We start from the raw sequence: 141,841 nt of genomic DNA, 5'->3' as shown, positions 1-141,841 counted from the left end.
TATAGAAATGAAAACTTTAACCTTCGATATCTCCTAAACGGTTAGAGATACAGGCTTCGGACTGGTACCAAATTAAAGCCTTTCAAAACCCTACATTTTGGACTACATGGACGACTCTCTACTCCCAGTAGAAGCGGAGATATCGACGGAGAGAAAGGTTGGAAATCTTCAACCTTCGATATCTCCTAAACGGTTAGAGATACAGGCTTCGGACAGGTACCAAATTAAAGCCCTTTCAAAACCCTACATTTTGGACTACATGGACGACTCTCTACTCCCAGTAGAAGCGGAGATATCGACGGATGAAGGCTGGATATCGACGGAGAAAGGTTAGAAATCTTTAAACTTCGATATCTCCTAAACGGTTAGAGATACAGGCTTCGGACAGGTACCAAATTAAAGCCCGTTCAAAACCCTACATTTTGGACTACATGAACGACCCTCTACTCCCAGTAGAAGCGGAGATATCGACGGATGAAGGCTGGATATCGACGGTGAAAGGTTGGAAATCTTTAAACTTCGATATCTCCTAAACGGTTAGAGATAGAGACTTCGGACAGGTACCAAATTAAAGCCCTTTCAAAACCCTACATTTTGGACTACATGGACGACTCTCTACTCCCAGTAGAAGCGGAGATATCGACGGATGAAGGCTGGATATCGACGGAGAAAGGTTAGAAATCTTTAAACTTCGATATCTCCTAAACGGTTAGAGATACCGGCTTCGGACAGGTACCAAATTAAAGCCCTTTCAAAACCCTACATTTTGGACTACATGACGACCCTCTACTCCCAGTAGAAGCGGAGATATCGACGGATGAAGGCTGGATATCAACGGAGAAAGGTTTGGAAAACTTTAACCTTCGATATCTCCTAAACGGTTAGAGATACAGGCTTTCGGACTGGTACCAAATTAAAGCCCTTTCAAAACCCTACATTTTGGACTACATGGACGACTCTCTACTCCCAGTAGAAGCGGAGATATCGACGGAGAAAGGTTGGAAATCTTCAACCTTCGATATCTCCTAAACGGTTAGAGATACAGGCTTCGGACAGGTACCAAATTAAAGCCCTTTCAAAACCCTACATTTTGGACTACATGGACGACTCTCTACTCCCAGTAGAAGCGGAGATATCGACGGATGAAGGCTGGATATCGACGGTGAAAGGTTGGAAATCTTTAAACTTCGATATCTCCTAAACGGTTAGAGATAGAGACTTCGGACAGGTACCAAATTAAAGCCCTTTCAAAACCCTACATTTTGGACTACATGGACGACCCTCTACTCCCAGTAGAAGCGGAGATATCGACGGATGAAGGCTGGATATCAACGGAGAAAGGTTTGGAAAACTTTAACCTTCGATATCTCCTAAACGGTTAGAGATACAGGCTTCGGACTGGTACCAAATTAAAGCCCTTTCAAAACCCTACATTTTGGACTACATGGACGACTCTCTACTCCAGTAGAAGCGGAGATATCGACGGAGAAAGGCTGGAAAACTTTAAACTTCGATATCTCCTAAACGGTTAGAGATACAGGCCTGGTTCTGGCACCAAATTAAAGTCCTCTCAAAACCCTACATTTTGCCGTAAGTGGCTACTCTCTACTCCCAGTAGAAGCGGAGATATCAACGCAGAAAGGTTGGAAAACTTTAACCTTCGATATCTCCTAAACGGTTAGAGATACAGGCCTGGTTCTGGCACCAAATTAAAGTCCTTTCAAAACCCTACATTTCAAAACCCTACATTTTCGACTACATGGACGACTCTCTACTACCAGCAGAAGCGGAGATATCGACGGAGGAAGGCTGGATATCGACGGAGAAAGGCTGGAAAACTTTAAACTTCGATATCTCCTAAACGGTTAGAGATACAGGCCTAGTTCTGGCACCAAATTAAAGTCCTCTCAAAACCCTACATTTTGCCGTAAGTGGCGCCTCTCTACTCCAGGAGAAGCGGAGATATCAACGCAGAAAGTTTGGAAAACTTTAAACTTCGATATCTCCTAAACGGTTAGAGATACAGGCCTGGTTCTGGCACCAAATTAAAGTCCTTTCAAAACCCTACATTTTCGACTACATGGACGACTCTCTACTCCCAGTAGAAGCGGAGATATCGACGGAGGAAGGCTCTCTTAAAATATTCTTTACTAGGTACTGCAGTTCCTTCTATATATGTGGACGCGGACACTGTAAAACATATTGCAACAACTACAGACCTTCCACAAAATATACTGAAATGATGGAAACAGAAAATAGCGAAGAAAGAAGAAATAACGAAGAATTGCAAAACTGTGAAAAATTACAAAATTGCAACGAATTAGGAAACAGTAGCGAATGGTAAGTCTGATAGTATCAATATTTCTGAAACAAAGTTGTTATTTATTGACGGAGTCTATTAATGGCTCAAAATGGATATATTTAAAGTCTATTAATGGCTCAAGATATAACATTGTTAAGTATGAATAATGTAATATAATAATGTAGAGTTAGAAAAAAGTAAATTTCTTATTCTTCTATTAACAGCTCCGTGCAACTCACTGATCTCAATATGACTATCTCAAAGCATAAGTAAAAATACAAATTGTTCTGCTCATATTTCTTCCTGCAAAGAGCAATGTCATGTGTTGGAAGTTCGAATGGATGAACAAATGAAATTAATGCAAGAACAAAATGAGAAAATAGAAAAAATAGAACAGCGACTATAACAACAACAAAAAAAGATTAATATGATACAGCATCAACGTAGGAGATCTGAACTCGGAGAAATCACAAGAAAAAATGCATTATCTCCAAAGGCCAGAAGATTATATAAAAAAATGGTACAATTAAAGAAAAGTAAAAGACATATGTAGTTTGACATATGTAGTCAACCAAATGAAAGAGAAAAAAAATCACTAACATTAAGTACGACTGACAAAAAAGGAAGAATCGATAAAACTGCATCTGTGCGACAACAATTTATAGATATGGTATTGAGAAATAATAATGTACCACCACAGGTATAAAATTCGAAAGTTCTAGTAATGTTCCAATAATTTTATTACAATTAATGTTACGCTTAATATAACATGACTTACTATATTATTTATTAGCATTTTGTACTTTTTCTTTACTTATGACATTTTGTATAAATAGCTCTATATTTTGCAATTTCTTTTGTTAGAATTTGATACATGTATGAAAAGTACAATATTTACTTTTTTTACATTGAGGAAAAAAGAAAGAGATAATATTAAATGTCAAATAACAAATTGATAATTAATTTAATTGTAAGAAAAACATTAATTCTTTGCATTCATGATCATTATTTTCAATCAATTATATATATTTATCATTTATAAATATTTTCAATTAATTATATTTTAAGTACTTGCAGAATAATATTAATATGTTATATTAATATTATTTTACATTGATCGATATCATGCATTTCTTATACTCAAGTTATTTTAATTAATACAACAGGCAAGACGTTACACAGAACAGGATAAAATGTTTGCATCAACATTTATCGCAAATCACGTTCTGCATACAATTTTTTAGCAAAATATCTATTATGTCCATCTAGTACCACTTTAGATAAACAATTTAAAAACATTAATATTATTACTGGATGTAACAATATTATTTCGAAATATCTAAAACAAGTCGCCAAAGAGATCAGTGATATAAAAGATTTATATTATATTGTAATTTGGGACGAAATGTCCTTACAACCTGCCGTACAATATAACGAAAAAGAAGACAAAATTATTGGTTTTGGGATTGGGGAACGAGATGAACACGTAAATTCGCTGATCATGCGATTGTGTTTTATATGAGATGTCTCGCGCGTGGCACTCATATGCCTATTAGTTACGGCTTTTGCAACAATATAACCAATACAGTTCAACTTGTAAGATGTATCAAAGAATGATTGACGATAATCATAAAATCCGGTTTCAAACCAATCGGAACTGTATGCGATCAAGGAAGCGCAAATATTGCAGCTATAAATTATTGAATTCAGGAAACCAATCATAAACGATATATGGAGAATAAGAAACTCAGTAAGTACAATTGTTATAAATTTACATTTTTACTACTTATAAATTATGTATGTGTTCATAATATCAAAATATTTTAAGTTTTTTTTTAATATTTTCTTTTCATTTGTTATTTTTTTCTTTTCTTTAATAATATTGTAAATATTGTAAATATTAAAAATATATTTATTATGTATTATTAATAATTTACAGAAAATACTTTTATAGTCGAAGAACAAGAGATTGTTCCGCTTTATGATTATGTTCACCTCCAAAAAGGAGTACGTAATAATTTATTAACAAAAGATCTTCTTGACAAATACAAGAAAAAAGACGATAAAATGTTTGCGTCTTGGACTCATATTATAATATCATATGAAATAGATAAACATTCACTTTTAAGACAAAGACAGATGCCAAAATTAAGTGATAAACATATTTTTATGGATATAATTCCAAAAATGAAAAATATGCGACTCAAGTCCTTAGCCACACGGTAGCAAATTTCATGGACATTATATTGAGTTTGAATCAAGGTACAAAACATTTATTCATAAGTAAGATAAAAGAAAAGATAAAAGAAAGAAGAAAAAGATAAAAGGAAAGATAAATAAAAAATAATATAATATGAATAAATAAAAATTATATAATAATATAATATAAATAAGTAAAAGAAAATATATATTATAAATAAAATAAATAACTAAAATACATAAAACTAATATTATACAAATAAAAAAAATAATATAATACAATATAATTTGAATATATAAAATAATACATAAAAAAATAACATTTACTGGACTTACGAAGCAATTTATATATATGTAACATGCATTATATTCAAATAGTATATTTTATTGCAGGTGTTGTCAATACTAAAAAAGGCCAAATACAATTACCTGTAGATGCCGTCGCAACATCAGAAATTATATTATTTTTCGACGATCTTTTCGATTCCTTTAATGGGAAAAAAGATAAAGTTCTTTCCAGCATTATAAGTATTACAAGTGAACATCTTATTTTTTGGCAAGAAGCATGTAACAAACTTCGACGTATGGAATTTGTCGAAAAAATAAATCATATTTCTCTGCGAAGAAATGCCCCAAAATGCTTGCACAATTGGATCTGGACTATTAATGGCGCAAAACTATTATGGAATATGCTCTATAATGTCGGATTTTCACATTTAAATTTAAAATATATCAATCAAGATCCTATTGAAAACTGTTTTGGGCAAATAAGAGATAATGGTCATAGGAACATAAATCCGTCTCCGTATCAATTTGGTGCTTGTTTTAAGACTTTAATTACGACAAATTTGACATTCCGACATTCGCTTTCATCTAATTGTGAAGGAAATGAAGAAAATTCATCGCTAGCTTTATTAAATATGTTCTCTGTTGATGAAATTACAACTTCAGAGGAAGAGAAACATATTGAATGTACTGAAGCTGCAATATCAGAAACAACTGATACACATTTATTTATAGACGCGCAGAAAATATTACAAAATATTATGCGTTATGAATTACTAAGAAAATGCACAGAATGTGAACAAATGATAAATAGCTAGCTCATTTTAGAAACCATCAAAAAATCAATTAATATTTTAGAAATAAGATTTTCTTATATTCCCAGTAAGCAAAATGCTAGCAGAATGCGTGCAGATTGACGCCAATTTCGATCAGATCTCCACATCAAAACCATAGCCATCTGTGTCCTCATTAGACTCGTGTTTTGTCGACAGGACCTGTGCGACAGGCCGTGCGAGCAGATTGTCAACAGAAACCGCGCAGGTCCTGCTGCCAAACTACGCGTAGAGTCTGCGCGCAGAGTTTGCTCGGTTTCTGCCGCCAATCTGCCATCAAATTACTGCAGTCTTGCGCGGTTTTTGGTACAAATCTGCCGTCAAATATCCGACAGCAGGATCTGGCGCATATTTGACCGCAGATTGGCAGCATAATTTGATATAACAGATTCTGCGTTAAATTTGTTGCCTATTTGCCATCAAACTATGATAGCAGGCTTTGTTCAAAATCTGTTCGCGCAGGTTTGACTATCTGGGTTTGCCATGAAACGAAAATTTTAAACAAATTAATACATATATTAAACACCGAAATATTGTTGATGCCGACGCATTGTATCAATCTTAAGAATATTATGAGCAAAGAAATAGCAAAATATTTTATATTACAATGGTGTAAATTTATTAATAACATTTTAAATGGAAAAATGCAAGATGAATCGTTTAGTAATTTTATTTATAATGAAGCTAATAGGATGGCAAAACGGTATTTAAAAAAGAATTGTAAACAAAATCAACCTAACAACGGCAAAAAGTTCTCATAGGCTAATATTTATCAGTTATTGTATTTTTCGAGAACTGTGGTAACATATTATGTTTAATACTTGTAAACAAAATGTTTAATGAATTTTAATTATAACAACAACAATCTATTTTTTCTTTTGTAATTTTCAAATTTTATTTCTATTTAAGTTTTAATTATACTGGTCAACAACGATTATATTTAATAAATACTTTTTACTATTTCTTAAATTTTTTGATATACTGATTGTGAGTGTGAAATTAAAGACAGTAACAGATCTACCTCATTCTGCATTAAGTTCCACTTGTAGCCCAATATTATCTTATCAATGCATTAAGAAATATCATTTCATATTATTATTTTGATTTCTACAAATAATATGGAATGATATTGTAAAATATGTAAAATACATAGCACAGGGAATTCAAATAAGATAATTCTTTTCTGAGAGTTGTCAAAAATAAATTCTTTTTGCATCTGAAAATGAACTCATAATTAATGATATACGCCTGAATTCTTGTTAAATTCTCTATGTAAAACTTTTATTTTAATTTTAATTCAGACTTCATATTCAGAATCAACATATCAACAAACATAATAAACACTAAAAAGTATTCACTTAATAAAATCATTGTTATTTCGTTATACCAAAAATGTGTTACAAAAAGTTATATTCGATATAAAAAATGGTAACAAAATTTGAAATCAGCGCAAATAAATACACAAAAGTCATCTTCTTATTTCCATTTAACAGAAACAAAAGTTAAAATTTGTTCTGTATTATTAACATATTTATCGACTGAGTATAGTACAGAATCGATATTTAGTTCTGATTACGAGGGTACCCAATTTACGAGGGCGCGCAAACACTGTCCCCTCATAATACATGGGAGTTTGGTGGCCCTGTGTAGGGATTTGTCCCTGCATCTGGGAACACTGTGTCACAACGTGGAACTGTCTCTCAAAAAAATATAACAGTAATGTGAATTTTGACAATTGTTACAAAATTGTAATGGTGTTATAGAAGTCGTGATAGGAAATACTTGTGTGAATCCATTCTCTATATTTTGGAAAATCAATTATACATATTTCGATATATTCTTTGTATTCCTTTGTATTTCTCAATAGTTCAAAATGTCTACACGATATATGAAAAAGGTTTACGGTGGCGATGTAATCACGGAGAAAGAGAATAATGATGCGAGTGATACAGAGATTTCAGTAACCAACGACACAAAGTCTAAGTCTTTCAACGTTTTCGATGTGGTATGGGATAATAGCTATGCATATATTTATGGGCGTGATCTACTCTGACTAGACTTCAAAGTCTTTTAGTAATATATATATGACGTCATTAAACATATATCATTAATCCGGATCCTGTTCTAATAGCTTTGAAGCCTGTGAAACGTCAAGTAAATCACACCCTAAATTTATATACAATTTTTTTCTCGAATAATAATAGTACTGACAAGAAAATTTGCATTCACAGTTGAATCAGAGTTCTGACGATAGCGAAGATACGAATGATAAACAAGATGAGGAAAATATGATCCCAAACAGTGAAAATTATAATGAGGTCAAACGCAAGAAGAAGAAGAAGAAGCGTAAGAAGACAGAGAATGTTAAAAATCAGCAACAGCAAGGTGTTGAGAATAATAAAAATATAGATGAAATTGAACAAAGTATTTGGGAAGTGAACCAATTACTTGGAGAGCCAGAACCAAGTTGCAGTAAGGAGATTCACGAACCACAATGGATTAATAAAATATCTAAGGAAGATGTATTAACTATAGAGCATAAACACTTGAACCCAAATAATGAATTGAAGAAAATTTTTGGTAGTAAGACTGTACAAGCTGAACAAAGGTATAATTCTATAAATATGTATTGTATCTTTTGCAATAATTTCTTAAGATTTTATTTTTAGTTTTCATCAATTATATATATGCATATATTTCATAATATGTATATAATATATTTAATAATATATGGGGGTAGCTAATATTCACTAGTTAGCTTTTATGTACTATAAAATTTTTATTCTTGTAGCAAAAAAAAACATAGAAGTCGTCCTGGCCATTTGAAAAAAACATGGTTAACTTGTCCTCGAGATAATTGGCTACCAATTTGTAAATCTGGATTATCAATGTCTTTAGATTATTCTATGCAAAGTACAGAAAATGTACAGTATTTTGTATATGAACATAGCTCTTCATACAAACAAGCACAACTGCAATTCTTGCAGGCTGTTGAAAGCTTGGATCCAGATAACATCATTGTAAGTGAATATACAATAAACATCAAACTGCAAAATCAAGTTTAAAACTCAAATTATCTAAATATTCTGTATTTAAATATCAAAATATATTGATGTTAACACAATTACATTTCAGAACATAGTAAATGCACATTTTTACCATTTAGATGCTCTTCTACAAGTAGCTGAAATTTTTAAATTAAGTGAAGAGTTAGTATTGGCAGCAGGATTTACTGAACGAGCTTTGTACTCTTTAGAATGTGCATTTCACCCATCCTTCAATATGACATCTGCACAATGTAGATTAGATTACAGGAAACAGCAGAATCGTGCATTATTTATAACACTTTTTAAACATCTTGGGTTTGTTGGTAGACGAGCCTGTTATAGGTAAGCATTGTAGTATATAAATTCCCTAAAAAAATAATACATTTAAATGATAAAAGAAAATTATATTAAAATTTCAGAACAAGTTTAGAAATTTCTAAATTACTTTTGTCATTGGATCCGGAAGGGGATCCACTGGCAGTGGCCTTGTGCATTGATTTTTATGCCTTAAGAGCTAAGGAATATGAATGGTTTATAAAGTTTTGTAATCTGTGGGAAAACTCCAGAAGATTAACTCAATTACCAAACATATTGTATAGCCTAGCCTTGGCTCACTTTCGTTTGGGTGAAAAGGCTGATGCTAATGAACTTTTGCAGAAAGCTCTTATTATGTTTCCAGGTGTACTAATGCTTTTACTTGACAAGTGTAGTATACAAACAGATAGCAAGGTATGCAAAATTTAAGGTTTCCAACCCCTCTTTGTAACTATTGAAATAAATTGTTTCTTTCACTAGTTTCAGACTCGTGAAAGAGTTTTACATATTCTCTTTAGAAATTACTTTTTGATATGTTCTCATTCAAAATTATGCATCAAAAATATTATTCAATGATACATTTTGATACAATTTGTTTATTAGGTGATGTATCACGATTTCTTTAACTCTCAAGCACGAGTAAGTACGACACCAGCTTTAGAGAAGCTACAAAATTTATACGTAATGCGTAGCTTTCGTCTGTGGAAGGAGGCAGATATTTTGCCATGGTTAGAGACAAACGTGCATATTGTACTAAGTCGTGTTGAATTTAAAGATGATTATGTTAAGTACTGTCGAGTGAAACGTAGTAAAAGATATCAAGGGAAATTGCCAGTAAATATTTTGAGACACATTATATTATCAGATATGCAAGAAGTCATAGTTAATGCACAGGAAGTATGTTTATGTCCATATTGTTAATGTGTTGTGAAACGTATACAATAGAATCTGTTGAATCATATATTTTTATTCTAGATCGAGGATGTAAAAGCAGTGTTATCATATGACCCATTACCACCTGAAGATAGTATTGATATATACAGGATGCCAAATGAAAGAATAACTCAAAATAATTCAAACTTCTTTTCCCGTTTCTTCTCTTCATTATTCATGGGTATTGATGAAGTTGCAGCTGATATTTTAAACGGTTTCCAGATATTGTAAGTATTTAAATATAAAAGTGAAAAAATATATATATAATAGCTTAACTAAAAGTTGGAAATATATTTGCTTTCTTAATTGTGTGATCATTTAATTTTTCCCAAATAAGGTTTCCGATTTCTCGTCGCGCAGTTCCTAATTGATAATGTCAGAAGTGAGAAAATATACTAAAAATTTTTGTAAAATATGTTGAAATGAAAAAAATATGTTTATAAAATGATATTTGTGATTCATCTAGCAGATTTGTAAAGTACTCTAAATATTTTTCTTTTGCCTTAACAATCAATAAATTACATTGAAATTAATGTGACATAAAACCAACTTTTTTAAACCATCTTTCCCTTTTTTTTATTTATCATGATTTTGTCACGTTAATGCTACAGTTATTGTTTCAACAAAAAAAGTGTTCGGACTATTTCCCAAATCCGCTTGATCGATTATGAATATGATTTTGTGCACAATTTTATTTCAATGTATTTTGCAAGAACTTTTAAAATGAATTTCCTTTCTTCTGACATTATAAATCAAGATGATTGCAGTAAAGAAACTGGAGCATTTAAACTGAGTTATTAATTACATATCATAAATTAAAATTAAAAATTAATATTACATATCTAATATAATGTGTGTAATTGAATAATTAGATAATAACTATTATCTTTTTATTTAGTGAGGAGAGTGATGATCATTCACAATAATGCCATTTTTCTAATTATATGGAACCTAATGATGACAAAACGATTAAAAACAATTTAAAAAATTAAAAATGATTAAAACGATGATAATACAAATTGTGCAGTTTTAATATGTAATAACTTTAAGAATATAATACATAGCAGTAGAGAATAGAACCTAATTTCGAAATTGTTTCCTTTTTGCTACAAAAGAATTAAATAGCAAAGTTATTTCCTTCAAATATATCTGATTTTTGGAAAACTAAATTATTTCTAAATATATTATATCATCATGCTTTACGACGTTAAATATTGGTTAATTATTGTAATAAATCAATGATTACATGTTTTTATACAACTTGTACATATATATTATAAATGTATCTATATTACCGTAAATAAAATATACAGAATAAATTCTATATATGCTTTATATGTGTACGTAAATGCTTTATACATAATGTAATATAAAACAAAATAGATAATTGAATTTTAGGAATATGTTCTACTCAAATTAAGGATGAAAGAAAAAATATAAACGTTAGCATGCATGTCTTTCTTCTAAGATATAAATATTTTTTGTTTATGATGTTTGATAAAAAATAACGTGAAGTCTCTGAATCGTATTCGTCGTTTCACCCTAAAGATCAGTACAATATGTTCCTACAGTTCACTCATCGATTTCAATTACACATTGTATATAAACCACATATTATTGTTGTATTACATATAAAAAAGGTCAGCAAATATTACATTAATACTCATAGTGTGATTGTAGATTCATAAATTTGCTTTTTCACATGGTTTTGTAAGTATGAGAAACTGTCTCTTTATAAACAAACTAAAATTTTTAATCTTGTATTTAGTATCACTTAAGACAAATAATAAATTATCAAAATTTTGCAACATTTCACGGTTGAAAATATTCATTAAGAATGATTTCTCAATCGACATATTTATTTCATTTATTATATCCCTTACACCATACTGTGAAAAACGGGATTAAAACGACAAATTCCAGGACCATACTCTTGATAAGCTTTCTTTGTATGACAGACTGTATAGAATTCTGGATCACTGGCTAGTAGTGCACCACCATACCACACTGCGCAACGCTGCTTGTGATGTGATATCACACGGACGTCTATCGGTTTTGGCTGAAATATAAATATATAGTTTAATATTTTGTTGACAAGCAGGAAAAAGTAAACGTTATAATATTGTTTACCGTAATATGACTGCCACTTAGTGTTTCGCTAAGCTTAAGACGTGTATCAACGATCTTTTTGATGTCGCGTTGCAGCCTTCTACCGAAATCTTTGAACATAGTAGAACCTCCTGATAACACGATATTATTATACAACGGTCTTCTGACGTCGATGGGACAGTTTTGAATTACATCGTCAACAATTTCATTAAGCGGCGTCGTAAAATCCGGATTGGAAAACTGAAATATATATTTCCGCGTATAAAATATTAATAAATTGATTATGTGAATGATAAACTAACAGTCATATGTACAGTAACATACTTCAGGGTGAAAGAATATTTCCGGCCCAAGAAACCTTTCATATCCAACATCTACAGCAAAAGGTTGCTTGGTGATACTATTAACACCTTCGTATTTTTTAATTTTTGTGGGATCACTATCATATTTGGCAAATTCTTTCGATATATCTGGACATATGTAACAATATTTCTCTTTGATTGCTTTGGCAGTTTCTAATGATTGCTCAGGTGGTATTCCAATCTCTCGTTCCCTCAATAGACTTTGTATGAAATAAGTAATATCACGTCCCGCGATAGGAATGTGTTTTATGCAACTCCCTATAACAAAACCTTCTGCCTGTAAGATATAATATTCATTGTCACTGTAAACTTTATAAGCATAAATTATACATAAAATTTGATAAGTTTAATAAAGTTGTGTACATACTACTGGAATTACATGAGTTACACCATCTCCACTATCAACAACAACACCTGTCAAAGTACGATCTTCTACATTTTTGGCAGTCCATGAAGCAGCTAATGCAAGAACAGCTTGTACAGCTATATAAAGTCCTGGTACATTAAAGGACTCAAACATAATTTCTGCTGTGTATTCTCGATTTTCTGGAGTATTTAGGGGTGGTTCTGTTAACAGAAAGTAATGATCTTCAGGTTCCGATCTGAGGTACTTGAAAATACATTGTTGCAGAAACTTCTCCATTAAATCCCAATCTTCTACCAGCCCATGCCTCACAGGATACTATATGTGCAAGTTAAAATTGGAAAATATCATTATTAAATATGCATCTCACTATTGAATATGATTTTGTTTCTCAGGAGAATATTGTGTAGATAGGTACTTTAACTGAATATCCGGTAGCTTCAAAAGCTTCATCTCCGATATAAGCATCCAGATCTTCAACACCTTTAGTAATTCTTCTTGCATTATTGTCACCTACTTTAGCTGTTTCTTTAATAGCGATTGCTGAGGGTATAGTCAGCTGAGGTTCTTTGTTGCCAGCAAATCCCAATTTTGTATATCTACAAAATAATATTTAAAGAAGTTAATAAATGTAGCATATGATATATATTTTATTATATGGCAAAATAAGGTTTCTATCATAAGAATTGATACAGGATATACACATATGAATCATCGAAGAGGTGCGGTCGCGCTCTATCAAGTTTTATCTACTATATAATACATGTCAGTGACATATCAGTCATTATAACCTTAATTCTAAGCTCCACCCTAAATTGATTATCTTCTGCATATATTCTACAGCTTTGGGAATTGCACTTACCCAGTACCTACGTCAATGACGCACGCAGGTAAACGTCCGAGCATGATTTCAATTATATTATCCTATTATTCCGGTAAAACACACTTAACTGACAACTATAACAGCTAACCATCGAAAAACTGAAAATCAGAGAAGCATTCACACTGACATTTTTTGAGTGCGATTAACGACATCTAAGGTCCATTTTTTATAATTGGTTTCTTGCACCAGTGCGAGAAGTGTAAAATGAAGTGTATAAGGCCAAGTTCCACAACTTGCTTTAAACGGAGTTTAAAGCTAAACCGATGGTTAAAAGCAATAGTATATGCGCATATATTGCTTTTAATCATCGGTTTAGCTTTAAACTTCGTTTAAAGCAAGTTGTGGAACTGGGCCTAAATGTGCAGAGAGAAACCTGAAAGCGACCAACACGGCATTTTCTGCGACACTTGCTAGATTCACACTGCATCCGACGTGCGTCGTCCGTTATCCGACGGTACGAAGCCGTGCGAAATGCTATTCATATTGCATACGTTAACTAATACGATTTAAAGTCTGTAGGTGGCGTAAATGGTTAATGGTGACTACAGTTCCTCTAAAGCTCTAAACACAATGCCAGGCAACAGGCAACAGGCCAGGCCAGGCAACCAATCATAATAGATTATTCTTGTAATAGTCAATTGTGATTGGTCTATTTTTATTCTTATTGCCTGTTGCCTGGCATTGTGTTTAGGGCTTAATAGTAATATGCGCATAACCTAAAAAGTTAGAATTGATATTTATTTATTCCATAGACATATATAATAGACTGAGCATAGCGGGTTTGGCAGAACGGTGAGAGAGGCAAGATATCGGGGAAGTTTTCTTTCCTTGTCTGCGCAGTCGAATAGGCAATCGTCTAGTGACAGCCAATGGCACAGACTCATGACAGCAAGAAATACGCATAAGCGTAGTTATGTACGGGCAACAAGATAATATATATATGTGTAAGATATATGTAATATTTTTCTTCACTATTGTTAACTCTACTTTATCGCCTACTTTCCGACCATAAGAAATGTCTTGTATGAAAAAAGTCTGACATGAAAAAATGTCTTGTATGCTAAAATGTCTTGTGTGCTAAAATGTCTCGAACTAAGTAACAAAACTTTATTCTGTCTATCGACAACTCTAATGACATAAACTTTATAATATATTAAGATGAGTAAGGTATACCATATTTTCCCAATTTTGTCCAGATTGCCCTTCATACCATGCGTTATCGTACGACAAATGTTGAATCATGACCAACATTTCGTCCGACATCGGACGATGACGGACGGCCAAGCGATTCGATGATACGAAGTAAAATCCTGCTTTTTGATTGGTTGCGGAGCGTCGTACGACGTACGTCGGATGCAGTGTGAATCCAACATATGCCTGGAGGTCTAAAAAAGGGGAGGAGGGAGGAGGAGCAGGAAAAATAAAAATATATATTAAATATTAAATCTTCGAATACATGTTATCGTATCAAAGTCTTCTGTATAATAAACGATTTGACATGTCTGGAGACACATGATGTATCGTTGCCCGCGTCCCGTTCCCTTCGTCCTGCTTCTCAATTCAGCATTCCGTCCGCTTCGAACATTCGTTCGTGGCACTGACAGTGGCCGTCGGTGGGCATTCGATTCGCTCGAAGGAGCATGTGTTAATTAACGACCGATTATAAATATTCCGCGAATCGACGAAATATCTGAACTTTTAAAAGAAGCATCAAAGAAAATCACGTTGATGTTGTCATGGGTGAAATCTCACCCTGGTATATTTTTTTATTTTCGAAATAAAAAAACTAAACGAATGCAATTAAATGTTATTTATCATCATTGAATATTAGATGAAAAGTAGAAGAGTTATTGTCCGCAGCGCATAATCTTCCTGTATAAAATGTCGAATTGAAACATATTAAAAAGTATTGACGTTTTGAATACGTCTGAATTCTGCTTTCTGATCCGAAAAAAGGGACTGAAAAGTATTAGTTCCCATTAAATTTCACCGCGCTAAATGCGAGATGGCAGTGGTGAATGCTTCGCATTAAAAAGGATTCAATTCATTTTAAATATGCCTTGTATTCAATCCAAATTGATAATTTTCAAATGCGAACTTTCGCATTGAAAAGTATTCACTTCTTCTCCTGATTGTTTTCGGATTCAGAGGCATACAAGATTTTCACGTTCTATTCCCCGTCGCATTGAAAAGTATTGGCCCGCGATCCAATCTGAGATTCTCGCAAAGCAGAATTCACGACGAAATCTCGTGAATGCGAAACAATAATTTTAAATATGACATTTTATACAGGACTAACATTTAATAAGAACGAAACAAAATTCACATGGGATGAAATTCCACTCTTTAACGCTACCATGACCTTTAATTATTCTCCGAAAACGGTGTCACAACAACTTTGACACTCTGTACAATTAGTTGCTAACACATCTTCTAATCATACACATTCCTCTTTAATTAACATAAAGCTAACAAATATCCGATGCTTCGACAGAATAATTTTCTTTATTTTCAATAATCAATAAATAGTAAATCAATGTTGTGTACAATTGAAACGAGTTCCCCTCGTCGTTCCGGAATCTTCCAGAAAAGAAAAGACGCCCAAGGGCAAGTCTCTCTTGCTTCAACCGCCGCCGAGGCCCGCAATGTTTACATCGTGCCGATTGTGTTGATCGGCTCGCGAACGACGACACGTTTTGCCCTTCATATTATAATACTCGCGCACCTCGTGTATTCGACTTCATTCCATCAGCAGCAGCTGTGCGCGACGCGCTCGTCACTTCCGTCTCGTGTAATTAAAAGAAATATATCTCGTTGGTCCTCGAGATACTCAATCGGCATCACGTTGATTAATCGCACGGTCGAATCGCGAGTATCGGTATTAGAAGCGTGAGCGAGTGAAATCCGGAGGACTCCAGCAAGGCGGGAAGCAGGACGTCGGCAGCGATACGTCACGTTTTTAGATATGTGGAATCATTTATTATACGGGAAATCTCCGATAACGAGAGCGGACGTTTGACGAATTTTCCGGGAATAAGAAGTTGGAATTTCGCGCTCGGCATTCACGATACGCCATCATCCGACTAGTAATCATGACTTTATGAATCTGCAATTACTCTCGTTAATCTCTGTCTATCTATTTATTGCGTTGTTGTATACAAGAGATATTGATTCAGACGGAGACGGATAACGGTCCATGAACGCGGATCTCTAATTCATCACGTTCTCAATCAAACATTCTAAATAATTCTCAACTGTGTGAGTATACCGGTCTTGTGTAGAATATTCAACGTCATACCGCTTCTTAGACTGCGACCTTTTTTGTTTTAGGTCAGCGCTTCTTTCAAGTCTGTTTACTCTCGTTACGGGATCTAAATTTAAATGTCCATTCGTAAAAGAGTATTTTCGAGAGCACACAACTGTTGTCTCCGTTTCTTGTCTCCGTTTCATTTTTTTTCGTCAACTCTTTCAAGAGCACCAAGTCGTATCTAGACTTTCAATGTCAATGAAAATAAAACAACCGTAGCGAATATTCTCCACTCATCTCGACCAAACATCCTTTCTCTACCGCAGCTTACCAACCAGAAACGTTAAACTTTTGTTCCAGACGTTGCGGGAAGCAAATCTGGCGGCCGCGGATGCTGCACCGGAGGATCCGGTTCGGGCAGAGCAGAGTCGACCGAAAGGTAAAATTTACAAGTTTCCTACACATCTGTGTTCAACTTTTTACAATCTTTGCCTTTGTAACTTGTTTCTCATCAGCTCTCTTGAAAGTTTCAAGTCTCATTTAAATTTTCAATGTTGGAACAAAAATATAAAGATAAAAATTCTGTATTAAAATATTTCCGTATTTTCGATTCGTCCCGATCAAAGATATTCTCTCTCTACCGCAGGTTATCAAACGGGAAAATTATTTTTCTGTTTCAGTTGTTGCGGAAAGCAACAGCAATCCGGCGTACGCGGATGCCGCACCGGAGGATCCGGCTCGGGCCAAACAGAGTCGGCTTGAAAGTAAGTTTACAAGTTTACTATAGTCCTCTGTTGACCCTTGGCGATCTAGAGCTGGAATATAATTTCCGGCTCGACTTGAATTACGATTGCAGAGGGTAAACTACTCTTTTACTCACCCGCACTCGTTGGTCAAATCTGATGAGCAACTGTGAATTTTTTGTTACAGAATTGAAGCGGAACGTGGCCGGCTCTGACTGCAAGACGTTTCGGTGAGTCAAAATGAAAAGAGAAACCAAATTCTGCATGACGGATGTGGGACTATAAAATATCGTTCGAGTCAATGCGAATTGCAAATAGATTCTTACATGTATATATTTGTGATGTTGAATAAAACACATTGCACGACAATAACCAGGGGATTACTTGATCGATAGCCTGTATAATATACGAGATTTAAAATACTGAATGATTCTCTTTTGATGTTCAGTCATCTGAATAAGAGATATTCATATGTACAAACGCGATATCGTCATCAGCTGCTTTATTTTCATTTTTCAAGCGGGCCGCAGAATTATTTAACAATTTAATTATTTGACAATATTCAATTGTCCGTGTAAAATATATTCATACGCATAAATGCCGATATTGTTGACTACCTTTCTTTTATTTGCAAAACAGGCTGTAGAATTATTTGGCAATATTGTCCATTCATCACGATCCCTATTGTCTCGAGTAGCGTATAATGCGCGCAGAAATTGCGCCAACGCACGCTGAGCTTGAGATATCCTCGCTCACGTGCTTTTGAATATCGCGACTGCGGTTATCAAAATACGCGTTTTTACCCGCGCTGCTAACAAAGAAGGCTTAAATTCTCATTTCGCCAAAGTATCGCGAACGTAAGCTTCGTTATGACGGAGCTATCATGCATGAAAACTTTGCCCCGCTCCTCTCTCTTTGCGCTCCCACGGGGCGACCGGCTTCTAATTGTCTAATCTTTCCTCGCGTGCATTCGCGTCGCGAATATTTCACCTGTAGATATCGATACTCCCACGTTTTCGTGACTTTTCAGACGCAATCGCGAAAAGCGCCGTAATAATCCATTGGACGAGTCAATAAATTTTCACACGGTTCTTGCTCCTCGCCGATCAAGTTTATAGAGTCCGTTTCGCAGCGAGCAAAAAGTTTCCACCGATGGCGAGTAAAACGTTCGTTAATTTACGCAAATGTTACCGCTCTAATACAAGTATCGACCGCGTCGCGGAAGTGTAGCGAAAGTGTAGCAATCAACGTGGGACGCGTTGCAAGATGGATACTGCGCAACACGGAGAGCGGCAGCGGACATGGACGAACATTGGTGGATCCAGTTGGATGCAATGGAACATCACCAATATCATCATCGGTGAGCGTTTGACTCAATGCTCGCAGAGAGCTCTTTTATTATTATATTGTGCATGCCGCAAATTTGCATTGACTTTTGTAACGACAAATATATTCCATGAATTATTGCCATATATTATGGCCATATATTATTGCCATATATTGTTACCATATATTGTTGCCATATATTGTTGCCATATATTATTGCCACATATTGCCATGTATTATCGCCATATATTATGGCCACTTGAAATCGCGCAAACAATCGAGAAAACTGAATTTGCCGATAATCGCAAAGGCGCGCGGCAGACGTCACGGACAGATGACAGCAGTCCGTTTCAGGACTGCCCGAAAACAATGCTGTTGCTGCAATTTAACTTTAAACCGGCGTCCAGTTGCAGGAAACTTTTTATCGCGGACTAACCCCTCGAGCGGAATATTCCTGAGAAGCATTCTTGACATAAACGCTAGTTATAAGAGAACTTGCTTCGTTAGGGCCTCGTCGCAGTATCGTTATCGCGGAAGATAAGAAAGAAAGGAGTTGTTAAACATCCGCACCGTTGTGAAAAGAGGGATGATGGTGTCCCTTCGCGAGTAAAATGTTAGGCCCTTGCGAACGCGTGCGTTAAATTCCACCGCGGCTGCGAACGGGACGTTGTAACGGGACGATGTAATTAATAGCTCGATTATTGCGTACATCGCAAAATGGTATGGGAATTTTATATTTATTTTAATCCGTTCTATGTGAATTCTTAGGAGCGGGGAATTTGTGAAACACACTCTATACATATGTTTCCGATTGCAATTTTAGTATTATTTCAACTTCGAATTATTAACTTAAGGAATGCCAACGTGTGTATATATTTATAAAATAAAAATTATTCTAAATTTTCTCACATCTCGCAATCCTAAGAGACATACTCGTACACACATACATATTCGGCCTGTTTTCTGTATTAATAGTCTTTGATATTTTCCGATACGTAATACATATTTTGAAACATTTTCTTTGGATATTATATCAAACGGATTTTGCGTGCCACGCAATATCATTCGGACTACACGGATATTATTATTTTGATTATTTTGATTTCTTTGATATTCATTAAGAATTGTCAAAAACGCAACTGCCATGCTGAACGACTCAATTGTCGTGTGAAATGTTTCAAATTTCACAAATTTATATAAAATTTTTTATTTTTCACTAATTCACAGAAGTCTTTCACTTTTCACTAGTTCACGCTAGGGAAAAGATTCATGATCGCTGCCCTGAGCAGCTGCAACGCTTTTCCAATTATCTATGTCGGCGCGCTTCTACTCCTCAGATTTCTGTCATTAATAACTCGATAATTATTGCGAATCTCGCAAAACGGTATGGGACTTTTATGTTTGTCTCAACCCAATCTACCCTCACATTTCGGGTTGGCAGCTAATTACCGGACACTTCGTATGATCTTCATGATATTAATCATACACAATGTCAATTATTTTTTTTTTGTACATGTTAACATGTTAATTCATGTTATAATCGCGTAACAATGTGCGAGACCGTACTTGTCAAGTACGCTATTATGGTTGTAGCACAGATATAAACCACCTGAAAATGGATGTAGCACGGACTGCCACCATATGCAGGTTTCACTGCCGAAACCTAAAAGTGGATGTAGCCTTGTAGTTCCTCTCAAAATGAATGCAGATGGCGCCCTTTCCCAATGCGGAAAGTCGGTGTCGCCGAAAACGCCGTGTTGGCCGCTCTCATGTTCCTTTCTGTTTGTTTAACGAGGTTCGAGTTTTGGTTAAATTTTGTGGAAACTAGTAAATTATGATTCAAATCTCAACTAAAGAGCTGATTTTTAGTCGAGATTCAAACCACAGTTTATCCAATAGCGAATCCGGTCGCTTGCACTAGTGCATACTGAGTGCGACAAAGGCCTGTTCATAGTCCGTTTTTATACTTCGCTTTATACTGAAGATGTATTTAAGATCGCTTAAATACATCTTCAGTAATTTCTTAATCAATAAAACGATTCGTACAGATGCTGTACAGATAATTTTACTGGTTAAAAAGTATTCGAAGATGTATTTAAGACGATTTTTAAATATAAGTACGAACTATGAATAGGCCTTTATCGCACTTAGTGTGCACTAGTGCAAAAGATCGAATTTGCTATAATTTTACTACTTGCATTCGATTTTGAGCAAGTACAACGAGTATTAGAATGTCACTTTTAATTAATATTTAAATTTAGAATTTGTAGGTAATAATGTGACACTAAAGTAGTAGTAAATTTAAATATTAATAAGAACATAAATATATATTAAAGCAATAAGATAATTTTCTTCTACGTGACTCACATATGTGCTATCCTAACGTGTTACGTTTTCATTAGTATGTTCCAGTGCAACTAAAAAAAGATAATTTGTGTCTCTCTCCGTATATAGCAACATCAAAAACAACATTATTCAAATGCAAACTATATTGTCTTTTTTGAGTTATACAGAAAGAAATGCATTCCAGTATTATTATAGTTTAGTAGCAGTTAAACCTTAATTGTGGACGTGACTATACACAGTGACCTTCTCTGTGCATGATTATATCCATTTACCGCGTTTTCAAAAAAGACTAATATTACATTCACGCATATGCGTCACTACGTAGGTACGTATACATTTGTTTCAAAGATGTGTAGAGGTAATTTTGCATGCATAAAATATTCAGTTTCAATTGGTTTCAACGAGATCTGTCAAACAGTGGTTAATGGTATGCTTAATATCTTTGTAATTTACTTAGTATAACGCGCCATCACAACTTAGACCTTTAATAATCTTCAAATACACAGAATTCATGATAACTTTTCTTAATTTAACAGATATGGCAATGGACATCTCTGTTCAGTATTGACTGTTGTCTCAGAGCTGCTTGTTCAAATATAGGCTCTTAGCTATGCTGTTGAAATGTTGATTGGTATGCTCAGAAAGAATGAAATAAATCATAAATTACAAGGAATTTGATACTAAAGAAGATTATTATGTATCAAAGTACATATATATTGTGGTAGCAGAATATTAATCTTACAAGAAGCATATTTGCAAATTGATATCTGTACAAGAAGAACTGTTCATCATGCAGAAACTACCTTCTGAAATTTTTCTGGGAAGTGGTGGCACTCTCCATCGTTCTTTAATGTTTATGCTGAAATTAGGTTGGCAGTCAAGATTTCGTTTACCGGTGCTCCTGGTTATTGTTTTTGTTGCTATGGACTATAGGTTACAATTAGAGATCGAGTTTGGAAATAACATGGAACAACATAATCATTTGTGATCAAAGCAGGAAGAATTATATAGATATAAGACTGTATTTATTTATGTATTTGAAGCATATATATATATACAAAGAGCATGTAATACGCAAATGTTTTAATAATAATGATATATAGATTGGTTCATGTTAAAAGTTTATTTGGAATATTTTGAAAAAAATGAATATTTTGAAAAAAATGAATATTTTTTCTAATATTGTATTTCTTCCAAGATATTTTAAGTGAACATTTAAAATGGGACATTCTATACATTTATATTAACACTTTGACCGCTGTTATCATACATATATATGATGCTGTTCCAAAACCCTTGTAAAAGAATATTTATGGATAGTGATAGTTTATAATTATAATGTTATAGGAGCTATGTAAGTCTAGTTGTACAGATTTTATTCATTATTTATGTAAGTTATCTAAATGTACCGGCAGTTGAAAATTTTATTAAGATAAATACAGCTGTCAAAGTGTTATAATATATTGTATCCATTAATATTTATATTATATGCTGATATTACAAAAGTGAAATATTAATCTATATTACATTGTAATGTCTAGAATATAGCTTTTCAAAGATAATATATGTTAGAGAAAAACATGCAGTGACATTGTGCAGTGATCATTTTTTGTAAATATTTTATTAATATTAGAGGTAAAAATCTTTTGTTCTTATAAATGGAATATTATGTGTTGTATATGTATATATAATGTATGTGTGTATTTATGTACATGTGTGTGTATGTGTGTGTGTATGCGTGTGATATGTATGATCAAAGCCAAAAATTAATTATTTCGTAAATTAGTTCAATTTTTTATGTTTTGACTGATTTTGTTGGCTATATTGTAAAATTTTAATAAGAAAATGGATAATTTCATAATCTAGCCATGTTGTAAATTAATTATAAATATATGGCCAGGTTTGAATGAGTTTTGTGAATTAATTTTTGCTATAAATTAAATATTAAATATTAGAGATTATTTGGCTTGAAACATATAATATCTCGATTTATTGTTTAATTTATTTATTAAAAAGATTAAAAATCTTATAACACTAGATGTTATATGGTCTTTAATTGATTGATCTTATATTTATAGTAATAATAGAAAATTAACATAAACTGAATAAAGTAAACTGGATTTGTTTTGGATAATTCGGACGCAACTTCTTAAATGAAAATATAAAAACTAATATTTTTTAAGTAATAAAATATGAAAGTCTGCCTTTCTTTTAATAAAATATATATTTTGTGAAGTAAAAATACAAAACTATTAAAATAAATTATATCATTAAAAAGGATATTCACTTCTCAGTGACTTTGTTATAATATTTTGTTAAGAAATAACATTAAAAAATTAAAATTTTATTGAAAAAATTAAGGTAATTGTGTCTTATAGAGGTATTTCTACTTATAAAGAAATTATCACTACACAAGTATACACAGTGCACTTTCTATTAAGTCATTGTTCTTCTAGTATATATTGTTTTAGAAATATGTATTAAAATTATATTGTTTTATTTTGTCCGTTTACTTTGTATGTAGAATATGTAGATATAGATAACATAAGTTTTTATTCATAGAGATAAGTGATGATATATTGTACATTCTATAAATTTATATATATTATATAGTACTCTTTTGACTATTTGCGAATTAATAATCTGTGTTTGTTAGACTAATAATTTATCATAAAAGTATTTAAGAATTTTTGTCTAATCATAATAAATTTATGTTATAAATAGATAATATATTTCTTAAGAATTTTAGAACATTAACGATAGAAAAATACAATAAGAAATAAAACGGAGACACAGAATATAGATGTAGAAACTAGATTTAAGAAATAAACTAGATTTAAGAAAAAATTATTTATATTTATAATTTCCATCTGTATATTTTATGATTATGAAGAAAACAAGAAATAGGAGACAATAGAAAGTTTGAAAATTAATTTACTTCGTTACAAGATTATACAATAAATTTTATCGAATGATGTATAGTTTGGTGCATGCAAAAATAAAAAAAGCAAGAATATTGCCGTTGTACGGCAAGGAGAAGTATAACGTACCGCTGCACATGTGCTTATTTTGCCACTCTTACGTTTCGTTGCATCACTCCTGGGCTGATATCGATATGTGACCGCTAAATACTTGCAATTACAATTCATTTTATGAGACAACAGAAGCAATTCATATCGAAGCCGTAAAGAATTCTGTAGTAAAGAAAAGTTGAAAGAGAGGAAGCCGTAGAAACCGATAGAATCTACATTCGTCAGACCAAATATTTTTTTTCATGTATCGTGAAAATAGTACCGAAAATCTGTAATTAGCACGATAGCAACGATAGCAGTATTTAGATATAATAGATGTAACAATATTTTGTACATTATATATATTATACACACACACACACACACAAAATATTGATCACATATTAAACGTGAAATTACGAAATAATAATTCTTAATTAACATATTACATTGTATTATGCGCGATTGTTGAAATAAATAATAACACAAATTATGCTTTTTTCTGTTTATTGGATAAATATTCAACTTGTGAGACGATAATCAATATTCAAAGGAGGACGTTAAAAGTCAGTAAATTTTTCATTTCTCAATTCTATTGGAATAAAATCGTAGCTGAGAGTAAATCGAGTCTTTCGTAGGTGGTTGTACAAGCCACGATAATCCCGTGGAGACCGCTTTTGCTGTCAAGATACGTTAGCTTTATGAAGAAAAAGTGGTAGGTACCGTGCGTTTTCGTATTCTCTTCGACCTACTTCGAAAGCATTGTGAGTGTGAGCTTCAACGAAGAAAAATCGTTGGTTGGTAGTAAATTTCGTCGATGTTTACTTAGCGTGCCGTTCGTAGTGGGGCTTTGGTTTATATAAGCTGTACAAGTGGAAATTACGGAGTTTTCTTCGCACAGCCGCCCTGATGGAAACTATACCTAGCTTCCGCAATGTCTTTGGGATGCTGCTTTTGTTCGGTTACTTCTTGTCGCGAACCGAAACATTAAATCCTGAAAGTTTCCGTGAGTGAATAAATAATAATAGGCTGTAAATGCGAGAAATGATGTAAGTGTCGGAGAAAGAAGTACAAAGTTCTAGTAGTACGAAGTCCCAGAAACTTTTATGCATAATATAAAAACATATTATTACTGAAGATAAGATAATATAGACATTTAATAAAGATTGAAAAAGGAAGTTACAAAATTTATGTGCATACGTATGTGCATACGTAGAAAGCACTTATGAATGGCCTGAAGAATTTTTAGTGTTTACATCTTATTGCATTTTCAATCTATTTTCAACCCAGAAATTTCTCTCGGCAAAAGTATATAGAAAAGCATAGATTTTGTTACATTTATGTACAACTTCATATGTTTTATATCGCAGAAGATAAAAAGTATGTATATTGAGGTTGTTCCAGAAAGGAAACTAATTGTTTTAAACAAAGTTCTCCATTATACCTACAATAAAACTCCGCAGATGAATGTTGATGCGACTTTCGGTGTTACTTTAACTGAAGGTAAGAAATCTTTATAACTGATGGATATTGTGGACTTTCAATGATTGAGAATGTTGATAAGTAATTACAGTTAATAAGTAATTCTTTTTCTAAAAAATTTTAACTGAATTTTACGAAGCTGTATATTCGATGATATATTTTAATATCAAAATAGCTAATAAAGTGCAGTATATTATGCACATTTACCAAATGTGATTTTAACCGCATTTAGTAATTAAGTTTCATCGAAATAGCTAATTTGGCGGCGGCGCTTTTGCATAAGAATGCACGGTATTTGGAAAGCAGATTTTTCAACGCTCTCAAAGATATAGTTGCACTTTGTGATTTGACTCGAAGAAGTTTGATGAGCACGGTTGTCCCGAAAAACATAAACGAATTTTTGTGTAAGTAGATGCATAAAGTAATACGTGTGTGAAATGTATATTATACGAAATTGGCAAGTAATAATATTTTACAGTACAATCGGCTTTAAATAATCCGAATTTGTGGATAAAGCCTATAATGTGGACAAACGTTTTTTCGAGAGCAAGATTCAATTCTAGTCTTCCATTAAGTTATTTGGAGACCATTACATCGATTTGGCGTGGAACACCTCAAGAAACGGAAAGTGATCAGTGTCTGGCAAAAATCGTGCGTAATAGTTTAAACGGAAGATGTAGAATCCCTAAAATCTGCATCCAAATATTAACCAGAAATGATGATCCAATGGGATATCCCCTTACTCATAGATTGCTCATCGTTCAGGTTGCCAAAGCGGTGGGTAAAATATTAAAAAAAATATATATCTTCATTGATTATATAAAAAAAATCATTTTTCAAATTCATAAAAAACAATGAATCTTAGTTTGGTTGTCAAGAAAATAAGTTGGTGCCATTTTCTCACTTGGTACGTGTATATTGCGTCAAGATTCTTCAGCATCTCTCTAATCTTGAAATGTGGGACTTTCCAAATGTAGCATCAGATCTTGCGCTTGAGCAAAGTAAGCATATGTGCCATAATAATGCTTTACGTATGAACAATGAGATAAGAAGTTTTCTAATGAACTATTTCTCCTATCCTTTTAGTTGTTCTATGCGGTATGGAAGGTTATCACGAATTTGTCGATAAACATTACCAAGATTTGATATTAAATTGGCCGCATCAGAGTGGCTGTTTTTTCAATGAATTAAGGTAATTCTTTATATACTGCATCTATATTTTACATTATTTACGCATGTATTACGAACGCATATACGCACATTTCAGATTTTCTGAGAAACGTCAAATCAGCCGGAGGTCATCATCGATAACCGATTTTGGATGCGATAGTCACACAACTGGCCTTGGTGCTGCGAGTCTTGCCATTTTTATTCGAGAAAATATCGAAAATCCATATGGGTCCCCATCTTAAATTCTCTTTGCTCTAATACATTGCAAACGATACGAAATTTGTAAATTTATTTCAATATTACTGTCTATTGCGATTTGGCAGTGGTGAATTCATCAATGTAATTTTGCGCCAAAAGTCGTTTTGCGATAAAAGCGCTTTAATTTTAATAGTTGTCTCTATATCTAAATCTAAAAGTGTTGCAATACCTAGGTATACCTACTACCGATTTGATTGATTGAAACAAGAGGGCGCGGTGGCCAAATATAAACCGCGAACTCAATGTAGCGCATTTTATTAAAAAAAGTTTGTGCTTTTATTTAGTATTATTTATATATAAATAAGGGAAAAGGGAGAGTAAATAATGAAAAATTAAGATTTTTATTTTTATGGTACATGTGAGCGAGACTAGATATCGATTCTTATAATATGTTTATGCATGACGAGAAATTCGCTTTCGTATTATAAAGTATTTCTCATTCTTTTGGAATACGAAAACGAGTTAATTATCTGACGGCATAGTGATCATTTGACTTCATCTTAATGTTACTGGCAGTATTTTTTCTGGACAAATATTCATATTGTAAAACATATGTTATAAATTATTTTACAATATTATAAATAAGTTTATCAGTAGATTGTCAGTTCGTCCTGCACTTTTATTTATTTATAGGCAATAAATATAATAATCCCTAGCAGTATATATATATCACTTAATATTTAATTAATAATGTAGAAAGAATGTAAGAAAATTATTTCGGTTAATTAAATAATTGGTTGATTAATTTTTGATTAGTTGAACGGCTGCAGATATTGATGTACATGGAATATTTGGAACTCTGCCCGGGAGCAAAGTTATTTAAAATCGTGAGCACATTCGTGTGTGTTTGTGCGAGCGATTATATATGACAACAATAACAATATTAATAATAATAAATACCATTTATGATCTCTCTAAACGTTTCACCATCGCTAGCAATCGCTACTACAGGCAGTTTATGAAATATATCTGCGAAATAATCAATCGTGTAAGTAAAAATGTATGCTTTGATGCAGTTATAAATTGTGATATGAATATCTTCGTGAGGCTATTATAGATACTTAAAATGTGCAAGAAATAATTAAATAAATCTCTGCCTTTCTCTTTAATTGTTATCTTATTGTATACCGTATTGTATAGTAAATTGACACCATCGTGGGAAAAGTCAGTTTCAGTAAATTTAACGAAATGTATCGAGAGAAATACACGTCTGAGGCACTCTTGCGATGTATAATGTTCGGGCCAATTCAATATGTGCATAATTGTATCTATGTGTTCAATTGTGCTTTTTCATGGTCGTCGATAATTATACGGCTTTCCATAGGGGCCTATTCCTCTATTCATCTTATCGAACTTCAATTGCTGGAAATAACTGTACACCACCAGCCACATATATGTGTATATCACTGCAAAAAGTTAAAAAAAAACATTATGCATTAGTTGTACATATTCCACAAGTGACACAAGACGTTTTATAATTATCCTAAACATGTAGAAAATATTTCAGAGGTCTTAAATATATTTGGAATGAACTTTGGATGCACATCGTGTAATCTAAGATTTTTACAGACAGCGATTTTACAGATTCAGGAATTGTCTTTCGAATAGAATAAATCTGAACAAACTCTGGAGTAGATCTCTTTTGAGAAAACAGAACTAGATAATAATATTATTTAAATTCTACGATTGCATTAAAAAAAAACTGGCGATAGTATGGAGTACTTACCGACAGCTATTAGACCGAATATTAACCAAAGGACGCCGTTGAGGACTTCGTGATTTATGAAGAACATGATCGAGGTGTAAAGAACGCTCACAAAAAGAGCGACAGCTAACATAATGCCTAGGACTACCCATGGAAGCATCATAAATGTATTTTTCTGCAAAGTTAAGCCGATTATCGTCATGCTATTCACTCAACTACGACGATGTTTCACATCAAACAGTTGCAGATATATGTATATCAGTACATACTGACATACAGGGTGTTAATAAGTTCTTGTTTACTACTATTCTCATTTACTGCTATTTCTTATTAACACTGAGTATTTCGTTTAGTATTTCGCTTAATGATTCGTTTTTCCCAGTTTGACATTTCTTCCGCAGTATTTGATCGCTGCACTTATAGATGAAATTATTTTCTTACCCTCACGGCGCCAATTATGAGCAACAAAGAGATTAGGATAGTCATGCAGAGGTTGATGGCGAAGATAATTTTGACGGCCGTTTTGTCTAGGATGTCGATAATTATCGTTTTCCATTCTACATTCACTGTGAAGATCAAGATCAGGGAAATCACGGCGAGTACCTGCACGAAACACAAACAAATTATTATATATGAAATATTACTTGCATTTTATTGTATTGTATGTCAATCGATACAATGTATGTACACTGTATCATATATAATGTATTGCAATTAATCGATACAAATAAATAAATGTAGGAATGAGATGTAGAACTTACGATTCCGCATACTCCGCTGAATATAGTGCCTGTCTTCAAGGAACAGCATCTGCAACACGTTGTCAATTGCATTCTAAAACAGAAAGGAAGAGAAATATTACTTTCTCTCCTGAAATATAGTTGGATGTTTAATTAGCGAACTGGAAGTACATCTTGTAAGAAGCGTGGACGTAATAAAAATTCGGTTTAATATCGTATATTATCGTACGCAATTGCAAACAATTCTAATATCTAATTATACTTATCCTCGGAGAAAATCAGAAATTAAAGAATAGTATTAAAAATAAGAATCGATTCGTATGAAATCGTATAAACGCGTCGGTGACTGTCAGACTCCGAGGAAATTCGTTTGATTCGTCTTCCTGTCCCTATATGGAAACGCAACGCATGGTTCTCCGTCTTTCTCGCGAACTCTCTCGTTCACTTCGTAGAGCACCATCACGTCAGCATCGTGATAGGAGACTGGCCGATTAAGATCACCTTGTCGATCCACTAAGTCGGAGAATGTATTTGAACGACACTGCGAAAGTGGTGTATGTGTGTTTGAAAGATGGTCCTTGACTATCCTTACTCGCGGCAACAGAAAGGTGGAAGGTCAAGAAATGTTTCTTACAATTTTCATTCATGCTAATCATCTTTCAAAGTTCAAGGTGATGAGGCAGATGGGAGATGGGGGGAGGAGAGGAATTTGCAAATGCGTCAGTAATTCGATTGACGTGACGCACCGAATAAAAATGCAAGACGATTGAATCGTAAATATCGATAACAAGCGTATACAGGGTCAGAACGAGAAAAATGCTGGGTAAAGTTACGGCGTGTTTTATAATTTTAACAGTCGAACTGTAAGCCGGTTTAATATTAAGAAGAAGATTATTTTAGGGAAATATTTTTTTGCATGAATATCCTCATGTATATGTGTATGTATGTGTACTCGACGTGATATCGTAATCGATGCTGACTAAGGTAACTATTAGTGATCTTTGACATTCTCTTACGAGAGAGAGAGAGAGCGCGCGAGAGAGAGAGAGAGAGAGAGAGAGAGAGAGAGAGAGAGAGAGAGATATTCAGAAGCGTTCCGAAAAAGAATTTCATGCGACTTGTTTTATATAAGATATATGTGCAAGATCTCCAAAATTATTATTATAACATGTATAGAGGAACATGATATTCTCTTCTTTAGCATAGGATAGTTGCTGCAATGCTTGTAGATGCATTGCACAGAAGAGCACACTATTCTGATACGCACGATTCTATCCAGCTTGCGCGGGAAGGGATTACATCATCGCCACAAGAGATCATTGTGAAGCTCGTTTAATCTTTTTTAACAGAATGAACGCTTCAAAGGTGAGTATTATAGTCCATTTTCACACACACATACACACACACAGCGCTCTCTGGAAATAAATACTACAAGTTGTGTGAACTTTTTAAAACTGGTGTTTGCTTTTTTCTGATAAAAAGAAATCGTGTATGGAGTACACGATGTCTACGCGTTACAGATAAATCATTAAATAATATTATCACAAATGAAGTATAATTTTATGTACATATAGATAAATGATTAACTAATAATCGGGTAAATATCGGTATTTGTATTAACAGAGATAAAATACTAATCGGTATTTATGTCTTTGCTATTCTCATGCATATATCTAAATTTGTAAAAACTTCATACATTTCATTTTATTCAAAGATGGTAATGTTAAAAAAAACCGCTAATAACATTAACCTTACTCGTATTTGCAAAGAAAATGCGATAAGATATGTGAATAATAAATAATACCAAATATTACTCGCAGCATGTAACTTACGCACTCGTAGATATTTAATGCAATTAACATAATAAGAAACGATTTTTGCGAAAAGTAGCGTCGTGCGATCGATGTGTACAATACGCGGGTTGCACACGGAATTAACGTTAAATTTAGCCGATGAGTAAGCGACTCGCGAAAAACGCTGGTTAAAAATATACAATACTACTCGATAGGAATGGGGGAAGGCCGTCAAATGGGGCAAGATCGGTTCTCTTGACCCAGATATGTCGATTGATCGTGAACGTAAAGAAAGGGACGACGCCCTGCAGAGATATTTCATGTGCGGCTCGATATTCAGTTAGTGTAAGAAATAGGGTGTGACCTAAGAAAAGTAGAAACGAAGGAAATCAAGATATTCTTCGGATCATCAGAGTTAACTCATCCTAAAGATTTTCGTACCAAACAATAGTCTCATCTGTTCTGCACGACCAATTTAATTCTTCGAGCTTTTCAGCCAATGCTTACAATCCACGTGCCAAGTTGTACGTACTTTAGTGTCCACTTTGTTGTCCAACTTGTTAAATCTCGGACCGTAATTTAATTTTATCGACATAAGTTAAAATTATAATGCAGAAGTTTTATACATTTGAGAATAAGATGCCATTTAGTTTCTTAAATTTAAATGTGACATGAGCTCGAAGTTATACAGGTGAAGATAGCAATCAATAATTTATCTCGCAGACATTAAAGTAGACAAGAGCTAAAAGAAACATGCAGAAACAATAAATAGAGTGGCAAGTGCGAAAATATATACGATAGAGTCGGAAAAAATAAGGATCGTTCGAAATTCGAAATAAAGATCGTCGTCGAAAAGTTTAAATAATTAATCAATCTTCTTTTAGATGACTTTCTACAATTAGCTTAGATAGATAAGCTGTTTAGATATATTGTAACGGTTTCTTCAACAATTACAACAGTTTTATCTCGATCATCTACTTAAGTAGCCAGAAAATCTTTCAGCTGTCAAATCTTTCGTCAGAATCTATTATTACATGAACTGCATGTATTTTCATTAAAATTTCATTTTTGATGTGATAATTGAAAGTTGCTAATAATAATTAGCTACCGCGGTACTTACACAAAACCAGAAAATAAAATCAACTGACTGGTAAAAATTGACATAAAAAATTTGCCAACACAAACGAGAACGGTCACACATGTGATATGAATGTTACGAGCCTGAGCGCGCGAAATTTATATGACGTCAATGGTCAGCTTTAATCCATGGAACTGTAACGTGACCATGACATTTTTGTATACAAATTTTATTTGACACTTAATGGCAAAGGTATACAAATTTAGAAACCAAATTTTATGGACATTTTGGGAATTAAATAAATGTGAAAAATAATCACTTCCCACGACATTCTTGTTAAGAAAAAAATCATCTCCTGACTATCCCGGGAATCCTCCATGACATGAAAATAACGCGACAGAGTCTTGTATACGCACACACGCACGTGCGCGCACGCGTGTATAATGTTTATTATTAAAAATGATATAAATAACGCACAGTCATACATGCCTGCATTATCTATGAACCGGGCTATTGCGATGATTGCAATTTATTACACCGCACTGTAAAACGCGATGAAGTAACGACCGATTACATCATTGTTTGGATCACCTTGTGTACCGAGTTACCGTTTCCACTCTGCTGCCTTCGTCACCGGCAACGACTTAGCCTTCACTTTTAATGAATTATCCAACAGGAGAGTTCGAATTTTCTGTATCGCGCCGAGCTGACCGTATCGAGAGCACTTTTCCGTCTCTCGCGACTTCTCGCGCCGCGGAACAAGCCGCCGCGTTAAAGTGTCACCGCGCGCGCGCGCGCGCGCGAATCGCGGCTTCTATACTCACTTCTTTCGGCAGTGCGACTCTTTTTCTCTTCTGCCGAGATCTCGCTAGCGCAGGTGCCAGACGTGCAACTGGGCTGGGACGTTATTAGAAAACTAGACGCGGATGCAGGCCGAGCGGAATAAGAGGAGACGCGAGAGAGAGAACCGCACGCACGGATCCAGCGCGCGAGTATCGCTCGCGTTCCGCTCGCAATAGGAGATGACCAGAAACTGTGCCAAGAACAGTACGCGACCGCGCCAAACCTCGATGGTATACACCTACATCTACTCCTACACCTACACCGGTGTCTGACCAACACCAGGAAGGCCAGCCGTGCGTAGTATTGCCGTGTGTGCGCTACCGCGACTTGTGCGAATGGCATATATCGCGCGCAAAATGCGACGCGGGAGATGCGAGGAGACGCGCGGAACGCGGAACGCGCGAGAGAAGAGAGCGAGCCTTTCAAAGTGAGCGCGCGTGCGCGCGTCCGCGCCGGGCATCTCGTATGAAAATCCTCCGGGATCTTCTCGTGTAGATTCTTGATAAGCGCAGCAAGGAGAAAGATAACCCACGTCCGACGACTTCGCGTTTGACCTGCATCCATTGCGCGTCGCATCTCTCTCTGGGAAAGACGTATTTTGCGTTGCGATCGCGCGACCTTCCTCGTGCTCCTCGCGTTCTAACATTCTCTCTCGCCGTCGGTGATACGGTCTTTGACTCTAAACGGCGGAACCGCGAGCAGCAAGAGCCTTTATTCCGCTAATTACACCGTGTAATTAGTTTCTTGGTAATTTCTGACAGAATTCCTTTATCTGTTTTTAACAAGCTATATACAGCCAATGAAATTTTGCCCTCTTTTAAGACGGACTTTGGACGATCTTGAATAATATAACATTGGACTGGCCATGTGTCTTTTTCAGTTTGGGGACTGGACTCTTGATGGTTGTCTCAACAGTGTACGAATAAGTTTTAAACGGAAAAGAAAAAGTCGTCATAAAAGTGGTCCCTGTTTTCATCTGTCATATTTACTAGACTGTATTTATCTTGTTATTTTATTAAAATGTTATACGTATATGGTGTTACGTGTTTGTATGTTACGCCGTAGTAGAGTAATTTCTGGAATGGATTCATGAAAAAGAAACACTGAAATAACTGCAATAATGAGAGAGAAAAAGAGAGAGAGAGAGAGAGAGAGAGAGAGAGAAAGGCTGACATATGTTTGTTCGTTTTAACACGGTATGCGTCCTTGAGATAATATCGCGATGAACCGACTGACATTGCCGCTGTATTTGCGCATATACGTAGATAATGAAAGTTTCACTTTGCTGATGACAATTCTACATTTCTCCAAAGTGAAAGCGATTACCGCGTTGATGCACCGATGTTGACAAACTTCTATATACATAGAAATAAACAAAATGAGATATCTCGAGACTTTATCCATCTATCGATAGCGGACAATCGTCCGTGGTTGTTCTGTTTACTTAACCTCAGGTTAAGTGAACTGTATTCATAATGAGATCTTTTGAAAGTTTAACTGAAAAAATTCAAAGTTGAAGGATTCATGCGTTGAGAATGATAAATTAAAGATGAAAAAGTAAGGATGAAAAATAAGCTCAAGGATGAATCGGTTTCGAAACTTTGGTTACATGACGTTCGGATTTGTCAGAAAAACGTCCCTTCAGTTGCAGATATTATTAATAAATGCCATAGGTCTGTTAAATTTAGTAAGTATCTTGATATATTGTTGATTATTTACAATATCCCGTGGAGAATTTAAATGCAAAAATCATTATTAAATATATGGAATTTTATAACAATTTTTAAATTATAATGTTGTAATAAAGGTTATTTCAATAAACGTACTTCGATCGTACGACGGAGATAAAAAATATAGATACCTTTTTATATTTGTATCCGATTATTCCACTTATATATATTATAAAAAAGTATTATAAAAAATTGTGTGTATATATCAGTAAGTAGTATATAGATGCATGCTTATGAAGACTACATTACTTTCAAAATTATTTTATTTTCATGCAAAAATTTATGTTTTCATTGAAATATTTATATTAATTTGGACAGTGTAAACATTTGTCTTATTTAAATTAAGTATGTCATTTTATCTTAACAAGGCTAGTAACATCTTCAATTGGGGTTGGCTCAAAGGAGATCTACAGTTACAGAAAATCTGGGAATTATCAATTTTAGAATCTGACGATTCAGCTGACGATTCAGATGTGAAAGATATTGAGCGGATTAAGATCGGTTTGTATTCTCTGCCTTTATTCCTGTTGAAAATGTAAAATGTAATTTTTATTTTATTGTGCCGAGAATATATTCTCGAGAAACTTATACAATGTTGAATATTTTCAGTTTTATCGTACATCGTCGTAGCTCGATTTGTCATCAATAGTGTATCCTTCGTTGCGCACATTGCTAATATCTACACGATATTAACTCGAGGCCGACAGAACCTGCTTATATTTTGGCTGGCGCTCAGTTTTGTCAAAGATGTCCTTCTGGAAATTACCGTTGTTATCATTACTTTCATATTATGGCGTAATGGGAGCATTGCGACATCGCTTCTTGTTGAGTTTGTAATAAAAAAAGCAATACGGCTAGGTAAGTAAGAGTAAGCAAAATTAATTTAAAAAAGAAAGCAGGGAGATATTTTATGTGCTATTATATGTATTTATATATTATAACAACTTTTGTATTACAAAAAATTGCAAAGGCGATACGATTATTACGAAGAAATGTTTGAATCTTTTTTTCGGTTTGAAATAACTTTTATCGGAATTTTGCATATCTTGGAGAGAGCATTTATGTGTCAATGTAATAAGCAAAATTAGAATGAAATTTATTATTTATTATTTTATTATCAAGTTATTTTAACTTGGTTATCTGTGGAAAAAGTTAAGATATTATAAGATGATATATGTCAATCACAAAAAATTCTCTCTGCTTACGCAAATAAATAATAAATTTTGTAAAAGTGTTAGTTATTCTAGCTGTCTCAATTTGGAAGTGGTGCATGACCCTTAATTGGTATCTGCAACTACGAAAAGTGGCAAAAATTCGTAGATTTTTCGAGTCGATCGCACGGAGGAGCAATGCAAGCATTATCGATACCGTCCGAAGGGTTGGACATTCTCTAGATGATGCGAATCTTGTCGTTGCGATCGTTCGACGAGGTAAATACACGAGTCTGCTGAGTTTGGACGAGCTTTTCGAAGAATCGTCCAATAGAGTGAGGTTCAACAGAGTGTACTCTGACTTGCGGGCTTCCAAATCTTTGACGACCTCGATCACCAGCAATAGTTATGATACACGCAGTACGAACGATTACGATTCGATCTCTAATGACTTGAGCGTGGCTGAAAAATCAATGAAGATACTCGATATAACTGCAGAAGATGTAATGGACGCACGTGCCAGGATACAAGAGCGCTCCTATTGGGAAGAGCAACATGTAATCGCGAAACATTCTAATCCAGTAGGAAAAATGATAACGTATTTTCCTCTAGAGGAAGATGAAAAAGAAACGAACGATGCTTTCAGAAACAGAGAGACCGTAGTAGACAATAAAGAGGACAATAAAGAAGACATTAATAAAGAAGAAACTGCAGATAGCACTTTGGAAAAGGAAAATACTATAAGATATCCTCTGATGGAGAAAGAAAAGGAAGAGGAAGAAAGTAATAGCGAAATTATTCTACAGGATAGGAAAAAAGATGTGTTGACAGAAAAAGAGTGGGAAGAAGTCGTGAATTTTTTACTGTTGCAAAATGAAGACATCAGAAACGATAAAATAAGTGATCACGTAAAATCAACGAAGTCACGCGATTTTCATCCCGCCCCGAAGGAGAAGAAAGAAGGAGAGCAGGAAACTGCGAGAAGTGTTCAATGTTCTTCGAGCGGGTATAAAAGGACCACGAACGGTGAACCATGTTCTTCTTTTGTTAAGGACACGGAAGCGAGGTTTCCTTCTGTTTCTGCAAGCAAAAAATACAAGTGGGTCAGCGAGACTGATCAGAAGAGGCATCCTTATCGAGTCGAGACAAAGCCAGCCTCGACCATTATAAACGCGAATAGAAAAGAGCACCGCAGAAGCTCGGAGATTACTTCATTACTTACGTGCCATTGCGCTTCGGGTACGAATATTAATGCACAAAAGAACAAGAGAAAGTACTCGCAATCGACTGACACCAAGGATAAAAACGTCAATCGCGACATCGTCGAGGAGAAATTAAAGTGTTTTACCTCGAACGTTGTTGCGCAAAAAGACAAACCCAACGGGAATAGGTTTGCGTTGAAACACTTGGAGCGTCGCTTAAAAAAACGAGCGCAAACGTGTGAAGAATGCTCAGAGAAGCAACCGGCCAGTTGGAACAGCATGTCCCTGGCGCAAACTGCACGTCCTTCGGGATATGAGAAGAGATTCGTCGCGACTAATAATAAGACGTCCGCTCGCCAGGAAAATTGCAAAAGCGTCCAGACTGAAGCCTCTAACGAGTTAAAGGATTCTCTGAGCAGGCGATATAGATTGAAGCACGTCCAACAGACGCAACACACACAATTGTCCGATTTGCATCTAGCGAATGGTTTCGACTTCAAGAGGAGAAACACGAAATTGAGGAAACACGAAGTGATAGAGGCGCAAACTTTAGAAGCTTACGATTTTATCTTACTGGAGGAGGAGAAACTGATAAAGACGAGAAACAGACACAACTTGCCTTCGAGCCGGAAACTCTTGCACGAGGAACGCGAGGCGATAGAATTGAGGGCTTTGAAGGCTTACAACGAGCAAACTTTGTTGGAGGACAAGAAAAAGCTGGAAGCGAGGAAGCAGCACGATTCATCACTGAATTATAAGCGATCGTTGAAAGTACCTGAAATCCCAAAGATGAAAGATCCGGAAGAAACTCACGACGATGTGGCTTCGGTCGAAAACAGAGATAGAATAGAAATAATAACGGGAAGCGATTTATCCACAAATTGTCAGCAGTCGATTGAAAAACCGAGAACTTTAGTAGCTCATAGAAAGCTTATTTCTTCGGATGATAATTTGACTGCCGGAAAGGAATATAATTTATTGTCTCATGCAACATCGTCAACGTGTGAGGAAGATCTCCGAGTTCCAATGAGACCCCTCAATCATCTTTTACAAGCTGATAAGATCGTTGATCATCTTTCAAAAGCCGAAACGATGAGTCACTTATCCGAAACACGCGATAATTTAAACAGTGATTTCGACTTGAACAACCATAATGCGAGACATGCAGGTGTATCATTGAACCTCAGGGAAATCACGAGAAACATCGAATGGACCTCTCATCCTCGAGGAATCGTACTGATTAATAAAAGTTTGCAAGGTGCATTTCCTTTTTCGGAGAACGGAAGGTCTCGCGAAAGTCAACAGCGTGATATCGTTGACAACGACACCGCTAGCGCATTGCACAATGCTTTCTTCTTCAAGCTCGAGATCAAAACGAGGATCTTCCGGCGCGCTCAAACGAGACTCGAGGAATCTTCTTTCAATTTTGAGACCTCCCGGCGCGGGGATTTCAGTGCGGAGTTCGTTTGTCGGGTGAACAACGAGATGAACGTGCAAGATCGAGACTCGTTGTTCGACTTGAATTTCGAATGGGTAACGGAAGGTCGGAGTAACCAGAGTCGTCCACTGTTTCTCAGTGCAAATAGTAATCACATCGCCGAAGACGAAAACGGTCGTGACTTATGCATAATATTTATCGGTCGGGAAGAGTTCCCCAATGAATCGGAAACCGCGATCGTAGGGGATTCGACCGAAACTCAAGGAAACGCGCATTTGAGCATTGAAAATGTTCAAGCGACGAATATCTTAGTGTTCGATACGAATTGTCGTCGGACAGATAATGCGACTAACGATAATTTACCACTCCAATTCGTAATTGGTGTACTGAGGAACCTTGGTATCGAGATGTCGGAAGAAAGTGTACAAGATGTTTCAATTGGACAAATTCAAGACCACAGAGACGTGAGTAACGTAACCATGATTAGTGATTTTCCACTATACGCTTTCAATACGAACAATATAAATCACGATGAAGAAAATAATAATACATGTGATAAAATCTCATTAAATCAAAGTACCCGTGGCAATGACATGGTTAATAATGAAGATAAACAAATTTTATATTTGACCAATAATAATTGTTCGGGTAATCTAGATGTTATCTCATCTGTTAAGCCATTAGAGAACGATAATTATGATTCAGAGGATGAGAAATATTTAAGCGCAACCGATATTTATTTGGAAAATAAAGTATCCGATAATAATTTGTCTCTCATAAATGTTGATAATAATGATGTAACGTCACGATCATCAAGTTCCGATCATAATGATAATGATGATGATAATTGTCAATTAGGCATGTTGAATAATAAAACTGAGGAAAATTCGTTTAATCTAATTTTTGAAAACTCTACGGAAATATCTTCTTCCAAGACATTGTCACTTACCAAGTTTTATAATTGTCAAAAATCGATATTAAAATCAAGTGACGAAGAGCTTCAAAAATTGACACAGCTATCAGACAGGCAAACAACATCAGAAAATAAAGGGGAAAGAACAATTTTAAATTCAGAGATCAGAAGTAACAACGATACAATTTTACAATCCCAAAATGTTGAAACTTTACGATTAACAACCACGACGCAAAATGGCATAAGAAGCGAAGATGAAGATAGAAATATTTATAGGAAGACGAATGAATTTTTGACGGGTCAATTTCCTGGAATATGTTCGAGCGATGAAAGCGATTTCAGTTTCTTATACGAGAAGAATAGTGACAGGTCAGAACTGACATTGAATGAAGGTAGTTTGATAGAAGAGTTTTCGAATGATATTATACCACCGATAACATTTTCGGACACTTCTGTCCATAATTCTCCGTACACTTTTAATAATGGAAATTAATATGTGCTCATCTTATAATTTAGTACAAATAACAATACATTTGTCATGCATGTTGTAACTAATTATTTTGCATTGCTACAGGAAATTCTTAAATAATAAATATATTTTACGACATATATAACTACTAATTAGAACATAAATATTTACAAATATTATGATAATGTTTTTTTATAATTCGAAACGAATAGATTTTGACAGGTCAATTTGTTTATGATTCAAGTGAAATTCAGATGAAAATTTATCATAATTGCTTTATTCTGCTCTGTACAAGTTTTTGTTTTATCTTAATACGGTATTAATTTATTGCTGCAGTTAGATATGACATATCTATCTAATGTTATCTAAAAGCAATACTACATTTGCAGTGCATATCCGCTGAATTCACTAAAAAAAGTTATTTCTCATATAATAAATTATTCGAAATAATAGACATGCTACGCAGAAATTCATTAGTTTTCTCTGATATTATGATTTTATATTTTTAATATACAATGTAAAAGTTTTATATACGTTTCATTTATATATATAAATATATATACAAATATATATGTACAAAAAATATATATTTATATTCAAAATTTCACATAAGATAATCTAGTCATTGGTAATTCCGGAACTGTACCATTTAAGTCGTAATATTTAGTCAACAAATGTGCAACGTATTCAATTTCATACGAAGACACACTCATATTGGGCCATTTAGTTCATCAAATTGTATGATTGGTGATCATTTCAGAAATATATTATAATAAATATTCACATGATATCTTAAAAGAAGAAAACAATGGAGATATTTTTCTTCTGAGAGTTATATGTTACACATATAATTAAAATGGTATTTCACTCGGTGAAATTGTTAATTTGTTAATTGTCGCTTAGTAGAATGACTGAACAGAGCTTGAGTTTTACTGCAGAGAGCACACTTCGATCGAAGTGTTTTCTGATTTTTCCTTGCACGATCGTATGTGATCTCAATTTCAGTTGCATCAATTTACAGTTTCTTTTAGCAGATATCATCAAAGCCCGGATCCGAGTCAGGAACTACGTAATTAGGATCACAGACGCTATCCCTGACAGCGTCTTTAACATTCGCTTTAAATACTCTGTAATTTATGCTGCCACTGTTTAAAGTTCCATATAGATACATCGGTAAGCGATTCGACAGCAGCCAGACACTTTGATCGTGCTCGTGGTCTACTCTAATGTCATTCGGGAACACTAAAGATACATTGCTAGTTCCGATCACTCCAAGATTTTGTGGTATGTATTCTTTTCTGGTGTCCCAACACCACACGGAGTCTCTGGTGACCATGTTGAAGAACATAACGCCCGTCTTATCGATGGCAGATCCTGAAGCATGGCCGTAGTCCTTCGCTCTGGGCCGCCCAACGGGCATGAATTTCTCCGTGTTTCGATCAGCGGTTCTTTTGTCCCAGAAAATCGACGTGGACACAGCAAACTCACGAAAGCTGGACATTGGGTGAAAGAACAATGTTCTGTCGTTGTGAACATCTACAGGACTGAGAGCTATTCCAAATATCCCGTCGGTCCATTGGAATTTTATACCATGCAGTTCGTATCTGGCAGCCAGTGGGTCGGGGTAGAAAAAGTGATGCTCAACTCTGTAAGCAAAGTCCTTGAAGAAATCATAGACGACGAGACCATATCGCCAAACGTCAGATAAGTATGCTATCGCAGAGCCACAGTCGTTATCTCTGATATCCACCGCGATGTTAATGTATAAGGAGTCCTGTTTGATTTGCTCATCCGGTAAGGTGTATTTCCTGATGAGGGTGTCGGTGCGAAGGTCGAAGATATATATCGCGGGAGGGCAGACTTGTTTAGATTTTACGGCGAGGTTCGTCTTGCCAGAATCGAGAACCCATAGACGATCGCACTCGTCTACCTGGACGCGAAAGATAGACGTCAGTCCGTCACAGCTTTCTGAAATTGATGGAAGAAGATTCGACGAGCATGTTTAGAAAAATAGATAATATATAAAATGATATATAATAATGATAGTAAAATATGTAATACAATGATATAAATATGATATTAATATAACGATAGATAATAGAAAATAAAAGGCTGCGAATATAAGGAAAAGCTGATATAAAGACAACCTGATTGATGCCAGTGCCAGTTGGGATATGGTTTCAATTTCGGGCTCTTCGTCTTCGAATATCTCGGCACAGTGGATAAAGTCGCCGGTATACCAGCTTTCCATTTCGGAAGGGTGATGAAGACCTTGTCCTTCCAAACATCCAAGCCCAGAGGTAAATTATTTTCAGCTATATACTCGCCCTTGAATATAGCGTCGTCTCGTTCGTCGATATTGTTAAATTCAAAATCGATCGTGGACCACGCGTATACCTGTTCAGATAAAAAGTATTTTATAAAATATAAAAATATAAAAATATACGTATTTTGTTGCAGTTTAATTTGATTTAATTTTTATCAGCGAAAACGCTACGTACTAGTTCCATAGCTGGTCCAACATAGTCGTCCGTGATATGTCCCGGTTCGAAACTGTCACCAAAATCGTGAAAATCTAATTGGTTCACTAAGTGAGGATCCACGTGAAATGTATCAATAGCTCTTCCAGTAGGTCTTGAAAAATCGCTTCTTCCCAGGTTAGATGTCGCAACATGATGCTGCAATAGCGGCGTCAATCCGTAAGGAGCGCTTGCAGGGAGCGCTGCTAATTTTGACGAGTTAATGTGTTCATCGTAGGCCGAGATCGAGCCTTTGTAATTGACCGTCTGTCAACGAGAAAATTTTATGAGATGTAACATCATTATTAAAGTCGAGTAATTTAATCCGACTGATATCTCTTTCAGAGGGAGATTACCAAAATCGTAATATCTATTGTCAGAAAATATCTCAGGTTCAAAAGGGTAAAAAGAGTTGTGAAATGTGTATATCCTCTATATTGAATTAATCACAAGGTTTGCTTCGGCAGAAGGTCTATTCAAACCTTTGACTGGTCCGATATAATCAATATTATTTGTCTCAATGCAACATTGTACTTATGGACTTGTATTGCTTCTTACGCGTGTCGAAGAAAATTGCGGAGTGGAAACTGACGGCTGAGTTAACGGCAACGCGGGTGCTTGAAGCTCTCTAGATAATATACTGGGGCCTGTGTGAGCAGCGAATTGTGGTGCGCTCATAAGCGACATTGACAACAGCCATGGTATCATACTTGCCATACCTGTGAAAAGAAAACTTTAGATTACATTTTCTCTGCGGTGAAATTCGCCTTTTTATTAATATCCTTCGCGCCAAATGATCGTTTACACTTAGCCACACAATTACATTTTGATGGGAGTGAAATGATAGAAATTAGACAACGAGAAACGAAAAGAGACGCATCAACACTCTCGATGCGATTAGAAATTCAGCGCAATTTCCGCAACGTCATATAAACGATGAAAACATTATTTTCTTCATTGAAGTAAGTAGGTCCGTTCGCGACAAAATACTTGGCGATACTCGATGAAAGTACCACGTACCAATTAAATGTCATCTACGTCTGCTACGACATGTGTGACAATAATGACAATATAATAAGCATAGTAGTGAGGGAGAAAGGGAGAAAAGCCGACGTGCAGTAATAATTCATTAATATGAATATTGGGACGAAGGCGATTTTACGTGTATATCTTTTGTTACTTACTTTAAGCAGTGATTACGAAGTTGTTCTTTGGTATATGCTTATTTGAAATATTGAGACTCTAGAGTAGCAATATGCAATCGATCGTGCTATTGTCTTCGCTCTACCGTTAACGTTAGTGATATGTTAGACGCGAGGACGAGTACTCAAGATGGCACCATGGATGTTACTCGACTACTATATTCACTATCCGGGTCGTAAGTATGTCTAGATCCTACGAAAGGAGAGAATGGCGAATCCCTTCTACCGAAGATGATTTTCCCTCTCGTCCGTATAACGACTCCAAGTTCTAGTCACGGTATAGGTCATTGGCGGATGAGTTCATGGGAATTCGCTCATCTCCTCGTGAAATCGTGCAACTCTTTTCTTTGCGTGTGACTTGCATTAAAAATGAATTTCTCACTATTTACTATCAGCTGCAACAATTTCTCTTTGACTATACACTCCATCTCCGATTTATCGTTTTGTTTTCCGAAATTTTCATGTTCAGTTTTCTTTTTAATCATCTAATTTGCAACGTATATTATAAAAAAGAGAAAAATATATCGGACTTTTTTATTCTGTTTCCTTGCAAACATCTAAAAATTACTTTTCTTTCATCTTGTTCCATTTGCGTTCACAGCGTGTTCCAAACATACATATACAATATTTTTTTAGTACTTAATTTAATACTTGTTTGTTCTAACTAAAATCCTCGCAAAAAAAGTAATGCATTAAATTTTAATTCCTCTAAAAGAAATATCTCTCAGAAATATTTAAATATGTATGAAAAATGCTCAACTGTGTTCCAGAAAACTTTTATCTTTTATCTCGATATTACGCTACCGTGAAAACTACTTTTAGATTTTTCGAACTTTGAAGCAACTGTTGGAATTTTTGTAATACTCTGTAATTACGCTCGCTATCTTTATGTTACTCTTTACTCGCTACGCTGAACTGTACTATGCTTCAAAACATTTCTTGTAGATGCAAAGCAAATGTTAATGAAAGTTCTGACCATATACACTGCTCTGTATGTTGCACAATGTAACATTCCAGCTTTTCTAACCCTTCATAAAAATGAAAACTCCATGATTACGAGAGCATTTTCAAGGAAGGCTGCCCACTTAAAGGCTCCAGCAAACACTATAATTGTACTTTTACGAGGCGACACCAGGTGTTTCTTTTTGCCGCCGTGCTGTGGGTGAAACTCGTTTGAATTTTATAGCGTTGCAGCAATGCGAATTCTGCATTTTGTATAATTTAATTGCCTCTACATTTATGTGTAACGCTACGTTGCGCTATATTGCGCAGAGAGTTTTAACAGTTTACCTGCATTGCATTATCTTGAATTTATTATCTCAACGTCAGTAAATTAACAATAATTTTTCCGTACTTCGATTTTTTCTGATTCCGATTAATTCTGATAGAGAAATATTTTCAACGTTAATTTATTTTTTAATAAAGCGTAACAAAGGAAAAACTTTTTTTTGGAATAAATGAATAATAACGGATATATCATGACTTTTAACAAGTATGTTATGGATACGGATTTAGAATGCGTTTCGTAACGTAAACTCAATACTAATCTTAACATCAATAGTTAATTATTATATAATTAATTTTTGTTTTAGTCCCCGTGACCTAAATATAAATGTCACGTTATAAGGCAAACACGATAAGAGCAGCGTGACTTTTTCACTAAGCTGATTGTAAATTCTGCACAGGTGTTACTGAACTTACGATCTCTGTGCGGCAAGTTGTTCGGCCGAAACTTGTCGCGCAGGTCATGATGGTATTTAAAATTAGGATTCTCCTTGATGTGTGTGCTGCCGAAAGCATAACTAGGAGGAACGTAAATATAATTGTTTTGCCTCGGCGTCCATTGCTGTCGGAATGATAACCATCCGGTTCTTTGTACGCCGATGCCTCTCTTCTTTCTCGTCATAGCGTATCTGAAAGTTGAGCACAAGATAATGCAGCAGGCCGATTGTGTGTGAAAATGGTAATGAAGTTGTGAGGAAAGTGGCGATAGTCGACGTAACGTAACGTAACGTTTATTCACTGGCTAATCGCATTACGGTCACAGACGGATTACAAGCGTCGTCTTTGGAACACTGCACAAACATAGAAAAAGTGAGTAATTAATATCGTTACGTTACGTTAGTTACACTTAATTTCGCGACTTACGCAGAGACATGTGCGAAATACATTTTTTTGTGTTTTGGTGGGCTTCTATGTAATTGCAATTATAATGTTTTGGGAATATATATAGAAACTATAGTAAAAATTAAGAAGCTTAATATTTATTTGTTCTCTTCACATATTAAATTTAATATTTAACATTAATTAAATTTAATAAGTTAAAAATATTTTAGGTCTGTATCAATATCTTGAATCTGTTTCTTTAGAAACGACACGAAACACGTAGATATGGCGTAAGCTTCCAATTTCCATAGCTTCAATTTGCGGGAGCGATGAAGTGTCAGCGTATGTTTTTTTTGTTCAGTGAAATCTCGTGGTAATTGCGTCAATGTCTATATAATCGTCGTGCTCACGTACACGCGGAATGTTATTCGAGGAAAAACGCGTTCTATCGACAGAACCATAATTTAATCTTACGTGTGCGACGTGATAAAAAAGAAAGAAAGCAAAAAATTGATACGAAGCAACTGTATGTGAATTGTAAATTGAAATTGTAAAGTAAACTTTTAGTTGTTTCATTGACTGTCTTACAGATTATATAAATTTGTATTTTATTATAGTAACAACAAAAATTAAGCAATTAAATTAATAACAGATTGTATTTGTGACGAAATTTAATAGAAATCAATACAATGAATCAGAAGGACACACATTATTTCCCATTATCGGAGAATTTCTCTAAAAATATTAATTACAGTTGAAAGATAATTTTACATTTGTATTTATCTCAGATCCCTTATTTGATTTCTTATTCGTTATGTACAGTAACATAAATATTCTATGTTTTACAATTTTCTTTTTATAAAAAAAGAGTTGTTTGTCACAGAATTTTTAATTATTACATTGCTTACAAAGTATGACGCAACTTTTAGTGCCATTCAATCGATTTTGGCAACGTATAATTTGCGATAATACTCGAAATGCAGTTCGACTTGTAAAAAGAAAATATTTCAAAAATTATAATTATTTATTATCATCTTATTTCTTGGTATATGCAGCATACATACGTATATATATATATATATATATATATATATATATACACATGCACATTTATATTATTTCAAAATGTTCTCAAATATAAGTTGTCAGCATATAAATAGACAGAGAACTTAGCGATTGCAAGTGCTAGGTAAGAGTTCGATAAGAAATCTACTATGCAATTACGACTGTCAGTTCCACCCATGTCTCTTTTTCTCTCAGTAACACAATGTTTCGGTAATAATAATGCAATTTAAACTCTCAGCTGTGCGCGTACGCGGGCGTTCTTTCTTTCACCGGAATGCAACAGCAAGCGAATTCACGCTACCTGAAATGGCACGGCATTTCCGTTCCGACAACTCATTCGGCAAGCGAAGCGAGACGTTCTTCCGACTTTAACATAAACGCCACTTTCCATCGGAGATTAAGAATACTTTCCGCTTTCGCACTTACACTACTTCCCAGTCAGAAATAATTCGTTGAAAAGTTTCGACTTCGAAAATCGAGTATCGAAATTCGGATTGATTCAACCTCACGAAACGCGTATAAATGTAGACGTATCTTCGACTGCAATTTTCAGTACCGTTGCAACTTGTTAATTATTACTGCTCAATTAGAATTAATTACTCAAGGAATACCAACGTGCATATAAGGTAAAATTATTCTCGTGTCTCGTGACCGCTGTGACCGAAGATTGCCACACGTATACACACTCCGAACAAATTTCTCCTGCGACTACGTCGAACACGTCGCAAGTAACAGCATTTATGCACGAGTATCAAGGCACCATGGACATCACCGTGGATCTCCGCAAATGATGCACCAACCCGTAATTAACCCATAATTAACAATTATTTTCATATCAATGATCGTTTTTATTTTAACACCCTCACTATTCACGATCAACAATTGACGAGTCAAAATTAAGAATGCAAATTATCGTTGCATCTTCGCGTTTCCTGCTCCACACAGACCACACAGTATCAAACTCTCGTTACTGGCGACGCAGGACTGGAGCAATGTGGGACACTTGGCTAGAGAAACTAGGTGTTGATTCGGCACTCTTGCAACGAGCACTGTGTCCGCTAAAGTTTCGCGATATTCGCGCCCTTTACCACACCCTCTCCATTTAAATCGTCCGCATGCGCCGTGACTTGTTATGTTTCCTTATATATATATTACTGTCTATTATTAACGAGTGCTGAAAATTGATTATCTATACGATCTACGTGCAATATCTACGATCAATGTGTAATAATCAATGTGTATAATCTATAACGTCTTAATGATTATATAACTAGAAAACGGTATTTTGTGCTGATGTTATCGCACGTTAGCTGTGCATGGTTCTTAATAAGCTGCAGCTTTGGCAAGATTTTCTTTTACAATCTTTTATTGCGTGTTGAACAATTGTGTGAGAAAATGTATGTTCTACGCACAATTTTTTATCGGGGAAAAGATGTTGCATATAATTTGTGTATAGAATTCATCTTGTGAGAGCAGTTTTTTAATATTATATATATATACATTATATATTATATATAACAACATATTTTATATTCTTGGAAAGATTTCAACTGTTACTAACTCTTACATTGGTTAGGTTGTTTCTAATATCTATGTGTTAAATATTTTTCTACATGTAGGTAAGAATTAAATGTTTATTTTACATAACGTTTATTCGATATTTTCCAATTTTTCTAATATTAGAAGTTTGGAAATATTTTTAAAATGAAATATTACGCTGAATATAAATAATTTTTTACTGGATTATATATTTCTCGTTGCAAGTCAAATTTAATTTAACATTCGATTGTTCGGCACGTCGTAACGCATCACAGCGTTTTTTAAAAACTTGTTAGATATAAACCCGCTAGAAGCGATAAGTAGTCGCTCCGATATTAGACGCAATTTTTGTGCCTATGACGCAATTTTTGCGTAATACTAGATTTTCTTCGAAGCAACTTTCTCCTAAAACGCACTTATGCCTTAAACGCGTATACTAAGCGTACATATTACCTGTCAATGATTTAAATATCGCAATTTATCTATTACATGCGAATGACCGAGCGCTTGTAACGATTTTAAAAATTAAAATTCCTTCGACGTAGATATCAGGAAGTATCTAGTTTTATCAACCAGCTTTTCCTCCAAAAAGGCTTTTCCTCATGCGTAAATTGTGTAAACAAGTACATTAGTAAGTTTAACGTTAATTAATTTAATTTTTGAAATATTTATGAGTTTAAATACTTTTCTAAGAGGTTTTCCCTGATCAAACCAATTATTCTTTCATGTTAAAAGTAAATTTATTAAATTTTCATTTTGTACCTGTAATAGTCTTTATTGTTACGGTGAGTTACAAACAGTTACATTAGCTATCAACTGAGCGACATCCGCTTTCATAACACGGAAATTTATTTCTGTAAAATTCGTCGTACCAGCCATATATTTCTGTATACGATTAGACACAAACCAAACATTTTCATTTGCACCTATGGTACGTATTATTTTAATGCCGCTAATGAATTGGAACCTGTCCTGATCGTGAGCGACGATACCCTGCGAATCAAAGTAGATCATGTTAATTTTTCATATTTTTCAATATCTCTCGCTAGAAATATTTAGGAAAAGAAACTTAAACTAGGTGAACAGATGGATACAGATGATACATGTTACATGCGTGTGTAACTTTCGAATCGGATTTTATTGAATTTTATTTACAAGTTAGACTGACCAAGCTGTTTTTATCGAGCGGCTTGTTGGTGTTCCAACATGCTAAGGATACTTCCGTGGGTAAACCAAAGAATAATACACCACCGAACGATATAGCCATAGCTGCGGCCTGGCTAGGAATAACATCTCGTATCGTGCGGTAGCGCACTTCTCCATGTTTTCGCGATTTTTCCAGATCAATAGTGCTCGCATTGTACATATTATGAGAAGACATGGGTCTGAAATAGAGAATGGGCAGGACCGGATGCTTCGCCATTCCCAGAAGGCCGTCCTCCAGTGTAAAACTTTCGCCCATAATAGTGTAATTTGAAGCAGCTGGATCTGCACGAAATTCTTTCGACTCTAGTCGACTCCATTGTTTGTTACGATCATAAATTACAAGCCCGTATCCTGCGACGTCCGCTATGTACACCTAACAAAAGACCCTCAAATTACGAAAAACTTACGATCAATTTTACTTTATTCATGATCTTGATGCTAAATATTTCAACGGGCATAAACTTTGAATTCTCTTCGTTGAATGTTTCAGTATTACGGCGAGTGATTATTTAGCACACTTACCGTTGCATCTGTATAATGGGGTCCGTGTGTCTTGACAATTGGAGTAATCAGTTTGCCGACTTTCTAGGAATTTGTTGCGATATCTTCCGGTATTTTTATATTTTTAATTAACTTATCTATACTGAGATCGAAAATGAACAGCTGTGCGGAACAATTTAGTGTTTCTTCGATTTTACCATTGTCTAAGACCCATAATCTGTTGTAAGGATCGATCTGCGACAAGAAGTTATTTGTATCACAATGAATTTAAAACGAAGTTCATGCAATATTAATGTTGCGTACATATAGACATGGGACATAATGTTGACAAATAATCGCGAAAAGCAATCGCTAATTGGAGTTCTAATGCGCTTACCGCAACTCTGTAAACATTAATAATCCCGCTGCAATTTATTTTAGTCCATTCCCAATTGGGGTATGGCCGTAGGAGAGGACCACCCGGGCCACGATGTCGACTAACAGTGTTCAAACTCGACGGAACGCCGTCAGTTCTTATGATAGTTACAAAGACCCTTCCGTCTATTTCGAGCAAAGTTATCACATGTATAAAATTGCCGCAAATTATTAAATATTTTTAACTTAAGTACAATCCTGCTGAAATATATTTATGTAAAATGTAAAATAAAATTATCAAACAATCATGTATGGCTGTCACCTTTCGAAACGTCGGTATCGATAACCAGGGGCCTTGTGTAATTGTAATCGCCCGATGCGATTGCTGCTTCCTTGTGACTAGCGTTTTCCCATTCATAATCGAAGTATTTCCATTCGTAAACTGTTTCGATTTCCACCGCGTTGGTAAAAATAATACCGATGCATAATAACAATAATAATGTCGAAATGTTTGACATTTTACTTCCTGAGCTCTATCTTTACAACTCTCTCTAGGTTGATTTTAAAAAACGTATGTTTTTCACACTTAAATATGCAATTACGTAAAAATCGTGCGATAGCTTACTTTAGAACATGTACATTTGTTTGCCTGTTCATGTACGTAGATATATCTTGCTGAGCACTCGATTCAAACTTGACACAGACTGAGTCAATAAAACTAAATTGTCATGCTCGCAGAGAATTTATAAGAACACTTTACGACGGGCACAGCCTTTATACGCCGATATAGTCATGCATGAATATTTATCGGCGCGAACTATAATGAGGTACTTCCTCATAACAAATGAAGCATGCATCAGTTAACCCGTAACTGCTGTTCTCTGGTCAATTTGACCGGTCAATTGCACTATTTGAAATTTAAATAACGCAGTTAATTTTCTAGTTGCATATTCATTCGTCAGTGTATTTTCTTACATTCTGAATGTCAGTCGACTGATATACGCGCAGTTGTGTGGTCGTGTTATTTGTCAAGATGTTCATCAATTCCGTTTCCTACCGGTCAATTTGATCGGTGAACAGTGTGCGCGTACTTAAAATGGCTTCACAGCAGTTACTGGTTAAGTGGCTGCGAATTTCCATGAGAGTATTCGTCTGCGGTCTTACGATCTAAAGTAACACTTGCGTCTATGACCTCATTTCACGATATGTATTGGATATATATTGAATATTATAGGATAATGACAATAATGGTATAATGACGGAGAAAAGTGCATTATAAACATTATTTATATGCAAAGAATATTCTTACAATGCACTGAATTCTATGGAAAGTTCCTTCTTCTGTTTTCTTCTCATCTCTTCGACACCATCTCTGCGAAGCATCGTTATTAATCACGGATGCTTTCCTGCATGCGAACCGTTTTCAAATTTTTCATCTCCGTAAGTTATGAAGTAATGCAAATTTTCCCTTTATCTTTTGTATTGAATGGCACGCACATAAATGTTTGCCAAACTGACTGATCGTCTAAGAAATGAATAATATATCTTTGAATAAATCTATCATAATTTGCACATAATTATATATAATTTCCGCAATCGAGGAAGACAATGAGTGGAATTCTCTCTTACTCAATCTATATTGGGTTGTAGAATCGGCGTTTAATATGCATAAAAGATATGCAAAGGATAATTCATATAAACACTCATACAAATAAAATAACATTTTATCGTTTTATACAAATAAAGTAACATTTTAGCGTCCAAATATTGGAAGTGAGTTGCACGGAGTTACGTTCTCTTTCAGTTGTTACACTTCTTATTACATTATCGTGACATTTAACGCCCCCGTTAGTCGCAGAAAGTTCCTTTTCTCATTTTCATTTGCATTTTTGCTCTCATGCTGTTTTTGTACATGAAATACATATTTTTTGAGAAACTTCTTTATTAGATTGTACATGAGAAGAACAAAAAATCAGTCAGGGCCTTCTGTCTTGGATTATTTTTTGAGCGTCAGACAGTGTCTCGCTGGAAATATATAGTTCAGTGATTTATTGTTATCTTTAATTATAGCCTTATGATCTTAGGTATGCGTGCATACATGTACGCACACACACATATATAGATATAAGAAGATTTAAAAATGAGTCACACTTTGCTGTGTAAACAAGCTTTATGTGTGAGAGATTTATTAGCAGCAAACAAAAAACTTCTTAAAGTGTCTGCGAATGAACAACTCTTAAAATAGAATAAGTTTTTCTTTTAGAAACATACGGAGACATATGGAGACATGAACAAATAAGCCAGTATAAATGCGGAAAACAATATATTGTCAGATTAATCGTATATGTTCGTTAATCTTAAATTGTTATTATTGTTAAATTGTTGTCATTGTTATTGTTAAATTTCGATCTGAACACTCATAATTTTTCTTCTTAGTTATCTAAACGAAGTCATCTAGTGATATTTAGTCAGATATCAGAGCATCCATTGGAGTTTTTATAACTGAACACAAGTTGATTCACTCATAAGACATTTTTTTTTCATTTCAAGCTTGAGCAAACATTTGAAAAAGTGTCCTTTCTTGAAATAATACACTGGATGAGTTCCTGCGTCATTATAGTTAGTCATCATTAGTGTTAGTAGGTAGTGTTAGTAGCGACTTGTGAGTGTTTTAGAATTATCGTAATTGACAATCAAATATTTTGCGGTATGTTGTAGATGTTCGTCTTTACTTCGCTATACATATAAGTAGGTAGAGCGACTCGATAAATATATTACTTTAACAATAGTAATATGGATTATTGCACAAAAAAGGATATACACATACATAAATTATAAAAGTGCAAAGTCAAAAATGCACGCGCATTTCGACGCTTGTTGCTTGATATTTATGAATGAAAATTCAAGGAAACATTTATGTTAAACAGAAAGAATAACAATAAGTACTGCTCTTTTATCCAAAAGTCGATGGTTTTTTTAACACATTTTTTAACATGTTACCACAGTAGCAGAATAATAAACGATTATAATTAGCGCTACAACAAACAGCATGTTTGTTAATTCTTGAGAGAGAGAGAGAGAGAGAGCGAGAGAGAGAGAGAGAGAGAGAGAGAGAGAGAGAGAGAGAGAGAGAGAGAGAGAGAGAGAGAGAGAGAGAGAGAGAGAAAGAGAGAGAAAGAGAGAGAAAGAGAGAGAGAGAAGCAAATAAATTCAACAAAATCTTGGAAACATCAACTGGACTCTTTGTCCTTTGCAGCTGTCATCAATGGAGGCAAGGTACATGTAGCATCGCGCGTTCCTCAATCGTGATTGACGAAGGTATGGAAATTGGCTGGTCTGGGATTATAAATTGACCTCATGAGCCACGGAGAGAAGAATGGTCTAGCCAAGAATTTTGAAAAATATAGCGGGGGTCGGCGCTCCGCGAAGGAATTCGGATATTTGTGCCACCAGATGAGCGGAAACATCCGAAAGCGTGAATTATCGAACTCCTCGCGGTACCACAATCTTCATTTGGCGAACTGGAGCGGCAGATAACCGCGATTGTGCGAGATGTTGAAGTTATTTCCATTATTCGGATCGCATTTGGTGTCGTGGATCAACTCGCTCGTGTAGGCGGCTTGTATCCAAAAATTCGTCTCGTTCGGATGCATGGATCCGGTCATGTACTTCTGGAACGACGACGTGAGGATCCATATCTCTTGACGGCCGGTTTTCCCGTTGGTAATCTGCAATCGGATGAATCAGGATTGGATCGGTCGGTTAATTAGTTAGTACGGTATCAACGACTGCCATTGAAAGTTTCTTACAAAACATAAAAGTGCAAAAATGTTTCGAGGCAATTCAATCCCGAAAGCGATAGTAATACGCGACGATGACTTGGATGTATTTTTTTAAAGATTATTTTACAGTCGTTTTTCCAGTTTCTTTTCTTTTCTAAATAGGATACATATTTGACGATACTACAGAAAGGATGAGCAACTTTTACGAACTGGTAATACATCTAAAAAACTTTATCGAATGGTAAATTGCTTACGAAGAGTTAATTAAATACTCCGTTATGTGCGAAAAGTATCGTCGAAATAAACGACTGTCATACCTTTAATCCAGATGGGAACTGTAGAGTTTGAGGGTTGACATCAGCTATTCCAGTGTTAGTACCGCCATATTCGGGATAAGTTATACTGTTCCAACATCCAATTGCCAAATCTGACAAGAGACCGAAGTAAAGAACTCCGTCTTTATCCATAGCTTGTGCGACCGACTGCGATGACCTTTCCATAGCGAACGGACGGAACATCCTTGGCTCGGCATCGGGATTATCTCGGAAGAGGGTATAATTTCTAATAATAATGTAATAATGAACGCTTAATTATATAGTGTAATAGATCCTGTTGATTAGAATATTGTGAAAGACACGACAGGTGGGAAGAATATATCGTATCGTATAAATCGAAAAAGTTTATACAGCAGAAATACCTATTTCTGTTGTATCATTCATTCATGTCATTTATTTACTTATCTTTATTGTAAATTTTTATCTAAATTTGTCAGAAAGATTGTTGCTTAAAGGAGGAGGGTCCTTAAGGCCTGTTTCCGGCACCCTTCAAAATTGGACCAAAATGGCTGGAATCACTTCCTTATACCCTTGGAAGTAATATTTAGTCAATTCCAGCCTAAACGGAAGTATTTAGAGTGTATACTTCAAGTATACATGGTGCATCAGCGCGTCCGTATCAAGCATTTCTTTGGAAAACTAAGTGTTTTTGAGAAAAATGTTTCAGATAAAAGTTGTATGGTTTCAAGGGGGACATAAGATGGTGTGACCTTGGATAATTAATAATAATTAATAATTAATAATTAATAATTAATAATTAATAATTAATAATTATGCAAGATTAAAAACTAAAGAAGGAGAAGAAATAAAGAAGAACAACTCAGAAATAACAAGATATCTTTTTGCGTAATAAGAAAATCTCGAGAAGCAGCTCTGACAAGAACTAGTTTTATTTTTATCGTAACCAGGTCCCTGGGTACGCGCATACACGCATTTTGTGTATCTCTGACATTAAGATGTGAGATCGGGTCCGATATAAGGCTATAGACATAAGCAGGACTTGGTCTATTGAATTGAAAGCTTAAGGATCGTAGTTGCTCAAAAAGGTGCATACAGTTTTTAAAACAGTTCTTTTCAAAACTTCGTATTTAGTCTTGCGGCAGAAAATACGTCAGTCATTTCTTTCAGAAGTATTTGTAATAAGTGTTTCTACGTGAACTACGATAGTGTTTTGGAAAGCTCTCGAGATAAGCTACAAGATATGTAAAAATAGGGGGTTCTATATAAAATATTGAAATCGACATTCACGTGACCTTCAAATGACTATCCAAGGTCAAACCAATGACACCATCTTATATCCCCCTTGAAACCATCCAACTTTTATCTGAAACATCTTTCTCAGAAACGCTTAGTTTTCCAAAGAAATGCTTGATACGGGCGCGCTGATGCACCATGTATACTTGAAGTATACACTCTAAATACTTCCGTTTAGGCTGGAATTGACTAAATATTACTTCCAAGAGTATAAAGAAGTGATTCCAGCCATTTTGGTCCAATTTTGAAGGGTGCCGAAAACAGGCCTTAGGGACCCTCTTCCTTTAATCGGATAAAACACAAGAGAAACAAAATAAAACTTGATAAAAATCCAATATTGTAGTCTATTGGAATTACGTTTTATTTTTTTACTTTTTATTATTTAAGTATGTGTATGTATGCGCGCGCATGCATCTGTGATGAATGAAGCGTAAAACACAGATATGATAGATTCCAATATTGCAAAATATTTTCAATACTTAGAACGTTCAACACATACGTTTAATTAGATCTTTTATCGCGTATATATGAGCAATTCTATTTCGTTTTCTTACCTGATAACGGAAGTGGGCACCCAACTTTCGACTCTGCTGGCTAAGGAATGGAAGTACAAAATCCTATCACCGTCCTGCTTCATGGGACCTAAAGCGAGACCTATGATGCCATCCATGAGATCGAACGTGTCCCCGCTGATGTGAAACGTTCCGTAAGATGGATAAGGGTAAAACAGGTTGTTGTTGATTTTCCAGGAGCGGTAGTTTTGATGATCGTAGACGAGCAAGGCGAATCCGGTCACATCGGCAATGTAAACGAAAGTCTCGTGACATTTGTCCGTGGTTCCACCGCAACGAACATCGACCGCAAGTGTGACGAACAATGAATCGTCCTTGTACTGATCCTTGGGGAATGGATACTGTTTCAAGACTGTGTTCGTCCGCAGCGAAAATGACAGCAGTTTAGGAGGACAGATTTGCCGCTCACCGAGCTTGCCGGTGTCGAGGACCCATAATCTATCGCACGAGTCCACCTGTGATCAGATTTTTTTCTACATTTCTACTTTCTTTTACATTTCTATTTCTTGCTAAAAACACATATGTGATCGAGCGATTACAAAATTTATGAATTTAATAATAAATAAAAATAATAAATAATAATAATAAAATAAATCTAATAATAAATAATTTATCGTACATATAATGTTTCAAATATAATTTATTTCTAATTTATAATTTCCTCGTATTTTATTTGCACAAAGAAACAAATGGCGAAATTTTACCGTAAATATATGTCAAATTTGTAAATTCACGTTACTTCGATATTTCGATCGATCGAAGGAGAAAGAATATTCGGAAAATTCCGATAGTTTGTTGGATATACTGATATCTACTTTCAGTACGTGTCGCTACGCAGTTGTTAAGTATAACTTTTACATTTCCATAACGATACATATTGATTCGGCACGTATCGAAAAGCGAGCATGAAAACACATTTGTGTCATTGTAAAAGATTATAAGTTACATATATAGGTTACGTGTCTCGATAATTATACGTGACCAAAGCCGTTAAAGTTTATTAACAATGAAAGACATCCGAACAAATGTTCGGATGTCTTTCATTGTTAATGAAAATAGACCATGGTAGAAAATAAAAAGTTCATTACTGTTTGCAAAATAGTTGCTATAAATATTGACAATTATGATAACTTATCTTTGTATACACTATACCATCGGATTGTTATCTGTACTTCTGGAATAATAATGGAGATGTGTGTGTTATATCATGATGTGTGACACGCGTTTGTTCTTTTCTTCAAACGAGTACATTACGTGGAAGCGATTCCCGATAGTGAGATGATCAGCAGGATTTTCAGCTCTAAGACTCGCAGATCCGGTTGCAGCAAGAGATAGAGGTGAAATAAATTTTTAAATAAATTGGACACAACACGTTTGATTATGCAACTCGCCGGTCCTTTTTTACAGCATAATTGCAATGTCGACGTTAAAACAGTAAAGTGAGATTTATATAAAAATCAACATTAGAGCTAAACGATATTACTACGGTAGTTTTGCATTCTGTCATCGATATAAGTTTGTATGATTGATTAATACAACTTTATATCATTGAATTTTAATTTAGTTTACAAAACCAAAAGCAATTTATTTATTACCTGCATTCTGTACACACTGATGATCCCTTCGCAATTTCCCAATCTGTTCAATTCCCAATTAGGGTAAGGTGCAATTATCGGATTTCCATCGGCGGAAACATTATTCGTGACGTAACCAAGCGTGACAGGTACTCCATTTTGAAATCTTGGTATCGAGATAAAGACTACAGATCCTTGTTTTGCTGTGTATTCAATAAAATGGCTATTAAATGTTAGACAAGGCGATTTGAAACTAGCTAACTCATCAAACAATTTGCACAAGACCATTCGAGCTAAAGATCTCGAATGAGAAGTCTTTGAACACGGGATTCTCTGTACGGATTTTACGCGGACTTATTACAAAACTACTACTAAAGTAATCAAGCGATGATTAATCAAGCGGTAATAGTTGTATTCAAGTTAAACAATGTTCGCATGTACGTTTAAATATTTCATATCGAAGAAATATCACAAACACAATACAAAATGAATAACAAATAGGGTAAAAATATTGAAATATTTTCATCGGGAATTGTCTATAGTGGTGGGATTATTTTTGCAATGGTTGCTTAGGTGTTTCAAACGTGTTGAATGAAAACTGATTAAAACCTTTGTGATAAAAATCCACGTCGATCGGTATCGGCGCTCCAGGAATAAAACGACCCTCTTGTATGGCAAGTTTTCTCGCTGCTGCGTTCGGGAAGGCGAACTCCAGAGCCTTCCAGGAATATATGACCCTTAATTTATCAATGCTGGCACACCCTCCAAGAACAACTAACGGTATGATAATGCTCAATAACCGGTCTCCTCCAAGTCCCATCATGGTCCGATCTATAAACGAGTTATGCAATTAACATACTCTGATACGTGAGTGAGGATAGTAAAATAATAATTTCGTACATATTTACAGATACATTTTTTTAAGAGAAAGAAGACTGTCAAACAGATACATGTTTTTCTAACTGTTAATGCATTTTGTTGAAGGATATATTAAACGCATCGTTTAGCGTCTTAACTTAAGCAGTAATTAAATAATCTTTTATCGCAGATAAAAACCGGTTTTGATATTCCCTGTAATTTATAGCTAATTAAATATTTATATATTTTGAAATATATGAACGGTGCATCGTTGCACCTGTAAAATAAAATGCAATTAAATGCCAGAATTAAATGTCAATGTGTCGAACATGTTTGCATGTACTTATTGCACGAATGCGAATGATAAAATAGTTAGAGCATTTCACTTTCTAACTTTATCAGCTTTCACCAGAAGAAATTGCATAAGGATATTAATTGCAAATTGCCGATGACCGATGTAGATGGATAAAAGATTTGAGTCTTTTGTATTTCGTTATATTTAATGCTTTGTGCAGGCGTTCGTAAAAATGACTTGCTTTCAAATTTACAGTGCATAAAACTTCATACGTAACGTCATTTGCACTTCATTATATTTTATGCTTTGTGCAAGCATTCGTAAAAATGGCTTGTTTTCAAGTTTACAGTGCATAAAACTTCGTACGTAACACCATCGTAATATGGTAGATGTCTCTCGATATTATATTATAACATATTATACAATTAAATTATAAAATTATTTAATTCTATAAAATATATTTTTGCAAGTAACTTTTTTATATAAATCCCATAAAAAATCATTATTCATAATATGATAAACATAACATCGTTATAACACATTTTATTTGTATTACTTAATACATAATTAAGATCATATTAATTTCCTTCCGCAGTTCTTTTGCGATTATTGATATAAATTTATCAACAGAAATAATCTCTTTACGAGAGATCATGACCTTTATTTACGTTGAATTTTTGTGCGACGAATGTATACAAAATAGGATCACGAAACTTCACTGTCAATTATCTTTTTGATAGCAGAATGGCCTTACCTGCAGTCACGAATTCGATGATTAGCGTTCTCCTGCACTTGTCAACCGTTACGGCACGCAATGATGACACGTACTATGTCACAGTTTTTCGTAGTTATTGCGTTCCTTCGGCGTAAATTCGACGAAAGCGCAGCGACTTGCAACGATACCCTTCTTACTCGTTCTTTCGTAAATAGGAGTATCGTTAAGGAGGCGGCCGGCTTTTTCTCTTACTTCCTCGGTACTTTCACTGTCACGGAAAGAAAAGACAGGGAAGGCGGTTATGCTTGCTAGCGTTAACGATTAATATACAAAGCTAAACGTTATTCTGTCTCCTTGTCTAATCAGGCAAAGGCTATCGAACGTCGCGATATGCTGATCTTTTAATAGTAATCAGAGAAATAAATCGTTTCGTTCATGTTTTTCTTTCACTAGTCACCCGTCACGCGCTTGCTTCTCTCGTTATTGTATTTTCATTCTTCAAGGACACCGGTGATATATTTCCAATGTGTAATGACAGCTCGATGAATCGGGGACGCGAGACTCTCTCGTAAATAGTAAGTCGATATGAATGATAACTCAGGAAGGTGGAAGGTGGTTCTTATAATCCAACTCCTGACTGGAAGGCGACTGGGGGACGACTGCCGCGGGATCTCCCACTGCTGCGTAACTTTGCAACATGCTCGAGCATCTCCGTTCTACTAGAACGGAACTGTCGAAGAGAGGTGGATACTTTGCCTGGAGACCATGTGCTTGATAAGATTACTGTTCCGGGTCACGATATCTAAGACCGATATATCTCTCTTGTTTAAATAATATGCCATTGACGGGAAAATTGCGAAATTAGTGACGAAAGCGTTTCGAGACTGTCATGAAACTGTGCCAATCACTCTGCACACACATATCGCTCTTTATTATTTACCTCCCTCTTCTCTCTCCCTTCTCTCTTTTTCTCTCTCTTTCTCTCTCTCTCTCTCTCTCTCTCTCTCTTTATTTTTGCATTGCAAATAAATTTTTTTATTGCGCAAAGTTTATTATTTTTTCAGTTATAACATGAATTTAACATTTAACATGAATAAAAATAGAATAAAATTAACTGTGTGGAGGAAACATTGTTAAACGACAACTGAGTTAAAATGCGAATATTATAAATAACTACAGGGCAAAATAAATTGACACAGGGTTTGTAAATTTTCGAATATTTCTTGTTGGAATATTTATTTTTCCATAAGTCGACATACAGTTGTGCAGAGGTTATTGATTGTAATAAACAATAACGATCAAAAATATATGTAAAATAATCAGTATTTTGTTAGCGTTTTTTTTTTCAATACAAAGCGTTCTGTCTTCTTCATTATAACTTATTTTTATCACTTGGCATAGCTGACATTTTAAGCAGGTTTAAGCAAAAAGAACGACGAAGCAAAGTCTGATGTCATCCGCAAATAATGGACACCACTATTCTGCATAAATGTGTTTTTCTAGTAATATGACTTTATCGATTGTATACTCTTCTCCGTGTAATTAATACACGAAAATGCGCACATACATATAAACACATATGTACAATTTGCGTGTCAGGATGCATGGAGAGTCAACGCGTTAGTCATTATGGGAGATTCTAATGCGTAATGCTCACAGGCGATTGCCTTCTGATAAAGTGGAAGAATGATTTTTCATTTTTATTATCACCAGGAACAAAAGTGACGCGTATGGGAATAATCAACGACTATTAATATTTTTCGTCACTTATATTAATAGCTGATATTGCGTTCAGTTACGGATGTTAAATTATATGAGCAAACAGATAAAATACATACTTGAAACCAATATTTTAATTGGATTCAATGATACAAACAAATAACGCATGCGCACACATAGATATCATATAAGATACATATATATATAATATTAAATATTATTATATTAAATATTAATATCATATAAATAAACAGTTTAACGCTTAAAAAGTTTTAATTAATAACATACACAGTAATGTTTCCACGTTATCGTAAGAAGAAATTACTTTTTCCACCATTTATGTTATTGATCATGTACTTCCCGTTTCCTATAAAATATCACATTTCATTGGTTTAACATATACTCAATTATTTACAGCATAACGTGAAAATACCTTTAGAATTTGATATTCATTTGATTTCATACACGACCACAATATATTGACTATAACCGCGACTTTATGGACCATAACAACTTGACATTGACTGCGGAGTGTCGAGATGTACCGTTTCAGGTAACTCATTTATCTTTTCAAACCTTGAGCGAAATCTCGGAAATTTTTAAGTAAGAAGAGAACTTGTATGGTTATGGACTAAGACTTATTTATCTATTGTGTTGATATTAAATTGCAGAATGTATTTTATTCACTTACATATTTATCATTAAGCCGTTATAACTATAACAAACAATTATCTATATTAAATCTATTGTGTTACTGTATTGTTATAACATGGATATATACGTAGCTTTGTTCTAACAGTACTAGTAGCGTTATATTTGGGAGGAATTTAGTTATATAACAGAAAAGTTTTTGTAATTTAATTACTAATTTTATTTTGCATTTGAATTTTCTACCACTAAAAAGGTAATTTAACATATGAGTCGAAACACTTGTCACGTATTTGCACATCATGAGAGAAGCTTATCTCTTAAATCTCATTAATAGTATAAATATAAGAACACCTGACTATTCACTTGACAGATTCTCAAGTGTTTTCGTCTTCATTTTCTTCATTGACTTACAAATTTTGTAAAATGCGTGTTCGATATGTTAGCTTATGTACGATATAGCTAGTTCGTAACACATTACGTAAGATACGAAATGATATTAACAATATAAATATCATCGAATATATTAATATTTATAAATATATTATTCGTGCCAAAAGTGATAAACACGCTCATATCCACGTGTATATTTCTATCGTTCATTAATCTTCGTATTTAATCAGCGATACTACACTTCTTTTGTTCGAGATATTCAGCAGAATGTCGTTGGTCCTGAATTCTCGATATTTCTGGTGAGTTATAAAAAGAATGAATACAAACATTTGAGGTAGTGGGTTTGCATGCGGTAAATTTTGCGATAGCTACACTCCTAAATCTGTTATAAGTGACGAATACTGAATGTTGCTAAATATCAATGTGAAATGATGAATATACAATTCATTGTTTACAAGATAAGTCACTGAATTTACACACTTTAACAGTACAAGATTGCTTGAGAAGATTTACAATCGTAAAATATCTTAAAAATCGTAATCGTAAGGATTGATGATAGTAAATATGTTCATAAGTACAATCGTAAATTTTTAGAAGTATATTTTGCATGAAGAAATATTTGATGTAAGTTGTTTCGAAAGAGATAATAAGATCGAAAGATAAGAGAGATAAGAGGACGCAAATTATTATGGTATAAAGGTCGTGATTGAATCAAACTTTTTGATTCAATCATCGCTTTTAGTCGACAGGTGAAATCAAGATGCATTTTTTACTTTGTTATGAGTCTGCATAATTGTAATTATTTTATCAAAAAACGCATGGAGTACGAAAATATTTAATACAATCGCATAAACGTGTATTCTCGTATCTATTGCTTTCTTCTATTGCGGCTACTTGGTACCGTTGGTGGCAAAGAATACTGAAAGTTACTATTTACGAAAGGTGATATTTACATGTGATATTGATCATATTTAATCATGATTCGTTGTATGTGTAAACACGATTTGATTGATTGAATGGCTTCGATATTTGTTTATATCAAGGTAATGACATACGAACCAAACGTAACAGATTTGTATCTGTATAATACATATGCGTATGTTTACTTTATAATTCTATTTCATACATTTTTGTATCACTATTTTTCATCATTATATCGTCCTTAGTCCTTTGTGCAATTTGAACTTATATACAAGTGTCTGTACGTAAATCATACATACATGTTATACATACAAAATTGATATCGAATGAGAACAATTTGTATGAGAAAGATGTGCTTGTATACTGAAGAAACATGTAAATGAAAATTTCAATGTTTGTACAATATCGCACAAAATAATGAAAAATGATCTTTTACGAATGTGTACGATTGATGATGAGAGATATCGGATTGCACAAGAGAATGCGAATGTCGTTATTACGTACAGAGGAATTTGCAAACCCGGCAATATTGAATTAAACCTAGTTACTGGACAAAATCAGATAACTCGTGAATAATATTACTGGAAACTGGCATTACTGGAAACTGGCAAAACTCTTATAAAATTTCTATGAAAAGATCCAGTAATAAGAAAAGGCAACGTTACCCAAACTTGGAATTATTATATGCTCTGACTTTTTATCGGTTATGTATACAAATTTAAAAGGAAAAGAACATCTCGATTGATAAAAATTCTTTATCTTCAACTAATTTTTGAGAAACACAATAAGATGAGGAAACACGATAAAATTTTCCAGAAAGGAAAAACAAGCATCGTTAACTTTTGCAAGCCGGAAAGACAGAAGTAATTTTAAACACTTGCAGTTTGTGGTTGTAATAATCGTCTAACGTATATACCACGGTGATTATTATATAAGATTTTCTTTTAGAGACAGAAATTTCGTCATAGACCTTTTTACTAATATCTTCATTCTCCATTTTCTACTGCAAACGCTGTTACCATGTTTAAAATTTGGACATTATTGTATCGAATTATTCCCCCATCCCTCTGTTTAGTACGCTGTAGTATTATTGTAGTAATTTAATGTATAATATGGATTGAATTGATGAATAAGAGGTGTCGGAGCCAGTACGTGATCGTAACCGTTCATTGTGATTCTCATGATGCGTATGTTATTTTGACGAGTGTCGACTTGCCTCAGGAAGAACTTATGAAACCTGGACGACATTACCCAAAAATTACCATTGTCACGTTCCGCCCATCTGATCTCGGCGGTAAATTGTAATTCTTCCGGGCTATATACGATTATCCTGAGAAGAAAAAGAAACGAATAAACAAGGTTAATAATAATGACCGAAAATACACTTATAATTATATATGAAGTACAATTAGTACGAACATATGCTGTTTAGTTGCCACTTAGATTTACAATAAATAATTAATTAGGAAACAATTTAGTTTTGTTTTAATCAATTTAATTAGTATTTCAATATTTTAAGTAATTAGTAAGTAATTTAATTTTTATGTTAATTCAGCAAGTGAGTAATTAATTTTTCAATAGTAAATAATTATCGCGTGCGCGGTGTGTATATGTCAGCATGATAACTTCGTTTCAACTTTGTTGTATTTCTTATGTCAATATGACGCTGCGGCAAATTTTTGAATATATTTTCGCACTCAATTAGAGACATTTTATCAGTATACCTCTGTTGATTTGTTTGCGGTTGCCACGATGCGATAGCGGTCTCAGTAAAGGGAGAGAACAAGATTGAATCATCTCGAGGATCCACGGCCAGTGGCAGGCCTTGACTCGACTTTCTACCAACTAAGGTCACAGGTAACTGTTCACCGAAAGGTAGCGGTCCGGCTTGCAATGCCGACGTAGGCACGCTGAAGATACTATCGGTTGCCAGAGGTTGATAATACACGGTTCCAAGCTTCGGCGAAAACGTTATGCCTACCACACCATCCAGGAACTCGAAGGTGTCGCTTCCGATCTGTAATGTGTTTATTTATATTTATATATAAAATATTTATATATAAAATGTTTATTTTATGCCAGGAACATATATGTATGAAGAAGAATCTAAAAAAAGAGTGTAGACGCATAACGCTGTGTGTGTGTGTGTGTGTGTGTGTGTGTGTGTGTGTGTGAGAGTCAACATTGCGCAAAAAATAATGCGAAATTAATTCGATTAGCTATATACTCCCTTATATATTATTAAATTTAGAAACAATTCTATGGTAAATTTGCATTCAAACCATATATTTATATAATACCACGTATTGTACTATATAGTAACTGTATGTAAAATAAGGTTGCTTTACAAATTGAAAGAATTCTAAATCGTTTCAAGCGCAAATTATAGAGTTAATAATTTTTAAATATTTAGTAGGACTTTGACATTATTCAACTGTCGGTGATTCTGTTTACCCACTTTGTACATTGCATGATCCGGATTAGGAAACATCGACGCATGAACGACTCGCCAACTTCTATCCCTAGCACCATCGAAAATGAGAATTCCTAAAAGTATATATTAGAGTATTTTTTACTTTCAATGCAGATATCTAAAAAAATGTAATTCTTTCAAATTAATGCTTAAAACGTGTAACATAGCAATGTTAATTGAGAAAAAATTGATTAAAAGTCAACGTTCCGATATATATAAGAAACGAAAAAATATTGAAGTTTCAAGAAAATTAGTAATAAGTTTACGCATTTAAAATTTATTATAATCTAACTTAAAGTATAATATTTTTTAGTTATACTGATGGTTAAAGAAAGGAACACAATATATATATAAACGTAACCTGGGCCAGCGGTATCAGTCATGTAAAGAAAGACATCATCGCATGTTTTGGCTGAAACTTCATCGATGACGAGATTGGTCAGTAAAGTATTCGGTCGTAAAACCTACAAAATAAATAATAATGAATACTCAAATAAGATATTTCTACATGGTTCTGCACAACAATGACATGAATGCAACTTGTTTCCCACTCTCGCGTAAACGTATCAACGTATGATTAGGTATTCTACGCTCGATCACTTATAACTAAAGTAACATAACCGGTTCTCTGTTATACTGTAATTATTAGTTAACACAATCCCATTAGCCGTTCACTGATGATTTCGTCACTTTCGGCATTCCCTTTTCACTATCGATTTACAATAATGCACCTGTTAGGTGCAGCAAACAGCGTTTGAAAATTGACACCTCGTACTATCCAAAGAGTTTTACTCCAATTTCTGAATCAACTTCCGTTTTTAACTTGCATATACGTGAAGTAAAATTGCGAAACAACGTGATGATGGAATTTTCCTTGACTTATGATAGATATCGTATAAATTTACAAGTAGAAAAACGATGAAAATATGAATTATTCGATCAAAACGAATCATTATTTTTATTTTTGAAGCTTAAGATCGAGGGAATGAAAATTAAACCTTTTCATCGGGCTTTTCTTAATTATAAATTTCCTATTTTGATGTAGGACAAAGAGCTTTTTTTCTCTAGGAATATGCAACTCGTGACCTCATTGGCCATTGATGCATTCAGTTTTTTTATCATAAAGAAAACATCATTCAGCTCACCTGACGCGGGAAAGTAATATGGCGCACTACTTGGTCGGTTTTCGTATCGAAAACCACGACTTTCGGCGGGCAGACGGGCATAAAATCGTCAACTGATGTTACGACACCAGCATCAACAACCCACAATCTGTTGCACCTATCTAGCCTGGTCCTATATACTGATATTAATCTGGTGCAGTTAATTTCGCCTTTGCCGGCACCGTGCCAATCCCACGAAGGGTATGCCTGAAGTTGCGGACTGCTTCCTAATGCCACGTTCCTTGGGAAGAAACTCAAAGTGGCCGGCACACCTGCACGCAATCTGGGAGTGCTGACAAAAATTCGGTCCCAATCTACCTCGATACCGGTCATTACCACATTTTCCGGTTGATATTGTTCATGAAAATCACGGTCGTACGGCAACGCGAAGTCAAGTAACGGCCATTGTGCCAAAGTTTCCAATTTCTGCGCCTGTGTTCTAACGTGCAGTAGAGGTACAACGATGATGAGAAGCCCGACGTACCTAAGAGAAGTGAAAAAATGGACAGGTGTTCAAAAATTAGCAGTTTTTAGAAACAATTTAAACTTGTCAAATGACAAGAAAGATTAAGGTATATGTTCCTCCAGATGTTTCGATGGCAAAGAGTAAGAAAAAAAAAATCATTTTGACAATCATTTTGAGGCTACATAATTTTTCCAGCAAACAAAAATGATGTTAAACTTCTATTTAAAGTTCCTTTTAACGTGGGAAAATCTTTGCGTTTGGTCAAATTTATTATAAATATAAAAGAGCCACTTGATTCAGGTGTACTGCTTATATAAGAGATAACGGACTGCGCAAACGTTGTTTCTTCTAAATGTTTAACTCACGAGTGTCGCTTTTGACAGATACGCTACTCGTATGTTGACCGATTCTCGAAATCCGTATTTAAAAATTAATTACGTCTGCCAATTGTCTGTATATCGCAAGATTGCTTGTATCGACCACTTACCTCATGCTTGAAGGCTTAGAAATTAAATTGCAGATCAAGGTTTCACCACCGTTGAAACGGTACGAGCCTTAAAGAGCGAATGGCAAATATCGGGCGGAGTCGGATAGAGCAATGTTAGCAGCGGCAGCGATCGCGAATAGAAATACACTGGAAGTGTACCATGGGTTCCCCTGACTGAACACCGACTGATCCAATTTTTCAATACCGTCTTGGGAGACTGGGGACCACATTCGAACGTATTGTGTAACAAAACACACTTTATCCGTACACATGTAAAGGCGACACACCTACATCTCCATTTCGTCACACGAGTTAATTGAGGACTGTAGAATTCAATGTGAACTTTAACCAGAAAATCTCTCCTCGCTAAGCAGCGAAGAGTGGCTCGCAATTCAAATTTTAACATTCACGTCCTCATACATATTTTTTTTCTTTCGTATTAAATTTTCGTAAATTAATGTGCATTGAAAGTTAGTAATTTTATTAGAAAGTAACATGACGGAAAATCGACGATGGAAATGTTTTGCAAATGTTCGATACAGCTACAGCTAGCAACAACCTCAACATATATTTTTTCTTAAATGTGCTTCTATAAATAAACATATACTTTTTGCTTTTTTTAATTAAAGAGTGGGTAGCGCTAAGAATGAAGGGAGAATCGAGAAAATGAATGTCATGTTTCTACTAGAATATTATAATTATTGACAAATTTTTTCTTCTTTCCACAGGAGCAGCTTATTCCTTTTAATCAATTATGATTTATATATCAAAAATTGGAAGATTAGACTATTAAAAGTTTAATTTATAATTTATACACACGCAATCATCTGAATAATATATTTACGTTTCTCAGTCTCTCGTTGAACAAAGTATGTGTTTAATTACGATTATTCAAGCACTTTTAACGACCAATTATATTTTATTAGGTCTATAAAGTTTGGTAATAGAGTGAGAAAAAAGTAAATTAAAACTATGCTATAAATTAGTATGACAAATTTATCGTATATATCACATATGCATGAGGTATAACGTAACTTGCTATTTGTACTCATACATATATATATAGCATTATATTATTTCACATATTATTTATTACAATCCATTTATTACAATCCATTAACACTTAGATTTATAGTTACACATTTGTACATGTTATTAATATAATATATACATGTAAAATTAAAGAAAAAAAAACAAATTATTTTCCAATAACTCTTCGTATCAGTTAAAATTCTTATATTGTTCTTTAAGTAACAGATAACTCATCAGATCGTGTTACATATTTATTATGTTATTTAATCACAAATATTTTCAATACATCTATCAAAAAAGAGGTAAGGTATGTAAATGATAGGAAGTAATAAATCTTGTATAAAAACTTATACAAGGCGTTAATAACTATCTTTCGTACTGCACTAAATGATACTAAATAATACTGCAAACTATATAGAATCATAACTGTTACGTAGGCGTCCTTGGCTTGACTACTATCGATTGAAAGTGCCCGGAACTAAAGACCGCGCCCATTATTACAAATATTTTTCTGTTTTGGACATGTATTGGTTGCAACCATCGAAATATACTAAACGATTTCGATCTTGTAATCGTTGTTTTGTACTTTCTTTCTCTCTGCCATATTTATTCTGTCTGTTCCATCTTTTGACATGCTAATATAGAAATAACACTTCCAAGTTAGTTGGCTATCATTTTAACGTTTCATTAATTGAAATGGAAATTTTAATTATATAGAACAGCGTGAGTTACATAACATGGCCTATTAGAAACAAATTTAATTCATGGCTGTTGAAATAAATCACACCCTTTTCGTTAAATTAAGAACTTGACATTTATTGGAGGTAACTCAGATAATTTATGGAACACTAATATTGCTGTTGAATATGTAATTATTAATTTTGCAAATGTTGCTGGAAAATTATATAGAAGCATCAAGGTCTCTCACATATCGTAATGTATTAAGTATTCTATCTACATGACCTCACTTTCGCGACATTCCAAAAAAATCTTGGGCAACATAAAACACGCAAAAATAAATGAAATTAAAATTTCACGATACATGTCTCTCTCAAAATATTTCCTTTCTCCATGATGAAATAGATTTGTCACATTTCTGAAGAAAATGAAGATATTCCAAACTTACTTTCTTGCTGATTACGAGACGCGTTTTCATTTACATTTCTCTTTTTCGGCATCGCATACGCTCTAAGCATTCAAATTCCGGGATAACCAGTCTCTATATTTAGCCAATAAATCACTTTCTCTCCGTGGAACACAAATCTTGTTCCAGGCTTGTGCATACCGACCTAGCCTACTCTTTGTACTGTACTCCGTGTCAGGCCTTTCGCATATAAAATACTTCAACTCAAGCTACTGTATAGTTGACACATTTTACAAGGATAAATTTATGATCAGCCGAAATTAACTACACAATTCTCTTTCATATCGCTAGAAAGGACTTTCTCGCATAATCGCGAGAAGACCCGTACCAATTTAGGCATATTTCATATATAATCATGTATATATATCTTCTACATTTTATTATATACAACGCATTTTATATATATCTGATAATAAAGGAAAATACATTTTTGAGGAATATGTAAATAACTAGAAGAATATGTAAATAAAGAGAAGTAAATTAGTGGAACATTATTTGGTGTAAAAAGGCCCTGTACATGAAATAGAAATAAAAATATTTTATTTTTCTAATAAGAAAAATTGGTCCAACTAATCGCAAAATAGAAAAAATCTCGAAAAAGACGAAAGCTTTCGAATATACAAATGTACAAAAAGAAAAAGGCCAATGATAAGTTAATCTTTGTGGTTCTTGTTGGCGCCTTGTTTTTATTTAATAGTCTCGGCGGTTGTTTATATCCAACACTCCTGCGTACCTGTGTATGTTTATAGTCTCAGCTTGTAGTTCTAATTTATAATCCAGTTATATCAAAATGCTCGGCTTAACTACGTAGTCGATTTATCTAATCCAAAGGCTAAGTAACACGATTTCCAACGGATAAAATGCATAAGCTACAAAATGGACATGAGATACGATATAATGTTAAATTACCGTCAATCGGAATCAAACCCAACATATATATCGGACACCGAATACCTATTAGTCGTTGCTCAACACCATTTGCGGAATAACGTGAGAAACACCACGTCCGATCACAACTGTTCTCCATTCCCACAGCGAAGCGGAAACGATTCGCTATCTTCAGTCGAGTATCGACAATGGCATAGAGAGTGGTCAGAAGTATAATCTCTCATGTAACATCTTCATGCATAATTATATCTGTGTTGTAAAATTACATTTTTAAATAGCGTCTGACCGTCAGACGCTATTTAAAAATAAAGAAACGTCATAACCGATATTGTGTCGTATCTCTGATTTAATGATATATTAATCATTTTATATAACACACTAAATTGTTCAAGCGTGATAAAGGGCGTACATAATAAATAAATGCCAACTGCTTGTCACTTTGACTTAATTACATATCGGAAATAACATAGTTTTATAATAAAAAACATTCCAACAGCACCTTTCAAAAACAGCTTTCGTTCCTTTATTGAACTATGTTACAACATGCATGATCAAAATTGTATTGCTAAGCCGAATCTCTTCGCGTCTCCGATCGACTAACCATTTATATCTGCAATTTCAATTTCGTACATTTTGAAGCTGTTTGACACGTTTTCTGTGCAAGACTATATTTTTAAGTAAAATTAACATGTTTGCAGTACGTTAATTAATGTTAACTTTTCACTAAACGTAAATATTAAGATCAATCACGTCGATATATTAATTACCAAAAATTACCAAGTTCGGTTAGTTCGTGATATAAACCTGTTAGTAATTTTAAAAAGCTAAAATATATTGTTACCACTATAATTTAGATGACAATTCATATCATATCATAATCGTAATAACTTATTATTATATTCAGGCAAAGTGACAATATCACATATCAAACAAATGAAATCGTATCTAGAAGAAATCGAATTAAGAATGCTCGAACATTTTTGCGAATGTCTCATTTATATTAAAAAAATAAAATTCTATTCATAAAATATATTTATATTTAATTTAATTATTTTCGTAATAAAAAAGTCCCATATCATTCACAAGTATATTTAGTAATTTTTGCTAACTTTCTCTATGCAATAATAATCCTGACATTTTTACAAAAGTATAGATATAAGAATAGATATCACTTTGAGCTAATCTCCATATGACATGTCGACAGCAATATTATCAGACGATATGACATAACATTTAAGTGTACAAATGAAACTTGTTCACATGATCATTCTCAATGCACTGATACACGCAAGCAAGCAAGCACGAAAAATTACATCGTAATCATGCACGCTAGCCTATTATGCTCGATACACGGAGGTGTCTAGTATTCACTATAGCATGTACGGCAGCGTGCAAAATAGAGCCAATTATATAAAAAACATTCCACATGTGGCAACTAAACATTAGTGGTAAACGTAGGGTGAATAAACGAAAAGCTAATTCGATCAACATCGGACTGACGTGGCGGCGATCGCATCAAATAATGTATTATTAATATTTAGTATTTGGTAACATGTTTAAATTGAGTATTATATTTTATTTCTCACTTAAATTGCTGCAACTGGGAAAAATATTGATGCAAAAGGCAGTATTTTTGTTCGACTGTGTTAGATCTTATCGAATGCAATGAGATCGGTATCCTCCATTGTCCAGCCGGAGTTTAGATATCGTATAAATAAAAAAATCAAGAAAAAAATATTTGCTCCGTAATTAAATACAATTGAACTTTCGTTTCGTATAGGATGTCATATAAGAGCAGGAAGATAATCCGATCTTGAATATCGATTTTCATCGTAAGTTCAACATATCATTTTCACTTTAGATCGAAGCGAACGTGTTGGTCAAGATCAACGTACTAGCCGGATATTCATTGCGAAATTTACCGATAAATTCGGATTAAAAATCAAAAAGCTTTATCTTTATTAATGCATTATATATACACCTATTATATAAACTTTTATTTACGAGAAAGACAAATACATGACATTTTAATATAAACAAAAAATCTTAAAAAATTAATTTTCAAAAAGTAATATGCAACTTGTAACTAATTTTTCGAGAGCAATTAAATGTGATTCAAAGTGATTCAGCTTTCAATATAAAATTTACATCGGAGACGCATCAAAAGCATGCGAAGAAAATATTAACAGAAAAAAATATCGAATTTTTATACATTTATTTCTTCACTGAGAAGAAAAATATCAGCGAGTGGTATTTTGTTGACCGTTCGAGTTATTGCATGGTCAATGCCGAAAGGGAATTACAACCGATATAATCTCAGTGAGCTCGCATGTCAATATTACGGACGCAGACGCAGAAATGATCCCTGTATTTACAACAACGAGAATACGACAATTAGCTTAAGATATGCTCGAAATGGTTTGAACGTATTTTTTTCTGACGAAACTCAGAGGAACATCCAATGATCGAAATGACATATGTCACTATTCACGTGACATCGGTTATGACAGAAACCAAAGTGACAGCACACACGGTGTAAACATTGGTATTTTATTATATTCTTATCTGATAGAGACAAGAATGTAATAATACTTATGTTTCTCCCGCATTTTTCTCGCCGCAGTTGTGACTTCGGACATTTCATATCACTTCAGCTCCCATCGTGACGACTCGCCGCGCTGGGTCGTAAACGATGATTTGCAACCGTGAGCATTTGATGTGCTAACTTCAAAACCGGAAAAACACGCTCAAATCGTTTCGTAAACTGACGTGCACATCACATCGTGCTTACAACGTAAAAAGATTCAACTTAACGAATTAGTGTCAGCCTCGATACGAAACTGAGAAACCACCTGTCACTGCTGTCGACGCACACATACACTTACAAGCGCGCGCGCGCGCGCGTGTGTATTAACAATAACAATTAAACACGACCATTCTGCTTAACTGATTACACTCACGCGAAGCGGGAACACCTCGCTCTATATGAGATTTAACGCATGATTGGCACCGCAACCGACGGTGCCCTGCATGTAATCCGCGAAATTGCTCTCCAGCACGCGCATTCGACCTCTTTTGTAATCGGCCACTACGTGTGTAACCAGATTGCAATCGTCGCTCTTGTAGACAACCTGGAAACTGGCAGATATAAACGGAGTGGTGCTGTCCCATCTGTAGACGTCGGACTCGCCTTCGTATCGGAAGAAGAGCGCACTGCCATTGTCCGTGCCCAGGATGATCATTCGCCTGGGTTTGGGCCCGAGATCATGTATCTTGCCATGAGCGGATCCACTCCTCAGGTGGTCAGTTCGGATGGAGAACAGCCGGCTGCTGCCTAAATACGTGAAGATCAGGCAAGTGCTACCGTCTTGGCGGTACATTAGAGCGAGGTAGAGCACATCTCTACGAGAGCAGTTCATGGTCACGGCTTCCGGGAGGATCACGCGATATCCTCGGCTGGAGGTCACGTCGTACACCAGGATCGCTCTTGTGGCTGCGTCGGATACGTAGATGAAGACACGACCGTCTTCATTATAATCGGCGACAACGTACTGAAGTCGGGACGAGGCGCTTGTCAGACCAGACAGATCGATGCGTTTCACCACCTAGGAGAGAAATGTCACATTGTTTTATAAAGAGTCATATTGCATGATTAAGAGGTCGCGGCGTGAGAAGAAATATTTGAAAAATAATAAATATATCGATTATGCATTTATCCGGCAAGTAATCTTTATTTGCCTATAATTGAAAAATAAATCAAGATTTATCAAAATCCGCGATATTGCTCTTCAGCAAGTATTTGGTGTGCAACCAGATCTCTGCCATAATGGGACATATAAGTTTGTTATGATCAATTTATCGTCATAAATTGTGTATAATACTTATGGATTTCTTGCAAATTGAATTTTTTGCGCATGACCAACAGCAATTACCTTCTCAATAGCTCTTTTATTTATGCCTTAATTATCTTGATATGTTAGAGAAAAAAAAATTCAATATTAGTTTTCCTAACTTTCGCTTATGGAAATCTTAGAGTTAGTGTGTACACTTCAGAATTTTGAATATTTCCATTTTACGCTACGCTGGTTCAATTATTACAAAACGTGAGGTGAAAATGCACTTTTTAATTGGATATTTCGCAGCCATCTGTCACGGTAAAAAGAGCACAGTTAAAACGCATGTATGCGTTATCTAATTTTCGTGAAAGGAAAAAAGGAACAGCGGCACTAATAACTACGTAATATAAATATGCACATGACGTGACTAAGATAAGAATTGGCATGAAAACATCAAAATATAGATAAATAGCCAAACAGCAAATGATGTTCTTAATTATATCTATACGTGTCATTGAAGAGAGGGACATGAAAGTTTGGAATAAACATATTAGGATATTTACATATATGCAAGTAAAGTAAAGTTTTAGCAGATATTTAGCAGATATTGTATCTCACCTTGCCGGTTTTCATGTCCAAAGCGACAACCTTTGGCGGACATTTGCGTAGGGGCTCTTCGAGAGAATTTACAATACCCGTGTCCAACACCCATAGAATGTCCTGGGGATCCAAATAAAGGTCCACAGCGTTTTGCAGCGCGGAGCATGTTCCTTCTTCTTGAAGAGACCAACATGGATAAGCAAAGAGACTGGCCTGGCAATTTTTATCTTTCAAAGATACTCTGGCTAGGGTCACTGGCACACCAGCTTTAAACCTAGAGAAACGTTTCAAATGTATATTAATATATTATGCTAATGCATACTATATAATGTCGTGTATTATTATACGAGACGTAATAATAATTAATAATAATATAAATCAATCCTGTACCACATACACACATACACACACACAAGAGCTATATCACACACAATAACGCTATAGCGTTATCTAATAAATATCAAGGAAGATAACACTATAATTCTCGCAAATATGAATAATTCATTAACATTCTTGAATTGGTTGGTTTAAAAATAGCATGGTTTTCTAATCATACATATTAATCCTGCATGATCTTAGATAAGATTGACGATAGAAGCGGTGCGTGACGTTGAGCCTCGCGCCTCCATGGTAGACCTGTACAATTAGATTAAGCGCTTTCACAGGAGGCTGCGAAAACTTGATTAGAAAATGCCACAGGTAATCCATCTTGCCTATTATTGATAAAATCTGGCAGTGGCAGAAAGAAACATTACATCACAAGGATGAGACAAAGGTACGTCGTTACGACCTTCCGACGTCATTTTAGAACGTCATTATTATCAGAAGAATGACCATGAAGTGTCATCAAATAAACATCTTGCTGCTTAGCAAACATGACATCATAGCTGGGGTTGAAAATGCAGGAAATCCCAATAAATTTTACTGCGTACACTCACTATTATTGACGTAATGCGATTTATAACAAGCATTTTTCCTATGTTTCCTATGTTGATCTCTAGTTTTCTTTTAGTCGACGCAAGAGTTCGATCGGACTGGAGAGCCTATCTAGGAATGTGGTTTATCCTGATGTAACGATCAGGAAGGGGAACACGATCTCGTCGACCCGATTGAAAGTTTATCTACCAAAGTCTGTTCCTCTCCCTTTTTATATAAAAGTTTCTGTCAAATATCACAACAGAATGATACAATGTACCAAAACTAGTGACGTTTCCTTCGCGAGTTCTTTTTCAACTTCACCTCGTTGCTTAAACATATTTAAAGGTGCAAAATAAACTTACAAGATAGATTTTATGCGCAAAGTGTGCTCATACCTAGGTAAAGTAAGGATAGCATCGTCCTTGTAAATCGCAGTTCTGGTAGCGAGGACATTCTTCGAAATGTAACGGCCATTGCTCTTGAACATGCTCTTCGTAGCCGAGCAAGGCCACTCGAAGGAGCCACCGGTCCATACAATATTTTTGTCGCATTTCGTTACGTCACCTGCGACGAGAGCGACGACGACAGCGAACGTCACCGCCAGTAAAGAAAACATCTTGCGAATGGGAGACTGGTCCTGGTCCTGGGCTGACCTTTGCGTAGAACTTCCTCTTTCTTCGGATACGCACTTTAACCACGTCTCTTTTATTGTTCGAATTGATTCGAGTAAACTGCAAGATTCTTCGGATTGCGCCAGTTTTATAATCCTGTCACATCGAGGTGACGTTACGAAATGTTCCAGTTGGAAAAATATTTGGTCGTAATGTGCAACGGTTTGACGTTTCTTCCTATCGTTCCTCATCAATCTGACGCAAGGAGTTCCGCATAAATTAATTTTAAATGTAGATTAAACATGTTATCACGCTGTGATTACCCATCTTTAACGTTAATCAGCTTTAACGTTAATCAGTTTATAAAAAATTAAGCATAAGCAAAAATCAATTCCTCCGTATTAGCGTATACTCGAAGTCACGTTATTATTTATAAGAAAGAAAAGAGAGGAAATTAATTTTTTTTTCTTTAAGTGAGATAAGAATTATTCTTTTTCTTGTAAATAAACAAAGAGAGTTTTTTTAGATCAAGTTTAAAACACTTTGCTTTATAATAATAATGACGACGATGATAATAATGATAATAATAAGAAAAATCATTACTTGTAATTATTATTATTATCATCGCTATCTCAGTTGAATTGAAATATAACGAATCAGGAATAGAAACAATCAGTAAAGTGGAAACTAGATACTACTTATTTGTTTGTATCACAAGAAAATATATGTAGTAGGATAGGAAGTGAAGAAAAAGTATAATATTGGAGGAAGTAGGAAGTAGGAAAGGAGTGTGTGAACGCAATAAAGAGAAGCGAGAATGTTAAATATAATAAATTGAACGAAATATTTCCTGGTTCGTCGCGTTTATTTCCTGGTCAAATGTCGCTTATTGATATTTGTATCTTCCTGAAATTATCATTATTTACCAACAATAAGCGAGCATTCATTGCACAAGGCATTTCCTCTTTACAAATTCCGGCAAAAGAGCCGTTGCAAAATACTGAGTAAGGAGGTAGTAAAATGTAATAAAATTGCAAGCAGTTCCCATCGAACACATAATCAACGCGTGTATATAAGCATAAAGACGTATAAAAGAAAAGACGCACATTCAAAGATTATCGTCCAACTGATTGCAGGAGAGAACTTGTAAGTTGTTACACTTGTCTGCCGCGCATTCAATAGTTACAGACTTTGTTATTGCATATAGAATATATCAACTTGTCATTATCTCTCTATTAAATACATCTTTACTACAATCTTTACTAAATACAACATTTTTTTTTAATTTTATATATATAAACTTTTTTGTGTGTAAATGCATACAAAATTCATATAGAAAAATACAGGAATGCACGCACACGTGTGCTCACGCATATTTATTAAAATTTGTGACACTTAATTAAGTCGAATAATATTTACTTTTCGTTTGCATTTCGTTATGAAAATTTCGCGTAACCTGAATACCTGAATACGTACACTTAATATTTTACGTCGCTTCTTAAATTATAAATTTACTTAACTTTCGAAAAATATTTGTTGGCAAATAATGAGAAAGATTTTCAAGTCTCTCATTCGCGGGATACGCATCTCACGGATAATCTATTAAGACAAATTTTCACTATGTACTTGTAGAGCACCGGACCATTACGTATTGTAAAAAGCAAGCGTAGGATGAGGCGAATCCCGATGAACGTCCTGTGCGTGGCGATCCTGGCGAGTGCTTTGTCGAAAGTTGTGTGCGATAAGCAAGTACTACCAGAATTGTCGTTTAGCTTATCAGGACAAAGCTTGGAGTGGCCATGTCAGAGCACGAAAAATATCTACGAGACGAGCGGACGTTACATCTCCAGGAATGTCATTTCTACGAGGATGCAAATTTACAAGGAAGATGCCATCATAGCGATGCCACGCTACAAGCCCGGCGTGCCGTTCACCTTAGGTGTCATGTCTCTGAAAACGAAAGACTGCGCACCGAAAGTGACACCTTTCCCATGCTGGGCGATCCAGGAGGAAGGTAACTGCCAGGCCTTGCAGAGTGCGGTGGACATAGTTCTAGACATTCAAGATATTCTTTGGGTGTTGGATGTTGGTATCGTCAACACCTTAGAGCAACCGGTGCGAAGATGTCCTTCGAAAGTCGTCGGTATCGACGTGAAGTCTGGAAAGGTATGGAAACTTCAGAATTGCAAATTACAAAGAGATAAATATTTATAAGTTCTGCGCAAAGAAAGGACATACATTTTTCATACGAGTGATGATCACTCCTTAATGAAATGTATCTCTTTTACTTATCTCTATTCTAATTTTCTCTATTAAAAATTTTAAAATTTCACCAATTTTTAGTTACGGAAATACATATGTACACTTATTCTTATATCGAAGTCAACGTCACAAAGAGTACCTCCCTTCCTTTCACATTCTTAAATCTATCGAAAGAAGCATAATTTTAGCTTGACATACTTTGCTAAAATTGATTAGTTAGCACTAGTTGCAGTTGATGTTTCATTAATAATGCGTACACTGCGTTAAAAACGAGCTCACGTCGATCGTGAAGCAAATGACTCGCATTAAAAATCGCTTGATCTTGATGATCCTGCAGGTTGTGAAGGTAATCGATTTGAGTCCCCTGGTGAATTCGCTATCCCGTTTGCAATATCTAACTGTTGACTACGCGGAAGATGGCCAGGTGTACGTGTATGTGACCGATGCTGCTGCCAGATCCATAATCGTTTACAATGTTACCGCGGATAAGGGATACCGAGTAATTCTGCCATCCGCTGTTACCGCCGGTGTTCAGCGAAGAGATGTTCTCTACTTAGCGCTGGTGAAGAAAAGCTGCGGCACGTCGATTTTGTACTTTACTTATTTAGGGTCCAACAAACTCTTCGCGATCAAGGCCGTGAACCTGAGGAAAGGATACACTCAAGGTGCGGTCGTGGACGTTGGGCCGAAACAGAACAAGATAGTCCTCCTCGGAACGGATAATGGCTGTGCGATCTTCTTCCGATTCAAAGGTAAGTTTTCATTTTGCATATAACGCAACAGGTAATCGTAATAGCGATATAAATTATTATGACTGTGACTGTTGCGCGATAAAATATTCGAAATTTCTTTGTCAAACATTCAAGAAACTTGGAAAGTTCTTAGAATATTTAATTAATTTTCTCTTGCACTAATACGAATAAATTATTCAATTTCAGGAGAGTCGGACGTGTACATGTGGAACACCGAGACACCGTTTAATCCTGAGAACTTCCTTCTAGTGGAAAGCGGCAACGATTGTCGGCTGCCGACACAAGTCGTTCCTGGTTATAAGAAACTTATGTGGGTGATCGAGAGCAATTTCCAGGATTATATACAGAACACCGTGAGTTGCTCGGGTGCATCCGTGGCCATTCATCCCTTGGTTAAGACTTGCGAGGAATAAATCTCTTCGATCGATAGTCTTCTCCTTCCGTGGCTTTGACTTTCGCTTTGACTGTCATATTCGTTATACAATTTAATGTTGAGTAAGGGGAAGTTGAAATCGATGATTTCAACAAGTTTAAAGTCCGATGCGACGGACGCATAAATGTACATATTGCGATCCCTGTCTCCCTGTGTCTCTTTGCGACAATGAAAATACGACAATTAGCGTAGAAGATATTAGCGTAGAAGATGTTTACAGCATCGAAAATTGAAAACTCGGCAAAATTATCTAGATTTTCATCTCGGATTTTCGTAGAAATTGTACGAGGATCAAATGTTATCTTACTCTTGTCTCAAAATAGATTTCGATTACTTTTTGATTATTTTTAAGTGTTAAAAAGATGAACAAATCTAACTTTTATCGACTCGAAAACTTCTTTTCGATTGTTTCGTCGCTGATCTAGTCATGTAATCAACAGCGTTTCAAATTTTAATTCTTGCGGATAATCTATAAATCTATAGACGATGTCTTTGTTAATGTACACGTTTAAAGAGTTTTTCTTTTGAGTAGCATAGATAATTAGTGAATATATTTTCGCCGTAATTAGTAATTCGCCGTAATTCGCAATTGGCTAAGAACATCTTCATGAAAATCATTTTATGCGCGCTGCGCGATTTAAAGTCGCGCAACTGGACAAGGTGACCAGTGCTAAAGTTAAGTATACCGTTGTTATCTAAATCCAAACGGTTATCAGTTTTCGAAATTTGTAACTTTTACGATTATTCATCTGTCTAGAGAATCGATAGCCGATATTATGCACAATAGAAACAAAGAGGAAACAAAAAGGAAGAGAAAAGGAAATTTAGTGCTAACAATATAAATCTGCTAACAAATAAAAGTCGTTGATTGTAATATTTTAATTATTCTTACGTAAGTTGGCTCAAGCGACTAATAAACGTTAGCTTATGTAAATGTATACGAAAACAATACGAAAACACGCGCTGAGTTACGTAACCCGATACACGGATATGAATAATACATACGTTTGTGTTAAATATGGAATTATTTAAATTAATTCTAGAAATTCTTGGAATCACATAGAAATAAAAAAAAATATATATATATTATCTATTTAATGTAAATCTTTTAGTTTACGTAAATACATTTTACACGAATTGAAATATTAAAACGTCTAAGAGCATTCGGTTAGTCTTGAATTGAATATTAGGTACATTTGAAAGGTTAAATACGAGAAAGGAGAGTGGATGAAAATTGCAAATATAAAACATTGTGCTTGCAGTATCTCAAGCAAATTTTATTGCTTTAATAAAATTTTCTTTAAAATTTAGTTATAAATACAACATATATATAGTAGAAAAATCAATAGATATTTAAGTTCTTAAAGACCTTGTCATAATAAATAGAGATTTTATAAAATTTACAGTTCTTTTTACATTATTATGTAATATAAAAAAAATAATAATAAATTGCGTGTGTTGAATATAATAATGTAAATTATAACATTAGCGGCATTAGAGATATACTTATTTTAAAAGTCAGAATTCTTGTGAAATGGAAACCTCAATTTTTTGACGGAGTATAATCCTCTGCGAGACGAAATTTCTTCTTTCTCCTCTCGATTTTGTCAATCACAACATGGACTTTGGTATTTACACGCTGCACGCTCTTCGGTTCATGGTTTTGTTTATTCGTGCGTGTTGTTTCGCAAAGTGCTGAAGTTAATCTCTCTACCGCATCGAAAGCGCCGTGATTTATGATTTTTTTTTATGCGATTCGTGACTCACGTACATATTCTCAAAGCGTTATTAGAATTTATCGTTCATTTCTTATTAAATCGTTAAGTACCATTCAAATGAACGTGGTGACGAGAACGCAGTGAAGTGAAGCATGAAGTGAAGCGAAGGGAATGAAGAAAGAGATCGACGTAGAGAACAACGGTTGGTTGCTGAGGAGGCTGGATGAATGCGGAGCGGTGCAAAATACAACAATGAGCATCGCACATCGGTGGGTGTAATTTTCTTCAAAAAATTTCTAATCGAAGCATTCTATCGAAGAGCTTGTGATGAATGTCGTGGAGATTGCTAAGTTGATTGCATTAACTATAACAGTCATACAAAAATCGCTGAAAATTTATGAATACGATCGTTACGTTAATTACGATGCAGAAGAATGCTTTGGAATCCTGACAGTCCTGGATCTAAGTCTGCCCCTTTCCGTAACATTTGGCTTTGTTACGCCTGAACAGTCGGAATTCACCAGACCCCATATGGATTTTTGCGCGTCCATTATGTAATCCGTTATACATGGAATGTCGTTACTTTGTACCAAGACCGAATGGCTCTCCGCCTGAAAGACAGATCAATCGGCCGTTTCTTCACTGTGTTCGGAGGAAAAAGCAATAATATCAAATTAAATAAATAATTTACGCTTATAGGAGATTTGGTGTCCCATCGTACACTGGCTCTATCTAAAGGCATAAAATAATGTAGACCATCTTTCGAGTCGCAAAACAGACCAACGGAAGAGCCCAGTTTATTCCCTAGCCATGTCACCGTTACATTCTGTATGTCCTAGAATAATATCACGTAGAAGAATAATTGTTTTCTGGAAAATTTCTTTTCTGAATACAATTACTTGCTCTTAAAACATAGATTTTACTAATCGCCATCGTGTAAGTTTACTACGTCAATTGTATTTTCATTTCGCTAAGATTGAAACTTGGAAACTGTAGACACACGTATTCATTCTTCAAACGACAGATAAAAAAAATAACAGGTAAAAAAATTACAGATAAAAAAAGACAGATAAAAAAATGTATGTTTTTCAAGACACACAGGATACAATAATGTATGTACATGTGAAGATACCGTTCGACAAAGTGCTTGACTGGTTCTAATGTTTTCCAAATTTATGCTAAACAGATCATGTGTGTGATATCCCGTCATGTATAGAATTGAATGTTTTCGAGAAATAGCAAGGTTGGTGGAATATACGCGAGGGACTTCAGGCCCGTGCGTCATTCTCAATTTCCACCATTTTCCTTCTCCTGCAATTAGTTTATTACCAATAAAAGGATATTTCCCGACATTATATACATGATTTTCTTCATAAATGTACGAATTTACCTAAACAATAAACAACGATCATTTCGTCACCAGCATCCGCGACGTATCCACAGGACCCCCATTGACTTTCAAACGGATCAGTTATGAGAGTTTTTAAGTGTTTCGGTGACACATTAATCAATGTGGTGGATGATACCTTTGAATACATTCCTCATTAATTTATTAATTAATTTAAGTCATTAATTTTGAATAAAATTAAATTTGAATAAATTAAATTTATTATTCGCTGTCTAATCTTGGTTTAACCCGAAATAAAGAGTCAGGACATTAATCGTAAACTTCCTGATTCGTTCTGCTTTATAGAGGGTGTTCACTCCGTATGAAAGACACGTAAAGCTTAACATATAAAATAGAAAAATATATGGAATATAAATACCAATCGATCGTTTCGCTTTAAATCATGAATTACGATCTGGGGCCAGTAGCCATTTTTATCTGGTGCGTCTAAAATCCATAATCGACCTCGAGGATCCACGTCTAATCCAGTTACGGACGTAAGAGCGGTGTAACGACGTTTCGACGATCCTTTCTTAGAAAAAGGCACAGTTGCTATATTTGCGTCACTCATTAGCGAATTAATTTTCGGCCAAGGAACTTCCACTAAAGTTGGCACATATCTGTCCTTCTCTTCATTTATTGCTCTAATATTCAAGGATAATACGTTCAATAGAAAGTCTCGCATAAATATCGTAGTATATTAAAAAAAAGATATTAGTAAAATAATTCTATTAGAAAATTGTTTCATTATATCATCACGCGTTATTACCAACTGTAACATAAATTACAGATTATTTACAATTTATTTACCTACCTGGGGATTGCCAGAAAAGCACGATTTTTCCACACGGCGTATTTCCATATTACAACGTTATCCGGTATATTTAACGATTCTACATTCCAGGAATATGACACATTAGCTACAAGAAAATAAAATGTACTAATACCAATTGTAAGAGCAAACTGAGTTTTTGGCGAGCCGATCATGTTGAAAACAATTGTGTGAGCAAAATGTGCTAAGCAACTTTGACTCGACGATATTGCTTTCGTTGAAACGCATTGTCAGCAAAGAAAATCTGTTGCTGACGATGGCTTTTGAATCGGAGTTTTAATCGGAGAGAATTAAAAATTGCTCAATAGCGAGATTGTAACGAAATCTAACATTTTCCATATAATTATTTTATTTTTAATAATCTACTGTATCGCAGGCACACTTATAAATATATGTACGTACAATTTTTCTGGTTCTTCCATAAATGATGCTGTAGCTAAAATAATATTTATATAACACTCAAAATCTCTTCATAAATTCAAAATAAATATCTTTATTACTTATCCATCCGAAAACTTTCTATAGCTGTCAGAAGAAATGGGACAGCAAGATAACTGAGGCTGCCAACCAATTTTCCATTTAATTTTGTTAGTACTATTAGACGTATGTGTACAACAGTGTGTCATTGAGTCTCCAAAAGCTCTCCACTTAAAATATTAAATTATTAAAATATTAAAGATAAAAAATTAAAAACAAACTAAAAATATTATTATACATATATATTGAAACAAAATAAAAAGTAAGAAATAAAAATATTAAAAATACACACACATTCATTTTACTAAATTATTTCTATTAGTATATATATATTTTTACTAAATTATCGTACGACGGTAACGCTGACTTTACCGGCCAACGGCACCTACGTTGCCGACACTACTTTCGAACACTCGAACGTGACTGTCGCGAAGTCTCCTGTGACGTTTCCTTCGAGATGGCACGACGAGATATTCCCAACAGCCGCTAGTCAACCACCAACGTTACCGATGGTCCGTGGCCGAGGCGTTGTGAAATCATGGCAGCTCGTGATAGCGGCAAATGGCCGCCGTTGGCCGCCGTGCTGTTTCAGTGTGACAACTCGTTACGCGCATGACGTTCGGCCACGGGTACGCGTAGGCGCACACGGCGTGCACAAGTGCCGCGTATGTACGTGTCGTCGTAGCCGTCGACGAGATCGTCGTCCCCGCCGTCGCCGTCGTTGTCGTCGAGGTGGTGCAGTACTCGCGAGTAGCGATGTGAGCGTCGGTGACGGCCAACGCGGACGCTTGCTTACACGTAAGCCGAGCGCGGTACGCGAGCGGTCGGCTGGCTGGCGATGAACGGCGCGAGAACGAATCGCGGCATCACGGTGATGAAATCAGTGTCCGAGGGTGAGCTGGGCGTGGAGGAAAAGGTTAAATTCGTCGAGTCGCGCGGAGCGTCGCGGCTCAAGCGTACTTTTACACTGCCGAGAAACCCGTTTCAAAGTGCCAGCAGCAGGATGTCGCGACGACGTCCGAAGCAACAGCAGCAACAGCAACAGCAGCAGCAGCAGCAGCAACAAATTCGCAGCGACATGAAGGACAGCAACAACGGCGCGCCGTCCGCCAAGGAGAACACCAGGAGCAACGCGCGCCACGCGGATGGCGCGCAGCAGCATCATCCGCAACAGCAACAGCAACAGCAACAGCAACAACGGGCGAACGCGACGACGGGTAGACTGCACGGCGGTCAGACCGGCCAGTTGCAGGACTGTCAGGAACGGTCGTGCGGCAAGAAGGTGTTTCGCAGGCCCTCCTGGAAGAAATTCATCAATAAGATGGTGCGGCACATGTCGAGCATGGGTGCGCAGAGCTACAAGGCTGCGTCGCACCATCGCGGCGACGACCTCGGCTCGAGCGCGGGCGACATCAGGGTGCCGCCGCCGCGACCGGCGCACATCCCGGCCGACCGAGTGCCGGGTGTCATAGGCCTGCGCAACCACGGCAACACGTGCTTCATGAACGCCGTGCTGCAGTGCCTCTCGCACACCGACATCCTCGCCGAGTACTTCGTCCTCGACCAGTACAAGGTCGACCTGTCGCGGCGCAACAAGATCAACTCGAAGAAGTACGGCACCAAGGGCGAGATCACCGAGCAACTGGCCTTGCTGCTCAAGGCCATCTGGAGCTGTCAGTACGACCCGGAGATGAGCACCGCGTTCAAGAGCGTCGTCGACAAGTACGGCAGCCAGTACCGCGGCAATTTGCAGCACGACGCGCAGGAATTCCTACTGTGGCTGCTCGACAAGGTGCACGAGGACCTCAATCAGGCGACCAAGAAGAAGTACAAGATCATTAAGGTGAGTGATGTGATATATATCGTGAGCGCGCGAAATGCGTGAGCGCGCCCGCGCGACCGTCACGCTACGAGTCGAACTTTCGTCGACGAGATGTGATGTGCCTCGCCGCGCGCGCGCGCGCGCAGGCAGGCAAGCAGGCAGCTCTCACTCTTCCGTCCGACTCAACGCCACGAGCGGCCACGAGTCCCCATCTCTTGTAAAAGCTGGCGGAAAGTTGGACAATATTTAACGACGCGCGTTCTGCGCTGCCAACGGCCGCGTCGAACGACGCGGAAAGAGATGAATTCTTTTTTTTTTTTAGAAACCTGTCGCTTCGACGTCGCTCCTCTGTCCTGAAATAGGTCACGTTAATTGTCGTTGTTATTCCAGCGTTAATGCGCACGACTAATTTGTGTCTTCTTCTTGACGTTGTGTCCTCCGGTAACTTTGCGCTTAGCTAAGACACACACTGTTGTGCGATATCTTTTTCTTTTTTTAACGTTGCCAACGTTGACGTTTGACGTTTGATGAGATGTATGATGGTAGCTTCGCAACATTGACACCCGTTATATGTATACCACTTCTGAATTATAATCTCAGCTTCCTTTCGAGGAAGATAGAGGTAATCGGTGGGATAATCTCGATGTGCAATGTTATGTTTAAGTTAAGATTCTCGTATCGTACGCGCTATTGACTCGTCGTAATGTTTAATAACTATTGCTTCTAACGAGCTTATTTATTTCTCTTCCGGCGTGTACGAGGGAGTACTCTGTGAGTAAAAAACAGAGTCAAGATTACTCTTAGGGTTGTTATCTGTGAAAATTGTCACGACCAAAACTTTGGAAGAACCTGACGACGAACCGCGGAATAACGATTAAGGTTGAATAACTTCTCAACAAAGCTGCTCAAATCGCTCCCAACTATGGTAATTACTTTCACAACTTTTGCAGAGTATACAGGGTGCTACATTTCAAACGTAACAGGTAAAAAATCTCGGAGACTAAATGATATCGAGGTCCGCCTTTTTTTTATACTGTATTGTTTCGAAGGGGACACATTTTGATCAAAATGAAATTTAATTCTGATGTGGAGGCACCAAGGTAGAAAGAAGGTCAAACTTTTTTTTAAATGGAACTCTAATTTTTTTAACACCTACGTTTGTAGCTCTTGTCGTGACGAATTTAACAATCACATACCCAAGGTGATTAGAGGTCAAATAATGGAAAAAAAGACTCGGGAAAGAGAAAATAATGCTTGAATAAAGCAAAGAAGAAAAACTTTATTAATAAATTTTCAATAAGAACAAATATCTTAGAAAATATCTTAGAAAAAAGAAGTGTTTTTCTCCTCGAAATGGAGAATTTCATTAATTTAAGTGTTCGAAATGTTGTCCCCTTACATCTATGCAAGCCTGTAATCTTCGTTGAAAATCACAAAGCACTCTTTGTAATTCGCTCGTCGAAATTATTTGATTCGCTTCGCATTGATTCATTGCATCATATTTTCTCTTGTAGCTCGAGGATTAACATAAACAATTTCCTGGATTCTACCTCAAAAATAATAATTTAGGCAGATCAGGTGATCTGGGTGGCTAAGACACTGGACCTCCTCGACTTATCCATCGATTAGGAAAAATAACATTCATGTGTTGTCTGACAGCCAAACTAAAGTGAAGAGGTGCTCCGTCAAGTTGCATCCACATGTTTTGCCGAAGGTTTAGAGATCAATCTTCCAGAAGAATAGGTAATTTCTCAACTAAGAAATTCAAAAAAACTCGTTCACTTACGATACCATCGAAGAAAAATGGACCGATAATTGTAAACGTTTCATCCTCTTCATAGCGTTGTAAAGCCCATCGATAAAATTTCATTCTCCTACCATGATCCTCCTGCGTCAAGGCTTGGTGCAAGTTGATATGGAATGTTGAATGGATGTTGACGCGCACGATGCAAGATATTCCAAATATTTACGTGGGATATTCCAAGTTCTCGTGACAATTGTCGTGTACTGTAATGAGGATTTACAACAATTGCTGCTAAAACATTTATTGTTGTGTCCTGACTACAAACTGGACAAGACCGATTCATATTGCGATGAACTGCAAAAGTCCCATGTTCTCCCAAACGATGATATGAAACGAATGAAGACCATAGGAGATGGGTAATGGAATCTATTAGGATTATCTTTGACGGTAAATTCTAGCAGCTTCTCTAGCATTTTGTCGGCATTCACCATAAATTAAGACCATGTCACGATATTCCTCATTAGTATAACGCATCATAACGCAAATGACGAAAGAAAAGAAAGTGAAAACACAACTTATTCTAATCATTACACTAGTCGCACTCGTGTTCAATATCAATAACTGACTTGATTAAAATAGTACCCATCCCCATACGTACGTACGCCTAGTCTATTTGTTATGTGTTTATTTTCTGAAGAATGTTTACAGTTTTTGCATCGTCAACGTCAACATCCATTCCATATCCGCTTCTACTAAGTTTTAACTCGGGAAGATTATGATAGAATTTTGCCAATATAAACAAGATAAACTTTGATTCTATTAAGATGTATTGATAAAGTTAATGAGTCTTTTTCCACTATTTGACTGCTAATCACCTTGAATATGTGGTTGTTGAATTCGTCATGACAAGGGCTACAAATGTAGGTGTTCAGAAAATTAGAGTTCCATTTAAAAAAAAGTTTGATTTTCTTTTCACCTTGGCGCCTGCACCCAAAATTAAATTTTGTTTTAATCAAAATGTGTCCCCTTCGAAACAATACAATATAAAAAAAAAGGCGGACCTCAATGTCATTCAGTTTTCGAGATTTTTTACCTGTTACGTTCGAAATTTAGCACCCTGTATATGAAGCGTTATCCGGAATTCGTGTGAAAGAACTCTCGAAGTTCTCCCCTAAAGAGAAATTGCCTCCCGGTGGAGGAAAGCAGAAGAATCGATCGATAATCGAAGGGAAAAAAATCGGTGTGCATTTAGTGTGCGCGTATATGCAACTTTTCATTGGAGTGAAACAATCGCGTCACAGACTTTCTTTCACATTTCTATCGATCGCTTCGAAAAGCGAAGTGATCAGCACACGGCGATATCCGAGGCCTTAACCCAAATTTATTCTACGCTCGAAATTACGTGCTACGTTTTTCAACATCGAGATCCCAAGGTAAACGGAGCGAGAGTAGAATACCGAAGGGGAAAAAGAGTCCAACCCGAGTATATACAGTGTCGCGCGAGGAGAGATTGCTGTTTTGCCAAACTAAATAATTTAATCACGAGCCTTCGTCGAGTAATCGTCACACGGAGATAAAAACGCGGCTCTGCATCGCGGTGTTTGAATAATCTGAATCTTACGGGACTGTGGATGCGGCGAATAGGTGCTGCATGTTGCCCTCGTGTTATGTAGTCAAGTTACACACACATACACACACACACACACATACGACAACTATCAAATATTTATCATCACTGATTAAATACACGTCATAGTATTATTTATAGACTGTACTCTCAATTATCATCAACGTTATCGTTCTAAAATATTGCGTTGCCAGGAGCTTCCAGTACGTTGGGCGTTTTTCCATAACGCGGAGGAAGAAGAGGAGAAGCTGAAGCGGGGAAGCTGAAGCTATCTGATGAAAATTACGTGCGTTTCGGATACACGGTAGAAATAACGATTCATTGTTAGGCAGCCGATAAATTATGCAGCCACGTTTTTAATTAGCCCGGCGTATTCGGTCTCCCATCGGTACTTCGCATGCATCTTTCGCTGATATCTTATCGTGCACTTCGCGGTGCGTTCGAATCATTCGCTCGTAAGATAAGGTGTTTCTTATCGAAGAACTCAATAATTCGGGTCGGATATCAATAATAATTGTACGATACGTCGTCTCGTGATGCTTTTGTGATTAATAGCGCGAGAAGGGAATGTAAACAACGATCTTTCATCAATGAATGTCCCCATCGGTGTGTGCGACCGTTTTGATAAGTGAAGTCTAATCCAGTCAAATTTGGTCCGCAGCTCACGATGTACTTCGCGCGAACAATCGCAGAAGTCTAATCACACCTCTCGTGTCTTTCGTTTATTTAAAATATCTGCTAATTGCCAGCTCATATATCCCGCGAGCTTAAGCGATGCGCAACGCGCATTCGTTTACCGGTGCGTTCTACCTTGCAGACATCTCACCTTCGAAGACGTAAATGCGATGCGAAGGAATTAGGCCAATATCAAATGGACGTGTCATCCTCATTCCACAGTTTTCGCATAGCCCAAGAGAAAGAGAGAGAGATGCACACCGGTAATACCGAATGCGAGAAACGGCGTCGAGAGTAGAAGAGCTTTTATCTTCGCGACCTTGGGTGATGAAGAGTACACCTTGCATATTTCTCCGTTGGGACGAGCACGTGCGTGCATGCAACACAATTGCACCGAACGATTCCCGGCAAAGTTGAGCAGAAGAAATCGGAATTGAACGGTAGAAGACGAGAGGTTGGTACCGTTGGTAACGAGGACCGGCCTTGAACGAGGCCACGGAGTTCCAGTTACCGTTTGCATTACCGAGTCCTTTTGCGAATTACAGCGTGTATGTAGGCTAACTACTGTCATACGGCGGCGGCCACGTGTACAAACGCGCGCGATGTGCGTTTCACGCTGTTTCATGCTTACGAACTACCAACGTCGCCAAATGATCCTGAAGATTGGGAGTAAATATCGCTGCGAACCTCCGTCGATTTATCGATCAGCTTATTTACTGGTGAACGTCCCGTCACACGTAGCTTCTTCACATTCAACTAATCCCATGACTCACTTTGATCTCGCGATCTCTCTTGGTGACGGTTGGAGTAGAAAGCTTGAGCCTAGGGAAATTAATTAGCGCATAAGCATTAAATATTGTGATGATTGCGAATTACTTTGACGCTGCTGGGAGGGGGGGGGAACCAAGAGGAGAGGTTCAAGATTTTTTCAAGAGTTCCAGGGAGTTGATGTTTGCCATTCATTAGGAACTCAGGTACTCATCGGGGAAAGTGAAATGAGCTCTCCAAGGCTATTCGGTCGTAATGTTAAGTGTGAAATCAACTAATTTTTTCGTTATTGAAATAATCTGGGAATTATTTCTTGGGAAGTGTTTAAGACACAAAATTGCCAATTGTATTTCAGCACAGAGAAGTGCTCGTGGAATTTTATCGGTCGCTGAGTCACTAATAACCGCTCCACAAGGCTAGAGTATATTAAAAGAGTTAGTTGCTCGCACACCATTCTTAATGAAGAAGGGAGGAGTTAATTCATTAGCTGTCTAGACACGATGCTAATTTCTAATGAAAAAAAATTATTACTGTTATTAATATTCTTCTTCTTATTAAATGAGGAAGGTACATAATATTTACGTTTGATCCTTTGAGACCAGTTGTACAGATTTCTCTTAATTTCTCTGCTGGATGGGCATCAAAGTGTGAGCGTGTCAATCGGCGATTGAATACTTTGCGAGGAAAAAATCTTTCGGTTCTGAGCCGCTGAAGTAATCGAGGCGTCGTTTCGAACATCGTTCGACGGTTTAAAATATGTAGCACACGAGTGATGTTGCAGCGACCGAGCTAGGTAGAAGTGTGAAGGGACCAGGTCTGAATAAGCCGGGTGCGGTGGATCTTCCCAGGCCGAACTAAAGATGACCTCTTTTGTCCCTTTTGGAACGTGTGGCCGGGAACATTTGTCATGGAATAGGATTACCTTCGCGGACTCCTTTGCCAACGTATGGCCTCTTGCGCCTCGATTCATCGCCTCAAATTGACGAGATGTTGTCGGTAAACGAGTCGCTTTAGTCATTTCACCCGGACTTAACAGCCCGGACTTAACATGATGCATCGTATCTCATCAAATATCCAAGTGGAGCCCTCTCGGCGTGAACGTTAGGCTTCGCTGTCGATGTTGACGCTTCTCCCGCGTCTACCCATGATCTTCGATGTTTTGACTTCTTGTACATGATCCACATCTTATCACCTGCGGTGATCTGGTAAAGTCGCTCTTGCATCTAGATAACGAAGATACGACTATACCGAAGTGTCGTTCTTTGTTGCGTCAAGCACGCGCGCGGAATCCATCCTCTCTCCTTAAGAACTTCCCCACTAGCGTCGTAGATGGAAGGAAATGGCTTCACGGGTTCCTCCCACTGTGTGACACGCTCTTTTTGAGTCTTCTTGAGTCTTGGCCGAGTAGCACAGCCGCGATATCTCTCTTCCCAATTTTTGCGATTCACCGAAACGTGGCTGGTCGCACGCGGATCGAAGTTTTCCTCACGAAACCTTCGATATATCTCTTCTTACATGTTTTACGAGGCATTGCACTTTCACTGAAAGCCGTACAAATCATATCAACGGCTTTAGCAGTAATTTTTATTTCCTTCCTCCCTTTTTTTTCTTTTTTTATTAATTAAAAGATGAAAGGATGCTGTGCGCCTGATGCACGCTTCGTCAGTTTTAATTGCAGTCTTAGTAATGTTAATCGCTGATCCTTCTTATAAACGTAAAAGTACTCCTATAATCCTCGAAAAGAAGCTTGGGTCCTGATCAGTCCATCAGTTGCCTAATGTCAATTCTCCATTGACAGACTTCTGTTTTGACTTACGTACGGTTTTGTATTTTGTTTTACTTATCAGAGTGATGCGTGAATATCATTACATAATTCCGTCGTCGTCATCTTCTTACTAGATCAGGGAGATCAGGGGCGGCTAGCTGTGCAGATGTGAGCACGTCATCGATAAAGCATTGGTAGCGACTACCCTTACGAAACAATCGCGAGTTGCGCTAAATAGATTATAGTGTTTCTAATCCACCGTTAGCTGATCTATTAGCGATATCCTTTTAGGAAGATCAACGGTAGAATGTAATATTCGTGAGGTGACCGACACGAATGTACGTACATACGTATACACATGCATATATAAATATATATACGTATATATATATATACATACATACATACATACATATATATACATATATATATATACACACATATATATACATATATATATATATATATACACATATATGATATCGATACACGTAACTTTGGTTATGAGGGTACATGTGCACCGACATGACATTGACCAATTGTAAACTCTGCGACTCATTTGAGCATACGCATCGGGAATTACTTCCGGTAAGCGGATTGCTAATATATCCTGTACGATGACTGTTGGTGATTATCCCATTCTGCGGTTTTTCATCGCGTGTTATAAATTACATGGGTTCGAAAGGCGAGCGTGTTCGAGCGGATATCGCGTGACACTGCAAAGCTGTATCGCCGCTTACGATGTTCTGTTTACGTTAACGAATTTTTATTATCGAGGAATGTCGCCTCGAGTACCACGTCAGATAAAGAAGATTCCATTGTGCTACCGGAGAGGGTAGGGGGGGGGAGGGGAGGAATTGACATCGCGCAATTGTATCAAAATTTCAACGTTGCACGAAGATTCGTAAAAAAAAAAAAAAAACTGAAGACAATATCAATCCAACAGTTATTCTACAGCAAGTTAACGTTATTGTCTTTCAGCTTTTATCGGGAAATTGCACGAATGTTATACTCGCGAAATCCGATAATATTAGTCTCCTATATAAGAAGGCCGTCACGCATCGTTATATCTCGTACGCTGCGTCGTTCCTGGTTAGTCGAAATAATATAATTTCCATCGGCATAAATATATTCGGCAAGATCAAACTCCAGACGCGATGATAAAACAACAGAGCATGACAGCGTAAACTCTGATGGCAACGGATTATATCACTCGATTGCATCATTACAATGTGGTCGGCAGAAACTTATCAATGCTTATCAGCTGAAATGAGACAGGCTGTATGTACACATCGCAGATTATTGCATTGGTCTGAATAAAAATGAATATTAAATTGAACTCTGACGAGGCTCTTCGTAAAGTCTTTATTTTTTAATATCGTTGTGTTGAAGTAATTTCTCGCTTGAATCCGTGTTATATGTAATTTCCTTTTGAATTTATTTTCAAATATAAAATATTTAACAACGAGTTTTGTGGTCTAATATACAGATTATAAAATAATTTACGTCCACTATTTACACAGCGCTATTTTTCATGAGAACTTGAATCGGAGAGTTCTGAGCTAATCTGATCTTTCCCCGTGAGATTTAATAGAGTGATTATTAAGTAAAGTCTGGCTAATCAGCACTCTATGTGTGTGTGTGTGTGTGTGTGCTGTTGAATGTGCGTATGTCTGTGAGAGCGTCTGACAATGTGTGTGTGCGAATCGCTAAGACGGTCCTTATGTAATTTCGAACGTGTGATAATATAAACAAATTTTTATTTAAACGAGAACATTGGTTAGACGCTAACTGATAAGTACTGCTTCATCAAGTCTCGTGAAAAAAAATAGCTCAGAACTTTGCCCGAGGACTCAAATTTTCCCGAAGAATTATGCTGTGTAAATAATGAGAGCGCTAATTAACTCTCGTATTATATATTTATCGGCATTTAAAAACGATTCGCGTTTCCCGCTAACGGGCGTCTTATCGATGCGATTTTTGCAGATTGCAGAAAAACGACTTCCCATGCTCGTCGGAAGTACGAATTGGCTGAAGTTGATAAATTGAAAAATTTATTTAGTTTATTTTAGTAGCGGTCTCAGCTGACACGAGATAATCGCGTGATCGTTCTGATCTCCACGTGCATGTACCATCTTTAAATTGCTAAGTAAAACGGCTCACTTTAATGAACATGATGGATTTTAGCATACCGGCGACAACTGTAACTAAACCGCGAGTCGTTCATTAGTGCGTCCAGTTGGCTCTTTTCTTCGCGTCTCTCTTCTTCTTTCGAGAAAAACGGAAGAGACGCGGTGAGTTGTCGACACGTGTTCGCGAAAAGAAGCTGTCAAACGACCGCAACGTCGGCTGTCGTCTATTAATAGCGTAGACGCGTTACAAATAATTGTCACTAAGTATATTGAGCGATAATCGAGTCCCATCGTTAACACTCTGCTGAAATGTGCGCGACCAAAAAAAGATACCTCCAACTCGTCGACCGATCGCGAAACTGCAGAATTACATTTGCAAAATACATGTCACCGGCATTTGCACGGCTTCGTTGCGGCGGATAGCTCTCATCTTAAAACTACTCCGTCGCGTTATGTAACTCGCATTGTAGGTCTGTTAAAAAATTCGCTTCGTTAGATTGCTGCGAAAGGTTCGTCCTTTTGTGTCAAGTAAGAATGGAAACAAAGAATTGGAACAGGCCTGAAATAATTGGCAGCTATCAGAATTGGGTCATCGTATGCTGCGATACATTTCTTTTTCCTTTCCTTTATCTTTTCTTTTTTCTCAAGAGAGAAAGATATTTAAGCACTTTTATTAATTTTGATCATTAAACATGAATAAATCGCATAATTAAATGCTAATTATTTATTAATTAATTAATTACCGCGGTCTTGCATATTTATTGATCCCATTTATACGCTGGAAATTGATTTTAAAGTTCGACGTACAAACGCGTCGTGTCTCTCTATCACTCCCACTATTGAAAAATACATGTAAACTAATCTAAAGAAACAACATATCATAATTAATAACTATTTATTGTTTTAAAATACAGCAAAAATAAATTGAAATTATCCAGTGTACTGCTATACGCCAAATATATAAAATTATTCAAGTAGCAATATTACAAATTATTCCTGAAGTGTCTATGTCATGAAATTGTTACAAGTAAAAAATTACTATAAACACTCACATGTAACAAAAAATTTGCAACAGTAAAATATATTAAAGAGAAATTAATTGCTTTCCACAAACGAAGATTCTCTCGGTATGGAAATAGTTTGAAATTAACTACTTTCGAAATATTCGAGATGCGAATTGTTGTTCATGTTTTAATACAATATGTGAATATTGCATACTTTAGAGAGTAATTAAATAACAATTGATTTTGACATATTACTTTACACTAAAATAGTGACTCATGTGTGTTTATCAATGATGGAAGTGCTAGCAGATCTTCGAAGTTTAAAATTAATTTTCAGCGAATGGATAGCGAATGGAACAATAAATTCAGGAATGCAGTAACCAATTAGCATAATTATACGACAGACTCGAATTCGATTTTTAGTGATGAGAGTGTTCCGTTAGTGTCATGATCTCCCAATTTTTTTTCTTAAAAGCATAAATCCGCAACAAGTAAATAAAGAAATGTATTTAAAAGAGAAATTAATGGGGGAAAAACAAGTAAAAATTTCTTACTTCAATCCAATACCTTTAAACGGATATTGCATCTTTCCTCCCTTCTCTTTCTCACCCTGTCACCCTGTTCATAACAGCCTTAAAGTATTTTCAGTCATATAAATCTTCAACTAATTTCATTATATTACTACAAATACATATACACACTTACACCCATTTACATGTTAATTGTTTTGTTATAAATATTATCAGAAACAACACGTTATAAAGGTTATAATAATTATCGTAAGTTATTATTTAAATTAGGTGGCGATTTTATTTCGATATTGTGCGAAATAAAATCGCTAATAATTGTGCGCGTAAAATCGCGAAATAATTGTACAAAATCCTGCCACTGATTGTGTCATTAATCTATTCGTCAATCTCTCTCTTTCTCTATTTGCAGAACTCGTTTGGCAGACCGGATGACATTGTCGCCGCAGAGACTCTGGCGAATCACGTTCGCTGTAACAACTCCTTCGTACATGCCGTATTTCAAGCACAATTCCGGTCTAGCCTGACTTGTCCAAGATGTCACCGGCAATCGAACACCTTCGACCCCTTCCTGTGCGTGTCAGTGCCAGTTCCGCAAAATCATCGCCAAGTGAACTTCTTCGTGAACGTCCTCTATACGTCTCAACAACCACGGCAAGTCAAGATTGGCGTGAGTGTGAATCAAGCGGCCAATGTGAGAGAGCTCAGAGAAATTCTGGCCAGTGACACTGGAGTGGACGAGAATCACATGCTGTTGACCGAGATCCATGACGAAGGATTTCACAGGTAGACTATAATATACACATTAAAAACGTACAAAACGATGTAAATAGGTGAGAAGAGAGAGTGGAGAGTGGAGCAAGCGACAAGTTTGATAAACTAAAATTGAATTTTCACTCAAGGAGAAGGTCTTTGCTCAAACGTTCTTGACAATTCTGTAAGAAAGAAATTTTTTACTTCCCATCTGTGTATCTTCCAGCGTACGTATATAGACCCCTATTTTATCTCTCATTTTTATTCCACAGGACCTTCTCTGACTGTCAACCTTTGTCCGCGATTATGGAGAACGATCCACTCTACTGCATCGAGTTACCGCAGTTGAAGGAACCTACAGAGCAGGCGTACATCTTGCTGGTGTGGATCAACGTGCTGGTGAAGGGAGACCTGAGACAACGATTCGGCAGCCCGTACACCATGCAGGTGTCGCGTGAAACGTCCTACGAAGATCTGCAGAAGCTGTTGCTCAAAGAGATGCACAGTACGCTGGCAGACGACGTCCTCACGACCAGTCAGAGTCCGGGTCTCTTCAACATCCGCGTGGCCGATCCAGCCGCGACGCCGATTCAAGATGAACATCCTTGCATCGATCCGTGCGTGGAACATCCGCTCTACACGGAACAGATTGAGCAAGCGTTGGCACTCTGCGCCGATGACTCAGGCCCACAACATGTGAAACTGATACTTGAGTGGGACGAGGCGACCAAACGCAATATCATACAAGACGATAGCGACCAGATCGAGGAGCACGCCAGTGTGAAACAATTAAAGACCAATTCCGAGCTCGGTGGCGCGGTGACCCTGGAGGAGTGCTTCGATCTGTACACGCGAGCGGAGATATTGGGCGCCGAGGACGCATGGCACTGTCCCTATTGTAACAAGAAGCAAGAGGTTGTGAAGAAGCTGGGCCTCTGGTCATTGCCCGATATACTAGTCATACACCTGAAGCGATTCCGTCAGCAGTCGAAGCAACGCTCGACGTCCAAGTTAACCATGCTGGTGGACTTCCCCCTGTACGGCTTCGACATGACGCCGCATCTTGCCCACAATGGAGTCCAAGCGACCCACAACAACGTCACCACTCTGGGCGGCTTGGGCTGGTCGCCGTGGAAGAAACCACGACCGCGACAGCACAATATCCCCAAATACGACGAGAATGTGTACGATCTCTATGCTATATGCAACCATCACGGGCAGGATCTTCAAGGTGGGCATTACACAGCGTTCTGTAGAAATCCGTACGACACGCAGTGGTATTGCTTCGACGACACACGCGTGGAGACGGTCAACGACACTAATCTCATCACGAACGCGGCATACATGCTGTTCTATCAGCGCAGAGGTCTGACCCACAACTCCACCGGGAACTCGTCCGCGGCCTCTACAAGTTCAGCCGGCTCAGGCCTGGATCATTGGGTGTCGAAGATGCCGCCGTTTCATTTCAACAACAAAAGTAACGCTAACGTGACGAACAACAAGCAGAGCAAGTCGCAAGAGATGTTGTGTCAGGAGAAGATTGTCGAGGAGAAAAACATGACCAATTTTTCCAGAGGTTGTCGTAATTACGCGACTTTGCAGCCAAAGAAGAGGAACGCGGCGACGGAAACCGACATCGGACAAATCGATCATTATTCTGACGACGAAGCGCCCTGCAGAAGGGAATGGGTATGTGTCATTTCTTCTCCGTACGTTGCTGATAACGTCAGTGTTACGTCTTTCTGTGTTATACCTTCCTCTCACTTTCACTCCCTCTTTTTCTTTCTCTCGCGTCCTTTAGTGTGTAGTGAACGAATTGTTCGTTGGTGTTAAGTGAAGAGAGCAAATTAATCGAGATATTGAGCGATTATATTTTAATTTTGATCGCAGGCCTCCCCGAAACCCGTACGGAAGACTTCGTCTATCACATTGACACCGCATATACCGCCGGCTATCATCCAAAATGCTAGCAGCGATCCAAATACAACAGTGATACACGAATCCACGTTGTAACACACAATCTAAGCCAGACTGAGAAGTCTGGCTCGAGCGATGCTCAATGCACAGTGCCTGGTGATGTGCCGTGATGTGTTTCGAATAACATCGAGTGACGAGATATGACAGAGAAAAGAACGGATAATTTCGGTAGAATGTGAGTCCGTTATTTTTCGATTACCGAACGATTTCATCTAGAGTGCGACAAATCTCGTTCTTTCACTTCGAATTTATATAGAAATGCTTTTTTGTACGGGCGTGCCAGAGATGACCATAGATTTCCGGCAGCTTGCCTCTCCTTGCGAATGCGAACTGGGAGAGAAGCGTATGATAAATCTCTACAGGTAATTTTTCGAGAACGGTAGAAATAACGAGGCATTATTAATTTTTGTAATTGTAATACCATATTTGTATACAGCTCGCGTGGATTGTATTATATATGATAGCTGCTAAGGTAGCTTTTTAAAAAGGAAAAAAAAAAAGACAAATCTTATACACATGATAAAAAAACTCGCGAATCGTTGAGCGAAGGGAAGACCTCTAGTGTTTATATATTTAGATCATCGACGCGCAATAGGCCATTATAAAATCTACCTATGTCCAGAGAGAAGGCAAAACAATTATGAAGAAGTTTCGTGCAATTATAACGCGTCTATAATGTGATTAAGTCAATGTAAATATCGTTCGCAATGTGTCACCTTACAATGAAAGTATATGACAATAACAATTGTACGTTACAGTTCTGCATTAATATTTACAACACTCGTTTCTTCGTAATCGATCGTTTCTGGACATACTGTGTAGCTGCTGACCATGCTTTGAATCTGTGCTTAACTGTAATATTTATATTATACTTGTATCATCCACTAGTGGCCTTATCTCGATAATTAATACTGATACACGTGTCATTATTAGCATATTAATCATATTTATCATTTCGAGCGTTTTATTTTAGACATTGAGACTTTTTGCTAAAGTCACGAAGCTATAATTATTAGTTCCGCAATCCTTCTCTGATTTGCATTATGTAGAAAAGAAATACTATAAGTTACATGATATCATAATCTTTATTCAAGTTCTTCCAACAACTGTGTAAAGTGCTTCACAGTACTCCACTGATGCAAAAAAGAGAGCAATTGCAAGAGCTGATTTCCAAACAGAATGGTTTTTCTACCGAGAGAGCGCGTAAATATATACACATCCACAGTTGGTTTCTTGTGGTAATTTGAGTACTCCAGTTCTCCAGTTTTAACGATCATTCCAATTGGACGTTGAATAGAAGGTTAACGAGAGTAAAAGAGTGAAAGCGAGAATTTATAGATATATACATATGATTGTAATGTCGAGCAGAAGAAATATTTAAGTTATTCTATGATTAATACTTATTACTAGTCACATCTATTGTGGACAGGGGTAGAAGGTGTGCGAAGAGAAGATAACGTGCGCGAGCGAAAATGTGTAAATTGCGAGTCACTACCCCCTATTACAATGATTTTAGAATTTATGTATATTTGGCAATTGACTGAAGGATCTATGCATTATTAATATTATTACGTATTTTTTCCTTGAGAGAGAAATAAATTGAGAATGTATATACGAAAGAGACGTTATTCTCTCTCTCTCTGTCTCTCTCTCTCTCTCTCTGTCTCTGTCTCTCTCTCTCTCTCTCTCTCTCTCTCTCTCTCTCTCTCTCTCTCTCTCTCTCTCTCTCTCTCTCTCTCTCTCTCTCTCTCTCTCTCTCTCTCTCTCTCTTTGTTTCTCTCTCTCTGTTTGTGCACGTTACATATGTAACTTCGTCATGTTCGATCTATGCCTTTTGTGCCACTCGTCGTACGTTGCATTTTGTTATACGTTTACAAAGAGAAGTAAGAAACAAAATGATATCGTGATCCTTGATTCGTCACGTATAGCCGTATATGCATACCTTGTCTTTTTGAATATCTTTTTAGAATTAGTATTCACTTGTACGAAGTTCTTTATTTATCGACCAAATGAAATGGAACTTAAGTAACCGAGAGCGCTATTACTCTAGCGTCTTACCGATAAAGTATGGCAGACACATGAGTAACTCAATGACGAATTGAAAATAAATATGATAAAACAAAATAAAAGACATGTTCTTCTCTAGATATTTCTACACCAAGATAGTGTAATGATAATGCTACCTTTGCGCAAATATCTTTAAATTATAAAATTCTAAACATCGACAAATTTTATTTCAGAAAGATTGATATTGTTTATTGATTAATATCGAAATTGATAATTGATTTGAAAATTTTCATCCGGTTTTGTAGTTAAAAATTTAACAATTCTGATAGATATAAAACAATCGATATTCTTCTTTCATATTGAATCAACATTTATTTTCAACATTGCTTGTATCGCTACAAAAAATTTCATGATCATTTTCAACTCATTATATAGTCTGTGATGATTAATCGGTAACGATAGCAAAAGTGCTAATCGCACATATTGTGTACTTGAACATTGCAAGGAAAGGAAGAGAGCAAGAAAATTGGAAGCCATGAAAATTTCCACTTATACAATTTGCAGTTCAAATGCACCCGCGTGCGCGCCAGTTGCACGCGCACGCGCATCTACGCGCAACGTACTACCTTCACGGTATTCGCGCAAACGACATTGCGATTGGTCGCTTCGTCGCCCCACCTTCTCCTTTCGCTCGTCAGTCCGGCTCGAGCCTCCGTGGATAGAGTGTTGTGTGTTGTGGATCGCGCTTTCGTACGCGAGTGTACGGACTCCTCACTGAAAAAAATCAAGGTAAGAATCGCGATCGGAACGCGACCATCGTCCCATCACGATTATCGTCGGCGTGTGACTCACGTCGCCACGAACTAACGAAATCGCGAACGTACGGTGCTCATCATTCGACGGGGATAAGAACGACTGCCGCTTCTGTCACGCGAACCATCACCGGGCGAGACACGTTCTCGGACTCGCCCTAACGATATATACTACCGTGATATATCGAAGCAACGTGACACAACGTTCTCTCCGAAATGCAACGACGAGACGTGCCTCAATAGTCACGAGCGAGAGAACGACGGAGAGAAAATACGTAAGAAACGATATATCGCAATAAAAAGGAAGCGAGAGGAGAGTGGAAGGAAACAGAGGAACCTGATGGCGCTCATGGTCGCCTTCGTGTGTACTCTCGGGGATCGATACACGGTACACACTCGGGACGACGTTGTATGGGTGTGAGAATACATTACATGAGCTTCTCGTGGACGCGTTGCCGCCGCCGCCGCGGCTGCATGTATCGTGTGCATGTGTGAAAACGTACGGGCGTAAGAAAGAGAGAGAGAGAGAGAGACAGAGAGAAAAAGAGAGAGAGAGAGAGAGATTCACCGGAGAGAGACGGGTGGGGAGACGAGAACGAGAAGTGTCGGATGGAGAAGGAGTGCATAGGGCTGGATTTCGTTGCGCGGCACCGAAACTAAAGAAATCCCAGCAGCAGATGTTGCGTGCAAGCGGGCGGCCGAGCGAGCGAGCGAGCAAACGAACGAGCGGCCGAGTGAGTCAAGCGGAGCTCGTAAAACTCTGGCGCTCATAAAGTCATTCGTCGGGGGTTGCTGGATAAAACAACTCCGAAACTGTCTCTTGTTCTCCGTCTTTCTCTCTCTCTCTCTCCCCCTCTCTCTCTCTCTCTCTCTCTCTCTGTCGTAGGATTTTCTCATGCGTGCAAGAGCACGAACGCGGATACGGAACGACGGGTTACACTTCTGCCTACGACGGGTAGTATCGAACGGATCCATTTTCTTCGCGCATGCAACGCAAGGCGATGGCCTCTCGCGCGAGGCGACGCGACGAGCGCGAAGCGCCAATATGATCGAAGTTAGAGCGCGGGCGTTTATAGCGGCGACGCGACGCCACGGTACATTACAATAGGTCGATGACTTTTTACATACGATAAGAACGCGGCGTGTGCGCGCCGCGGCGACCTGATCCCCGTGACCGAGAACATCGCGTGGCGGTGAGAAATTCCGATATTTCGGGAATGATGTCCTGACAGTTCATATTTCGGGCTTGACACTTGGCGAGGTAACTGTGCGAGAGATAACGCGGCGCGTGTTCCCCTCGGAATTATGAAAGCCGCGTGTTGCGAGCTGCGGATGATTTAGAAACCGTTATAAATCCGTCGAATATATTACGTAGAATGGATGTGTCGGGCCGAGATATACATATTAAAATCATGTGAAATCCAATTTTTATTTTTTATCACCCGATGAGAAGCGCAGCTTCTCTCACGTTTCAGTGATTTAAATTTTGCAGAAAATTCGCCGAAAGACTCGTCCCGAAAGAGTTGAATTACATTATTGGATTTATTATTATTTTATTTTATTGGATTATTGGATTTTCTACATTTTATATTGAAAAAACACCTAGGGAAAAGATACATCTCTCATTTTGGGATAAATTTCCTCGGGATTTCCCTTCAGCTATATTTATCTATATGCTTTTATAGTTTTTTACTATGTATGTTATCTTTTTCTTTCTTTTCCTTAAGATCTCAGAATATATATGCGTGATGAGTTACTTGACACATACGATACACACACACGCACGCACACACACAAAGGTACTAAAAAAGGGTAAAGAACTTGAGAAGAGTATGGTACTCGTCAAGAGCTGTAAACTACGGCCAATCAACGTAGGGTCGAGAATTGATCCTTTCGTTGTAAAATATGACTTTTTCTCCCGATAACGAAATCTGAAGGAAACTTGAATGCGTAAAATCTTGTTTTATCAGAGCTTCGACTTCCATGAAGTTTAAAATTAGTTTAATCGAAAAGAGAGAGATAATTGGTATCGCTAACGCAGATTTGCGTAATTTTCTATTACAACGCGACTGTTACTGAATGTTCTTTCAGGGTAAGCGAATGAAGTTCTGCAGACGAGTATAGTTGCATTATAGTCGATCGATCGTAGTAGTTGCATGTCGTGATACCAACCGACCCATGATCGGGATAGGTCGATGACTTTTTACCTATGAAAACGTGATTTACAAGATACGCTCGAGTCGATAACAAGCGGTTGGTTACCTTTTCAATGTTTTATAAGTTGAATCTATTGAAAATTTATTATGCAAAACAGATATCTCTAGACACCGGTATATTTACTTTCTAAAATTTGTCGTCTATTAAGTATTTATCATGTGGAGAGACTGATATTCAATTAATTTATTTTCATTCTCAAGTAGTCTGGTCGCTAAGTTATATCTTAATTACCAGAACGACTGTCTATGACTGGATCTTGCAGAACATTCTTTGATAGGGTTTTTAACTGTTCAGAGATTGGCACATTTATTTTAAGGTCTGTATTTACACAGGTCGTGTTTCTATTGAGAAACTCTGTTGAGAGACTTGCCTCAAGATACGCTTCGATGGATTCATCTTTTAAAAGTCCGCTCGATATTTGTAACCGAGAAGTCGCTTTTCATTTATTTTAAGATGGTTACTCTGATATAAAAAAAAATTGTCTATTTTTCCATCACGTTACAATTCATTCTAATGAACTTGGCATCCGACACTTACAAAACGACACGTATGTCTTATCTTAATCTAGACCACAGCATATGCAAAGCGGATTAGGATCATAGGTCTCCTTGTTAGTATGACGGCATAGGTAGCGCGATCATAATACTAATGACATTCATTTAAAATTGCAATGCGGTTGGCGATGACTTTACTTCCCGTTTGTATGATGAGGTATGCTCACGCGGTGAGTCAGTATAAATGCGCACGCATATTGCAGTCTCCGCCCTCAATTGTGAGTAGATTTTGTAGGCATGATGAAAATTTAAGCGTATACTGTAATAAAATTAACATTTCCATCAAACAGGAACGATTAACGATCGCGACATAGTGCGACGCAAAATTAGGGTGTATTTTTTGACAAGGAGAGCTCCAAATATTCAACTTACCAAGCCATTTTTCTCTTTTAGGAGCATGGTGAAGTTGAATCGTGCATTTTACTGTACATTTAAATAAGAAACCGCGCTAATTAAATTACTTAATTACAAAACTTGACCATCAAATTCTAACATAATGTTTAAACGTTTATTTCTAAAATTTCTAATTATAATAAATTCTTAGAATCATACATATGTAATATGGTTTGTATAATTATTCTTACTAAGAGCATGTGAGGACATATATAAAGATACATGCAACAGAACTATCGGTCTTGATTCAACACTTTTATAGTTACTATTTCGTAATTTAAAAATAAAAGTTTATGTTTAAAGCTGCAACATTTATAGATAATGATGGTATACAATAAATACTTGAACATTATGTTAAAATTTTACAAGCAAATTTTTCTGCAAATAATTGGGAAGCGTGGCTTCTTATTTTTGCGGCTAATCTGCTTACGATTTAACTGCTTCATGTTTATAAAAGGGCATGTTTATAAAAGGCCTTGTAATAAATGCATCTATCGCTCTGGACATACCGGTATGAGTTTATTTAATGTATCGGTGTCTGCTCTGCAGCGACAATGTACGTTTCAAGGATAGAACAGAACCAGGAAAGTAGGTTAATAAACCGTACGTGTTCATTGCACTTTATCGATTCTTGCTATATTTATTAGACAGACAAGTATTTGTGTTACTCGTGTAATATACTTACATGGGCTTAATATAGAATATCGTCTATAAAGTATTAATATAAAGAAGTTAATAAAGAGTTCACCGATTTAGATCGATATATCACATTTGATATTTTAGTATTTGTGAAAGACAAATTTTTAGAATTTGAATTTTTTTTTTACTAGCTAAGTAAGCTTTACTAAGCTAGTTAAACTACTTTATTATATTTATAGAATATTTCTTCTTTCTCATCGAGTTATTAGCTTACGAAATTTTGTATACAGAATGAGTCACGTAATTTGTTAAAATCCGATATCTTAATAATTAGAATAGCGTAAAACTTCTTAATGATGGTTTAATGATAAAAGATAATACGTTATTAATATCTCTGCAATTAATATTTTTGACATAGTTTCCATGTATATTTGACAGATTAAGTTTATTCTTCTTTGACTTGATGTAATTATAAAATTAAAGTAGAAATAATGCCAGATTTTATAGTCACTACAAAGTCTTCAAAAATTTTGATGACGAGATAATAGCGTTGTTATGTGTCTGTTGAATTGACTTCCATCGATTTGTGAGTTAAGAATCTTTCCGACTCGTTTGTAATGTCAATGAAGCGTGGGACGGAGAGAACAGCTGGCACAGACTTCATTAATTAAACTCGCGTTGTTTCCACTAACTGGAGAGTTGAATCAGTACGGTAAAGCGTTTCGCGATATTGAACGGCGTCGACGCCGTTAAGCCAAGATTGAATCACGACTAACAACAGAAGAGCACAACACAGTTCTTAACGAAACAGTAATCAAATTAAAAAATAACTCTTGGGATGAATCCGCATCTTTACAACCATAAAAGAGACTGAGATATTAAAAATGCTGAATTGGATCATGAGAAAAATTAATCGCCTGCTGATTCTATTTATTGTTCTATTTCTCAAGAATTTCGACAATTCAAGCAAGCAGTTATTAAATCGTTTTATTTATCTATTTTATATGCACGAAATATTTTCTCTCTTTTCTCTCAGACCACATTGATATACGACGAGATAAGATGCGGTTGAAACGTAATCTTTTCTTACACTTTAAAGCTAGAATTTAGAGAAAATATTCCTTTTCCATTTCTTAGCAATTTTAAACAACGTATTAATTTATTTTCTCTTTTTATTACAGCACTCGTAGCATGTCTTGACGAGCAGGAGAGGCGCTTCGACAGGGTCTTCGGCAGATAAGGATTCTCCAAAATGGCGGGCGGTCAGCAGCTTCCGGAACAATATACAGTACCACAGCTCGCGAGGATCTTCCACAGCCTGCCACATCTGAACGTCTCTCTGCATTCGGTCAACAATACATTCAATCCTAACTCTGAAATCTATTTGGAGGTAAATTGTGTACGCGTGTGTGTGTTCTCGGATAGGATTAATCGATTTGACTTTCTCGTTAATTACTGGAGGAGAAAGAGAGAATAGGGAGAATATCTTCTTCTCTTCTCTCTACCGAATTCGCTTTTCACCTTCCGTATTGCGTTCGTACGGTATGCAGATCGATTTTGTTGATTTAAAACAAACTGCATTTGATTAAATGCGTGACCTGAGCCTTTAAAGCTTTGTTTGGACTGATAAGTTGCTTAGCAAGAGTTCAGATTCCACATAATTCTCGAGATCAGTTTTGAGAAATATTTTCATAACTATGGGATCAATATCCATTTTTTTGCTTCCAATTATAGAAGATGTAAAAAATTCTGTAAACATTTAAATACTTAAATATTTTTTCTCGATTTCACATTTCATTGCGTTTCTCATCGTCAGACTTACTACTTATAAGATATATTTATAGAATATAAATACATGTTATATGATACATCTGAAACACACTTGGAAATGGACTAGCTTGTAATATAGTTTACAAAATATTTTTGAAATATCAATTTGATTAGTTTATCTTCAATCAGAGATGAATGAAGGAGATGAATGAGGATATAATACTTTTTCAAAAATATATTCAAATGTTGGGAAAACAAAATGCAGCACCTCTTGGCATAAATTCTCAATTTTCAAATTTTAGGACGTTTAGGACAGTCTAAAATTGTATCTGCAGCTAAATTTAAATGAACAGGAATTAATTGGATATTCCACTCGACTCCCTGCTAATACCTTGATCTTATATAGCAGCAAACCCTAACGATTATCCCTTGGGATATCCTCTTAGTAACTACGACCACCGAGAGAGCGTTTTAACTAGAGTGTGTGCTTCTTGCGAGTGTTGAATTACTATTGTATTGATGTACATTCGAATTGATAAAAATCCAATGGAAACATCTGAAAACGGTCAGCGAGCGGGGAAGACCGTGCTATCGACTAGTTTTTCCACCAGCGTAAGACCGGAGAGGGTAGAAAAGAGAAGGAACGCGTTTGCGGAAAGTAAAAAACGCGAGACGCGCTGCAACATGAGGACACAAAAGGAGAGAGAAGAAGAGGAGGAGGGTGGAGATAGAGATAGAGAGAGAGAGAGAGAGAGAGAGAGAGAGAGAGAGAGAGAAATAGTGGGATAAGAAGCTGCTAGTGAAGAAAAAGCTAGGAACGGTGGACAGGTGGATGCCGCGAGCGTGCAAAAATCCGGGCCGTGTAACTGGAAAGCACAATGCCTGGGAAAGCTTAAACAATGCACAAAGGCTTTCGCATAATGCGCCCGGAGCCACTTGCGGGCTTCAACGTGCTCGGAAACATCGGACCACGCGTGTCCCGCCCTTCTCGTATCCGTAATTCCTGCGCTCCCTTTCGTGTCCTCTCGTTTCTCGTCTTCCCTTCTTTTTCATACGTCTTCTTCGGCCATCGAAGTCGGTAGAGATATCACCAACTAGGTTCGTGCGAGGAAAACTTTGTCTCGTGATATGTATGTTTTCGTCATGCATGCCGAGGTGGCAGAGCTCAAGCTGAAAGTCGATGAACAAGATAAAAGTCTCATGGAGGTCTGCAAGTGTTTATCTTTGAACATTTCTCGTTTGAAAATTGTTATCGTCCCTCGACATTTTCGTACTAGGATTTCCGTCGCAAAATATTCTCGGGAGTCTGCCACTGTAGCGAGTGTCATAGTAATGGTGCGATAGCTTACATCTAAAATGTTATTAAAAGACAATTTAGAATTTTTTTCAGATATTACTTATAATGCTTACTGATAAACTCGATAAAAAGATACCTGGTCCAAATAAGTCAACTGTTTCAGAAGTAACAACGATTTTGTATTTCAATAACGTAACAAGAGATACGTGTCTGAGTCTGTTCATCGTTTACGGTATGAAAAACAGACCATTATCTTATCGTGCTGCTTCCATGCGTAAATATTTACTTTATTTACTCAATAGACTCGTTGATCAGTCTCAATAAACGTGCAGTAACTGAGAGTTCAGTTCGTCAGTATGGTGTTCAAAATGTATTCAACAACGGTGAACGCTATTATAACGCGGAAATAGCGGACAACTGCGTGCATTGCCGTGTTAATGGGAATGCTTCGGCCGTTTATATCCGGCACAGAAACTTTGAAAAAACAAAGTGCGGTGATACGAAGATATAAAGCGCGCGTATCGAAGTGAAAAGATGACATAGAGATTACCTCTCGCACGGGCTGAAATAATAATACAATTTGTGAGATTAATCCTCTGCTTTTATTCCGTAAAAAATCACATTGTAAAATCCTGAATCTTTCTTTCAATAATAGCGTCGTTCCTGTTGTTAAGCAGAAAAGTGTGAAACCACATATGAACGTAATCTTTACAGAGTCTCGGGATACTGGGAAGCATACCTGCAGCCTGGTTGATCCTAACATTGTTGGTATTGCTAGTTTATTTGGTAACGAGATGCTGCGACCGGAAGCCGCGCCCTAGAAGGTCGATAACCCTGCTGAAGTGTTCACTAGCCGTCCTGGCATTGCTCTGTAGTGGAGCAGTTGCTGTTGGTCTTTACGGCAACGATGACGTGCACAACGGTTTAGTACAGCTAGTGGCAGCGGCTAAGAACGTCGATGGGATCCTCATGGGTGTGAGAAATCAGGTACTCTAACTTGCTAAAAGCATTTGGTTTGCCCATTAAAGTAAATTAGATTATAACGACGAATATTACATATCTTTCCGTGTGCTTTTTGGTCCGTCAGAGAAAATCATGTAGGGATATCTCATGACACAGATATGTACTAAAAAATATCATTTTTTTAATTTCCTGATAGTATAAGCTAATGAAAAAAAGAAAAAAAAGAAAGAAAGAGGTAAAATATGTGCAACGTTTTTTGCGTTTTAGTATCTGTCAATATCATGCTTCTTGCAGACTGACACTATAGAAGCAACTTTAAAGAAAAAGATGCAGCCGCAACTGACTGCCCTCGGGGACGAATTTGACGCCCCAGTCAGCAATAAGACGATGTTGGGTCTGCTGTTGGTAGCGCTTAACGGCATGAAGCAAAACACAAGCATCGCTGTGAATCGGAGTTTCGAAATCCGAAAGCCTTTGAGCGGCATTAGTCTCGCCAGCGCCATCGAGATGGCTGAAAAAATCGAACATTTGAGATGGCCTATCACTATGGCGGTCTTGAGCGCTCTACTTGTCCTCTGTGTGGTTCTGGTGGTCGGTGTCGCACGACACTCCAGATGCGTCCTTATAACGTATGTAATATATAATATAGGAAAGGAAGTTTAATCGTTTGCGACGCTGCACTATTTTATCTTGCGATATTTTGTATCTCTCTTATAACACGCTTATAAACGAGAGAGAGAAGCGACAACATTTCAACTGAATCCGAAAGATAGATTGTTTTCTGTGAATGCGCGCATTATAGTCACGACGACGATCATCCGTCGTGTGAGTCGTTTTAATGAAAACTCTCTTTCAGATTTTCCGTGTTCGGCTTGTTCGCCGTGATCGTCTCTTGGCTCATGGCATCCTTATATCTAGCCACTTCTGTAGCACTAGGTGATCTTTGCGTGTCGCCCGACGGTTATTTAAGCAGAGAGGTGCCGCCGACCTTAGCCTTCGAGGTGCTCTCGTACTACACGCACTGCGAGAACACCCGTAGCAATCCGTTTACGCAGAGATTGCGAGACGGGCAGCGTGCAGTAGGCAACATGAGGCACAATCTGAACACTGTGACTCGATTAGCGATAGAGCTGTTCAAAGACCAGCAACTCCAGCCGAAACTTAGCAGTTTGTCCACGGATGTTAATACCGTAGATAAACTCGTGTCGGGCTTAGCCACGTTGCTCGATTGTAAGCCTCTCCACAAGCAATACGTTCACGCAGTTAAGAGCTTATGTCACTTGGGACTGTAAGTTGATGCATTCTTCTAATGTATATTTATCATAATTAAAAGAGAAATCGAATTATTGCTTTATTCGTTAAGTAGTGATATTTCATGTGAAGTTTGATATATAAACTAGTCTAATGTTTCCTTTTTTTTTTTCTTTGTAATGCATTCCAGATATGGATTAACTTTTATGCTACTAGCCAGTTTAGCCGCGGGTCTCTTTTTCACTATATTGGTGTGGGTGGATTCTCATACGTGGATATATATCCGAAAACGGTACGCGAATTGTCTCTCATATCTGTATTACTCAAAACGTCATGTTCAACGGAAATGTGTGTGCCAAGTCACACACACATATCAGATTTTATTTATTTAAAAATAAAATTGTATTCCTCATTCCTATTATTAGAATTTGAACTTAATGTACTTAATGTATTTAAGTGAGACAGGGTAAAAAAAATTACCAATTGATTATTTTGATTATTAATCTTTTAATTTAAAGACTTCTTATTTGAATAAAATATATATTTGAATATTTATTTTAATGAAAATTTATTGAAATAATGCCCAGATAGGCATTAAACAGGACGTAACCGGTGATACGTTTGTTCCAGAAGAGATTACCATCAAGTCGACGAGCAAGATCCTTACTTGCCACCGTCAGCGGCTTCGCAGGCGATAGCAGCGCGGACCCTTCGAGGCCAAGGGTCGTACCCGCCTACAGCCCCTCCGCTTAATTCGAATGCTCTTGGCACTCATAATACGATTAAGCAGCCTCTCTTGCTAACGCCGCCCCCACCGTCCTACGCTACTGCGACTGCTCGAGCACGTCAACTGCACGAGAGCATGCTAAAGTTTGTGCATGAGACTTTCAGTTTTATTCTCTTTCATTTTGTTAGCTACATTTAAGAAAAAAAAAAAAAATGTCAAACCGCGTGAAATACCGTTGATTAGGTTTGTCTCCTTTGAATGTCGCTTTAATCATGTATAATTTCCGAACTGCCAAGAATAACAGATCATGATGCAGTTATTAATATCTATACATAGCAAACGCTTCTTAACGACATCATACACGGTGAAACATCATTTTGTCGACATTGATTTTATATTTGTGATGTCCTAATTGTTTATAAACGTTTCGATATTTTTGCAGCATAAGTATTGAGACAGATTGAATATTGTTCTCTGCAAGAGTTTTTAATTGCTTTTACGATATTGTTACGATCATAGTATAGCGCGCTTTCTTGTTTTATCCTTCATCAACATCATGTAAACATAATTGTATAGACAATCTTGCAGACATGATTGAACTTGGATTTATGTTTAGATAAGCTAAACAATATCGGTCATTGTCTAAAACTAAGATAATGCTGCAACTTGGTTTGTCTTTGATCGCCATTTACAGAGGTGGGGGTGTTAATGGGAGCGGAGGAGGCGGGGATCATAAATCGTCTCAGCATAATCAGCAATCAACGGGCGGACGGGCTGAGCACCGTTCTGGACTCGGAGATCAACCTGGCCAGTACGCGACTTTGAGCAAACAGTGCAAAACTCTAGAATCGAGTGATTTCTACTGAGGGCACGCCCCCGCAGGGCCCGGTAAACAGTTTAGAATTAGTAGTATAATAACGTTTACGTACGTTTGTCTCTTTTCTCTAATTATATTTACATTTTACGTGATGCAAATATTTGCTTTTGTACACGTATACGTTTATACGTGTGCTTAAAATTGAATATCATATTGCAGGTAGAGAACCACCTTGGACGCCCAGCGTGGCGTCCTTTACCGGTACCCTGTCTCACAATTCGCATGGACCCGCTCATCTTGCTACTTTCCAAGACTCTCGAAAGACGCAAACATTGGATCCGAAGAATCTGACGAATCTGAAAAGAGGCCCAACTCCGGCGTGGAATCAAAACCGACCGCTACCGCCAAACCCCACGAGTCAGCCGACGTGGGAGTTTGAGTCGCGCTCACAAACCAACATGAATCAGTTCCGATCGTTAGTGAGAAACAAGGCGCCTAACATTCGCATTCAGGATCAGATGCAAGATCAGGTCAGAACTTTGGACAGAAATTTCTCGCGTAGTCAGTTCAACGGCACTGCGCAGAACAATGCGACGGTGCCGAATATGTACGGTACGTATAATCGAGCGCAAGGGAGGCAGGAGAAGCCGACAGTGGCTACGTTGAGTCAGGTACAGGGTAGTGATCCTAATCTGTATGCTGTAACGGAACTCTAATCGCGGAAGCGGAAGGGGCTGAGGAGAGAGAGAGAGAGAGAGAGAGAGACCATGTTATCGCAGAACAGATCGTCTCAGCCTCAGTCATAAACGCCGTGAGGTACGTGAGTATTCAGAGTATGCAGAGCGTACCAAGTATACCAGAGTAAGAACGTCATGTTACCGAGAGTCGTCTTTCAATAGAGCTAGAATCGTGCGATTCGGAGTTCCTATAAAGAAACGGCAAACCGATTTTGGGGATCTGCGATAAAAGTGAGAGAAATTGGGGGCGAAACAGTTTTAAAGTACTGTGTACTACGAACTTGCGTAAGAAACACACTTTATATCCGAGATTTTATACTTGTATATCATGTACAGTGATTGTGGTAGGTCCTTCTGTGCGTTATCCTCTATCTCTTTGTTACCCGCGCTGTTGGGTTAGACGTGCGCAAAGTACATTCAGCAATAGACGGGATACATATTTACATATGGCAGCGCCATGTATTTATTGCTTGTTGATCGGAGAGCTGCACGAACGAATAAGCGCAAAATCTCTCACATGAAAGCTTCATGTTCGGCATCGATCGTTTACAGAGATACCACTTTGCTTATTCATTCTAAAATTAGCCGTTAATTTCGTATCTGATATTTAACTCTAGGAGCTAGATATATACATATATATATATATATATATATATACTACAAATTAAAGAAAAATACCAAAATACACCATGAAGAAAATACCAAGTTACAGTTTTTATATACTTTTTACATTTTAATCTCTTCTCGAACGGTATCCGCAAGGCGAATCTATATACGTTGAATTTTCTGTGAGATATTTTATACACTTTATATGTGTATGTGAACGTATACATCTAGTTGCCGCACGAATGACTGGTAATTTTTACGAAATGTATCGGCAGATTGGCAGAACTTGATTGATTATGGGATATGCTCGCGATACTGCCAATGTGCTCATGCGAATATACTTTTTAAGTACAAAACATGGTGGTAGCACAGGTGTGTGTATGTGTGTGTTACATAGGTTTTTCAGTTTTTATATGAAGAACGGGCGTTTAAGGTATCGACGAAACGATTAAGAATATTGGAAACATACCATTCCACAAGCGGTACTAGTTAAAAAGTACGACGTACTCTTTTTAGAGGAAGCGGAAAAATGAATCTATCGCAAAAGTTGAATCTTATTATACTTTGTAAGGGCCGAGAGAATGAATTTTCTGCGGAATGCAGTCTTCCTGAAACATTCTATATATAGCACTAGAAATATACTGGGTATCCGGCAATTATTCGGTACTGGTAAAATTGGGTTTTACGTCTTGCTGTCGATCGCTGAAAAACCAATGATGGATCCGCGCATAAACGCGCTAGGACAATGACAAGGCAAGTTGGCATTTGCTTGCCAACAAAATATGGCATTTTCTAAAATTTTTAATCTTAGTTTCCAATAATCATCTGTGAAATGCTAAAATCGTTACATTTTAATCGTGACCATTATTTAATAATGGGAGGATTGTTATACGTTTAGCACAATTAAGTTCCAGTATCGAGGAGCGAATCTATGCCTGAATAATAGTCGATCGGACGAGTGTTGTTTACTTACACAAGTATTCAACGTTCGGTTGACGAGTTGTCTTCGACTCCACGGATGTCCGATTTCTCCAGTATCCAGTATGTCTCTAATTGATGTTATCTCAAGATTTGTAAGAGTTGAGAGATAGATCTTCGGCAAAATTGCAAATGACTCTTTATACTCGCATCCGCATATAATTCAGTAAGTCTGTATATAAACAATAAATCTTAAGATTATCGAGCAAACGTGAAGTGTGATAAATCGAATCTAGATGTTATACGAACTTTGTCAAGGAGCACTTTGTTATTTCGGTTGACGGTTGGACGACGACGAAGACGACTTCGAGGGTGGAATTCCGAAATGTGGAACGACAAATCGTGCCATTTTCCAAGAACATTTGCATTTATCGCAATTACTTTCCAGAGGTTTCTTAGGATTTGTGTCATGTAAAACGATTATATAATCGCAATATCTCAAATATTACGAGAAGCGTGAATATAGAAAAACAGAATACTTGAGAGATTCAGTGTAAATAATTGTAATATTTATTATCGAGCGATAGCTCATAGACTAGTAGGGTATAGTTTAGTTAATTGCTCTAATTTAAGTTCTAAGACGGTAAATAGTAAAGATATGTACACATGGCTCACACACGCCAGCCATGTGCGCGTAAAACGAAATAAATATCGTTCTGTTCACTTTGGAGGTGAAGTACCCTAGTCAGTATGTAAAGTTATGTACATTCGATAGCAAATGTGAAAGAAAGATCTCTTGCCAAATTTTTAACACGGCTCAATTTTTCAAACGAAAGTAGAGAGGACCGTTCTTTCGTCTCAAATATTTGTAACGCGCGTCACTATTATTAATACCTATGGGAGCTATATTAGTGCGTCATCATCATCCAAATATATGTTCTAGATTTTAAGAGGAGAATTACTTATCGAGGAGGTATACAAAGATGATCCAACCGCAGTGTTTCAAAGAAACATATGCGCTATATGTATTCGTAATTATGAATACGTACTTGTACTTACTTTTCCCCCTGTCTTTTTCTTCAGCGAAGAATAATCGCTTTATATTTTCCTTTTCAACTGTACGATATTGATTCGCAATTAAGTAAATATTTATTTTGTCAATTTACTTAACGATAAAATGAAAATTGTCCTTTTTTATCCCTTTGGTGTAACCTTGTGTTGCGACTCATGGAATCTCGAGAAAGTGAGCACCTCCTTCAAATACCTGATGAAAAACACGATAATTCCGCTTCTATTGTTTGAGATTTTACAGTAAAGCGCGCAAATGGGATCAATATAATATTGTCCAGATCGAAAGCTGCAAGCCGCAAATAAAATAAATGTCAAGCGATTATGTTCGCCAGAGAGTGCGACGAAAATCTATAGTAATCGAATATTTCTCTGTAGGGAATCAATGATCCGAGCTCGTTGAACCGAATGAAAACCGACGACGGGAAAAGTTACTTTATACGAAGAACACGTTTGACATGTATTTCAAAGTAATATAAAATACAAGAGAAATACACTGTTAAACTTTTAATATGCGAATGTGTGATCTAAGATGACTAATGAGACTTTTATTCCAATCGTTTGTCAATTTTTACAGTTGAAGCGAGAGTTTGAGGCACATATTAGGAGACACTGTTTGAATAAATATAATTCCATTTAAGTTTCGTATAATTTTTTATATACGATAATAAACATGATATGGTGTATGAAAGTGAGAACATCGGCGTATGAAAGAAGAAAACACGAGTGAAAAGGGAAGGGTACTAAGACGTGAGAATGCGTGCATATGTGTGTCTATCGCAAATATATATATATATGTGTCTATGAAAGAGAGAGAGTAATGAAAGCGAGGGGGGAAAGAAAGAGAGAGCGAATGGGAGTGTGTGAGAGAAAGAATGGGGACTTTTTATTTTCGAAAATAAAATAGGAGTGATATAATGGAACAACAACATAAAGGAATCTGTTTGAGTTGGTGCATCTTTTCTTGGCCTATGGCGATCTCTGATCGCAACTTAAGAAAATAATTAATAAACGGTGAAAATCAAAAGGGAATCCTGAGGATCTGGTTGAATGCTATATACATCGATGGATGTGGTTACGTGTGGTTGAACAAAAATGCGAGAGACCTAGGCTTTGGTGCACCCGTTAAGACTGATACTGGATGATACTGGATGTATTGGAAGATCTCCAGGGCTCTAAAGTTTTTTCGTACATATTCGTACATGAGACATAAATGTTGAATCTTTTACACTGCTCGATATAGTGCACAAGATGTTTCCTTCCAAATTGAAATTGTATCATTCTACAGCGTCATCATGGTCCGTTCCATGGTACGTTTGAAGAATAGTGCAACTTTATAGAAAGACGTTTGCAACGTTTTGTGTATGCGACGAAACATTTATTTTTGTCGCGCGTTTTTCTTTGGTATTTTCTCATTTTACACCACATTTCCGATGTACCTCTTGCTACATCTATTAGTAGAATCGTAGACAATATGTGTGCGTATGCGTGTGTACACGCGCACCCATACCTTTATTTATTTTCTTTTTCTCTTACGTATTTCTCTCTTACCGCGTAAAAGAAAATTATTTACGGAATATGTGTAGAGGCTAATTCATATACTTACGTAAGTTGTAACATATTCTATTCTATTGTGTCTTTCTTTGTATGTGTGGTTATATGAATATTTCAAATGTATTATACAGAGATTTATCTCGAAAGCGCATAACAAACAACGGAAAACAAACAGAACTTGTTAATCGATATCATTTTTTGTATATTACGATTGTGTATAATAATTGCCATATGCTGGATTTAATTCCTCTATTGTAACGGAACATGAATATTATAAAAAGAGAAATAAAAATACCCTATGATCCACAATTATCATGTTAAGGTAATTACCGATTAATAGAAAACATATTAATTTATTTTGCAAAAGGAGAAAAAACGAGCAGCTTAATCTTTACTTTATATTATTTATTTATTAGCAATACTTTATTATATAACAATTTGGTACATAAATATACATACTGCTTTATTTCTCCTTATCTTCAATATTCTTCAACAATTTATGAATGTCCCCTAATGCGATATAGTTTGTTTATCGATGTTAATCAATTGTAATATTTTATCTTGATTTTATTATGGATTACATAGTACAAGGGTAATAATATAGCTTATTTTTTTTTTTTCATTTAGATGCGAATATAAATTTCTTTGGCGAGTCATTGCTTGCATCTTCTATATACCATCGCACCACTTCTTGCTTGATTAATTTTCATTCACTAATGTTCAAGTTTTTGTTCTTTAAAACTCCTGACATAAGAGACATAACGCATGTAATAGCTTCAATATATAAAATATAATTACAGTATACAGAGGGAGAGCTTGTCTATTGCGGAAAAAGTCTTAAGGCCAGATACCTTAGAAAATTTAGAAAAATAAAATTCTTAAAATGTGTACAAAAATGTTGAGGCTACAATTATTATAAGCAACGACACGATTCTGAAAAAAGGAACATTAAATTAATTGATTGTAAATTCTAGAAGAATATGCTGAAGTCTCGATTGTGGATTAGAGTATATTATTTCGTATTTCTATGAGAAGTCACAGGATACCTGATTCTGAATTAAAATTATACAGTAAGGATATGAAATATAACATTTTATAATAAACACAAATATTATCGTAATAATCTTATTTATTGCGGAATAAAATGTGCTGTAGGTATATGAAAGAGTGTATACAACGTATCAGTAAACTTCAAGTTAATTTATTTTTCAAGTTAAACTTTTAAAATAAACGGAATAACAGTTATTAAGTGTATTATAATCATAATGAATAATTAAAAGAATTTTAACTAGTAAACGCATACCCACGTGTCTTTTCATCAAGTATGATAACATCTCTAATCATATGATACACAATATTATAACGAAATTTAAATTTTGTCTTGATTGTAGATTAATATCTGTTATTTAGAATAATTATTTAAATAGCTATTTCTGTTTAATTTATATTTTCTCTATTTTTATTTTTTAACGTTAAAAGATACATTAACGTTTTAACGTTAAATTATTTGTATACTAATAATGTGCCTATATTCACATTTTACATAAAATAATAGTATACCTGATACAATCTAGAAAAAGTTTCAAATAATTCTAAATTATGCGAAACTCATTAAATCTCAGTAAAAGAAAAAAAAAATCAACTTTTCCTTAAATATTAACAATGTTTAAAAGTAACTTTATAACGTAATAATTATAAAGAGACTAAAGAAAATGAACAATATTTTGGTTTTAATTAAAACGTAATCTTATATTGCCTATTTATATAATTATTATACAATTAAATATATGAAACGATTTCTCGATTTTCTCCTGCTGATTGTGTTGCATAAGCGGCTAACTATTTTTGCTGACTTGTATATAAATCAAACGTCAAACTATCAAAATCTTACAGTTGCTTTGAAAATTCTTGATGAACACATCTAGAAATATATGCGTAAGGTACAAAATGTTTAGTTGCTTTCGAACTGGTACATGACAGGTATCCCTTACGTCTAATGTGCCGTGTCTAAACGCGAAAACTTTAGCCACTATCGTTGCTCAACTTTAACAGTTTATTGTTTAAGAACTATTACAGCCTTGATATTTTCTCGCACCAAGATTTTTATTTCTAAATTGCCTAAGGAATCTGGCTTTGAGAGAGAGAGAGAGAGAGAGAGAGAGAGAGAGAGAGAGAGAGAGAGAGAGAGAGAGAGAGAGAGAGAGAGAGATTTTCCGCGAGAGATAGTTCACCTTGTATATATTATAGTCCGTTATCATATCTTGTTTGCAGTTTATTGTGCTTAAGAACGAAACTTAACAAGTGTGGAAAGATTAATTCAGCGCGCGAGTAATCCTTAGATAATGATAGCGGTGAAGAGAGAAGCTGTCCACGTTGCCGGGATTGTATACTAGCAATAGCGCACTATAATACACGTAATCTTTTGGCAATAAATAATTTCATTCACTACATAAGCACATGAATGAGTATGTCACAATAAAACTATTTATTGTAAAGTTTCGCGTAATATTATGGTACGCTTTTTAAAAATCGCTGTACAGGCGAATGAATATTAACAAGACAAAGAAAGTGATAACAATTTAAGAAGGAATTTTATTCTGACTATTGTGCTGCGAGAGGTATTTCAGTGTCAAGTTGTTATTTACTTGTATGTAACTTATCGCAAAAGCAACAATTGAATCAGTCTAATAAGTACATGGACCACCCCATGATATTAAGTCGCGATCGCTTTGGAATTGCTCAGCTCGATAAAACTTCATGCGAAAAAAGAGATCGCTCGGGAGAGACGCATTCTAAATACATAAAAGTGAACGTCTTCGAGGAGGAGAGAAACGCTCGGCGAAAAGTGTTAGTGAATGGCAAGGAAAAATTAAACTGAGGCACGTTTCACGACATTCGGTACGCCTGCAGCACGATTCTTGCTATGCACGAGTTACAATTTAACGCTCCTTGCAAATGTAAAGAATATCTGCTAGAAAGAAAAGCGTTCCTCAATATTCACGTCAAAGCACCGCTCTTGTGCCACATTCAATCACTCGAGAACAATGTGCTCTCGGTGCAATGGCAATGTGGATGCAATGTTTACTACGACTTGACCGGGCCGGGTTCTTCCTTCACTTGATGCTGGGAATTGGCATTGCTTATCAGAGGCATACTCTTACCGCTCTGCAGGCTAGAATGGCTAGACGATCGACTGTGGCTCTGACTCTGACTGCTAGCGCCGACCGGTGTTTGCACCAACGGCTGCGGCGGCGTTCTAGCGCCGGAACCGTTGCTGTTTGTGAAATTTGGTTGCAACTGCATGTGATATTTGTAAATATTCTCGGTACTCTCCACGACACCTGGTTCAATGGAAAACGACACAGTGTATATATTACAGCTACTAGGAACAAGATGCTGAAACTATCTACACTCACCAGCTTGCAGATTTAGACTACGGCCACGAACGCCTGTCTCCTTGGAAGGAGGACTCCACCAATTAACGAATGTCCCTACTACGGGGACATGTCGGAGGATACCTTCTTGCCACAGCTTCTCTGCGTTTTCTCTCTCCAAGTCGATTTGCGCCGTCTCGATTCCTCTTTTCACTACTTCGGATATAGTGTCCAACATTTTGGAGCTAGCTTCCACTTCTTGGCCGACTTGCAAGACTAAAGACAACAGTTCAGCCACGTCTGCAGAGTAATACAGAGTAACGTTTGATGAATACGCAGGATATTCACGTGATATCACGACTACGCTTGACAACGCGCTCTCACCCGTATCTTGCGTTACCATGCCAAATCGCACGCACGCGAGACCATCCGCGCCTTCCCCGAGAGAAAACGCAGCGTCGGTGCTGCGTAGAGTCTCGACCAGCTGCGTGTTCAGTCTATTTAATTCCTCTTTCGTCTGATCGGTCATCACGTGAATCCATGTAGGTGGAGCGTAACGCACGCCTCCCAGACCCGCCCAACCTGGCATTTCTACCAAATGTAAAGAATCGTTCTCCATGACTAAACGCACGAACGTATTCTTATGCTCCACTGTGGCTATCAATATTTCCTGTATTCCATGAAATTGCGAAATCATTGATGGCTCGTTTATCAATGTACTGATAATTGCAATAATTGTGTGCTTATATACATATATAATTTGTATCATGTTGACGTTAAATGCAGCTCGGAAGCTTAACGGTATAAATTAATCAGAAACATTATTCAGTGATACAGTGATATATAAATAATAATTTTATAAATTGCAATATTTACATAAGTATAAAGGAATTAAAAGCAATAGTGTAAATTATCTGTAGAGTCGATTAATAAGAATTATCACATTTATCGTCATACACGTTCGGTGAGGTTACAGCTCGATGCGAGGAAGAGTGTACTTACTATTTGTTGTTGAAGACAAGTTACCAGATTATCTATATCCTCGGTCGCTGGCGGCCGATCGGGGTTCTCTAATGGGCATATACGGATCGCTACACCGCATTGTTCTATATCACAAAGCTCTATTTGTACATTATCAATGTCCCTTTGAAGAATCTGCCCTAACCAGGAGTTTAACTTGTCGTAATAGGGTATTACACGTTCCATGGTCTGAAGACCCTTATTCGCGGATACAAATTGGAAAACTAACGCGCTCGCCACTACCTCGAATAACTGTAGATTGTTTACAGGATTCGCCAGATACTCATTTATCGTGTAAGATTCCGTTTCACTGCCTGGCGATTGACTCTGAAGAAGTAAAAATAGGAGGAAGGTGTGTCTCGATAATCAGCATCGTCCGTCATACGTGCGTCACAAGTACTGTGTAAAGACTTACCAATATTCTAATACAAGGGAATCCTTTAATTTTATTGTACAATTCCTCCACAGCCAAGAAACATCTTTTGAATCGGTTATGCACACCGTCTCGACCTAAGATCTGCAAAACAGCCCACAAGGGCAAGGTCGGTAAACGTCTTGATAACGAATCTGCCAACAATCCTGAAACCAGAGATAACGTGGTATCTCTGGGAGTAGGCCTGCCCCCTTTGATATCCGCTAATCTGTACAATGTCTATAAGTGAGAGTTAAAGAAAATTGAAGAAGCGATCGATTGGTATTGATGTATCGATTAGAAAGAAAAGCCTATTGAACGTCCTAAGAGAAGAATATATATGATATATAAAATATTAGTATTCCTTTTAATGTATAATGTAAACATTATTATGACTTATCTTTATATTATAATTATTGTTTATAATTTTTTTTGTATTATAATTATTTTACAGTCTTAAGTACATCTAGTCGATCGTAAAAGGATACAACCACCGGTAGTGAAGGTATACCCAACCAAACTCCGAGTGGTAACGTAATGCTGTCCGCTATCTTCGACGGCTATAAGATAGAGATTTTTTTAAAGTTTTCAATGACTCCCGATAAATATGGGAGGAGATTAAATTCAATTAACGAGGAAAATTACCAAATCCTTCGCCGAATTGTTCAATACAAGTGCGGCTAATGAATGTCCTCTGAGATGCAACCAGACATTGTACTTGTCGCATATCGCTCGTAATCGCGTAATGTTGTCGCAATGGCCTGTTAATACTGAGCCAGCCTCGGCCAATACCAACAACGGCGTTACATTATTCGATTGCGTATCTTCCGCTAAACGTCGTTCCAATGCTGAGATGTCCATAGTATGCCTCGAACCGAACATGGTATTATGCGGGATTGGTCTTATGCAATGAAGCGGTAATGAGAGCTGCGGAAACATAAAAAATTTTTGATGTTCTCTCTTTAAAACTTCAGCTAGTAGTTTCTGAATTTTCCTCTTACAATTTTCTACATGCAGCATACTACGTAAGACAAAAAAAAAAGAAAACTGAGATTAATATAGATTAATGGATAACAATATATATTTTTAATAATAAATAATGATTAACAAATATAAACTTCTCGGAAAAAGAAATTAACATGTAACACCAATTTTATGCTATTTTTCGTAAAGAACTAAAATAATTCTTTCATTAAGATTTAATGAAAGTGGAATTTAATTTAACAGTATATATATTCAGTGCTGTATTTTCTTACAGTGACTCGGGACTTTTGTTAAAAAGAGTCATCAGTTTTAAAAAAAGTTATTATCAATGTTAAAAGGGAAAAGAACGAATAACAATATTACCTGTCTGCACAGATGCTGGACAACACCCAAGGGTGCAGCAACGGAGCTGTAAATCAAGGGGGGCATAGATGCAAGTGCGGTAAAGCCCTCCTCCATGTACCTGGGATACTTTCGGTGTAGGGCCAATCTCGTCACTCTGATCAACCCTTCTAAGTGATCCTCGTGGAAGGACGACGCGCAATCGACGAAGCGAAAGATGTGGCTGAGCCATCTCGTCGTATCGGCCGCTAGACGACCAGCAAGTTTTTGCGCGTGTGATTTTGGTAATGCTACAGCGTAAGCTGAGACAGTATGCGTGACCAAGGCTAATTTCGCTGCCTCAGTTAAAATTGGTAGTGCGGTAACTTGGTTGGCTGGTGTGTCTGTAGAATCAGCTTCTGCTGATTGCGGTGCATCTTCGTGAAGTACTAAATCCTATACAGCAGAAAAATAATTATAATTAATCCAATTAACTCGCAGCTGTGTCAACTGTGCTGCTCGCTGGAAAGCTTCCATACAAAGCTCATCCTCTCTGCGACAGCTCGATTCTAATTGAAAGTATCAGTGATCATGAGAAATTTTTCTGCCAAAAACTGTCATTCTTCATAATCGTGCATCTTCACACACCTGCGTGATATCTTTAACCATGTAACAGCAGAACAAACCAACTGGGGAGCGTCATTCGTGATCTGAATGATACGAGGGTCAGACGTGACGAGCTAAGGCTGAAATTCATATTCATTACACGCCGCGACACATCAGCTGCGTCGTCCCACGATACGCGCGCGCGCGCGCGACACAACACTACAAACTCACCGCGCGACCACGTGACATGTAATTATCGCGGTTGTTGCGCTGCCGCCGCGACCAATCACACGCCCCCAATGGCCTCTCGGCGTGGCGCAGCACCGCTCACCTGTATCAGCGCCAATATTTCGTCCGGTTTTTTCGGCTGCGACAGGAATCCCGAGGGATTGTTCCACGTGCTGCCATCGCCGCCGGCGCCGCTGTCAGCAGCGCCTTCGGCAGCTCGCTCCACCGCCTGTTCCAGCCGCGAGATCACTTGCGACGCCTGAAACTGCAGCGCGCCCACTTCGTTGAGCGTGGAAGGGTCGCCTTCTCCGGCACTGACCTGTCAAAATCGTCCGAAAAATTCTCACCGCTTCCCAGCACTACGTCGTAGGCGCGCGGCCGCTCGCTCGTACTGTGCCGATTGTTGCGCAGACGATGCGCGGCCGCGCGTCGCCAATTAATCGCACGCCGACACGCACCTCCAGCAGGGTTTGCACTAGACTTTCCATCGCCGCGTTATCGTTTGTGTCAACTTCCTCGGCCATCGTGGCAGTAGTCGTCGTGGCCGGCAGTAACGTAGCCGAGCGTCGCGCGCGTTCATTCGCCTCTGCCGAGGCGAATCGATCGCGGTCTCTCTCGCGCGTCCGGCTAGGCGCTCGCTCCGAATATTTCCGTGTAATCGACAGATCGGTCCGAAGCGAAGTGCAAAGTGGGGTTCACTGGCTTCTCGCGACTCTCCTGTTGCGGAGAATCGCGCGGACGCACTCGGTGTGGCAGGGGGCTCCACGAGCACTTGCGACGGTACTTCGAGCTGCTGCAGCGCTGTTTGGTCAATTCGTGCGCGGAGAGAATCCTGAGAGAGTGGTTATATATGTGATGCCGCGAGGGATTCGCGCGACGCGCGTTCTTCTCGACACGCCCTCTGGGAGGAAACGGACACAAAATATCGTTTGTGCGATCTGCGCACTTCAGTGGCGGTACCGGTTCAACATCTACAGTGGAAACTGCAGTGCAGGGGCCACCGACGAGGTAACGCTGAAGACTGACTGTCAGCCCTGGGTAAATTTTCGTATTGGCAAAAAGGAGCCCTGAGGTTCCCGACGGTAATTCAAGAGTGACGACCGTATCGACTGTTTTAGCTACGCTGAAGATAATACGAACATTTGTATCATATTGTATTTCCGTTACCATGACGAGACTACAAATTACCGATGATACAAAAATATCGTGTAGATGTTATCATTACTGTAAGTTTGTCACGTTGCGAGCTACAGCTTCATATTCCAGCCACGATATTCCTAAGAGGGCGTTAGCGCCAGCGAGATTTCTCTGGTATTCTAGATTCGTAAGACTAACGGTCTTTATTAATATCTCGTCGGTGATATCGTTAACGTACGAAGTCATGCGAAGAGGATGGCAATTTATTTACCGGAAAATGTCCTCATTCAGGTAAAATATATATAAAAATATAAATATTGTAATGTCTCTCATAAAAATACCCTGTGCGATATACTCCACCACATCTCTCTCCCTCTCTCCTTCTCTCCCTCTCTCTCTCTCTCTCTCTCTCTCTCTCTCTCTCTCTCTCTCTCTCTCTCTCTCTCTCTCTCTCTCTCTCTCTCTCTCTTGACCAACCTGGCGAAAATTCTATCGATCAAAGAGACATGTACATGTATCGCGGTACACTCACACATTTGCGCGAGAAAATACTCGTATATAAATATAAGACTCGCATTTTACGTAATATTTTGAAAATTGTTTTCAATCGATCCTTTGCGAAACGGCGAATATCTTGAGAAATGGGTACAACGGTTCCCATAAAGAAAATTCGGGTGCTCAATCGCTTTAAAATTTTATCGTCTCATTTTCTCCATTTGAATAATATTGCTCAGAGAATCTTTTTCGTCATGAGTATACTGAAAAAAAAATCGCGCATTCATCGCATCGTAACAATACGGAATTCAAATCTCCATGTTTCCAGGCTTTCTCGTCTGGTCGGAGAAGAATTTCCACGAAACTGTGTCGACGAATCTTCTGGATCATCTCTCTCCCTCTTTCTTCCCCTGTCCCGTTGGCCGCACGTAGTACGACAAACGTGCGACGCGGATGGCCCCCCCGCACTATCGATACCTGTCGAGCGAATCGACTCGGGGAGAACGCGACACATCGATTCGCGCGACTAGTTGGGCGCGTGGCCGCGCGAGAGCGCCGCAGTTTGTTACAAGATGGCGGGTGAGTGAGTGACTGTGGACGGGACGAGACTGCTCCGAAAAAACACGAGTGATTATCCGCTAATTCGCAGTGTTTCTCGGTTTCAGATATATCCTACATCCAGAAAGAGGATCTAGAAGGCTCGGAAGAGGGTGAGTACCATGAGCATGAATGCGTGCATACTTTACGACGAGGCTGATGGTGTCGTCGCGCGCGCACGACAACGATAGCTAGCTCAGTTCGCTCGACTCTGCTCTCGACTAGGGTTGCGTACATATTCTCGGCATCCGCTAACGTCGGCATGCTCCGGCTGTTCATTTCGGACTCGATGCGTGCACACGGGCGTGCACGCGCACATGCACATGTGCTTGCGTGTTGCGTGCGTACGTGCATGCGTGCGTGCGTGCATGCGTGCATATGTACGTATGTACGTACGTGGGTACGCGTATACTCGCGCATCACACGAGTCGTGCAGCACGCGACAGCGATGGTGCCGCGAGCGCGCGCGCGCGCGCGCGCGACGACGTCGTCTCGCCGTTACTCTCACGGCCCCTCGCCGCGAGACTTTGGAGGTTAAGTCGACACACCGCGCGAGAGAAACGTCGGCGCCCTGGCGCTCATAAGGCGGTTGTCACGCAGTATAGCACTCGGCACGCGCGCGGCCGAGACGTGTAGAAGCGCGCTCCGGCACTGGGCGGTTCTGGCAGTCAGGGGGCGCCACGCGACGCGTCGCGCGCTGTGTTTATCTCGGTCGTGCGAGAGGAGAGAGAAAAAAAAAGGAAAAGAGAAGCGATCGGCGAGAGAAGGCATGCGTTTGTGTCGCGTAAGTACTGTCCTTCCCCCGTCGTCGACCTCCTCGTCTTTCTCGTCTTCGTCGCGCCGACGAGCGAATCGATGCGACCAGGAATCGCCGCCGAAACGCGGCGGTCTGATCGACGAGAGAGAGAGAGAGAGAGAGAGAGAGAGAGAGAGAGAGAGAGAGAGAGAGAGAGAAAGAGAGAGAGAGAGATCATCGATCTCGTCGTTGACTCACCCGACGATATTTACTGCGACTGTCGATGCAAACATTTGCGCGGCTTGCATCGCGAGAACGTGATAATCTATCGTTTCATTCGGCTACTCCAAAGGTCTTATTCTGGATACTCGTTCGGCGTTGAACTGTAATCGGCCGAATTCGAGTCGCGTTTCTCTCGGGCGAACGCCTCACGTATAACATTGTTTCGGCTCGAGGATCAGAAGAATACCTTTAGCGCTCGCTGTGTCCAGAATACGATCCCAGAACGACGCAGTCGAGAGCACGACGACGACCGCGATGCACGAGGTGTCGAATGTCCGATGTTCGAGAGAGAGAGAGAGAGAGAGAGACCGAGAGAGACCAGGGACGTATCCTCGCGTCGGTCGTCGTACCGTGCGCGCCGTGAGACACGAAGGTCTCATTTACACGCGTATCCTGCGGCATCGAAGCCGGAGTGTTTACAAGGAAAGAATTCACATCGCGTTTTCGCATCTCTGCTCAATGTGTAGCCGAACGCGCGATTTGTAAGTAAGAATCGGCCGTAGGGTGTCGGATTGTTACGCCGGCTGCGTACGGACGTCGTTATAACGTCCGTAATAACCGTTGGCCGGCGTCTAGAGTATACGGTGTGCGTTCAGAACGCAAGGCAGAGCCGAGACCGAAGGTCGAGTCAGTCGAAAAGTGGCGGCATCTTGAAAGATTAAAGAAAACGAGCAGTTAGCGCGCGCGGTTCCTTCCCCTATCGGGGTTACTGATCTCGGGTTCCTCTTCTATCGTCTATTTGCGAGTGCCATCTGTCGTAAGTAGGGGCGTACCATGCCGTAGGTTCTCCCGGCGGTTCCCAGAAAACCGTCCGAGAGAGAGAGAGAAAGAGGGGGAGAGAGGGACGAGAGAGAGAGAGATAGAGAGTCCCCCGTCCGCGTTCGTCGGCTCGAAAACCGAAAACGTCGTCCTCCTTCCCAGACTCGGGGCTCCCATAGACTACGGTTTCGCATACGACGCAGGAATAATTTTTCTCACGCGATTACACGCGAGACAAATTCCAAGCCGAACGACGACGGAGTTCGTTCCACTCCGAGAGACCTGTACACACAAATTTATCTCCGCTCCTTCTTCAGCGTTTTTCCGTCATCCTCGCGGATATCTCTTCCGTTCTTTCTGGATAAGCTGGCCCTAGCCCGGACTTTATCTCGCATTCCTCACTCCGAGAGTGTTTATCAGTCGCGCTCGTTTATATTTCTAAGCCTTGTCTAGAGAAGCATTCGAATCGGTAACCTTCTGTTGCCCGAGCACAAACATATTTGGATCGAGGCGATCGGGAGAATATCTCGTTTTCAACGGCTCGTCACAGCAAGTATTTGTCGTCATACATCGAATACGTATCAGGCGTTAACGCGTGCGCGCGTAACATCGAACTTCATCATGATGTTTGCAATGATACGAAACGATTTAATTTTCAACGTGAATGTATCCCTTCGAGGACAAATTTAACCGTGTATATTTCGCGCGCCCAGTTGCTCATAATTACAAATAGCGTTTATATCAATTGACGCGACATATTCGAAAGTAATGCGTGTCAATCATCGCGCGTGCCTAAAATCTTTTTTATCGACTCAGCTGGCGAAATATGTGACATTTTTCAAAAGTTATTCTAATATCGCGCGACAATGACCATGGCCGCCATAGGCAACTGCCAGTAATCGATCACGATTATGCAAATTTATTTGGTGACTGGCTGTGAGAGACAGCAGCTAGCGCATTAGGCGTTTCTCGAGCATCAATAAAAAGCATCCTTAGGCCTAGTTTTCACAATCGTTTGCGGCTAATTATTCTATTTGGCGTATCAGTATTTTGTTTCGGCGAGATGCTACGGGCTGTATTCTCCATACGCTTATCGATGTTTGTCGGTTTGGTACGTGTCGTTGCGTGCAGACGTGATCATATAAAATGTGTGATGACACATATCGAGCCGACAGTTATCGGTTAAACATTTATGGAACAGTGATTGCGAAGAAACTTATAAATTCTACCTAGATGGAAAGTAAGAGATAAAAGTGTGAGTTGACTCTTTGACAGTCATTGATTCTCCGAATTTCACGTTTCGAGGAAAATTGGAACCGTTTAGAGAAATAGTAGCGCGACTGCAAGCAACGCAATGGGAATATATATATTCTCATTATAGATTATAAATATAGAAAAGTATACAGATGAATGTGTGAGTCAATTGTCAGTACTGCAGGGACGCGACAAATGAACGATATCTAAGCGGGAAAATCATGAAACAATGAGAAGCAAGTTTGAACAGCGCGTTGATACGCAATAATGCGAGCTTTCCCATTTATCTTGTTCGTCCCGACGCGATTCTATAATTCGCCCGTCATTTTTCTTTTTAATATCATTCATGAAGTTTTTATAAGTGCTGCTTTCGAGCGTCTCGCCGGATGGAATATCATTTTCTTTCGCCGACTTTATCCGACCTGAGCACTCACGGGGAGGGAGGAAGTGTGCGTGGTATAAAACGAGTATAGACGAATGTATAGAGAAACTTTAATTTCTTGACATTGCGTGAAGTTCCTTGCCCTTTCAGTCTTTTCGGTTCGGTGGTCTGTTTTTGATAGGAAGACTACACCGTCGTCTAGACGCAGTCGGGGGGGGGGGGGGTTACCACGGCTTTTATGATCGCAACACGAAACGCACCCCTTGACGTGTTCAACACAAAAATACCAGTTTTCTTCCCTCGCCCTTCCACCCCTTGCCCTCTCTTTCTTCTTTCTCTCTCTTTTTCTCAGGCGCGTCGGTCTTTTCTATTCTTTCGGCCGGCCGTCGCCCTTCTTTGACTATGTGTATGGGCGCGTTACATTAAAATGATTTATTCACCTTATTAAATTCGCATTCGAGACTAGCTAAGTACGCGAGTAGACATCCCGTCAAATCGCAAAACCGGACTCTCTCTCTCTCTCTTTCTCTCTTTCTCTCCGTCACCCTTTCGAGACGAACTTCGCGACGCGTTTGTGTACTACTTTTTTCGCTCGTTCTTTATTTCCCTCGGCGTCCCGCGGTAGATTCGTGTCGTAGTCGACACTTGTTCGCGAGAAAAGTTTATTATATTATTTTTAATATAATTAAAAAAATCAATTGTCATTGGTTTCCAGAGTGTACACGAGATGCTTGACCGTAACTCCATCGACTTCCCGATTTTTTTTTCTTTTGCTTAATTATCGAATTTAAAACTATTTTAAAATTAGTATTTTCGAAGACACAATTTCTTTATTGAATTTCTAGCGGGACAGATTTTAGAGATTTCCAAATAAAAATATGTTTCGAGATACGCCTGAAATCGTTGGTGAGTTTCTTTCTATCGTGCGGAACGCAAACGTACACTTTTTAAATAAGATAAACGCGCGAGTGTATATGTGTCGCCGTTTCTGAACTGGTTAAACGGAAATGATTATGAACTAGATAAAACTAGGATATGTCAACATTGAGTTCGTTTCTCCGTCGCCACGGTCGAGCTGAGCTGAAGCGAGCCGAGACGAACCGAGAGGTGGCGCCGCCTATCGTCGAAAGGAACGGTCGAATGGCGGCCGATTATTACATGACATTCCTCGAATACCATTCCGATCTCTCCCTCATCTCCTCCCGTAGCCGTGCCTCGTCTCTTCCACCCTCTCTTCTTCTCCGTTCCCTGGCGCTCTCTCTCTCTCTCTCTCTCTTTCTCTCACACACACACACACACACTCACATTTGCGCAGGTTCACCCTTTCTGTTCTTCCCGTGGTAGGGAACGCGCGGTTCTCCCAACAGGCCAAAGTGTTCGACGTTGGACGTGCAGACAATATAAGCGATAAACACTTTGTCCTGCTTTTTTATGCTTGTGCTTATGATCGAAGCGCATGAGAATTCGACGCAAAATCTAACCTCTTCCCCATCACAAGCGGTCCTAGCCACTTGAGATTTTTCTTCTTCGTTGAAACCGTACGGACGATTGAAGCGAGCGCGTTGGTTTCCGCGAACTTGAGAAGTGTACCCTTCGGAATGTGAGATATCCTAACCCAAAATATAGCGCCGCGCGGGCGTTCGCCATATTTTTTTTTTAAGACGGCAAGTTCCGCGCCTTTATTTCGGCATCTTTCAGCTCGCGGTATAGATTTAACGATCGTGTGCGGGGGCTCATGCGCATCTAGGGTTAACGTCTCTTACTCTTCGTACATAATGCACGTTCGTCTTTCTTTCGGCCGTAGTCGCGATAAAGCAAAGTCCCGCTGAATTGACCGCGCCCTTGCCTTGGGAGAGAATGCGACCCACACACACACACACACACACACACACACACACAGGGTGTCTTTCGCGAAATAGAAATCAAACTCGCGCTGAAGGTGAAACGCACGTAAACGCAAACTGGATACGCCTGCTTCGTGCTTATCAGTCCTGTCAGAAAAAAGAAAACTGCGTGCGTTCTCATTTTCATGCGGTGCTAACGACGTGTAGACGTTGCTAGATACGACCACCTGATTTCCAGTGAAATTTGTCCGATACGCGGGTACCGATATTTGCTGCCTTTACCGGGAACGCTCGTCGAACGGCGGCGGATTTTGCACTTTACGAGTCCGACTTCGCTTGCCGCGAATGCGCGCGAGATACATCGCGTATCAAACGATAATGGATTCGTCCGTGCGAACGAGCCTTTCGTCCTTCGAATTGATAGTTTCGCGACCCATATCTCTCGACCCATCGCAGCTCCCAACTCGACGGATTTTCGCCGTTTCTTTCCGCGACGCGTCAACGATGGCCCGAATTCGCCCGTTTCGAGGTACAGTCGCTCGGCAGCTCGGTCGACTCGGTGAGAATTGTGAGAAATATCGATTCCCCGACCGTCTCCCATTCTGACTGGAATAGTGCGAGAGTCCCGCGACACGTATCCCCTAAGGAGGACGTTGCCCGACACCCTGTTGCGGAGAGGGAGAGAGGGAGAGAGCGAGCGAGCGAGCGAGAGAAGGATCGAAACCGTCGGTCGGGCGAAGATAGTACGATTTCTCGTAAGCCACGAGAGCGCACCCATTCATAAAGACGAAGCCGTGACTAACGAACGAGGAGAAACAGGCGTGAGCTCCGTTCCTGTCCATCTCCCGCCGCTGAACCTCCCCTCGCCAGGTCTGCCAGCGTATTTTTTTCCGCGTCTCCTCTCTTCCCCCTCGATCCGGTTATTCCGTCGCGTTGTGCTTTGCGCGCCGATCGATCGGCCGATACTTCTTTCTTCGGCTTTCTTCGTCGCTCGCCACGCGGTGCATTTACCTAATTCGAGATACCACCGACGAAAAAAGATCTTACGGAGTTGGAGGTCTATTTCCAAGATCGCGCCAGCGCCATCGACGAGGCGACGGTTTTACCGATCGCGGGAGAGCGAGTGTCCTTATCGTTTGTCGATGTTACATTTTATTAGTTGCCGATGAAATCGCACACTGGAGACAAAAGTTTAGTGGAACGAAACGCGTGGCGTTACACGTCACGCGGTGTTTCCGAAGCTGTTTTGCAACGAGAGAAAAATGGAGAAACCAAAATGCCGGCGAAGCAGTCGGTTTCGCGCCACATACAACCGTGAAATTGAGTTCGTTTAACCCGATCCATCGGGTTGTTTCGATCGATCCTTTTTTCACGGTGTAACAACACGGTGTATTTCGCCTCGCAGAGGAGACGCGATATCCTGTTCCCTCCGAGTAGTTCCTTGTGAAAGATATAACGGGCGAGAAATTATACAATCCTCGTGGGGGACTCGCGATCGGACGGACGAGAACGATGACAAGTGGCGAACCGAACGGCATCCTTTCTGGTAGAACGCTTCCGCGTTCTGTCGCGCGGATCGATCTCCGGGAGAAACGCGAAGAACATCGCCGCCGCGATGACGACGCGCCTTCTCTTCTGCTCTTCCACCTCGCTTCCGCAAACGAAAGAATTCCCGTTTAGGAGTCGCGCCGATATTGTCTCGAGCCTCGTTCGCCACGGAGGTGGAAATCGTGCGACGAGTCTGCCCGCGGTAGCCAACGTCGCTTGCCACAGCTGCAAGTCGTAACACGATCGTTGCCTGCCCCTTGCGGAATCGTAAAGAAAATTTTCCTGAAAATTTGCCTCCTTGCAGAATTTTCTTTAAAAATTTACGTTGCTCGTAGGCGAGATCTAGGCGCGTAGACGCGATTCGCTCGGTTAATTAGACCGCGGCTCAGATCGCGAGACGCGAGATCGGGCGCTCGCGACGCTGCAATCGAGCGCGAGAGTAGATCGACAGTGAAAAATCGGGAACTTTTCCAAACTGATCAGAACACATTTTGGAAAATGTCGGGTAGACTCGCGCAATAATTATTACGCGATCACCGAGCACACTGAGCCAAGCGTCTGATCTAATTGCAAAGTCATCGCGTTCTCCCGCTCATCGGGAGATCCCCCTCGGTTCCACGCCGCGCACGCTGGAAAAAGACGCTAAATCCACCGCGTCGAATCGACAGCGGTGAAAAATTTCCGAAAACAAATTAAAAGCAAACACACCGAGGTCGTCTCTCCTTCCTCCTCGCGAGGTGTATCGAGCGTCGCCGCGGCGCGAGACCAGCTCGGCGTTGGTGCTTGGAATTTGCCGGGGATTCGTCGGCACTATATGACATTCCCTCGCCGATCATTATAAATTCATAGATCTCGAGATCTTTGCGGGAAAGTATCGCGGGGAAAGGACGCGCGAGACCGCACCGCGATGTATCCGTTTTAGCCGATCGCGACGGGCACGGCGAGGTAAGCCTCGAAGGGGAAAGTTTTGATTGGGTTACGAGGACCGCTGACAGAGGGATCGATGGATATCCCGGAAACGGAAAGGCTCGATGTAAACGCACCCTCCGCGCCTCCCCGAGCCGCCGACGCCGCCGCCACTACTACTACCACCATCGTCGCCACCACCTCCACCTCCACCTCCACCTCCACCTTCACCAACCCCTGTGTCACTCGCACGGCCTTGGCGCGCAACGTTCGATGGAAAACCACCACCGTGGACCTTTCCTCCCTTTTTCGGTCGGAGGAAGAGACAGAGTGGGAGCTGATGGGAGGGGGAGGGAGAGAGAGAGAGAGAGAGAGAGAGAGAGAGAGAGAGAACAATCTCGCTAATTTTCCATCGCGTACAAGGGCACTGGGACAACCGCCCCCATGAAATCGACGCGCGCTTCCCCACCTTTGAGCATTCGGTCGTTCAGCTTCAAAGCGAGTCGGATCAAAGGTGTGCCTCGACATTTATCGGAACTAAAACCACCGAAAGGCCGCGGCGAATCTCGCGCGGATCCGTTCCGCGGAAGTCCCCGCCGCGGATAATTTGCGATCCGCGACATTTCTCTCTACGGCCTCCGCTGTCGATTCGGGACCGCGACCCCGTTTCTATAAATCCTCCCCGTCCCGAATACGGCACGAGAATTTATCGTTTTATCAACTTTGTCGATCTCTCTTCAATTTTTTATTTATCGAATTTAGGCACGCGCGTCTCTACAATGCGGATGGTTCGTTTGCCGAGATTCGCGGCCGGTAATTCCGTCAATCAAATCTCGCGCTAGGAATGGAGAGAGCTGGTCGAGAAAACGGCGCGATGCTCTTAAATAAAACGCGAAGGCCCATCGTAGACGGGCGCGCGCGTGTATGACCGGTGTGTTATCAGGTGCTCTCAGTGGCGCGGGCGAGGAGGGGGAGGGCAGACGGAAAAACGAGATAACGACGGAATATGTCGTAATATTTCTCCGCTTCCCTCGTGTTCTCGCTTTTTGCTTTCTCACGCGCGTGCGCGCGCGCGCGCGCGCGCGAGCCTGCCGCCGATCCGCGGAGGAGAAGAGTGTTACGAGGTTAACCCGTTGTGTTTTCCACTTTAAACCGAGCTTCAAAACGGACGCAAGCCGTAAAAATTGAACACCTGTAGATCGAGAGTTTTTCATAGCGCGCATTCTGTCGGTGTAAACGTGAGTTATGTTATCGTAAATTATTGCAAGCTATTGTATTCAAAATTTCACGCGCACACATGCGCGCGCGCACATGCTTTCAGGTTAAATTTTATAATTGGCGCCATATTTTGCAAAAAAAAAAAAAAAGAGAGAAGAAAAAAAAACACGAATCGGCGCGGTAGAAAATTAGGCAATTAGGAAGAAAATGATTTCGCACTCGTACATTTTTCTCCCGTAGTCAGTCAGCAGTCGCAAGAGAATGCGACTCCGTCGTGTCGAAATTTGCAGGTCGAACTTCGAGACGCGTCCAGTAGGAGAGAATTTACCCCGCCCGCGAGAATGAGCCAGCAGAAATTCTCTCTTATCGAATGCTGATGCGTCGGGAAAATAGGGTCGCAACTTTTCCGCCAGCGATTATACGCCAGCGCGGGACGTTTCTCTCTTCGCTTCCGCGCCTCCGATGTTCCTCCTCCTCCTCTCTCTCTCTCTCTCTCCTCCTTCTGCCTTCTTGACGTGCAGTCGGCCGGTCGGTTAGGCATCGCGCGCGGTAAACGTGGTAAAACGTGGCCCTCAATGAACGAGTCCAACATTCCTCCTGTCTTTTTCGGCGCGCACGTGGACGGCCCGCCCGTATACCACACGTTCCACGTGTGAATGCGTAGTGTAAATAAAATTCCAGACTGCTGCTCTCCCACGCGCGTGTGCGTGTGCGTGTGTGTGTGTGTGTGTGTGCGCGTCGCCATAGAGTAACGGCGGCGCAGCGCGGCACGACGGCCCTCTTCTAACGCGTACGTTATCGGGCTCCTCTGCGCGAGACGGTATCACCGTATTTCTCAAGTAGCGCATCACGTCGGCGAACGGCGGTGTTTATCGACGAACATTTCGACGTCTCGCTCTCCTTTTTCCGCGCCTCGCGCGCTTACCCCGGACATTACGTTACATCCGTTTACGACTCGCCAGCGGCTTCTCGGCCTCTCCACGGTGCACGGTTTCTCGTAAACGTAAGAATGCGGCTCGCGCGTGCGTGCACGTTAACGAGTCACACCTACTTCGGCTAATACAGGTAACGTAATAAATGACGAGATTTCCGGATAAATCAAATAGCGGCGGGCCCGGTGCCTGATTTCGGCACCTGAGAACAGTGTACGGAGAATTAAGCGTTTGCTCGTCAAAATTTCCTGAAACGGAAACTCATTTTGAGATGGAGCGAAAGAATTGTCCTTGATTATCTCGATATTCCAACTGCACTTGATATTTATTTTTCACTTCGGTCAACAGTCAGCATCGATTGTGTAACTTTCTCGGCTGCGAGTGGAGTCCGTGAGACGAGCGAATGAAACATCTCGAGGCGAGTAAATGATAGAATAAATGGGATAATAATTTTTCTTTTCTGCGAGCATTATTTTTTTATTAACGTTGAAATTACGATATGATCTGAAAGGGTATCTTTAAAGATTCTCAGAAGGGAGGAAGAGGAAGGAGTTGTGAGAATTGAGATAACAGTCGAAATGTCTAATAACGCAATACATTAATTAGTGATTTGTATTTGGCAAATAATTATAGCTTCATGAATGGCCGATTAGGCCATTCGTCAATCATTGCCTGCAGTTGCTTCATACAGTATAACAAATACGGATTCAAACAACATCGTGTAACGATTCATGAATACAAATCTGCAATTAGTCACGCTGGTGGTGAAAAATTGAAAATGTTTTGACAACTATTGTGTCAGATTCATGCTATTTGCTATCTTCTTTTCCGCACTCGATTCGCGTTGCCGCAGGGAAGGACTTGCATTCAGTCTTTGTTCTTCTTTTTTTAATGCGCAATGTCGAGAATCTTCATTGGCCCCTCGAGCTTCGGCAGAACGGGGTTAATATAGAAGTAAAATTTCGACACGGGATGTATGCGCGATCGACGGTGACTGAGACGAGAACGAGGTCGAGGCTCGAAGCAGCGCGAGAGGAACGCCGCCCCGGAATCCGTCGGTTCCCGCGCAATTGTTGGGACAATTTAGCGCCGTTGTCTCCATCTCCTCCTTCGTTATCTCGCCAACAAGTTAATCTTTATAAATAGCTCGAGCCACGGTTATATTTAATCCTGACCCTCGTGGTCGCGGCTCTTCCACGTTGATGCCTCTCTCGACGACTGTGCCGTCAACGTCGATTCGCGCTCCGATGCTCGCCACGCGTATTAAAAGTGCCTGTCTTTTCGTTCGCCGTTTTAAAGAGAAAAAGACTTGTCGGGAAATCGCGGGCCGGTTTACAAATTATTTTCCCAGAGGAGTGAACGTGTCGCGCGTACTTTACCCGCGCAGAGACGAGATCTCGAAACGATTCGGAGTCGATGTCCTCTTACCTGACGCGCGATTGGACGTTATGTTGCCCGCGGCTTTTCACACTAATCGTACACTAAATTTAAAATTCTGAGACGCGGCTGAACTGAAAGAAAGGACAAAATTACGACTTATCCCGTTGCTCGCGAGTTAATGACTTTCGCAGCCCGACGACGCGACGCCCTCGACGACGTTTGCATCTCGGCGATATTCCGTCGCGTCCGGAGAAGAAAGAAATTTGGAATTGCTCGGAAAATCCGTCGTGTCGTGTATACACGCGCTTCGTGTATATATATATATATATATATATATATATATATATATGCGCTTCGGAATACTCTATTGTGAGGGATTTTCGCATAAAATATCGCGTGTGCGATTCTCGAGGGAGCAGCCTGCCTCCCGAGATCGCCGAGAACGCGACGAATCAGAACAGGATGAATATTACAGCACGTCTGCCGCGCGCTGATTTTCGCCGGGCGTATCAAAGAGATCGTACTACAGCCGGTGATTGAATCGCTAAAGATACGGTAATTAAATGTAGTCGGGTACGCTCGTACATATTTCATCTCGTTTCCTCGGCCTACCGTGTCTGTTGGCCGTACGATTGATTTTCCTCATCTGATCGATTACATTCCGCACGGGACTCAATGAGACGCCGTAGTGTGCCGATGGACGTGTCGAAGTACCGATAACGTTGAACGGATCGCATTGAGCTCCTCGTTAGGATCGAATCGACTCGATCACCCGACGCGATCCCAAAAGCGTGAATCCTGCTTTTTGGATGCGACGAATTCGAAATGACCGTCGTTGCTCCTCGCGTTGTCGCCACGTCGCTGTTTCCACGTCGCGTCCACGTTCTCGTCACACCTCGAGTCTTCGCTCCGATATTTCTAGTGGTTCTTCGGTCAACCTAATTTCAGACACGACTGCTAATCGATCGTTCTCCCTCCCCCCGCCCGTCTCTACCTCCATTTACTCGCGAATAGATATAATATACACACACACACACACACATATACACACGTACGCCTTACGGGCGGCCAAATAAGCGGCGGCGTGAGAACGATCGATTGCTCAGTTCTAATTTTTCGGCCCGCTCGCACGAGACACAGCGGCCGCATCGATTTCGCGTCGTTTCTCCGTTCATCAATGAGAACACATTGTTTCTGGCGAGAGCGCGAGCCTGAGCAATTCCAGGCGACCGAGCGAAACGGTTCGTGCGAGTTAATCTTAGGGCTCGACCGGCAATAAAACCGGACTGCCCTTACATTCTTGGGTAATGCGTCGCCCGCTATTTTAAGCTCGGGGTTTAATAAACTTACGTCGCTTAATTAGAGCAACATTTCTCCCAACTCGTCGTCATCGTCGTCGTCGTCGTCGTCGTCTTCGTTTGCGCCCGCTTTTTAACCGACTGGCCGAGCAGCACTCGTGCATTATCGCGTATCGCCGACTCTGTCGATCGATTTTGTGCTCGAATGTACTCTTTAAATCTCTCGAAGTGAAGTGAAGTCTCACTCAGCGCGAGTGAAGATTCCCTCGGCGCGATAGTGAAAATACCGCCACTTGGATTCAATTCCAAGAAGTATGAATGTTTAACCCAAATCCAGAATTAATTCTTAACCCAGATAAATGAGAGAGGATGTCGGGCGATTAGAGCGAATTCGTTCCTATGCGACTACGTTATATTCACTCTCCGATTCCGAATGAGAATATTCACTCGACAATTCGGCCTGGGAGAAATTATCCTCGCTGTACGAAGAAGGGAGTCACAGGTCGAGTAATAATAACCTGTCACTCACGTTTCCGGGCGCGGAGTCTCTCGCGGAGGAATTTAGAAAATGCCGTCAAGGAAACTTTAACGTTTTTCATCTAGCTTATCTTCGTTATCGTAATACTTGAGGTCTGAGTGAGATACAACAATTAATATTTCGGATCTGGGTAGTACAACCGAGCAAAGTGAATAATATTATAATGGTATTACTTTCAGGATATTACGTGTACGTATAAACATGCGTGCATTTCGGCAATTCGGAATCAACCGCGGTCAGATGCTTAGCGCGTTGCCGTCTTTAATTCGAGACCGCTAGATAGAAAAGAATTAACGCGATCTTTCACGGTAGAAATGTATCTTCGTTCCGCGTAGCATTCCGCGCGCGCGTTCGTGCATCGCGGATAATATATATCGCGAGCGCGAGTTGCGATTTTTCCGCATTTTCCGCTCGTTCCTTGCGTATTCGTGTGCACTAATACGCGCATCAAAGTCGCACAGCCCCGCATCCTACGCTTTGCCTTTTAGTTTTCGCTTTTCTTCCGCCCGGCCTCTCCGCCATAACGCGAGGTTATACGTGCTCTCGTCTCGGAAGAGCGTATATATCGCTCGCCACGGGCGAGCCTTCGCGAGCGATGAATCAACCAGCGCTTTCGACAGTTATTATTTTACGTGACAATTTTACATAAATAAGAACGACCGAGTATAATTCACGGATGAAAAGTTACGTCGAAAAGCTCCGTCGGGCTCCTCGGCCGACTTGTCGTCGTTAATGTTTCTCACATCTCGAGAATCTCTCCTAAAATCCGCGGCCGAAAGCGCAACTCGAGGAGCGAAATGAGTTTCGCAAGGCGTCCGGTATTCACTGGGAGAATGTGTTTTTTAATAATTATCGGGAGATAAATTTTCTCCTCTCGGGTACCGGATGCGTTTTGAAGTTCATCGAGATAAGGGCTATCGTAATCTTTCTTCCACCGAGAGAGAGAGAGAGAGAGAGAGAGAGAGAGAGAGAGAGAGAGAGAGAGAGAGAGAGAGAGAGAGACCACACTGTTTCATCACGTATTCTACACGAGCAAGTTGCCTCGGAGCGAAGCGTACGGCAATTATTTCCAGAACGATGCTTCCTGTATCTCACATCCATTTTCCAAATTTGATATTCGCTCTCCTTCTCCCCCCCCTCTCTCTCTCTCTC

The 141,841-nt window shown here is 38.0% G+C and overlaps 16 protein-coding genes and 2 long non-coding RNA genes across 30 annotated transcripts in view; 9 read left to right on the top strand and 9 right to left on the bottom strand.

Moving 5' to 3' along the window:
* Positions 1-4,499: 4,499 nt before the first annotated feature.
* LOC112589469 (uncharacterized) lies at positions 4,500-5,604 on the top strand. Its single transcript, XM_025302825.1, has 2 exons — positions 4,500-4,564; positions 4,895-5,604. The coding sequence occupies exons 1-2, from the start codon at positions 4,537-4,539 to the stop codon at positions 5,602-5,604; spliced, it is 738 nt and encodes a 245-aa protein (XP_025158610.1). The 5' UTR covers positions 4,500-4,536.
* A 1,693-nt stretch (positions 5,605-7,297) lies between these two features.
* Nulp1 (Nuclear localized protein 1) lies at positions 7,298-11,112 on the top strand. Of its 2 annotated transcripts, none has more exons than XM_011146508.3 (8): positions 7,298-7,624; positions 7,851-8,227; positions 8,411-8,639; positions 8,755-9,008; positions 9,086-9,395; positions 9,585-9,878; positions 9,957-10,141; positions 10,813-11,112. In XM_011146508.3, the coding sequence occupies exons 1-8, from the start codon at positions 7,493-7,495 to the stop codon at positions 10,838-10,840; spliced, it is 1,809 nt and encodes a 602-aa protein (XP_011144810.1). In that variant the 5' UTR covers positions 7,298-7,492; the 3' UTR covers positions 10,841-11,112. The 2 variants fall into 2 exon arrangements, with proteins under 2 accessions (XP_011144810.1, XP_025158617.1); XM_025302832.1 differs by lacking the exon at positions 10,813-11,112 and adding an exon at positions 10,252-10,328.
* Positions 11,113-11,503: 391 nt separating this feature from the next.
* Positions 11,504-14,070, bottom strand: Arp3 (Actin-related protein 3). Its single transcript, XM_011146509.3, has 7 exons — positions 14,006-14,070; positions 13,612-13,730; positions 13,168-13,348; positions 12,753-13,067; positions 12,348-12,662; positions 12,045-12,263; positions 11,504-11,973 (listed from the first exon to the last, which is right to left on the bottom strand). Exons 2-7 carry the CDS (start codon positions 13,653-13,655, stop codon positions 11,794-11,796), a joined length of 1,254 nt encoding a protein of 417 aa, XP_011144811.1. The 5' UTR covers positions 13,656-13,730; positions 14,006-14,070; the 3' UTR covers positions 11,504-11,793.
* Positions 14,071-14,116: 46 nt separating this feature from the next.
* LOC112589471 (uncharacterized) lies at positions 14,117-15,027 on the top strand. The gene is made up of 3 exons (XR_003113571.1): positions 14,117-14,170; positions 14,385-14,576; positions 14,829-15,027. It is a non-coding gene; the product is annotated as an uncharacterized LOC112589471 (long non-coding RNA).
* Positions 15,028-24,949: 9,922 nt separating this feature from the next.
* LOC105186400 (uncharacterized) lies at positions 24,950-27,870 on the top strand. Its single transcript, XM_019842883.2, has 7 exons — positions 24,950-25,311; positions 25,710-25,808; positions 26,042-26,191; positions 26,266-26,564; positions 26,653-26,788; positions 26,874-26,979; positions 27,055-27,870. Exons 1-7 carry the CDS (start codon positions 25,215-25,217, stop codon positions 27,197-27,199), a joined length of 1,032 nt encoding a protein of 343 aa, XP_019698442.1. The 5' UTR covers positions 24,950-25,214; the 3' UTR covers positions 27,200-27,870.
* A 191-nt stretch (positions 27,871-28,061) lies between these two features.
* LOC105186373 (uncharacterized) lies at positions 28,062-33,643 on the bottom strand. 4 transcript variants are annotated; one of them, XM_011146510.3, is made up of 5 exons: positions 33,356-33,643; positions 29,682-29,754; positions 29,362-29,523; positions 28,942-29,095; positions 28,062-28,621 (listed from the first exon to the last, which is right to left on the bottom strand). In XM_011146510.3, exons 2-5 carry the CDS (start codon positions 29,751-29,753, stop codon positions 28,506-28,508), a joined length of 504 nt encoding a protein of 167 aa, XP_011144812.1. In that variant the 5' UTR covers position 29,754; positions 33,356-33,643; the 3' UTR covers positions 28,062-28,505. The 4 variants fall into 4 exon arrangements, with proteins under 4 accessions (XP_011144812.1, XP_011144813.1, XP_011144814.1 ...); XM_011146511.3 differs by lacking the exon at positions 33,356-33,643 and adding an exon at positions 33,021-33,286 and having other exon boundaries at positions 28,450-28,621; XM_011146512.3 differs by lacking the exon at positions 33,356-33,643 and adding an exon at positions 33,123-33,286 and having other exon boundaries at positions 28,450-28,621.
* Positions 33,644-40,912: 7,269 nt separating this feature from the next.
* Positions 40,913-48,205, bottom strand: Y-h (yellow-h). 2 transcript variants are annotated; one of them, XM_011146515.3, is made up of 6 exons: positions 47,596-48,205; positions 45,700-45,911; positions 43,355-43,515; positions 42,779-43,063; positions 42,425-42,674; positions 40,913-42,245 (listed from the first exon to the last, which is right to left on the bottom strand). In XM_011146515.3, the coding sequence occupies exons 2-6, from the start codon at positions 45,902-45,904 to the stop codon at positions 41,305-41,307; spliced, it is 1,842 nt and encodes a 613-aa protein (XP_011144817.2). In that variant the 5' UTR covers positions 45,905-45,911; positions 47,596-48,205; the 3' UTR covers positions 40,913-41,304. The 2 variants fall into 2 exon arrangements, with proteins under 2 accessions (XP_011144817.2, XP_025158638.1); XM_025302853.1 differs by lacking the exons at positions 45,700-45,911; positions 47,596-48,205 and adding an exon at positions 43,981-44,115.
* A 707-nt stretch (positions 48,206-48,912) lies between these two features.
* On the bottom strand, positions 48,913-53,888 carry LOC105186375 (major royal jelly protein 2-like). Its single transcript, XM_025302823.1, is given in 5 exon segments — positions 48,913-49,701; positions 49,877-50,287; positions 50,437-50,649; positions 50,792-50,955; positions 51,092-53,888. Coding segments are annotated over 5 exon segments (1,197 nt in total). The 5' UTR covers positions 51,288-53,888; the 3' UTR covers positions 48,913-49,488.
* Positions 53,889-53,914: 26 nt separating this feature from the next.
* On the bottom strand, positions 53,915-60,854 carry Y-e3 (yellow-e3). 2 transcript variants are annotated; one of them, XM_011146517.3, is made up of 7 exons: positions 60,612-60,854; positions 60,194-60,422; positions 58,896-59,117; positions 58,308-58,489; positions 56,695-57,167; positions 54,869-55,112; positions 53,915-54,497 (listed from the first exon to the last, which is right to left on the bottom strand). In XM_011146517.3, exons 3-7 carry the CDS (start codon positions 59,107-59,109, stop codon positions 54,279-54,281), a joined length of 1,332 nt encoding a protein of 443 aa, XP_011144819.1. In that variant the 5' UTR covers positions 59,110-59,117; positions 60,194-60,422; positions 60,612-60,854; the 3' UTR covers positions 53,915-54,278. The 2 variants fall into 2 exon arrangements, with proteins under 2 accessions (XP_011144819.1, XP_011144818.1); XM_011146516.3 differs by having other exon boundaries at positions 60,194-60,854.
* A 3,200-nt stretch (positions 60,855-64,054) lies between these two features.
* LOC105186377 (protein yellow) lies at positions 64,055-68,584 on the bottom strand. Its single transcript, XM_011146518.3, has 6 exons — positions 68,425-68,584; positions 67,454-67,955; positions 66,670-66,772; positions 66,294-66,382; positions 65,560-65,852; positions 64,055-65,165 (listed from the first exon to the last, which is right to left on the bottom strand). Exons 1-6 carry the CDS (start codon positions 68,427-68,429, stop codon positions 64,907-64,909), a joined length of 1,251 nt encoding a protein of 416 aa, XP_011144820.1. The 5' UTR covers positions 68,430-68,584; the 3' UTR covers positions 64,055-64,906.
* Positions 68,585-74,367: 5,783 nt separating this feature from the next.
* yellow-g2 (L-dopachrome tautomerase yellow-g2) lies at positions 74,368-77,561 on the bottom strand. The gene is made up of 3 exons (XM_011146519.2): positions 77,238-77,561; positions 75,943-76,198; positions 74,368-75,093 (listed from the first exon to the last, which is right to left on the bottom strand). Exons 1-3 carry the CDS (start codon positions 77,456-77,458, stop codon positions 74,470-74,472), a joined length of 1,101 nt encoding a protein of 366 aa, XP_011144821.1. The 5' UTR covers positions 77,459-77,561; the 3' UTR covers positions 74,368-74,469.
* A 973-nt stretch (positions 77,562-78,534) lies between these two features.
* Positions 78,535-81,782, top strand: yellow-g (L-dopachrome tautomerase yellow-g). Its single transcript, XM_011146520.2, has 4 exons — positions 78,535-78,599; positions 79,086-79,619; positions 80,053-80,467; positions 80,654-81,782. The coding sequence occupies exons 2-4, from the start codon at positions 79,125-79,127 to the stop codon at positions 80,878-80,880; spliced, it is 1,137 nt and encodes a 378-aa protein (XP_011144822.2). The 5' UTR covers positions 78,535-78,599; positions 79,086-79,124; the 3' UTR covers positions 80,881-81,782.
* A 575-nt stretch (positions 81,783-82,357) lies between these two features.
* On the bottom strand, positions 82,358-85,007 carry LOC105186380 (uncharacterized). The gene is made up of 6 exons (XM_011146525.3): positions 84,820-85,007; positions 84,385-84,649; positions 84,009-84,144; positions 83,751-83,929; positions 83,310-83,453; positions 82,358-83,229 (listed from the first exon to the last, which is right to left on the bottom strand). The coding sequence occupies exons 1-6, from the start codon at positions 84,990-84,992 to the stop codon at positions 83,038-83,040; spliced, it is 1,089 nt and encodes a 362-aa protein (XP_011144827.1). The 5' UTR covers positions 84,993-85,007; the 3' UTR covers positions 82,358-83,037.
* An 819-nt stretch (positions 85,008-85,826) lies between these two features.
* LOC105186381 (ubiquitin carboxyl-terminal hydrolase 31) lies at positions 85,827-101,161 on the top strand. Its single transcript, XM_011146526.3, has 4 exons — positions 85,827-87,157; positions 97,791-98,164; positions 98,404-99,820; positions 100,022-101,161. The coding sequence occupies exons 1-4, from the start codon at positions 86,153-86,155 to the stop codon at positions 100,142-100,144; spliced, it is 2,919 nt and encodes a 972-aa protein (XP_011144828.1). The 5' UTR covers positions 85,827-86,152; the 3' UTR covers positions 100,145-101,161.
* Positions 87,470-89,322, top strand: LOC112589470 (uncharacterized). Its single transcript, XR_003113570.1, has 3 exons — positions 87,470-88,061; positions 88,651-88,879; positions 88,978-89,322. It is a non-coding gene; the product is annotated as an uncharacterized LOC112589470 (long non-coding RNA).
* Positions 101,162-102,785: 1,624 nt separating the features above from the next.
* Positions 102,786-116,347, top strand: tty (tweety). Of its 4 annotated transcripts, none has more exons than XM_025302821.1 (9): positions 102,786-102,904; positions 107,912-108,120; positions 110,512-110,784; positions 111,055-111,389; positions 111,617-112,048; positions 112,202-112,303; positions 112,645-112,734; positions 113,433-113,626; positions 113,775-116,347. In XM_025302821.1, the coding sequence occupies exons 2-8, from the start codon at positions 107,983-107,985 to the stop codon at positions 113,602-113,604; spliced, it is 1,542 nt and encodes a 513-aa protein (XP_025158606.1). In that variant the 5' UTR covers positions 102,786-102,904; positions 107,912-107,982; the 3' UTR covers positions 113,605-113,626; positions 113,775-116,347. The 4 variants fall into 4 exon arrangements, with proteins under 4 accessions (XP_025158606.1, XP_011144830.1, XP_025158605.1 ...); XM_011146528.2 differs by having other exon boundaries at positions 112,645-112,881; XM_025302820.1 differs by having other exon boundaries at positions 112,642-112,734.
* A 4,666-nt stretch (positions 116,348-121,013) lies between these two features.
* Positions 121,014-126,132, bottom strand: LOC105186383 (pyridoxal-dependent decarboxylase domain-containing protein 1). 3 transcript variants are annotated; one of them, XM_011146529.2, is made up of 10 exons: positions 125,842-126,132; positions 125,487-125,702; positions 124,592-125,005; positions 123,890-124,171; positions 123,733-123,804; positions 123,248-123,484; positions 122,815-123,159; positions 122,197-122,482; positions 121,855-122,112; positions 121,014-121,779 (listed from the first exon to the last, which is right to left on the bottom strand). In XM_011146529.2, exons 1-10 carry the CDS (start codon positions 125,905-125,907, stop codon positions 121,523-121,525), a joined length of 2,433 nt encoding a protein of 810 aa, XP_011144831.1. In that variant the 5' UTR covers positions 125,908-126,132; the 3' UTR covers positions 121,014-121,522. The 3 variants fall into 3 exon arrangements, with proteins under 3 accessions (XP_011144831.1, XP_011144832.1, XP_011144833.1); XM_011146530.3 differs by lacking the exons at positions 125,487-125,702; positions 125,842-126,132 and adding an exon at positions 125,198-125,480; XM_011146531.3 differs by lacking the exons at positions 125,487-125,702; positions 125,842-126,132 and adding an exon at positions 125,089-125,211.
* A 613-nt stretch (positions 126,133-126,745) lies between these two features.
* The window catches only part of LOC105186384 (serine/threonine-protein phosphatase 4 regulatory subunit 1), a 137,595-nt gene continuing 122,499 nt past the window's right edge, over positions 126,746-141,841 (top strand). The window contains exons 1-3 of one of the 2 annotated variants that reach the window (XM_025302826.1): positions 126,746-126,811; positions 127,344-127,594; positions 127,681-127,725. In XM_025302826.1, coding sequence (XP_025158611.1) covers positions 127,588-127,594; positions 127,681-127,725 — 52 coding nt within the window. In that variant the 5' untranslated portion in view covers positions 126,746-126,811; positions 127,344-127,587. Of the gene's footprint in view, positions 126,812-127,343; positions 127,595-127,680; positions 127,726-127,998; positions 128,397-141,841 lie in introns of those variants that run through there. The other variant, XM_011146535.3, reaches the window with a different exon arrangement.

Source organism: Harpegnathos saltator, unplaced genomic scaffold (genome assembly GCF_003227715.2).
Source record: "Harpegnathos saltator strain DR-91 unplaced genomic scaffold, Hsal_v8.6 scaffold515, whole genome shotgun sequence".
NCBI classification, from domain to species: Eukaryota; Metazoa; Arthropoda; class Insecta; order Hymenoptera; family Formicidae; genus Harpegnathos; species Harpegnathos saltator.
The sequence above is the reverse complement of the archived record's forward strand: the minus strand, read 5'-3'. Positions and strand labels throughout refer to the sequence as shown.

Bases quoted from the DNA above. Each gene is read 5' to 3' on its own strand.
- LOC112589469 (XM_025302825.1), top strand. From the start codon at position 4,537: ATGGACATTATATTGAGTTTGAATCAAG. The intron at 4,565-4,894 runs GTACAAAACATT...ATTTTATTGCAG, and splicing joins TATATTGAGTTTGAATCAAG to GTGTTGTCAATACTAAAAAA.
- Nulp1 (XM_025302832.1), top strand. From the start codon at position 7,493: ATGTCTACACGATATATGAAAAAGGTTTACGGTGGCGATGTAATCACG. The intron at 9,009-9,085 runs GTAAGCATTGTA...TTAAAATTTCAG, and splicing joins GGTAGACGAGCCTGTTATAG to AACAAGTTTAGAAATTTCTA. The intron at 9,879-9,956 runs GTATGTTTATGT...TTTTTATTCTAG, and splicing joins TCATAGTTAATGCACAGGAA to ATCGAGGATGTAAAAGCAGT.
- Arp3 (XM_011146509.3), bottom strand. From the start codon at position 13,655: ATGCTCGGACGTTTACCTGCGTGCGTCATTGACGTAGGTACTGG. The intron at 13,068-13,167 runs GTACCTATCTAC...TTGCACATATAG, and splicing joins CTACCGGATATTCAGTTAAA to TATCCTGTGAGGCATGGGCT. The intron at 11,974-12,044 runs GTAAACAATATT...TTTATATTTCAG, and splicing joins TAAGTGGCAGTCATATTACG to CCAAAACCGATAGACGTCCG.
- LOC105186400 (XM_019842883.2), top strand. From the start codon at position 25,215: ATGGAAACTATACCTAGCTTCCGCAATGTCTTTGGGATGCTGCTTTTG. The intron at 26,192-26,265 runs GTAAGTAGATGC...AATATTTTACAG, and splicing joins AAACATAAACGAATTTTTGT to TACAATCGGCTTTAAATAAT. The intron at 26,565-26,652 runs GTGGGTAAAATA...AATGAATCTTAG, and splicing joins TCGTTCAGGTTGCCAAAGCG to TTTGGTTGTCAAGAAAATAA.
- LOC105186373 (XM_011146510.3), bottom strand. From the start codon at position 29,753: ATGCAATTGACAACGTGTTGCAGATGCTGTTCCTTGAAGACAGGCACT. The intron at 29,524-29,681 runs GTAAGTTCTACA...TGTTTCGTGCAG, and splicing joins TCAGCGGAGTATGCGGAATC to GTACTCGCCGTGATTTCCCT. The intron at 28,622-28,941 runs GTAAGTACTCCA...AACTTTTTGCAG, and splicing joins ATTCGGTCTAATAGCTGTCG to TGATATACACATATATGTGG.
- Y-h (XM_011146515.3), bottom strand. From the start codon at position 45,904: ATGACGAGAAAGAAGAGAGGCATCGGCGTACAAAGAACCGGATGGTTA. The intron at 42,675-42,778 runs GTACGTAGCGTT...TTATCTGAACAG, and splicing joins TTGGACCAGCTATGGAACTA to GTATACGCGTGGTCCACGAT. The intron at 42,246-42,424 runs GTTGTCTTTATA...CATCAATTTCAG, and splicing joins CTGGCACTGGCATCAATCAG to AAAGCTGTGACGGACTGACG.
- Y-e3 (XM_011146516.3), bottom strand. From the start codon at position 59,109: ATGATGGGACTTGGAGGAGACCGGTTATTGAGCATTATCATACCGTTA. The intron at 55,113-56,694 runs GTAAGAAAACGA...CATTATTATTAG, and splicing joins GTGCCCACTTCCGTTATCAG to AAATTATACCCTCTTCCGAG. The intron at 54,498-54,868 runs GTATGACAGTCG...ATCCGATTGCAG, and splicing joins AGTTCCCATCTGGATTAAAG to ATTACCAACGGGAAAACCGG.
- LOC105186377 (XM_011146518.3), bottom strand. The intron at 66,383-66,669 runs GTTACGTTTATA...ATATACTTTTAG, and splicing joins GACTGATACCGCTGGCCCAG to GAATTCTCATTTTCGATGGT. The intron at 65,166-65,559 runs GTATACTGATAA...TTTTCTTCTCAG, and splicing joins CCGCAAACAAATCAACAGAG to GATAATCGTATATAGCCCGG.
- yellow-g2 (XM_011146519.2), bottom strand. From the start codon at position 77,458: ATGTTTTCTTTACTGGCGGTGACGTTCGCTGTCGTCGTCGCTCTCGTC. The intron at 76,199-77,237 runs GTATGAGCACAC...ACGTTTCTCTAG, and splicing joins GCTATCCTTACTTTACCTAG to GTTTAAAGCTGGTGTGCCAG. The intron at 75,094-75,942 runs GTGAGATACAAT...TTTCTCTCCTAG, and splicing joins TGGACATGAAAACCGGCAAG to GTGGTGAAACGCATCGATCT.
- yellow-g (XM_011146520.2), top strand. From the start codon at position 79,125: ATGAGGCGAATCCCGATGAACGTCCTGTGCGTGGCGATCCTGGCGAGT. The intron at 79,620-80,052 runs GTATGGAAACTT...ATGATCCTGCAG, and splicing joins TCGACGTGAAGTCTGGAAAG to GTTGTGAAGGTAATCGATTT. The intron at 80,468-80,653 runs GTAAGTTTTCAT...ATTCAATTTCAG, and splicing joins GATCTTCTTCCGATTCAAAG to GAGAGTCGGACGTGTACATG.
- LOC105186380 (XM_011146525.3), bottom strand. From the start codon at position 84,992: ATGATCGGCTCGCCAAAAACTCAGTTTGCTCTTACAATTGGTATTAGT. The intron at 84,145-84,384 runs GTATTTATATTC...ATGTATTCAAAG, and splicing joins TAAAGCGAAACGATCGATTG to GTATCATCCACCACATTGAT. The intron at 83,454-83,750 runs GTATCTTCACAT...ATATTATTCTAG, and splicing joins GTCAAGCACTTTGTCGAACG to GACATACAGAATGTAACGGT.
- LOC105186381 (XM_011146526.3), top strand. From the start codon at position 86,153: ATGAACGGCGCGAGAACGAATCGCGGCATCACGGTGATGAAATCAGTG. The intron at 87,158-97,790 runs GTGAGTGATGTG...CTCTATTTGCAG, and splicing joins AGAAGTACAAGATCATTAAG to AACTCGTTTGGCAGACCGGA. The intron at 99,821-100,021 runs GTATGTGTCATT...TTTTGATCGCAG, and splicing joins CGCCCTGCAGAAGGGAATGG to GCCTCCCCGAAACCCGTACG.
- tty (XM_011146527.2), top strand. From the start codon at position 107,983: ATGGCGGGCGGTCAGCAGCTTCCGGAACAATATACAGTACCACAGCTC. The intron at 110,785-111,054 runs GTACTCTAACTT...TGCTTCTTGCAG, and splicing joins TCATGGGTGTGAGAAATCAG to ACTGACACTATAGAAGCAAC. The intron at 112,049-112,201 runs GTAAGTTGATGC...AATGCATTCCAG, and splicing joins AGCTTATGTCACTTGGGACT to ATATGGATTAACTTTTATGC.
- LOC105186383 (XM_011146529.2), bottom strand. From the start codon at position 125,907: ATGGCCGAGGAAGTTGACACAAACGATAACGCGGCGATGGAAAGTCTA. The intron at 124,172-124,591 runs GTAATATTGTTA...ATGTTTCCGCAG, and splicing joins TCCAGCATCTGTGCAGACAG to CTCTCATTACCGCTTCATTG. The intron at 122,113-122,196 runs GTGAGAGCGCGT...ATTACTCTGCAG, and splicing joins CATGGTAACGCAAGATACGG to ACGTGGCTGAACTGTTGTCT.